Source organism: Hydractinia symbiolongicarpus, chromosome 14 (assembly GCF_029227915.1).
Source record: "Hydractinia symbiolongicarpus strain clone_291-10 chromosome 14, HSymV2.1, whole genome shotgun sequence".
Classification (NCBI taxonomy): Eukaryota; Metazoa; Cnidaria; class Hydrozoa; order Anthoathecata; family Hydractiniidae; genus Hydractinia; species Hydractinia symbiolongicarpus.
Window position 1 is genome coordinate 8,351,853 of NC_079888.1, and position 136,361 is coordinate 8,488,213.

The 136,361-nt window shown below is 34.1% G+C and overlaps 7 protein-coding genes and 1 long non-coding RNA gene across 12 annotated transcripts; 2 read left to right on the forward strand and 6 right to left on the reverse strand.

The window, feature by feature from the left end:
- Window positions 1-14,647: 14,647 nt before the first annotated feature.
- LOC130625666 (calcium-dependent secretion activator 2-like) lies at window positions 14,648-34,147 on the reverse strand. Its single transcript, XM_057440766.1, has 20 exons — window positions 33,498-34,147; window positions 32,947-33,013; window positions 32,206-32,314; window positions 31,356-31,556; window positions 30,829-30,965; window positions 30,022-30,197; window positions 28,809-28,895; window positions 28,399-28,462; window positions 26,663-26,768; window positions 26,121-26,227; window positions 25,653-25,809; window positions 24,735-24,882; window positions 23,532-23,690; window positions 21,045-21,156; window positions 19,916-19,957; window positions 19,715-19,798; window positions 18,294-18,374; window positions 17,249-17,356; window positions 16,190-16,294; window positions 14,648-15,549 (listed from the first exon to the last, which is right to left on the reverse strand). Exons 1-20 carry the CDS (start codon window positions 33,587-33,589, stop codon window positions 15,403-15,405), a joined length of 2,289 nt encoding a protein of 762 aa, XP_057296749.1. The 5' UTR covers window positions 33,590-34,147; the 3' UTR covers window positions 14,648-15,402.
- LOC130625122 (calcium-dependent secretion activator 2-like) lies at window positions 33,720-41,514 on the reverse strand. The gene is made up of 8 exons (XM_057440193.1): window positions 40,688-41,514; window positions 39,758-39,832; window positions 37,550-37,656; window positions 36,965-37,043; window positions 36,527-36,592; window positions 35,354-35,409; window positions 34,503-34,617; window positions 33,720-33,734 (listed from the first exon to the last, which is right to left on the reverse strand). The coding sequence occupies exons 1-8, from the start codon at window positions 41,369-41,371 to the stop codon at window positions 33,720-33,722; spliced, it is 1,197 nt and encodes a 398-aa protein (XP_057296176.1). The 5' UTR covers window positions 41,372-41,514.
- Window positions 41,515-41,979: 465 nt separating this feature from the next.
- Window positions 41,980-68,433, reverse strand: LOC130626155 (calcium-dependent secretion activator 1-like). Of its 2 annotated transcripts, none has more exons than XM_057441259.1 (27): window positions 67,375-68,433; window positions 67,129-67,212; window positions 66,447-66,598; window positions 64,144-64,237; window positions 63,639-63,707; window positions 63,463-63,515; window positions 62,635-62,749; window positions 62,070-62,209; window positions 60,902-60,968; window positions 60,674-60,779; window positions 60,111-60,314; window positions 58,890-59,026; window positions 57,723-57,910; window positions 57,248-57,349; window positions 56,175-56,238; window positions 55,466-55,619; window positions 52,910-53,016; window positions 52,344-52,500; window positions 50,018-50,159; window positions 49,117-49,272; window positions 48,283-48,391; window positions 47,050-47,091; window positions 46,517-46,591; window positions 45,740-45,823; window positions 45,011-45,118; window positions 44,239-44,343; window positions 41,980-43,832 (listed from the first exon to the last, which is right to left on the reverse strand). In XM_057441259.1, the coding sequence occupies exons 1-27, from the start codon at window positions 68,254-68,256 to the stop codon at window positions 43,629-43,631; spliced, it is 3,900 nt and encodes a 1,299-aa protein (XP_057297242.1). In that variant the 5' UTR covers window positions 68,257-68,433; the 3' UTR covers window positions 41,980-43,628. The 2 variants fall into 2 exon arrangements, with proteins under 2 accessions (XP_057297242.1, XP_057297243.1); XM_057441260.1 differs by having other exon boundaries at window positions 55,484-55,619; window positions 67,375-68,430.
- Window positions 68,434-81,103: 12,670 nt separating this feature from the next.
- LOC130626156 (uncharacterized) lies at window positions 81,104-85,039 on the reverse strand. Of its 2 annotated transcripts, XR_008981816.1 has the most exons (3): window positions 84,993-85,039; window positions 81,969-83,318; window positions 81,104-81,481 (listed from the first exon to the last, which is right to left on the reverse strand). It is a non-coding gene; the product is annotated as an uncharacterized LOC130626156 (long non-coding RNA). The 2 variants fall into 2 exon arrangements; XR_008981815.1 differs by lacking the exon at window positions 84,993-85,039 and having other exon boundaries at window positions 81,969-83,738.
- A 12,065-nt stretch (window positions 85,040-97,104) lies between these two features.
- Window positions 97,105-110,649, forward strand: LOC130625464 (uncharacterized). Of its 3 annotated transcripts, XM_057440565.1 has the most exons (5): window positions 97,105-97,185; window positions 98,607-98,779; window positions 104,310-104,350; window positions 107,851-107,922; window positions 108,466-110,649. In XM_057440565.1, the coding sequence occupies exons 1-5, from the start codon at window positions 97,151-97,153 to the stop codon at window positions 109,231-109,233; spliced, it is 1,089 nt and encodes a 362-aa protein (XP_057296548.1). In that variant the 5' UTR covers window positions 97,105-97,150; the 3' UTR covers window positions 109,234-110,649. The 3 variants fall into 3 exon arrangements, with proteins under 3 accessions (XP_057296548.1, XP_057296549.1, XP_057296550.1); XM_057440566.1 differs by lacking the exons at window positions 97,105-97,185; window positions 98,607-98,779 and adding an exon at window positions 102,328-102,487; XM_057440567.1 differs by lacking the exons at window positions 97,105-97,185; window positions 98,607-98,779; window positions 104,310-104,350 and adding an exon at window positions 106,760-107,098.
- Window positions 110,650-117,044: 6,395 nt separating this feature from the next.
- On the forward strand, window positions 117,045-121,321 carry LOC130626100 (uncharacterized). The gene is made up of 2 exons (XM_057441205.1): window positions 117,045-118,401; window positions 118,680-121,321. Exons 1-2 carry the CDS (start codon window positions 118,226-118,228, stop codon window positions 120,586-120,588), a joined length of 2,085 nt encoding a protein of 694 aa, XP_057297188.1. The 5' UTR covers window positions 117,045-118,225; the 3' UTR covers window positions 120,589-121,321.
- Window positions 121,322-123,577: 2,256 nt separating this feature from the next.
- Window positions 123,578-127,069, reverse strand: LOC130626102 (5-aminolevulinate synthase, erythroid-specific, mitochondrial-like). The gene is made up of 8 exons (XM_057441207.1): window positions 126,917-127,069; window positions 126,279-126,416; window positions 125,805-126,030; window positions 125,293-125,525; window positions 124,986-125,188; window positions 124,416-124,576; window positions 124,046-124,247; window positions 123,578-123,968 (listed from the first exon to the last, which is right to left on the reverse strand). Exons 1-8 carry the CDS (start codon window positions 127,065-127,067, stop codon window positions 123,681-123,683), a joined length of 1,602 nt encoding a protein of 533 aa, XP_057297190.1. The 5' UTR covers window positions 127,068-127,069; the 3' UTR covers window positions 123,578-123,680.
- A 1,252-nt stretch (window positions 127,070-128,321) lies between these two features.
- LOC130625123 (uncharacterized protein C2orf16-like) lies at window positions 128,322-133,857 on the reverse strand. Its single transcript, XM_057440194.1, has 3 exons — window positions 133,794-133,857; window positions 133,364-133,458; window positions 128,322-133,321 (listed from the first exon to the last, which is right to left on the reverse strand). The coding sequence occupies exons 1-3, from the start codon at window positions 133,855-133,857 to the stop codon at window positions 131,669-131,671; spliced, it is 1,812 nt and encodes a 603-aa protein (XP_057296177.1). The 3' UTR covers window positions 128,322-131,668.
- Between the last annotated feature and the right edge of the window lie 2,504 nt (window positions 133,858-136,361).

Consider the following 136,361-nt stretch of genomic DNA (forward strand, 5'->3'; position numbering starts at 1 on the left):
GTATACTTTAAAAATTCAGCATATACGCCGCGTATCGTATTCTTAGTTTCATTATAAGAATTTCAAGATATCACTTGAGCCAAAAACACAAGCACACCATGTTATAAGAGAAGAATTTACTCAATTTTAGCTGAGTTAAAAAACGGAATTCTTTACTAACAATACAGATACTGAAATTGTACAAGAACCTATCGCTATTTGTATTGCATCCGGTATACAGTAGCTGATTATATAAAACTAGTTAAAAAACCACATGTGAATAAAGTGGACTCTCTTCATCTCGATTACTCATCATCTCGATCAAAAATCCTGGTCCCTTGAAACTGTTTCTTTTTTTTATCTGGAACTGTTTTGTGTCTAAGAGTTTATAGTTTATCTACACAGCAAATATAACGAAACGTTTAAGAAATCCGGTATACAGTAGCTGATTATATAAAACTAGTTAAAAAACCACATGTGAATAAAGTGGACTCTCTTCATCTCGATTACTCATCATCTCGATCAAAAATCCTGGTCCCTTGAAACTGTTTCTTTTTTTTATCTGGAACTGTTTTGTGTCTAAGAGTTTATAGTTTATCTACACAGCAAATATAACGAAACGTTTAAGAAATGAAAATTCGAATGCACTCAAAACATTCGAAATATGAAACTTGGATATAAACATTTATTTGTTTTCAAAAAACTTTAAAAAAACAATGATTTTTTAAACGTTCGAATCTGCTTCATTGACATTCTTTTTTTTAAATCTAGTAAAGAAACATGCCATACGCTAAGCCAATTAAATGTTTTATTTTTTTTTCATTTCCCTAAGCAGAGTAATTACAAATTACAGACTGATTGCAATGTAATGAACTGCTATTTTTCTTAGAAGTTAACAAAATCAGTCCTTTAATTATAAGTTTGATCACTATCCGTATAACTGAAAAATTCTGGTTCATTTAATATATTGATGATTATTGTTTTTGCTTGACATTTCAGTTTGACTATCCGTATAACTGAAAAATTCTGGTTCATTTAATATATTGATGTATTATTGTTTTTGCTTGACATTTCAGTTTGAAGTTGCTAGCTATAACAGGGTTATTTAATGGAAAGTCAAGGAAAAGTATATCTGACGAAAAAAATGTACCAGAAAATATGGAACAGAATATATTTACACCCTAAGAAAAGCCAGGAAAAAGATTATACGAATAAATCAAGTTTTGTTGTATATTTATTGTCAACTCGTCATTTCAGTTTTCTAAAAAAACTTCTCCAGAGTGTTTCAAGCATTATCTATGACTATATTCACACATTGCGGACAGATGTCGTTCCGAAATTATTTTTGCTGCGGGTAGGCCTCGCGTTCACACGGTTTCGAAACTATCCGATATGCAAAACGGGAAGATTCCGTTCCGCTATAAATAGTGAAATGATTCCGCTCCTCTGTTTTTCGTAAAACATGTTCACATGTCATTCCGGAACAAAACGATTCTGAAATGAAACCTATCCGCAATGTGTGAACATAGTCTATGTGATTTTAAAGTGTGCACAAATATTCGACAACTTTGTCCACAGGAATTTAGAAAAACGCTAATTAGTATGAAGAAAAATAACCGCCCTCTTACTTGCGCCCTCTTACTTTTTTTTTATTTTGACTTGTTTTTCATCCGCCATGGGGAAGACTATATTTTCGTATTTACTTGTTTGGTTGGGCTAATTTAATTAAACTTTTAAACACGTTTTTTGTTTGAAAGTTACATAAATTTTTGTCTCAGGACTGCTTTTTTGCTCTTCTTTTTCTTTAGCTTATTTACCCACTTCATCCTGAGCTGTTGCTGACAAATGGTTTTATTTTTAAAATGGTTTTGGAAGCTTAAGAAACAAAATATTAGTTCCGCAGGATTTGCATGCTATGCTTTTGCTCAAACACATAAAAAATATTTTGATTACATAAAAAATTGACAAACGTTCTGTTTATAAAGAAATCAATACAGCCTCTTTGAGATTCTTGTTGAAACATCCGATTAAAGTCTAATCTGAATTTAACACACAAATTTAACGCTGCTCCATAAAAATGCAAGTAATAGAATATCAGGTTTTTTCATAAAATTATTTGTGTCTACTCATAAAACAACTTCATATTCATAATTATCCAAATCATTATTTTGCATACTTGCATCTTCTCCCAGTGAAACTTCGTATGCTGTGTTAAGTCTTGCTCGTGTAATGGAGTTTTGCAAACTTGCATTTTTCTCCACTGGAACCTCGTATGCTGTGTTAAATCCCGCTTCTGTTGAGTAGTCATGCAGACTTGTATCTTGCTCTGGTCTTGCTTGTGTAAGGGAATTCTGCATATCCGAATCATCCTCGGGTGGAACTTCATATGTAGTGTTAAGATTTCCTTGTGTAGGGGAATTTTGCGTATCTAAATCTTCCTCTAGTGGAATCTCATTAGCATTAAGTCTTGCTTCTGTTAAGGAGCTCCTCTGCAAATTTGCATCTTCTTCCAATGGAACTTCATAAGCAGTGCTATGTCCTTCTTGTGTAGAGGGTACTACATATGGAGCGTCTCTTGTATACTGACGATCCAAAGACTCGTACAAATGATATGATAAATTTTCGTCCTAAAAAAGTTAAGTTTTTATTTTTTTTAAATTCAAATTTAGCATTCCCTATTTTATAGGAGATTATCTTATTACCTGGACTTTTTGTTGTTGCTGTTGTTGCTGTTGTTGTTGTTGTTGTTGTTGTTGTTGTTGTTGTTGTTTTTGTTGTTATCCTTTTTGCTTTTACATACTTTTATTTTTCTTTCTTAGCAAACTCCGATAAGATGCCTGACCTGTTGAGGTTAGGTATCTGCCAAATACACAGACGTGTATTTGGCAGATACCTAAAAAACGTGATGGTGATCAATAGATGTGGCTTAAAGTCCATATTTTTTACTTCTACTTTTCACATGTTAAATTATTTGGGAATTTGTAATGAATTTATGCATCCATCGGCCTAAACCATCAAAATATATCACAGCAGTTCAGAAATGAGAATGTTGGTTTGCACCCGTCGTCTTTACATATTGACAAAAATCAGATGTCAATATGATGTTACTCTGGTTATGCACGGAGCTGTCACTGCTTATAATCCTTTTATCATTCTACTTTGAGGAATCACTGCCGTCGATGCAAATAAATTTAAACGGGTTTCTTAAACCAAAGAAAGTTTTTGCTCGCAGACGCGAAAATACGGTTATTAATAAAGGAGGTTGAAATTTGAATTCTTAAATTTAAGGAAAATGTAATATACATATTGTACAGTAGAATCTAATTTATTTCGCCGCATAGTTAAAATCACCAAAACAGCGTGAAAAACAAACGCTCAATTGGTAAGCTATTTTTAAATGAATCAATTAACAATTATGATTGAGGTTAGAATATAGCTGTTCATTGCACAGTGTTTCAATTTTTCGTTTAATCGATAGTTATCACTTCAACGTCAAAGTCCAAATACTCTTCTAAAATTGGTAACCAAAGAAACTTTTTGGCATAATAACCAGCTCTATTTTAGTAAATTTTCATTTGCAATTACTCAAAGTCGTGATAACCATGGAGGCAGCCATTCAACGTTTATTTTTTTCGACATTTCTTTCTTGAGTACTGGCAAATTACCTTAACATAACTAGTGCATTGGGTGAGTTTTAATAATAGTACGACTGGTTCTCCACAAAACTTAGAAAAGCTAAATCATGGCATTTAAAACCTAGGCGTTGTTAGTTTTACCGTTCGCATCATTTTTTATGACCAAGCACTATTTAATTTGCACGTCATTGTCACAGCCAAACTTGTTTGAAATTTGTTTTTTCACTTCGCTTAGTTTACCTAAATAAATTGTGTTGGCTTTCGCGAGCAAGTTTCTAATCAGGTTTTTGAATGGAAACGACAGTTACACGATTTAAATTCCTTTGTTAACTTCTCAACATCCCATGAGCGCCTTAAATTCAGAAAAATTTATTTTCACCACAAAATTTGATCTTTCATTGTGTCTGCATCCAATGTAATTTAAATATTATGTTTCAAGCTAATCTCCCACACCCCTTGTCCCCCTCCCAATCCATTCCTTTTAACGTAACGTTGTAATTGAAATTTTATCCGAAGCCATGCAATACTTCTGATAGCTAAATCATTTTAAGCAGTTATACTTCCTCTTGTCTTTAGTATATTCAAATATATTTAGAAATGATCAAACTCATCAAAGTTGCTTACTGGATAATTGGAAATGAAACATGCCTACACATTTGCAACACCTTAATTGCGTTTATAAGATTAATTAAAACCAGGTTACGAACACTGTAAATTGGGGTGCAGTCAAGCGAAAACGAAAGAAGAAAGGATGAAGCTTATTGTTTTCTTGGCTTTTTGCATCGCGGCAACTGGTTCACGTCGACTTAGACTTAATGTTGTCCCCTGGACAAGATTTCAACTGTCAGTGTCCCCCTAGTAAGTAGTCCACTTGTTTTGCTGAATTTCTACAAATAAATATCTTTTTATCTATCCAATTAATACGCAAATACATTTCTTCAGAAGACCGAGTGCTCTCTTAAGCACTGATGATTACGTGAAGAATGACTGGCTATGGAATTTAGCTTGTAAGAATACCTTCACAACTGCCCCACCAGATCAACTAGAGCAATTGTCAGATTACATCAACAATGCCATGAAGATTTTTATTTCTATTGTGGACCAAATAAAATCATTATCGGAATTGCCACTCATTATGAAAGTATTTTTCAGGACAGACAATATATGCACAGCAGCTATATGAGATGATAAGATGAGAGAAATGAGAATGATCGACTGTTATTTCACACTTTTTTTTCTCTAGGCTTGGAGTTGATTTTCAAATGACCATTCCTTGGTTGGACTTGAAGCAAATTTTGTTATTAAATAATTTTAATTTATCTCTTTCCAGGGACAGAAAGTTCAGAGCATTTATTTGCTACCAATGGCAGCTGAAAACCCGACTTGGTGAAAAAACAATATTTGTCTATCTGGTTTTTATTTGTTTGTCAATGTATAATATAGAAGTGATGTTGGAAGAAATGTATAAAAGTCAATAGAAGTATATTCTTGCCAATTTCTTATACATCGCCCCTCGAGAATCCGTTTTTCTCTTCCTGATGATGTTTTTATTGATAGCTATTGTAAAATAATTGATTTCAAGTTTGTTTGTTCGGTTATTATTTTTTTTTTCTTCTGCAATCTTTTTTTGCTTAAAAAGGCAATGTATACCATTTTTCCCGCGTAAAAAAGCAGTATTTTATTCTGGCATTAGCATTCTGCCACTACTAGCAACTTTTCTGTTAGTCAGTTCCGCATGGTAAAAATGCGAAAAAGCTTCTGTTCTGTTGTAACGCGGTAACTACAATTCCAGACGGAATGTGTTACAAAAGAGAGTAGAATGTCGAAGTTCGTCCAATGAGCAATTATAAGTATTGTTTTCATAAAAAACATGAACTTTTCATTGATCTTGTTATTTGGTTAGTTTCGTTATCTCAACACGCACTTTTTTGCTGACGTCAGCATGCTTTGCTTTTCTGATTTTTTGAACATTAACGGCTGTAGCGTTGATTCTTCCGTAATGCAGAAGCATTTTTAATGCTGTTTACTTGGTCTACACATCTGGGAAAGCAGAATTTTGCAGCTAGCATTAGCAAGGTGCTTCTGTTTAAGCCATTTCGTGGAAAAGTCAAAATTCGACCTTTTGCAATAATATTATGTCCGAAATAGTAAGCCAGAAATAATTCAAAGCGGGAATATATTGGCTTATTTAGGAGCAAAAAGCTTCGCGAGGTCAAAAATCGAAAACCTTCGGGAATTGTAAATTTGTGACGAATTTCACTATGTATATAGATTATTTGACAATAAAAAATTAAAGCAAATTCGATAGGCACTAGACTTAATATTCGTAAATATCGCTGAGTTTTCCACATAAACCACATAAATGATATCATGACGGGTCATGTCTTTCAATCTTCACGGAACCATTATGTGTGTTCTCCAAACATAATTAATCAACTTTGATTCGTGTTAGAATTTTCAAATATCAAAATGGGAGCTATGAGTGTGGCAATTTTAAATGTCATCATGACATTATATATTCTCACTTTATTGCATCAGACATTCTTCTCCACTGGTAAATCGTTTTTTTGTGTTGTTGTAGCTAAATTCGATCGTTACTTTCAAATTTTGAACAGACGTATAGACATGATTTAGGTGATAAAAATTGGAGTACTACCTTTCTTTAGTATTCCAATCTGCAATTTTTGTATCTCCTTTATACTGATTTTAATGCAGTCATGCTGCAAAGCAAAGTATGAGTGTATGAAATGTTTCCTTCATTATTTCTTACTTTAGATAAGTGGCTAAACGCACGATGTCGAAAACAAAATGTAAGGTAGCTTTTCAATTAAGGAAGATGTGATCACGAAAAGGCAGATAATCAAGGCCCAAATGTAGAAAATGGCAGCCTGTAGACTCTGGATGAAACAGCTAATAAACAAAGCATTATAAAAAAAAGTTCAATGACATTTATTTTTTCGCAACCTATTTAAAACCCACAAATATATGGCCCTTGCTTGCTTTTTAGCATTTCTTATTAATTTATTTGTAGTTTTGTTACAGTAAAAATATATGTTTATACTATATATATGCAGACAGTCATTCGCGTCTACAAAGTTTCTATTCGTCATTTGGCATACTCAAAAAACTAAAAACACGCCGTTTTCATTCGGCAACTTTTTTCAACTTTACAGTGGCTCAGGCGCTGAAGGCTTTAAAATGTCTCAATTTATAAGTTATTACAGTAATTTAACCTGCCTGTACAAAGCTGAATTTATATTGTTTGAAAAAAATGCGTCCTTAAAAGAAAATCATCTGTTATAGCGAATACACACTTTAATGGAGTACCGCTATACGATGGAGAGCATGTCGAAAACAAGTACGAAAGAAGAACTGTAAATATTATTATTTTTGAGAATAGATTATGTTGAACACACGTGTCCTCAGTTTTTAACATTGGCGACGAGAAATTATATTTTTAACGAAAGATCCTAAACAACAACAGAAATTTACTTCATTATCAGAAGAAATTAATCTTGGTGTAATTCGTGTGTATTACAAACTATGGCTATTTCAACTTTAAACCTTCCAACTTTTCCAAAGTTTGATACGGATGATTTTACTACAATCTCAACTCGATGGGAAAAATATAAGAAACGTTTTTTAAACTTGTGCGTCGCTCTGAACGTTGAAGAAGACAAGCAGAAATTAGCCTTATTGCTTAATTACATTGGTGAAGAGGCGTATGACATATACGACAATCTTTTAGTACCAGGTACAGATGAAACGTTTGCAAACGCCATTACAATATTTGATGGATATTTTTCACCTAAGAAAAACATCGATTATGAAGTGTATGCATTTAGAAAACTAAAACAACACCCCGACGAAAACATTCATCAGTTTTACATACGGTTGAAACAGCAGGCGAATAAATATGACTTTGGAACAAATTTGGACAAAGAGCTTAAACAACAAATTGTGTTATCTACTCATAACAGCAAAATTCGTAAACACGCATTTAAGAATACAGCAATTAGTTTAGCAGACTTATTGATTTATGGAAAACATTTGGAGGATGCAGATCAACAAGCCGATGATGTAGAGCGTTCGATGAATCCACAGGAAGAAATTAACCGACTTACAAAGAAACTGGAAACACTCAGAGGTAAGAACTTGTCGAGCAGAGGGAATAGCAGTAGCCGAAAAGATAACTATAAAACATGTTATAGATGTGGGAACGACTACCCACATTCTCAGGCATGTCCGGCCGAAGGGAAAGAATGTAATAAATGCCACAAGATCGGTCATTTTGCCCGTTGCTGCAAAAGTAGTGCTAGGGGTCCGATATCTCGAGGAAGGCGCTTCGTGAACAACAATACGGCTACTTCTGATTCCTCTGACTCTGGTGCCGAAAATGTGAACAGTTTAAATCTATTTATGTTATCTACCGCGGGGAATGCTAACAACAACAACAATAACTGTATTGCTAGTGTCCGTTCTAATTCAAATACACACTATGAGTCAAAAGTTTCGGTTTGCGTTGAGAATAGTGAGATCAAAGATTATGCGTCAGTAAATTCTATAGAAAGATTTTATACAAAAGTGAAGGTAGAAGGGGTCACACCCACACGATTCTTAAAAGATACCGGTTCTGCTTTGAATATTTTGAACACAAAAACATTTCACAAAGTGAACGAAAATTGTGGCGGGAAACTTCGCTTACAAAAGACAGCCACCAAGGTGATCACATACGGCTCGAACGAACCCAAATTAAAAGTCCTCGGAAAAATTAACCTCGTTATCGAAAATAAGCACCGCCTTACAACAAAAGATTTTTATGTAATTAACACTGACCACAAAAATCTTTTAAACGGCAAAACTGCCCTCGAATTAAAATTAATAATTATGCCGAAGGATGACGCGATTCCTCAAAAGAAACCAGATAAATCTAGAAACACAAACAATGCGGCATATAAGATTAATGTGGAAACAAAAAACAGCACGAGGGAGAGCAAAACAAAACATGCCCAAAAAGTTCAACCACCTACTAGATTACGTGCGTTGATTGAAGTTTACAAAGAGAAGCTTTTTAGCAATAAGATCGGCAAATTTACGGATTATAAGGTCAAACTACATATCGACAAGAAAGTGACACCGGTCACACAGGCGGAACGACGTATCCCATTTGCACTAAGACAGAAAGTGAAAGCAGAGATAGAAAAATTACAGCAACAAGATATTATAGAGGAAGTTAAGGGACAACCGACGCCGTGGGTCAACCCAATTGTTGTCGTACCCAAGGGCAATAACGGTATTCGCATATGTCTCGACATGAGATGCGCAAACAGAGCGATAGTAAGAACACGTTATCCCACGCCTACTGTTGACGACCTACTTGTAAAACTTAAGGACAGCAAACACTTTACTAAACTAGACCTTAACGCAGCATTCCACCAGTTAGAACTAGACGAGTCTTGCAGATATATAACAGCGTTCCGCACACAAGACAAAATTATGCAATACAAACGATTAATATTTGGTGCAAATAGTGCTTCAGAGGAACTACAACATACGATCCAATCAATACTTTCAGACATAAACGGTGCAGACAATATTGCCGATGACATACTAGTTTACGCAAAAACGACGGAAGAACATGACAGAATCTTGACACAAGTGTTTAAGACACTATCGGATAAGGGAATAACATTAAACCTACACAAATGCTTGTTTGACCAACATAACCTTGAGTATTTCGGCTATGTGTTTTCAGCAGAGGGGATGAGACCAAGTCCGACAAAAATTAACGGTCTTTTAAACGTCAACCGACCTACAGACGTCAAATCATTAAGAAGCTTTTTGGGGATGATTAATTATTTGAAAAGATTCATTCCGAACTACAGTACCATTACTTATCCTCTCCGACGTTTAACGCGAAAAGATGTAAAATTTGAGTGGAATACAGAATGCCAAGAAGCGTTTGTAACTTTGACAACAACATTATCCGAAAAGTCGTGTCTGTCATACTTTGACGAAAACAAAGAAACACTCTTGTTCTGCGATGCAAGCCCAGTGGGAATTTCAGCGATCCTACTTCAAAAAAATTGTAAGAAAAATGACATAGATGTGATATCTTACTCTTCAAGATCACTTACGCAACCGGAAATGAATTACTCCCAGATAGAACGGGAATGTTTAGCAGCGACTTATGCATGTGAAAAAAACAATTTGTACCTTTACGGAAAGCACTTCACACTTTTTAGCGACAACAAAGCATTAGTAAATATACTGAACAATCCCAAATCAACACCGCCCCCGCGAATTGAACGAATGATGTTGCGACTACAGAGGTACAACTTTAAAACAGATTACGTCAGTTCTGCAGATAACATATGTGACTACCTAAGCCGAAATCCAACGTCTATTGGCACAGATACAAAATACATCGAAAAACACGTTAATTTTCTCACGTCGTACGCAACACCAAACGCTTTAGACATTAATGATATAAAAACCGCCACACTAGCTGACCCAGCATTAAAACAATTGATATTAATCATTAGCACAAACAAATGGCGACATCTGGAAGAAGCTCCAGAATCAGACGAAAAAAAGTTATTAAAACACTTCCACAAAATAAAAGATTCCTTAACCTTGAATTCAGAACAGAATCTAATACTGAAGGACAAACGAATTGTATTACCAAGAATATACCACCGTACAGTAGTTAAACTTGCCCACGTTGGTCATCAGGGATTATCAAAAACAAAAGCCCTTCTGCGAAGTAAAGTTTGGTTCACCGGCATGGACAAACTAGTAACAGATGAAGTAAACAACTGCATTCCATGTCAATCTGTCAGCAAGAAATCTAAGCTACCACCCATCCAGCCAACAGAATTACCGGCTCGTATATGGCAAACAGTCAACGCAGATTACTTGGGACCGCTCCCTGACAATAAGTATGCCTTAGTAATGATAGATCAGCGGAGTAGATATCCTGTCGTGGCATTCACAAACAATACCACAGCAAAGAACTTCACCAACATTTGTAACGATACCTTTGCACACTTTGGAAATCCGGAAACACTTGTTTCCGATAACGGACCGCCGTTTCGTTCCAGTGAAGTGAAAAGATATATGGAAAAGAGGAGAATATATCATAGGAGGGTTACGCCCCTATGGCCACAAGCGAATGGCGAGGTCGAGAGATTCATGTTACCATTGACGAAAATAATCTGTACAGCACACATTGAAAACAAGTCGTACGTCGAAGAAGTGCAGAACTTCTTGATGGCGTACCGTATAACACCTCAATCTACAACAAATATTCCTCCAGCCGACCTTATGTATAATCGCAAAATACGATGTGCTATTCCCGACTTTTTTAGCAAAGTTGACGACTCCATCGAACTACAGTTAAACAAAAATGACCAAGACAGTAAACAAAAAGCAAAAGAATATGCCGATAACAACAGATACACACAAGAACAAGAACTAAACATCGGTGACCGCGTTCTGGTGAAACAGAAAAAGATAAACAAAGTGACACCTCCTTTCAATCCGAATCCATACCACGTTACTGATATCAAAGGAACGATGATCACTGCGATGAATAAGGAAACAGAACACCAGATCACCCGCAACATATCTCATTTCAAACCAATTCCAGATACTGCCAAACATGTGCCAATAAAAATAGACACTGAGGATGAGGATGATGAGGAACACCATGTTACAGTTCACAGACCTGAACTTGAGAATAGCGGCCCCAAATCTACTTCTAAAACAACCATGACAAACAACTCTGCGTCACAGCGAACGTCGAAAGAACCGCAGTCGAGAAAGACATATCCAAAACGATATAGAAGACCAATACAAGAATGGAAAACACACTAACCAATGAACTTTCAAGACATCTGTAGATAGCAATTCGACAGACGTTTAGACAGACACGTAGTTATGTTAGAAATTTATGTTATGTATAGGACAAGTTGCTTCTCTTTTGTTTTGCTGTTTCAGGGGAAGATGTTATAGCGAATACACACTTTAATGGAGTACCGCTATACGATGGAGAGCATGTCGAAAACAAGTACGAAAGAAGAACTGTAAATATTATTATTTTTGAGAATAGATTATGTTGAACACACGTGTCCTCAGTTTTTAACATCATCTAAGTATTAATAAATAATATATTTATCGGCAGGATAAGTAATGATAATAAAAATATAAAGTGGATAATCAAAAAAATAATTTAAATAAGAAGGAATATCAATATTAAAAACTGCGCAAAATAATATATTTACTAGCATTAAAACGGTATAAACAGCTAAAGAAACAACGTCTTAATAAAGCTGCTCTCTTAATTTTGATATGTTTCGGAATGTACATAAGTTTCTCGTTCAAAACACAATTGAATGCTCTTTATTGAAGTAACCTTATTTCTGATTCTTTTTGTTCGGAATCCATAAAGAAGGGTATTAAAGAAAGCATTGGTCATTGTTATAACGTAAACCCACGGGTTGATATAACTTTTCTGAAATGGCGAATTAGCTTTAAATAAGCATTATAAATCCCAGAGGGTATATCACATAAACAGTAGACTATAAGTATGAGCAAAGCCACTTTAGCGATCTTCTTATTTCTTCTTGCGCATCGAACGACTTGCAAAGGTGTATGTGCGATCTGATGTGACAGCTCAGCATGAAGATGAATATAAACACTGCAATGGAGGTGATGACGATTTTGTACATACCATAAACAGCAGGAAAAACATAGTAACAGATAAATACAGAAAGAGTGGATATAATCCAGCAAAATGTCAATAAATAAACAAGACGTTCTTTTCTGCTTTGCGAAAAATACAATAATGGCTTTACGTTAGCGGAATATGTCCCTAAAGTGATAAACTCAACTGTTGTGAAAGACAAGCTGGGGAAAATATATCCAGTCAACATTATAATTCTCGAAAAGGGACAGTTGCGCACGCCTTTATGGTAATTTATCGTCAAAGCCACGTTCGTTGGCGGGAGAAAGCAATCCGGCCACTAACCCACAGATAGAAAGAAGAACATACAAATCATTCATCGGCACACTTTTCTACCTGCAAATTTAACGATCCGTGTAAGAAGAGTGTTAATTCCAATCAAACAGAAAGAGCATATGGCGCTGGCCTAATAATTGAAATGGTTCTTGCACTCGCTGTTGACAGTATTGCGTCTGGTGTTGAAAGACATTTGATGACTCCGGTTGCATTGAAATTCATACTCCGCTTAATCAAAACTTGGAGATATAGTAGCCTTAAACTTATTTATACAGCTTTAGGTCTTTAACTTTATTCGAATCGTCAAATTCGAATATCACTTCAAAAAACAGATATCATGAAACATTCTGAGTGAAAAAACGGCTGCAGTTCTAAATGCTTTGACATTTAATATCACATGTGCAAAAATCACTAACATTTATTTTCTTTTGCCACTCGATATCAGTTTTTTCACTGATACAAATCTAAATTCATAGAAAAATGAAAGCAGAAAATGATTACAAAGATATACAACCCACAATGGTTAGATATACAACCCAAAACACTTAGTTTATAGCTACATAACAATCTATTTCATTGCAAAGAATGTTGTTATTCTTTTAAAAAAATTCGCCAACAAATGAGCTGGTTATGAATAGAAGTTCACGATAGTGGTCAAAAAAAGACTGTTACTGGCTTTAGAATAAAAGGAAGTTAATAACAAAAGAGCACGAAAAGAGAAAAAAGGGTGTCTGATTTTAAAGATGTCTGATTTTAAAGATGTCTGCTTTTGAAGATGTCTGCTTTAATCTGGTTCATACAATGCATGGGTGTGCAATTATTATTGTGCAATTAATAAAGCAAATGGGGTATCCGCGCTTTTTAATTGAAAAATGGGAAAACGAGGTAGGGTTTATTACTATTTTACTTCGCAAACCATTGGTAGCCATTTTGAACTATTACGTCAAGATAATACAAATAAATTTGACGTCAAATAGTGTCTATCATACTTTCCGTAAATATTTAGTGACAGAAAGAACTCACAAGAATGGAAATTCATAATAGTATTGATATTGTTGGTATGGATTCTGTAAAGCAGGTGAAGAATTTCGAAAAACTGCTAATCCTTCCACTACGTTGCCCCGCTGTGAAATAAAATATTAAAACATACACCAATAGAGAGGCAAAATCTCACAAAAGAATGTTTTGTGTCTGGCTACAATTTGTTAAGATATATTCACTTTTTACTTTTCAGAAGATAAAGGAGGCTTACGAAGATAGGTTGACATCCATAACTCAAGCTATTGAAAATGAAAAGAAACTTCGAAATCAGAGCAAAGAGGCCAGTAAAACGCATCTTGCGAAGATAACACATCTGGAAGAAATCATTGATGGTAGCATAAAGGAATGCGACAAAGAATTGGATCAGTTGAGCGCTAAAGTTAATGCCATACCGGAGATTGTTGAAGAAGCAATTAAACCTGTGGTGAAGCTGGCTGCAGAGGCTGCTGAAGAATGCGAAAAAGAAAAGCTAAAAAGAATGGAAGTTGAACAAATACTGGAGAAAGTGGAAGGTGAACGCAATGCTATGACGAAGGAAAAGGATGAATTGAATCGATGTGCATTCAATATGGAATGCAAAATCAAGGAATTAGAAGTTAACAACGCATATCAACAGGATGCAATTGAAGAACTAAAGAGAAAGGTTGCTGAGATGGATGAAAAGTACATCCAGTGTAAACAACACACAAAGAGCTTCGTCACCATCCTTCGCAACAAGTGTGCTGGCATTACAAATATTTTGCGTTGCAATTTTATTTGCAAAATATTTCCAAGAAAGGTTTCCAAAAAGAAACTGAAAGTTGTGGCTGCGATTGAGGAAATTGAAGAAATGCTTCAGTTGCATGCTGCAGAAATAAAACAATTCTAATTCCCTTACCCCATCCTACCTTTATCCATTTTCAATTTTTTACCTTTTTTTTCTGTTTCTTTTTTTTACTATTTGATTTTTTTTCTAGTTTTTTATGTATGGATCTTTGTTTAAAATCTTTTTTTTGGATATTTTGGAGATGTCGTCGTGAAAAGGCGGCAAATACCCGACGACGTCTTATGTTGTTTTCAATAATTCTAGTCTTTAATTCTCATTTTATCAATTGGGTTTTTGTGAAGTCTTTTCGTTATAAAAGTAGGGTGGGGTACACGTCTACCATTTTTTGTAATTTATGTTTTGTAAATATATTCCAATAATACATATTTCACGTAGTTTTAAAGACTTTCTTGACAAATAGGTCTGTGTCGTGCCTCATGATCGTGCCAATATGCGCGTTTAGATGCCAAATAATGAAGAGCAAATGGTGTAACTTTCTAACTGAATTTGAGCCTTATTATGTTATTAGTTATGAAAAACTTTAACAAACTTTGCCAAACTTATAGAGCCAAAATGACTTCTATATTTTATGACAGACTTTCAGAACAAACAAGAAATCTAACAGCGTAATCGTCTGAGAATTCCTTGTTCGTCTTAAAGAGGGGTCCGATGTCCGCTTTAAGGAAGTTCCACGGTAGTCTCAAGAGGTATTGGACAAGCACTTGAATGTAGCTAACACTACACGCTAATAGCTATATATATATATTATATAATAATATACAATTTAATTATTTACACTTTGCACCAACTAAAAGTAGATTTCGCCAGACACGCGCTAACAAAAACGCTCGTGAGTTTTTCAACAATTGCGGAAAATGCAGTCAAGTGAAAGGAGCCTTAGAAACTTGTAAGAAACGCTACTACTTTTCATCAACATCCATTTCATCATCTTGATGCATTTTTTGCATAACAATTTCCACTTGTATTCTTTTCGACGCTTTGTTGTATTCGCTGCTTTCAAGGGCTGTCACTGAAAAGTCGTGTTCTTCAAATAAGGAGCGGCAGGACTAAAACAAGAATACATGTTTCATGGACCATCTATGTAAATACTGTCTGCTCCCATTTTTCATATCATAACGTAAGTATCCATGATGAAATTAGTTAAATTATACTATTGAGATTTAACTACTAAAAAATTGACACAACAACATGATGGTGGGAAATTATTTGCTGATGACAAACAAAACTGATGTCAAAAGATTTTCAATTAACAACTTATTCGAAATGTATCACTTTATAATTATGCCTCATTTGTGGTTGCGGCATTACTTATAGTATTATCGTTATTAAGTTTATTTATCAAATATACTATCTTCAGTTTCTACTGGTACTGCTGTCAACAAGAGCTTGAAAAGGAGTTCTAGTGCGTTGAAAGCTCCCATTTGAGCCACGAAGGGCAGCAATTGCTGGACTAGACAACGGTTTAAGATATTAATAAGATATTAGAAGTAAAAAGAATGGATTGTATATAATCTTTGGACCGCAGTGGAAGCAAACGCTCTATCTCAAGGCTACCAGTTAGTTCTTTTAATGGGTGGGGGGTACTAATTAAATATCTAATTCAATAAACCTTTCCCTTTTTTGCAAAACTGAACATAAAAAAACTTGGATTATAGCAAGCATTCTGTTAATAAGGCAATAACTGACCTGCAATATATCATGCAAAACCTTTAAAGGTGTGGCATGTAAAGGTTCCTCATGTCTATCATCCAACCAATCATTGATCATTGTACACAAGTTCTTCCATATTGCCTACAATGCAAGAAGAGTTAATTTTGTGCAACTAAGAGGCTATTATTTTTTTAAAAAAATACAATAAGAAATAGGTAGGGGATGAATAACACAACTAGCTGTGCCGAAATACGTTAATATATCTGGAATAAGGAAGGAACAACCACTGGTGATTATAGTATCATAAAAGGTAACGTTTCTATATAAAATTAAAATAAAAGATGAAATTGTGAATTGTGAATTGCAATATGAATGCATTGAGCGTAAGCTTGGAACTCTCAGAATAAAATTTAATAAAATCAGAATTTTGGTTGTTTTAGATGTTTTGGATGATCTTCTTAGAAAGTAAAAATATAAGGAGGAATAACGGAAGATCACAAGACAAAAAAGAAGCACAACATAATATTTAAACTTGGAAGACTATAAATGCTTTGCAATCCCTGCGACCCACCTTTATTGACACTGTATGATATCATATTAACGTTATATATTGACGTCGTGTAATATGATATGGGACCATTTAATAATTACGGAACACCCAAATTGGCTATTTTTTGCCACATTTTTGGTCCTTTTGTGTAAGTCCAGAGGTAAGAAAGAAATTTAAGATGTAGATCATACACTAAAACAACTAAGAATATCCTTCATACATAAATATTATCTGTAACATAACAAAATAGGTCTAGCCCCTCCAACCTCCCCTCCCCTAAATGATCCTAACAGTGCTAACAAAAATGATCATACCCACAACTCAGGCGTTACACAATTATTGAATGGCCTCTATTGACGTAATATATTGACACCGTATGATATCATATTGACGTCATATAATTTAAAAAAAAAATAATAATTCTGCAATATTTTCACGTGGTAAATACTATCTACAGACAGATTAATTCAGCTGATAAATATTTACAGTGCAGATATGCATTGACAATGTGGGAGAGCACTCAACAGCTATTGTTATAATCTTACCATTTTAAGAAGGTAACGAAAGTTATCATTTTTGATTTCATGTTTAAACTGGCGGATGTTCATTGCAAGAAATTCAAAATAATTTTCTGCATCATCCATATTTCGACCCTAAAGAAAAATAATAAGATTTCTTTTGAGGTTTTTTCGTGTGCTTATTATTATTATTTGAGCATCTTATGTTTTTGGGTAAAGACAATGATTAAGAACATCTATACATGTTTCTGTACATTTTTATCTCTTTATACTAGTTTACAAAATGAAAAAATTTATGCTTTTTTCTTCACTCCAGACTTTAAAAATTATTAATTAGTAGCACCAATTTTCTGTTAGTCTCGTTTTTGTACAGACTGTTATTTTAACGTGTTGCTCATGGTACACAAAGGGATATTTTTAGGGCATATTTTCTTTAACAATGAGGGAAACTCTTAGTAAAAATCATCAGCAAATAAAGTTGTTAATGTGAGAAGGCATGCCCCTCTCCAGCTTTTTCCCCATAAAATGTTGTTTTTAGAAATCAGGTATATGACAAATATATTCTCGATTTTTTGAAATAAATAGTTCATATCTTACAATTGTGTAACACAAATGAAATTTGTGCTGTCAATACTGTCGAAAAGCACATGTTTTTTTTTTGCTATATTTTAATGCTGTCTTCTTCAACAATTCTCCTTTCAGTACCATAAAAACACGTTGTCGTTGTCTAACGTTCTGATTCAACCTCGGTAAGAAATTTTAGTAACTTAGACATGTCCACGATGACAGACAGACAGAGCTAGCAGAGCTACTTTTCTTGTTTACTATTTTTTTTTGTCATTTGGCATGCTTCCTGGAATGACATCACGGATTTATTATTTATATAACGTCATTCTAGACCCCAGAGCTCTATGAGATAAACCTAGGTTTTAATCTCAAAGAGCTTTGGGGACGAGAATGACAATGCAAAACCGGTAAGAAATAGTTAACGCCCTTTCAAAGTTTATAAAACGCTGCATACAACATATTTAAAAAAATTGGACGGAGACAGTTCCGCGTAGTCATACTTTACCTTACAAGTCACTGCAAAGTACCATGTTCCTTGGTCGAATTTACATAAAGATTTTAATAATGAATTGATAACATTCTGAAACTGCAAAAATAATAGAAAAATATATTATTCACATTCTTAAGTGCTCTTGTACACGTGTTACGTAATGGAAACGTGATTCGACTCTTCACTTTTCAAATTCTTACATAAAAATATTGTCTTCTTTAATTCATATCAAAACTAAACAGGATTGGGAAAGTGGGAAGTTTAAGGGAATTTAACATTGGAAATGCAAACTCAGCATTTGGTAAGTCAAAGCTTATTGAAAAAAGTGACGATTCAGGAGTAGTTGAGCAGCCCATGGAAATGTCCACTTTGTTTAGAAAAGCAAACAGTTACGGAGATTTAATCTTGGTGACGTCATCAATTATCCGTCCGCATACAAAAGACATATTTTAAGAAATTTGGTACTCCGTTGCGTCTAGTGTGTAGAGCTTAAAATACTGAATAAAACAATGTATAGTAACCTGTATTTGTGACGAACCTGTTTGTTTTAAAACAGGTTGGTTGACCTAATTTCCCGTCATTTGGTCCCGTTGGTTTTATGGTTTTGGTTCAAGATTGTCAGCATAAAAATTGTGAAAGAAAAATACTTACGAAAATTTAACGATAAATTTCAGTAATACAGATGACAAGAGTAGTAAAAGAAAGAGATAAGCAAGAGATTTGGCTCGAGTTTCACCTTAAAAATTCATAATTTACATTCTTAAGCGTTTTGAAAACTTGAAACATATCATAGCGTCACCAAGGGTTCACTATTTTACAATATCAGACTTCCGCCTGAGGGCAAAAAGTTAAAACTGTACAAACTGTTACAATATCTTTATGTCCCTTTTATAGCTCTTCTCTAATTCTTCGTTTCTTTACTTATATTGTTATATATACTTAAAGTTTATTTAGAACTTCATCACCTGTTTTACCTGCATTGAAGTTTAAAATGTATTTATTTTGACGTTTTAGCTAGCTACCTACTTGTGATATTTTGCTACCCACATTCCTCATTTTATATTTATGTGAAAAGCAAAAATACCTAGCTAGCTATCTAGACAAGCCACATAAGTCTCGGATGGCTCTGTGATTCTAATAATTTTTACTCTGTGGCTAGGTAAACTTTTGAGTATATTTTGAACTTGGCATAACAACTTGAAAGTGTGAGTAAACAACCTTGTCAGTGGCATTTGTGTTGTGCTTATAAAAAAACATTTTTTGAACTCATTCCAATACATTTGTTTAAAAGTACACCATTAGAACTTTCAAGTCAAACATTCTTTTTCAAATTAAGTTATTGCCTTTTTTTATTTTCACGAAATAGGCTTAGAGGATGCTTAACCATGACTATTTTCAGAATTAAAAAATTATTTCAATGGTTAAGGTTATATTACCTTGCATTTAATCATGTCGATAATTTCATCTTGGATATCCAGGATGTATTTAAATATATTCTTATGATATAAACTACACGAGGTCTAAAAAATAGAAGATATAGTTAAACATGTTTTTCCCTTCTGCATGATTTAATCGCAAAAACTAATACAGTTTTGTTTTTTTGACTTGTATTAAAGTATGCGAAAAATGACACGAACCTCGTTTTCATAATATTGGCTAGATGGACATAGAGCTCCAACCTATAAATATACGTACTTGTTAAAGGGGCTACGGAACGGCTGTTGGTTTTCGAATTTAGTGACTTACACGAAAGTCGAGCTGATGGCGGCGAAAAACAAAACTGGCTATTTTTCCGGCATGTATGTAATTTACAGATCTTCTCCAGCCTTGGTCATGTTTTCATCCAGAATGAGTCTCGCTGAAATATTTCTTTGTGATATACTTTTCGAAAAAAATATTGAACCAGCGAGCAAAGTGCGTTGGTCTGTTCATTGCTCAAAACGCGTTTGCCGGATTTTTAATATGTGCGGGGATATACGGAATGTGAGCATTTAACCGGTTTGTAGGCCCTTTAAACCGTATGACTCAGATTGAGCATGATTCTTGCTATCAATTTGCTACCAATACTGAAATTGCAGCTTGTTGATGGTAGCTTATCAACAATTTCTTTTGTTTAGTTCATCTTTAGGGAATGATTTTTCAGTTGGATGGAACTTCATCAATAGGTTAGTATTCGATGTATTCAAATTATCGCGATCGTATTGGTCAATTTTTTAAGGGGTGTTTATAGTTTCGTTATGGGTAAAAAAAAACAGGATTGTGAAACTCTGTACTGGCGAAATTTAGCTCCTAAATTTAACTGTGCGTATTTTTTTGGCAGCAGGTAAAAATTTTATAACAAAAAAGTCTACCGAACAGAGACGCGAAGGAAGACACATGTGCTTATTACATAATTTAGTAATGTACGTTAGTAGAAGGAATTGTTGATGATGCTTTCTTTCACTTAACACATAAGATATGCACGAAAAAATCTTTAGTTTGTGTGTTCAATGATCTCACATATCCCGCCTATTTTTAGGTGTATTCAAGTTATCGCGATTATATTAGTGAAATTTCAAAGTGGTGCTTCGTTGCAAGTCCTATTTCCAGTCCGAAATATAGTGCCACACACCACTCTGTTTAAACTTCTGTGACAAAGTTAGTCATAGCAATGCTAAAGTGTACGTATCTGTCTATGTAATGGAAAAAAGTTACAAAACTATGTATTTGGTGATGGTCCAAAGCCATTGAACTTACAAAAAGTTTGGGGAGTAATAAGATATTTACCTTCTGATATGCTTCAATAAGTACATTAACAAGGGAGCAGCATTTGGAAGGTAAAACAAAACTTAACGTGCCCTTCATATGTTTTATAATACTTGATATTTCTTGGTGTAATCTAAATGAAGATTCCTTTAAATGGAGTTAAAATAAATAAATCATAGCTATGCTCTGGTTACTATAAACAGGTTGTGAAAAATATTTTCTACAGCATGGATAAATCAGAGGAATAGTTATAGTATCATATACTCTATCATCGACGTTAGTTAAAGGGGCTACGAAACGGATGTTGGTTTTCGACTTTAGTGACTTACACAGAAAGTCGATCTATTAGCGGTGAAAAAGTGTATGATCACTGAGGACGAAAACAACACCTTAACTCATCTTAAATATGATATTGGGTATCCAAATATAACTAAAAATGACAAAAAAGTTTCCTACATGTATTGGATATCCATGATTTATTTAAAATAAGTACTCATCTTGCTTTTAACTCAAGTTTCTAATTTAACAATTTTCAAACTTTGGAAAAACGATTTTTGAGGCTTTTTTCAGAAGTTTGCCCCCTCTCCCCCTACAGTCAGTGTTGGAAAAAACCACTCTCTCCCCTCCCCCCACTCTTCAGTGTTGGTTGGAGGTCTTTTCCAGAGTCACTGGCAGTACTTTGGGGCACAAATCAACACAAAATCAACACTGACTGTAGGGGGAGAGGGGGCAAACACTGAAAAAAGCCTCAAAAGTCGTTTTTCCAATAATTTATGAACATGATTGTAGCTAGCTATATCTTTCGAAATTTTGAATATAAACATACAAGGTTATTATACATAAAGCCATTCGAAGCAACAATAATGACTTTTAAAATCCTGTTGGAGGTATTAATTACCTTCTTGTAGATAGTAACATAGCATTTTTTAACAAATACAGCTCCTCGTGTTGTCTCTGTTCCGTCGTCTAAACAAACTTTTTGATTTACTGATATTTAATATATTTTAAAGACCATAGCTTATTTTACCGTCAAAAGGAATACTGAAGGAAAATTTTTATTTTTATAGGAAATAAAAACAAAATAGTAGCAAATTCATGCAAATTCATGGAAAATTCTTGCAAATTCATGGAAAATTCACGCAAATTCATGCAAATTCATGCAAATTTATGGAAAATTCATGCAAATTCATCAAAACAAAAATTGAACAAACATAAACAGGTTGTCCAGACGTCTATGTAATTCTAAATTGTGTATAATTTATTGCACATTGACCTTTCGAGTGATCCGTTTTGAGCTTATGGAATCGTTTCGTAGTCCCTTTAAAGACCAAATTAACACAGTGTTGAGAAAAAGAGAATACATGGTTCGTACGCTTGCGGGATTTATATACAGTGGACTCTCTATTACTCGAACCCCTATAACTCGAATCTCTCTTTAACTCGAACGTTTTTTGTTTGGAGGGGGGGGGGGGTTTCTTCGGGTATTTCCTCTCTTTAACTCGAACGTTGCAACAGGTATCTAGAACTTTATATGACACAAGCAGTTTTTTGCATTGTTTTAGCTCTGTAAACGCAGATAGAGTCCTACTGATTCGAATGTTTCATATCTACATGTGTGAGGGGTCTTAAATGATTCGAATGTCATTCGAACAAAACGTAAACACGAAAATCACGCTTAATTGGTAAATTATACAAAATTTATACAAAAGCTTGAAAAAACTCCCAACTCTCTATTACCCGAAGCTCTCTATAACACGAACGGTTTTTGATTCCCCGTGGCTGTTCGAGTTATAGAAAGTCCACTGTGGTAGCTAAAGGTCTCGACGGTATGTTTCGAAACATGTTTCCACGGTATGGTTTGACACATAATCGGACGCATGCTTCGAAAATATGTATTGACGGTATGTTTCGATACATATTTGGCGCTATGTTCCCAAATATGTACTGACGATATGTTTCGACACATATTTCGACGGTATGCTTCGGAAATATGTATCGACGGTATACTTTGACACATATTTCAACAGTATACTTCAAAATATGTTTCGACGGTATACTTCGACACATATTTCAACAGTATACTTCAAAATATGTTTCGACGGTAGGCATTGATATATGTAACGACGATACGTTTCGACACATTTCGAAGGCATGCTTCGAAACATGTCTCGACGGTTTTCTTTAAAACATTTTTCGACATTTCGAGAATTTTCATGCAAACACCCAGCAGATAAGTTGTATTGAAACAGAAACAAGATTGCTTGAGTCGCCACTACTTTTGCTTGTGCGAATCAAACCCTCCATTAACGGTTTTCTGGATATTGACCTGATGCACCCCATCAGAAAGCAAGAAAATACGTTACCTTTTTACGCCCCCTACTAGTGTTTTAATTATCAGAACATTTTGTTAATTGAAAGTACTTTAGTTTCTCCTGTAAAAGTATATATTTTACGGATTCCATTATCATTTCTAATTTCACACGCTATCAAAATAAGTAATATACTTACATTTCAACGAATTTTTCCATCATGTCTGCTGAAAAGAACTTTGTTCGAGTCGTAATATGATCCGCAAACAATCCATATGGCCATTGCAAACTAAGTGTGAACTCTTGCATACCAAGCAAAGCGTTGTGTAAATCTTCAAACGTTTGGAGGAAGGGTGTCCTATAAGAAATTAGTGTAATTATTCTGAACATCTTATATCTAATAGAAATGTTGCAACCACAGGTGAAGTCTTTATCAAAACAACTGAAATAAACGAGGCAATTAATTTGTTGCCTCGCTGAAACCAAACTCTTTACTCCGAGTTTATACCAAAGGTTTTTTGATGATTAGGAATTGTTAGACCGACTTTATGCTAATGTAAACTACCCAGTGTTTTGTTATGCATTTGAGGGGTATATGGAACTAACTGCGGTCGTAAATGAACTGCTGCAAACTATATCGTTTGAGAAAAAGTATTCCACAGTGGTGAAATGATTTGCAAATTGTAAATTGGAGCTTTAGCAATATCAATTTCGAGAGAAGAACATCATAAAATTGTCTGATAGACAGTTATGAAGTTTGTCTTAAAGACAGAGGAAAAATGTAAAATTATGGATAAACAATTTTGCTTTAGCGTATCGATTGTTTTCTTTATTTTTTTTCAAACAGCTACCTTTCTTTCTTTACATACAAAATTTATTGTTTAATTCAATTTAGCAATGAAAAACAACAAAACTTTCTCTCTGCATTGACTGACACTTTTTAGAACAAAAAAGATTTGAAGGGGGCATAATTTATGCTCTAGACGCATGTCGAGGTCAAAGAAAAGAAAAGAAAATTTACTTCAAAATAACTTAAGATCGAATTTAAGAATGCCCATTCAATCATTAAAATGTTATGTTTAGGTGACACATTGGGTGTCTGACTCATTTCAAGCATTATTTAAATCCTTACTCAGTCTCCGCAGAGCTTCAAGTACGCTGAAAATGTTTTCTTTCTTTAAATCACCTTCTTATTTGAGATTAATCTACAACACTTAGTGAAAAGATTAAAAAGAGTCACGGATAGATTGACAAAAAAGTGGTTATAAATTTTTTTTGGCTAACAATCACAGTTTTGTCGTTGCTGTAGTTGTCTATGCCTTTGTTGTTTTTGTCATTGTTGTTGTCGTTGTTTATCAAAGTTGTTTATGTGAAAATAAACATACAAATGGAAACAACCTACTCTTCTATATATTCTCCATAACTTTCTTTGGTAACGTTGTCATAAAAATCGTTGATAATAAGTTCTTCAGTTACATCCATGTAGCTGATTATCAACGGTGAAAACATTTTTAGGATGTATTTATGAAATGTCCCTTGTCTTAGTGAAACTATAAATAAAAACAAGAGATCAATGAGAAAATAATCAAGCCACTGAACGAGAGAAGGCCACGTATTTTGCCAGTAGTTATCCACTTTTATTTTCAAAAAACAAAAGATATGCTATAAACCATTTATACTACAAATAGAAAATTAAAATAGAATGCCAAAATCATGCGCAGAAAGTTTTCAAACCGACTTTGATAACTAATGGTATTTTGAAATTGAGATTTTTTGAAATTGCGTCATACAAAAAAGTTGTTGATGCAAGAAAGACAATATTTATACCTTTTCTTTATAACAATTGTTCCATGTTTTATGTCATGAGTATAAATTTGTGAGAATTTAGCTATGGACAGCATTTATCTGTGTCCTTACCCCCTTGTACCTGCCAGGGCCACAAAAGCCCATACCAAAGAGGGTTAAAACCCCACAAATCTTTGTAAATTTATATTAAATCGAGACGATGAATAAGTCATTAAGTGCCTAAAATGTTTGTTGGATTTTAAACTAAGAATATCTCTTTTACGTTATGCCCACAAAACATTTAAAGCTTAAAAAGCTTAAAAATAGCTGGATAATCACCGGAAAAAGTAGGAAAAATTATTCAACACAAGCTTTCCTTTTCAATAACATTGAAATAAAACCAATTTTCTAGTTATTAAAAGTTCTTAGTAAGCTGAATTACATTGATGCTGTTAAACTGGCTAAAATAATCGTTAACATCTAGAAACTGATAGGGATTAAAATCCACAATATGGAAAATATCTTGTAAACATACCATGAGACAAACTGTAAGAATTCAGCAACTTAAACACTTGTAGCCCATTGAAGAAAGAATATGGCTGTTTTAACTTTATGATATCAAGATCTACAGTGAGAAGTAGTAGAAATGAGTTGGCGTAATTTCGATGCTCACCATTTGTCGACGACAAAACCTGAAACAATAAACATAATTTCAATTCTCACAAAAATGATCAAATAATCAAAAGTCAGCTGTTCGATAACATAATGTTTTAGAATTAGGAGTCATTGTTCAAGGAGATAATTCTTTGCATAATTCGATACTCCCAACCGCGTCAAATCCACTATTCATAAATTACCAATTATTTTAATATATGTTACTGAATGTTACGACTTTCGTTAATAAATTCCTTATAAAGTAAAAAAAATTTTTTACATTGCAAGCTTTGTTTGCATTCTGAAAATACTCAGCCTCTCTGCATCTAGCAAGTAGAAAGTTGTATACCTCTGGATAATAACTTCGAATGTCTTCCACTTCATCGACACATCTTGTTGAAAGGTCATATGCTTTGTTCATTCTTTCTTCGTGCGACATATTGTATAACACAGAATCTAAACAAAAAGAAAGGCTTTAATTTTATGATAAGTTTATCGTAAAATAAAAGTCTATCGTGGAATGAAATGGAAAGACTCAGAGTGGTTTTATGTTTTCTAAATCTAAATGAAAAGTGAGCATTTCATCAAACTTTTTTCAAATTACAGTTTGACTTTGATAAAAAAAACTGTAGAAGAAAATAACCAGAGCTAATAATACACTAATGACAACCTCATTGCCGAGAAAGAGTCATCTAGGCGGAACTACACTGTTGGCCCTTTTTTAGGCAGGTCCTAATTTAACGCCGGCCTTTTCTACTCCGGTCCTTATTACACCGGTCGCCAAAAATTAACGCCATTTAGGGCCGGCGTTAGGACGGCTAATAAAGCACTTAAGTGTCCTTAAAGTTGAAAGTATAAAAGTTACCATCTTCTGCAACGACTAACTCCTACCTTGCATTCTCAAATTATCTGTTAGTTGTATATAATTTACCAAAGCACTCTTTCTAATGCACACATCTATGGTGTCTTTTCTTTCATCTTTGTGAGTAGACAAAACCTATTAAAACAATTAATTCTTTCTATTGATACTATATATTGTTTTTGTTAGATATATTTATGGTCTGACTTCCATAAAACAACGAAATAATGGCCAAATTAGTTCACAGGGCATTTTGTTTTTTTTGGCAGCTCCATAATAACGGTTCTGAAGCCAAGGGATGCTTGGGACGAGGATAAAGAATAACGTAGTTCGCGCTTTCGATTGGTAACTTCCACGTTTCGATTAAAAAGCGATTGATGTGTGTTTATTACCCATTGAGCGCTTTGATGCAACATTGAATAAGCTACAATCGTGGTGAAAATTTAATAAGCAGGAAAGTTTATGTAGAATTTAGCCGCCACAAGTAGTCACGTTGATGGTTTCTATATTAGAGTCGCGCCATTTGAAGTTGGTATTGTTGGCTTGGTTGTCAAAGTTTACTTGTCAAAGTGCAATTGTCAAAGTTACAGTGGACTTTTCACTTCGGACCTTCGATTTTTGGTAAATTATAATGGCTTATTAACCGTTTAGCCGGTCTATACGGGAAAATATAGACCGAGGTCATGACGTCATGGACCGAACGCAGTGAGGTCCATGCGAGTGACAGAGGTCTATATTTTCCCTTATAGACAGGCTAAGGTTAATAAGTCATTTATTACCCCACTAATTATTTCATAACCATTAATGAAAAAAAGGTTTTAGAGTCCAGGGGTCTTTAACAAAAACAAGGCTTAGGTGGAAACCATGTAACTTTCTTTATATTTCGAACGTACACAGACATTCGATCCACAACTCGTTCAAAAATAAACAATACAATACAACTTTTAAAAATAGAATATTTTCAAAACAGTTTTAAAATTCAGTTCTTTGTTGTTTCGCTGGTGGAGTGTTTGTATTAAAATTAAATGTACAATTGTTAAAATTTCCTCCGGAAAAAAATGAAGAGAGGGTTGAAGACTGCGTGGAACTGGAAGTATTAAGAGCTGTCGATTGGTTATGTACGTCAAGTTGGTTATTATTTGAGCTCAAGATGTTTGACATTTTGTAACGGTGAGTGGTACTAGCTGATTTGTAATTTCTTACCGAATCAATATTTTTGTGACCACTGTGTTGGGCTACATTAACATTCTTGTTTTGTTTTTGTTTTGATGTCGGTTAATACGGCGTCATATAGACTGGTCACGTGAAAAAAAAACCAATCAAATTTTCCGAGAACGTTCGAATAAACGTAAACATTTGAAAATACCAACGGTGGGGTAATAAATACTCTTAAAGCTTTCTAATTGTTACTGACGTCAGCACGACCGTTCCTCCTAAATTTAGCCATCTTCGTGGATTATTTTGTTATGCGGGGGTGTTAAAGAATGTTACTAGCAAATTTTAAACGCTTTATACCTAGCCAAAGTGGGCGCACAAGTAAAACCTTCAAAATTTTGCCGAATGTTGATTTTGAAACCCTTTTGGCTGTATTTAAAAATCGACGAAAAAACTGTCTCTGTTTTATAAATTTTGTCCATGATTGTACTGCTGTATATGTACATACCTGAAACAAAGCTTCATTTTTACTTGAATAAAATCTACAACCATCCTGTTAGTCTCTTTTAATTTTTTTCAAGTTCAATCAAACAAAAAACAAGTATAAAAATACCTCCTCAAGTAGTGATATAGTGCTCTTTAAAGCATTCTTTGGTTGACCATAAGGGAAGTTCTTTCTAAAGGAGACATGCATTGAGGATAAGATAGATATTTGTTTGCAAGTTCTCTCAAAGATGCATTTTTATACATTTTTAAAAATATTCTTGAAGGAAATAAAAACTTGATTCTTTCCCAAATTAGAGATTATGTTACATAAAACTTATAGACACAAACTTCAGTGATGGTGGATTACCATGGTGGATTTACCATGGAATCTACAAATACCGTATAGCCCCCTTGTTTGATGATAAATTGTGACATCCTTATCACATCATCGCTTTGAGGGGTACATTCCTAGATTTACCAAATTTTAGCTTCAAATTTTCTACAAACATCTTCAGTAATATAAGTGCGTTATCTTACTTGAAATTAATAATTTGCTTGCACAGATAATCTTCCAAACGATATGTCAGTTCTTCTAACCTTTGCTCTAATTCTTCTGTGTCAAGGCTACAAATGAATAAGCTTATGCGATAGGAGTGATCAATGAGGTATCCAGGAAAATTAAAACTTCCAGGACACCGAACAGGCAGAGTCTTTACCCGCACTATTGCCCCTGGTACAGTAGACAGACTTAAAAAGTGAGAGTAGACAAACTTCTCCTTGTAGCTAGCTAAACAAACTACCATAAAAATTTCAGTTGCTTATGTGTTTCCGTGTACAAATGTGTACAGTCCTGGTAACATGTGTATATATAATGTTTCAATGTGGCTATTCATATCAACGTATGCATAAATTTGTTTGTTTGAGATTAACTTTTTAAACATTTACAGACGCTTAAACGAAGTTGCAAGAAAGGTATATAAGCTTGAAAGAGCACACCGCTGTAACCGCATAGATGTGCTGTTGTTTGCCTGCAACAAACCCTCTTCCCTGTATGTTGCTTAAAATTTTAAAATTTTGCGAAAACATATTCCCGCTAAAAAATGCTGGGCGATTGCTTTTCCAACAACGGCGTATTGACACGTCTAGCCTGTGTCTTATATCGGCAGAAGTTGTGGGAAAGTTATTTTTTGAGAAATACTTTATCGTTGTAAGCAATCTACTGTATTTTTAGCAAGTTATGTGTATTTTAAAAAGCGGAAATCATGGTTGAATTTTAAAACTTTCACTAGAGCTTATTCTGCAAATAGAAAGTATTTGGCGACATGTTTTGCTAGGAAGAGGATTACAATTGACTGTGTCTTGTATTTTTATTTAAGCTAGTATTATTATGCAACGCTAAGTGTACCAAGACGACGCGCTAAACCAGAGTTATCTAAACTTTCTCGCTCAACCCTGGGTTACCCATTCAATAAACATTTTCTGGTGGCAAATAAAGGTTCTAGCGGGGGTAATTTATTAGGGTAGTTATCTGGGAAGGGAGATTTTTCTAGGAGAGAAAATTTTCCAGGGGGAAGGAATGATCCAAATGAAGTTTTCCTACGTAGGAGTTGATCAGAAAAATATCCTAGAACCAACGAGAACAAACCATTAAAAGAAAGTCCAGTCCCGTCACTATACTGAAATACCAACATGACGACGTTTAAGTCCAACATGGAGCAGGCATGACAAACAGAACTGCGAAGTAACGTACTTAAATTTTCTCAATGACCAGTAGTTTTCACCGATGATTTTAACATCCATCATACCATCGTTTTCAGCACTTTCCAATAGATTATTTACAAGTATAAGATATTGATGTATCGGGTTAACACCGTACCGTGCACAATATTCATTTAAGACGGCTGTTTGGTCGGTGGTCAAACGTCCCTGATTTCATGAAATAAAAAAGTTTTTAATTCACATATTTTTTATGAAGGACTTTCTATGGGCTGTTGGCCGCCTTAATTCAGTTTTAAATACTTTACACAGAACCGCCGCTTGAGTATTTCAAAGAATAAAAATATTTCAATCAAAGGAATTCCCTCCTAGTAGACGCGTCCAGTTTAGGCGCTCGGCTCCAGATAGATCTTCTTCTTCTTCTTGCATTCTTTTTGTTTTGGAAACTGAAAGTTTTTTTGCATTTCGCAAGTATAATCTTTTGTGAACGAACCGTATTAAAAGATTTTCCGAACATAGAATTTGGCAAATCGATGCTGTTAGACAATTTTGGAAACAATAACTTTCGCAAATCATCAAATGTAAGCCTTACGAGGATAGAATCTAAAAACAGATTTTTTGCTATCAAAGCATAAAATTAAAAAATGGATCATTTTATTTGTGTTTTTTTTTTCGCGGTTATAAACTTTCGCAAACCATTTCACATTACTGATTTAGTAAATATTCGCAAAATTTTTCAACACTAAAAGTAATCATTTTTTATGTTTAGGTCAACCTTAGAATATAAATAGTAAAAATCATTTCTTGTTTAAGAAAGTCAAAAATGCTGAAAACGATATACCCTGGATACATATGCATCGTTTAAACGATGGATCAAAGTTGCCTTGTGAAGAGTTGCGAACATGTCCACATGATTAAAGTGCAGAGGATCAGCTTGGACAATATCACCAAAACCATGTTTAAATGCTCGATCCATATCTAAATTTAAGAAGTATCGTTGCTAGCATTATCTCCTGCAACTAATATCTCTTCGTTTTGTAAATAAAAAAGCAAAAAATGAGAACTATGGGTAGCATTTTTATGGACCCGGTAAAGAACATGAATAGAAGTCTTGGCAATGTTTACAAAATGTACAAAACTTATATAGATATCCAGCATCATTTTTTAAGGTGAAAATTTATACACATTTTTTGGCTGTATTCTTTTTTAAAAAAAACGGTTCACTAAATTTTCGGTGAATAATTTGTTCTGTAAATAAACTTTTTTTACTTCTATGGTCTTTTGTTTATGTTTTTCTACCTGCAGGAATGCGTGCGCAATATTTTACGAGAATAGAAATTGTCAGGTTTAGATAATTTGTAGCTATACCTCGTTTTGTCTTTTGTAAATTGGTGTCATCATTTGGTGTAGTGGACATTCCTTTGGCTGAAATCTCTGGCTTGTAGGTTTGCCCTGTGGCTACATACAATTTGAAAATCCAGTTTAGTAGATCTTGATCTTCTTCGCATGCAAACAACACAACATCATTCACGTTTGTCAACCGGAAGAAGAAGCGTCCACCGGGTAAATCTGGAAACGTAAACATTATCGACTTATGAAGCTCAAAATAAACTCTTTAATAAATTACTCATAGAAAAATATTTTTTATTTCGTTTCACAAAAAGGGACTTAAATATGTTGCGTTTAGGCTTCTGTTGAACTGCAAACAACGCTCCTGCCGCTTTGTGATTCATCTACAGTGATCTCCTTAGGCAGCAGACACCATTGGTACAAAAGATTCGCCTTTTGGAAAGTTGATATTTTAAAGCGTATTTTCATAGCATGTGCGGGGAAAAAAGAATATCACGGATCAATTCATCCTAGTAGCAATAAAATGATTGTATTTATCAATAGACACAACGAATGTCGGAGTCCACTAATATACGCATCAAATTTTAGTGATTTATCAATGACTTAAAGCACTTGATCTTTTTTCATGGCCGTTAGTTTCAGAAACGCGAGCTAACAAAAAAAAATTTAAGTTCATGGAAGAAAAGTATTCTCATTTTGGAAGAAAAGTGTTTCGACCAGAAAAGAAGATATCGGAGAAAAGAAGAGAAGCGTTTTCAGTGAAAAAAGTGAGCCATAGGGACTATCGTATGTTAGTTGCTCAATATTTCTCCCAAGGGATGAACACAGACCTATGACCCACCGATAAAAAGAACGGTAGAAAACTTACTCGCTGAGTTGTCTGCATAATCAACTGTGTAGCCTTCAATGATCATCCATTCGTAAGGAATTGAAGAATTTGTATTGAATGTGCATAAAACCATTTGAAAGCCAGATACCTAAAGTAACATTAAAAAATTTGCACTATCTTATTTAGTGTTTCGACGCCTCGATGATTTCAATCCCTTCGAAGATTTAATGAACTTATGGAATTCTCTTGAGGAATAGCGCTCTGGTAATGCTTAGTTCTTACTATGAGTTAGCGTGAGTCAATTGTTAAGTCATATTGGCACAAGTGAGAACATGAAAACAAAAGTTAACTCACAAAATTAATCCGAACTAATTAATTATCTTACTAGTTGATTGATCTTATGTTTTTTTGAGAATAGCATGATGTGAGTTAGCTGCGCGTGACCATGAATATTAAAATACATTAAAATTAACCTATGGATTGAGTTAGAAAAATAACCCACGATAACCCACATAGAAAGAAAGCTCAAACATGTTAGTTATAAAAAAATGTTTGCACGCTTTTGATTTTTTAAGCAAAACTAAATTTTTGCAGTTGATATAATTATGTGCTGGGAAATTCTTTTACGCAAAGTTACCGTTTGGAAAAAAGATATAATTGCACAGGGCCAGCGAAAATTAATAGATTATCAGGGGGTATGTTATGCAAAAATTAAGATATGTTTCTAGCTTAACACAGAAAAAATATGTTATAACAAATAAAGTTTGTGAAGAAAATTACTTGAGCTAACATAAAGAATCTTTCCTTCCATTTTTTCCAACGTTTCTTGCTCTGTGCGTATAGGAAGCTGAAACAGAAGAAAATAGCAGTGAATATATAGCGAGCTTTCTCTCTCTATCTCGAACCTATAAAAAACTGTTATATTTTTTAAACACGGAGGAAGTTTAAGATAAAAAGAATGAAGCGGCAAACAAATTTTGACAGCAAAGTTTCGAGACTTTTCGGGACTTATTCAGACAAATAATGAAAATTTTAACGTCGATTTTGCCATCTCAAAGGATAGTATTTTTACAAACCAGTTGAATTGAGGCTATAGGGATATAAAAATTTCAAAAATAAAGGAAAAATGTAATTTAAGTCAGTACACTTTTTTGTACGGATTCTTATCATAAAAATCAACAAGGCTCGTTTATTTGGGGTAGAAAAATCGACAAGGGATTAAAATGTTTGTTTGGCAAAAAGCGTATGCTTGCGGTAAAGGATACACAAATGTTTCGTTTACATTTACTTAACTGAAAATGATTTTTAAAAATGAATTAAGCCTTGCTTACCCACACTTTTTTATAGTGTCCGGTTTAGTCATTTCAATGGATACAAGGACGTTAACTTCGACATCACATGATGCACCTTTCTCTACATTCATACGGTACCATTTTCGTGTTTCTTTAAAGCCGCAACAAACATGAATATTTAGCTTGTGAAAATATGAGGAGATTAAGTCATTTTATAAAGTACCATGTATCAACCTTGTCCCCAGGGCTTTTTAGGTTTTTTTACATTGATTCCGTCTAAATGTAAAAAACACCTCGAAAGCCCTAGGGACTAGGTTGGCCATTTATAGTTCTTAGTCCGTTCCGTCACCTTTGAAATTTGTGAATTAACCTTGCGTTCACAAAACTAAAGTCTTTTTTTGTGGTACGAATAGTTAAAAATTTGAATTTTTACGTCCCAGTTACGCCCCTATTTACGTAAAACTACCTGAAATGGCGACTGTTTATCGTACCATATTTTTATGCGTTATAAGTTATTTTCAATTCTTTTCACCCAGATGAGTTTTTCCAGAAAAAACCATACTTCTTCCGCTTAAAATGAGGAACTGTTTCTACACTTTCCGACAAAGTGAACTAGTCAAAGCAAATTCAAAACAAACTATGTCCTGCACATGCTCAAATACATTTTGACCGCGCATTGGCGTGTTTTTTCTAACCAGAAAAGTTACTAGATAAATGCTAAATCTTAATACAAAGGCGTTTTTAGAACTTTTTGTGCGCCTCAGCAAGAAAATTGTGTTGTAGCTAATTAGTTGCACAATCACAATATTTAAAGGTATTATCGACAAAAATTCATGCCAAACAATAGATCTTATGGCATTCTCGCCCCATTCCTACATCGCTACTCCAGACATTATTTATCATTTTCATTTTAAGGCTATAAAAATGAAACCTCGCAAAGATATATCCAGTCGTTTTTATTTTTTTTCGAATTTAAAATTAACCTAATATTCAAGTATATATATTCAAAAGCGCGCTCAGAGTGTGAGTTTATCAACAACTCACCTTAGCTAACAGTTTTTCATCGGTGAGATTAAAGAATGTCTTTTTCTTTGTCAGCAGTTGTAATTTCAGTGTAACATACGGACATGCTGTTGTCCATTCACCTTGAGTATCCCATCTAAACACATTGCTTCGTAAAATTTCTTACATTGCTATACAACTTTTATGTAAACTCTTAGGAGGGGGATGGGGAGAGGGAGGGGGAGGGGGATGGGGAAGGGGCATTAATTACCCACAGCCTCTTTGAATAGTTTTTTAAGAATGTAATTGGGCACACAAATTTAAGATTTTTTGCCAAGTTCTATTGGGCTCAGTCATGAAAAAACAGAAACAGACATTTTTCAATGTTGCTTAACGACTGATCTTAAATCCCAGCATCTCTGGCCCTGTCGGAAAAGGGGACGAGTGGAATTTAAAAATTGTGAGAATGATTTTTCTTTTCTCTCTTTCTTCTTTTTTTAATAGTTGCGTGTACAACAAACTCGAATATAATAACTTCTTAACCTAGATTATAGGATTGAAAATGTCAAATTGATAAAGTCCAGTGTAAAACGGCCCGATGTTCAAATAAAAAATAAAGGCCAGTTTCAATTAAAACGCTCTTAGCCGCAGCTTCTAACATTTGGACGTCGACGCTTAATATGCTTAATTTCCATTACACTAATGATGGCAGCGCTTCTGGAATTTTGATTGGTTGTTAAAAAAATGTCCGCTGCAAACGATTTGGGAGCTGATTTAAATTAACCTGCATACCCTGTTATGAAACTCCGAAAATTGCGACAAAAACGCCTTAATGGAAACCGGCCTTAAAGCATGAGATTTCTAATATTAGACAGATAGTAGAAGCGACTAACTCTGGGGTGCTTGCCTCCACATATTCTGTTTGCAGCATGTTCTCATCATGGTCTAACTGAAACAAAAAGAACAAGACGTATGATATACGCAAACAACCTCGCGAATAAAGTTTACAAAAAGTTGTCTATCAAATTGGGATTTTTGTTACGAAGTTAGACACGACATATTTTACTATTCAGATACGCAATAATATTTGTTACACACTTATTTTTCAAAATTGATTTGTGAGACCTTCCTGAACGGAAAATTCCTCGAACTTTTAATTTTCGATGGGTCCGTCTTGGGTGAACCGACTGACAGGAAGAAGAAAGACCACAAACCCACAAACCCCAAAATTTGCGAAATTCATTAATTCAGTTAATTCTGCCTACATTCACTTTTAAAAAGTTTGGTGGAAACACCTTTATTTACTAGTTAGTTAAACAAGTTTTTTGAACACTTGTCTTATCTTTTTAAAAAAGAAAAAAGAAAAAAAAAGTAAAAATTGTTACCAAGATGAGATTCGAACACACGACGACTCCCGTGTCGGTGCTCAGAGAGGCAAAAATTTCCATTCTTGTAGGACACATTTGCGTTTTAATACAAGCTCACGAGCTTGTAATTAGTAGAATACAGAAGTTAAAGTGTAGGTAAGCAAGGCTTAATTCTTTTTTTTTAAATTATTAGTATAGTAAAAAGAATACAGCTAACATGAAGGATTTCCACGAAGCGAATTCGACGGTGAATTAGCTGTGAGATTTGATTTTCACGAGGAACAAAAAAAAATGTGGCGAATGTAAAATGCTAAATGTACACAACCGTTTGAGTATTGAAAACAAAATAGATATTTCAAATTCTTTCCACCCGGATGAGTATTTCAAAAAATAAAAATATTTCGTCGCTTAAAAGTAGGAACTATTTCTCCATTTCGGCGAAGCGAATTTTTCGAAGCAAAATCAAAACAAACGATGTTCTGCGCATGTTCAGACACATTTCGGCGGCGTAATAGCCGACCAATTCGCTTCTTGTAAATCCGCCTTAAGAGTGTCCGTGTCCATTAATCTAAAATCCTTTCTCGCACTATGTTATTATGGTACACTGTCGTCCCTAGATCTCTCAGGAACAAAACAAAAGTTTATTTTAAAGAGTCCTGGCGATGAGAATAATTAACGTATCCAAGAATTAAGTCTTACCGCCATGACAACAAAGATGAAACTTTTGTTTAATTTTCTTACGCCATTTACTTCTAACACAGTAACCTGTGATGGAATAAGAATGATTAATATTATTACTTCTTAACAGCGATAACACCTAAAAAGGGTTTCTCACACAAAAAAATTGACATGCTGTTATCTGGACTTCTTGTTTATCCTACAAAGATCTTCTCGCATGAGACAATCATACGTTTTATCTCGCATTTTAAAAAGACTCTTGATGGTATAAAGAAAATGAATTCGCAGTAAAACAAGAACTCGCTCGTGCACATGTGTAGATCAAGTAAAAAAGCAAACTGCATGTTGCTATGAAAACTTTCCTCGACATCCCAAGAAATTTTCGTCAATGTCGAAAATTTTGAATATTGTGCATGAAACAGTTTAATTATAAAAGGTTTAGTAGAGTTATATACTGACCTTTAGGGTATGTAATTGTTCACATAAATCTTTCAGAGAAAACACGTGCTTTTCATCTACACCAGTTCCTTCCGTTCCTCTAATAGATAAGGAAAACGAATCCTTTAGAAATCATCTCTTTTTTATATACAAATCCACGCTTTTTTATCAAAACTAGTACCTGGGTCACGCCGTTCTTATGTTTCGACCCTTTTCTAATTTCTTTAAATTTGTTTAATTTGTGTTCTTAGTAGCAAGAACTCAACTTCAGGACTAGCCTCATTTTGTTCCAAATTTTCTCCGAAATTTATGTTTTTATATAAAAATGGGTTTGTTGGTAATAGAGTTCTATACCTGTGTTCGTGGACAATGGAGACAAAAAAGGAAACGAACACAAGCAATCGTTAGCTTGTGAAAAAATTGCAAGATAATTTACATCCTGAATTATTCTTATTTTATGCCAAAATCAGACCGGGTAGTTTTTAGTTTGAAAACAATGATTTGAGGCTGGTGCTGTCTTTTTTTGTTCTTATTTTTACGCAAAATCTGGTGGCTGGTGTTCTTACAAAATTGTTCTTATATAAGAAAGCATTTTTTATCACTTACCCTTTCAGCGGTTTATTTCGCAATCGTTCGACGTAATTTTGTACTTTCGACGCCATTTTATCAAGAACTTCAATTTGAAAATGATCTTTCTTTTTTTCCTTTGATGGCTGAAACAAAAACTTACTAAATGCAAATCCGAGTTAAATAAAAGGTCTTCGAAGCTAACAAGATTCTTTCCTGACAAGTTTGTATATTGGATTTCAATTCTTTATCTACACCTAATGTTTTACTTTGACGCAACCTCGTTCCCAGTTCTTTTTGTCTCTCATCAGCGCTACGCTTATTGATAGGACCGAGGAAAAAAACCCTGAAAAACTGTTCTTTTTTCGATTCGCGATTGGTCTCGAATTTTCACCTAATTATGCGAAAGATAATGCGTCACTTGGTCTCTCCCGTAGTGAAGCAGAGGGTCGAGAAAGTATCGTGTAGGTAAGGGTCCAACTGACCGAGGCCTAAAAGATTCTTTTTGCTTTATGAGTGTAAAAACAGGTTTTAAACTGTGTTTTTATTTTTAAATGTTACAAAAACTTTTCCGTAAAATAAAATTGTTTTAGCTCTGTATAGGATAACAACAGGGTGTTTACTGTCTGTTTATTTGAACCAAAGTTGGGATAGTTTTTTAGGTGTGCGCCACAGTATATTTGTACTAATCACTCAGCCTAGTGTTAACGACAAGTTATTCCCTGTGTTTCTATTTAGCAGAAGTTGTGCTAAAGTTTTTTTGAAAAGGTTTGTTTACCTATACTAATGGCGCACCACAGATTACAGTACATATATATTTTAAGTTTTACCGGGAACATTTTGTGAAAAATAAAAAAGGTTTGCTGACTGTTTTCGCTATGACATGGCACAATATGTAAATTATGTTTTTATTCCAGCTAAAGTTCAAGGAAATAAATTTTCTGAATCTGAAAAACATAATTACACCTGAAACACCTTAAATGTTGTGTTTCACTCGATGTACGGTATACTGCACACATGTACTAAGGCGCTCCACCTGAATGTGTGGTACAGTTTACAATTTGTATTAACTGTTCCACCAAGCGTTTTACGCCAGGTTTCAGAGTTACTTGTGGCTTAACCAGCATTTCTCAAAAGGTTAATTAACTTGGCTGTGTGGTGTAAATTCCCATGGAAGAATCCACTGAATCTCTCATTGAGTCCTTTAGAGGGGTGCCAAATAAAAACATAGAACTCAGTAATTTGAATTTTTTTAAAACTCACAGTTTATATTTTTAAACGATTTGTTTCAGCGAGTTGTTACTGTTTTTAACGCTACGAAGTGGTTGATGTTGTTATAATAAACCTTAATGTAAACAAAGTTAAATCAATGTTTACATCTGTTACGTTACCGTTTAAAATATTATTCGATTCTTAAATTCAAAAACATTGCATTGTTATCATGCATGTCACGTTTGCGCATTGACAGGGTTGCTATATGCAATAGACTAGATAGCTAATTTGGTATGATGCATTAGAAACTGTACATTGTGAAAATTTTGCAATAACCTTTTTGTGTGACTTAACGATTTTTTCTAATGTCTGGTATACCATTTTCCCTGGTGTACTTCTGGCATTGCAAAGCAAGTATAAGTTTTAGCAGATAAAGCTTTTTACATAACTGTTGCTACACACCTGCGATTTTGTTAGACCTTTTGCATTTTTAATTTGTTTTATATTTATTTTGTTGTTGGACCTGCTTATATTTTTAAACGATTTGTTTCAGCGAGATAATGCAGATTGTGAGCAGCCTCAATTCCAGGGCTTTTTTTCTCTTTTATTATAATTTTTTTATTGCTGCATATGCTTATTTTTTTGGACAGATTATGAGCAACCTCGATCCCAGAGCTTTTTTCTCTTTTTGCCATTTTGTTATAAGAGTGACAAAGAGCACGGGGTCGAGGTTGAAATGTGAGTCGTTGTTTCTTATACTGCTTTCTGCTCTGGCAATGATCTGTGATAAAATAAAATCTACCTGACATTTAAAAAATGTTGTACATTGGGATGTGTTTGTGATTTTCATACAGACTAAATGACTTCACAAGATCCTCAGTGTTGTTTTATAAATTCTCATAGCATGTGACAAACCCAAACCTTGTTCCCAGCGCATTTTGCCGGCCACTTCGAAATAACGGCTCAGAGGCCACAAGACCCTGAGGACGAGATTGGGGACAAAGCATGTCTACTTTTCCTGATACACTAACAAACCTCTGTATTAAGTTCCAGACTTCTTCCTTTCAGCTCTCTCTTTACGCAAGCAAGTTGCTCGTCCTGGTTATCTAACTAAAAAAAATAGTTTTGTCTTTTAAATATTTTTTTAACAACATAAGAACATAGTTGGCAGAAACACACACAACGAAGCAATGTAGAACGACACTGAACAAGTCTCTTATAATTCTCTGCACGAGTACTTGCTACTTGGTATGAAATCCCCTGTCGGGGTTAACACTATTCGGTCAGAGCCCAGTCTGGGGTTGGCAGATTCTGCCCCGTTAGTTTCTTTATTTAATATTTCTTTTTTGTTATGTCGCAAAACAAGATTGTTATTCATTTTTCATATTTATCTGTTGGATGGTCACCTGAAAAATGTCCCATACCTTGCAGGCTCTTAAATATCGGCTGTAACGACGCCTCGATTTCTTATAATAGGTGAGATATTGTTTTTTGGGGTAATGCTAAAGCTTACACCATGGCTTATTGTATCAAGAACAACAAAGATTCGATATGAAATTAACCCGATTTCTCGATTTTTACGGATTTTAGCAAAAAATTTGTAAAAATCTCTATTTATATAAAAAACGAAAAACAGGTTAATTAACTTTTATCAAAGGTCAAATCTTCTTCTTAAACTTAATCAATTGAATTTTAAGTATATATGTCAAACATGATGACGTAAGCAAAAACTTAATATTGCCATTTTGTTCCCGTAATGCTATACTACAACTGTAACACATTTGATCCCATTTAAGAAAACTGCAAAACTGTAGGGGGGTGGAAAATGAGGAGGTGGGGAATAAGGGGGGGGGGGGGGGGGGGTGAAAAGAAGGGGATGAAGTACAAAATTAAACAGAATTCCATTAGTATATAACTCCAAACAAAATGTTAAATGCGATCAAAGAGAACCAGTGAATTCCATACCTGACATGCATTATATAATATTTGATGTTCGTGTTTCTTCACCGACAAAACAGCTTGAAACATTTCATATAAAGCCTCTTTTGTAGGTCTATCCTGCTCAATGTGAGAAATTAACCTTTGCTTCTCGCATATCATATCAAACATCATTAAACCTTCTCGAGAATTAACTTCTTCTCCACCTTTCTTTAAATGTTTCAACAAAATCGAATGAAATACATTACGGATATCGTTGTAGGAAAACGATCCTAATGTAAAATGTCTTTTGAAAAGATGACATGCGATAAAATCATCGTGGAATTGTTTAATAGCATTCCTAAAAACCATACCTAGTATTAAATCTTCTTCATTGGCTAAGTACGTAGTCAAATGTTCCTGTATTTTTTCAATATGATCCTTGGTTATTTTCATGTTGTTTGTCTTGTTTGTGGATGGTACTTCTTCTAATAGGTGATCAGAAAAAGCTATGCATCGACTGACGAAGACATAAATTTGCAAATGATGTAAATGTTCGTTTGTTTCAGCAAGTATTGGTTCAGTTTGTGTTGATATATCAGGTATTGGTGTATCATGAAAAAATCTTTGATTTTTGAAAGTGTTGTTGTTTTCAGGATTTCTGTCTTCCTCGTTTCTCCCTGCATCTTTAGCTATATCTAATTCAGATTCGCTATCAGAAGGCTCTAGCATAATGCTGTGAAGAAAAAACGAAGCTGTTATTAAACCTGCATAAACTTGGAAGATTTCTTATCATTCGTGTTGCAAAGCATTCTTCACTGTTTCACTTTTTTAGCCCGAGTACAACAATCAACTAAATTATTGAAATTTTTGAATCAGTTCATGAATACCAAATGTGAAAGCAGAATGCAAAGTGAATGCAAATTATAAAATAGTTTTCGATCAAAATAATCGTTACATCAATTTTACATTCCCTCTGACCTTTTTCACCAGGCACAATATTTCGCTGAAGTGGAATTTTTCGTCAGATGATCAAACTGTTTGCAAAGTCTAAAAACTTTAAGAAGATAAACGATGACGTCATTGTAAAGATATTGTTTTATTTATATTTTTATATTACCTTTCAATCCTCAACAATCCATCCGTCAAGTTATTCGAAGTGGTTAGATTTATCCTAACCAGTATGTTACCTACATAGTCAACACCACTACGCAGCATTCATTTTTGGCACGTAATCTCGCTCCCAGGCCTTTCAGAGGAGTAAAACTACACCGAGGTTGCTATAGAATTTTTTTTAAAAAAAAAGGGGGGTTGTGGATTATATGATCAAATGCAAATACGTTTGTATTCAAAGATGTATTTTTAAAGCACTGTTTACATTGCGTGAAATTTCACGTATTTATATTTAAATAATATTTCTGTACAATTTTCCCAAGTTTCGCAATGACAAAAATTTACAAACTTTTCACTATGACAACAACAACAACGTCGTCGACGACGACGACGAAACGACAGCAACAACAATAACGACGAAACGACGACGACGACGAAACGACAAAAATACCCGCAGCAACAAAAAAATATGGACGATGAATACAACAACAAAGATTACACGACGGCATGGTAACAACGACAAGCTGTAGACTAGCTACAGTAACAACAAGGACGGCGACAACGACGACAACAAAAACATGGTAACATAGCAACAGCGCCGTGAGATAACAACAACAACGACGGCAATAAGACAGTTCTTAATCAAAAAATAATCAACATAAATTAAGTCATAGAAAAATAGGTAAAATAAAAAATTTATATTGTACAAATAAATTAAATTTACAGCAAAAAAAATGCAACCACCATCTTCTTCAAGTTGAGAAATACACATAAAAATAATTTGAACTGTGTAACGCTCGCCGAACGAATATTCTTTTGAGAAAAACCCTCTGTAGTCGAAAGCCCGTGTCACACGTCCGCATTATATGCACCGCTTGCATTAAGGTGCGTTTTATGCATGTGCATTGAATATATATGGAGAGGAGTTTCCAGATGTAGCTATTTGTGTCAAAGTCATTTGTAGCTCACATTCACAATAAAACGATAAATGCTTACACGTGTGAATTCCTGTCAGAGTAGCTGCAGTTTTATTATTTCACAATTTTAGGGGTTTTAACAGAATTTAATAGAAAGGCACATACCTGTACATATGCGGAGTATTTGTAGTATGACTAATCACACAGTTCTATCTAATCAAAATTATTTATTATACTTATTGCTGTATTCAAATCAAAATTACATGAGGTTTCACCGAGTCTCAAGTAGTTTTTATGCAGTAAAAGTTGCAGTGAACCAAATCAAAAATATTTCAAAAGATCACAATACTAACACTCGGGTATAAAAATAGAGCAAAAAAATGGCGGAAAGGTGAATCAGAATCTTAATAGCGAAATTTTAATGTCTACTGTTTTTTTAATACCAGAAATCAAAGCATGATTTAGTTACCTTGGAACCAGACGTTACCAAAAGAAAGGACTGTTAAAGTTCGGCTTTACACCTTCACTTACAAACTTAATATTGTGTTGAAGTCTTAAAAGTGACAGTCACTTTATATCGTCTTTCCTTTCCTTTAAGATCTGTTCAATAACCCTAAACAGTCAAACAATATCTAAGGTGTACGTACTAAACCTAGCAAGTAAAAGTATAAAAATACTGAAAAATAGTAATTTACAATTCGCCTAACACAGACAGCAAGAGGGTTTGTGTCTCCAGAAGCAAGAATACCGATGTATGTAGGTAAGCAAATTACATTTGTAAAAAAATATGAAGACAGTTGACGAATGATAGGCATGTCTGCTTCATCTGTGGTTGTTTGTTTTCTTATTGGTTTGTTTATGTTTTCATTTATGGTATAGAATTGATGGCACCAGTATGTGTATATTGTTATAAAAAGAACAAGATGAATGAATGATTGTGGCACATGCAAAACAATTTACTAGTATTCATCTTCTTCGTATTCACTTGAATTTTGAATTCTACTCTTATAACCTTTCACTTCGTCCACCTCTCTTTCAAACACATTCTCGTTCATGTGAAGCATGGTAGCCTCGATTTGCAACTTCTTGTAAGCAGCTCGGTAATTATCATTTTCTAAATCGGTTATGGTGAGTCCTCCCTGCTCAAACAGTTTTCGACAAGGCTAAAAAGAAAATCACTAGTTGTATGAATAATCAAGGAATCTTCTTCATAAAAAAACAGTTTTTGTTCAGCTCATGCTTGTCTTCTTGCTGAAGATTTTGCTATTTCAGATTTCAATTCTGCTTAAGTGGTACTAAAACCTTTTGTAACAAAGTCAGTATAAAAAAACGTAACAGGGGATAGAGTTTACACGTGGAAATAGGTTGCGCTCGAATTTCCAAATAACCAAATAATCGTTGTCACCCCCTGCAGAGGTGTACATTTTTAAATCTCTATGACATTAATATTAAAATAAAAAGACCAGAAACCCTGTTACCTCTGATTAAATTTATTTGGTTCCTCTTCCGTTTCTCAATAAAACCTAATCTAAAAGCAGTCTTCAAAGCAAGTACAAACATCAAACAAACCTCCAAGATGCTGGACAACACTCGAAGTTGATATTCATGTAGGGGTACTTCTTGTCTTGTGATCAGCCAAGCACACAACAGCTCACAAAGCTTCTCCCACAAAGCCTAAACAAAAAAATCAAAGAATGATTCCTTTTCGAACAAATTTGGTTGCTCGTACAAATATTCGCTTTTCGAACGGATTTGGTTGCTCGTACGAATGTTCGCTTTTCGAACGAATTTCGTTGCTCGTACGAATGTTCGCTTTTCGAACGAATTTGGTTGCTCGTACGAATGTTCGCTTTCGAGCGAATTTAGTTGCTCGTACGAATGTTCGCTTTTCGAACGAATTTGGTTGCTCGTACAAATGTTCGCTTTTCGAACAAACTTGGTTGCTCGCACGAATGTTCGCTTTTTGAACAAATTTGGTTGCTCGCACGAATGTTCGCTTTTCGAAAAAATTTGGCCCCTCGTACGAATTTTATTTCTTTGTTATTTCTCAGGATATTCGTTTTTCAAAAAGAGGTTTGCTTCTCAGAAAGATGATCACTTTTCATGAATGTTCGCTTTGGATTATAGTAATGTTTCCTTTCGATAGATGTTCGCCTCTTGTAAAGATACTCGTTCCTCGTAAGGATACTCGCTTGTCGTAAGTATTCTCGCAACAAAACAACAAAATACTTGGAATTCCAATAAACTTATTCAAGATATTTCTTTGAATTTTGATCTTTGCTAAATGTTTGGGACACATAAAAAGTATAATAAAGTTGAAAATTAAACGAAAACTTCGTACCTTCTCAAGGTTAAACACATACGTTTCACTCGCCATCGAGTTTCGAAACTCGCGAATATTGCAAACAATGTAATGAAAAAAGTCGCCAGCTACTTCTTCTTTCGGTTTCTTTAAAAATGGAAATAACCAAAATAAATAAAACAAAACAAAAAAACAACAAAGAAGTAAAATAAAGAAAATTGTAAAACATAATTGTAGGAAAATTCGATGGGCATAATAAAGAGAGGGTGGGTGGGTTAGGGTGTTAATAAATCCACAGCTCTAGAGGGTGCTGATAAGTTGCAATAAATGTATTTTCACTCTGCAGTCTGAAATAGAGGTCATCACTAGCTGGAGGGATAGTTTTTAATTTTTCTATTCCAATTGTGTATTCGACCTCCTTAGAACATAATACCTCTAAATAACGGTACGCATCATTTAAACATTTTCTGGGGAGGGGGTCAAATTAGGCGGTTTTGCCGATTTTTTTACAATAGTTAATAAATAATTCTAATTAGGTGGAATTTTTTTAATTATAAGTTTAACATGTTCAATTCCTATATAAGATTTAAGACACACAGATAAATTGTCGTCTTCCTTTAGGTAAGTGTAACATTTGTTGCGCCCGCTCTTGCGTCGCTTTGTTGTCTAACATATGCTTCCATTAAGGTGGTAATGCCAATGGAAACATTTTGTGTGTTAATGGAAACCGGCCAAAACTATTCATTTTGATTGTGTTCAAGTACTTACAAGCAAGGTGAATATCTTCGAAGTTATCGTGCCATGGTCGTAGCGGGCTAATTTTTTTAACATATCTTGTAACACCAAAGTTAACTACAAAAAAGAATAAAAAAACGCCAATCAATAAAAAAATAATATTTCAGATAAAGAGTTATTGTCGGTATGTTCATGCCTGTTTAGAATCATAGCCATGCCACACAAACAAATACTATGGGCGTTCATATTAGCCCGGACGTCTTATTTACAAGACTAGTCGAATTCAAAACTTTTTAATTCCTTTTTAAACTTCGTATGAGAGATAAGCGATAAACACGAGCAATTTAAACTCATTGCTCGTTTATTTTATAAATTATCGCGTTTTTATAAGAAAATATACTCTATAAGAATATTCAAGATGAGATTTAAACAAAAAGTTAAGAATACACAAAGAATATGCTTATTTTGAAGTTTTGTTATATGCCATGGAACATAATCAAGTTCACGTTTGCGAACTTATATGCACATGATCCTATTATTGATGTAAAATGTCCTTTCTAATGTTTTCAGTATTTTTGTTCCTCACAAAAAAACTAGTTATGTGTCTGCCAGTTATAGAGGGCTGCTTAAACAACACCTCAGGGGTGATTTTGATATCAGTTTGCATTCTCAGATGCTTTAATCTTAACTTTGCTAAGAATATATCAAGATGATTTGGTCGCAAAGGTTAAGAATATTCCTATTGAAACGAACACTATTCTTATAAAAAGGCGAGTAGCGCATGCTTAAGAAGTAAGTTAAGATACCGACCTTCTCCACTATTGCTGATATGGTTTCTGTCTGCGAGGACTGGATGAATTGGTTGATATTTGAATGATATTGGTACTAAAACAAAATGAAAAAATTAAGCAAGTAACAGGACGTTTTAACGTCCTTGGGGATTTCTTCCGAAAGGTTGGCTCTTCGTCCCCTCTGACTGTAACTATGTTACATTACCTCCAGATATAAGTACAGCCTAGCTCTAATTTGTTTGCCTGTCAAACAAGCCGGTTAGCGATCAGTAGATGGCATCAAATAGGCTGACAACACTACATATAAAGTGCACCGAAGTGGGGACTCGAACCTGAAACCCTATCATTACAAGCCGAAGGCGCAGCCACTACACCCTCTTCTAACAAATGGTATAGTGGCATCGATCGCAGGTGATGCTTGTGGTGATGGAAAAATAAGTTTTTTTATACATGAAGTCACATGAAGAAATAGCTCCCTATGTTGCAAATCAAACTGTGCAACTACAAACATTCTTACTGTCATGAATAATTTAAATTTAATTAAAATTGTACCTCTTCCACTGTTGAAGTTTCATTCGTGCAAAGTATGCCAGCCTAGTAACAAAAACGATATTTCCTTGAAAAAATAACTTCTTTGCCTCGCGAGCTTTTAATATTATTCCATGAGAACCCATATAACTTAACCCTAAAAATACTGGGTATTTTTAATAACTTTTTTGCTATGTTGCATGGCCATGATACTTTTTGATTTTTTATATTTGTCTATTAGACATCCACATGAAAGATTTTTAGGTACAATAACACTTTAAAGTCTTAGATATTGCCCATTCCAAATCTACCCCTTAAATTTTTATGAAATTCTTATATTATCGAAAAAATTTAGTAACTTTTGGATTATCATTTTGTGGGCACGTAAATAACCCAAATTCCCGATTTAATCTGTTTTACCAGAAAGTCGAAAAAAAAAAACAGATTTTTGGGCAATTTTTGACCTTTTTAATGCGAATTGTGTAAATACGGGGAAATATGTTAATTAAGTTTTATTTAGCGACCGGAAACTTTAAACAGAACTGAATTGAATTTTAGACAGTTAGTGATATCGTGGGCAAATTTCAAGCTTCCGATGACATCACACAAGCAAAAAAAAAAAAATTAATGCCATTTTGTTCCTTTTATGATATACTATATGTCTGGCAAGTTTGAGGGCATTTGAAGAATGTTGTGCAGGAGGGCGATCCACCCCACTCCCCCCTCCCCAAATTCAAACAAAATTTAATTGCGTTCATATGAGAAAAAAACATTTACCTCCTACCGAGATCTCGGGTGCACATGATCGAGATCTCGGTAAGCGGGTAATTTCCCCATATGAACAGACGTTTCCTCGGCAGGCGAGATAAATTTACGTCGATTCGGCATAATTTAAAAAAACAATAGATTTTTATGACAATAAACAACAGAAACTTATCACATGGTATTCTCTCACGCGAGGAAAAGTTTTCTCGCCCATGCCATATGAACAGATAGTAAAAATTATATCATGCTGAAATATTTTCCCGCTAACCGAGGAAATATTTCCCATATGAACAGCCCCTAAGAGTTAAAACAATATTCTCCTTTAGTTTTATGGAAACCCACCACGAACAACGCAGTCTTCTGAACCCTAGAACCCGAGAAAACAAATTCATCCTAAATAATCCACAATTACACAGAAAATGTAAGTTCGAATTTCTTTTCCAGTCTCTTAAGCACCTCTTTCACACTGACACAAACGCTGCTTGTTTATACCTGTTCTTCAGCTTGACATATCACGTTAGCCATGACACATACTTCAGTCGGGATGATGTAATCGAAATCACTCCTCCCAACCAGCGATTGCTTCATGTCCTTTATAACTCTAAATGAATGAATTCTACGTTAATATCAATCCTATCTATTTCTCAATTCATTATTCGCTCTACATCGTTTGAGTACGCTGGTACGTGCTGGATCTAACAGAATAACAACTACACGTTGTCTTATAACAAAACAAAGTTTAAAAGAACATAAGGCTTCAGAGGTGTAAAATTTAGAACATGTTAAGAACATTTAAGACTTGGTCAATACCAAGAAATACTTCAAACTTTAAAAATGGGAAAATGACAGGAAAATTATGAACAACTTAATACATTTTTAACGCGTCTTAAAACTGGAAATGTTAAGAACATTTAAGGGCTTTCTTCAAGAAGAGTGTTTTTATAAAAAACCTGTGCAGGTAAAGATTGCCAATGTGAATCGGGTTCAAAATGTCGCATGGGAGGAATCAACTTTATTGGTCTATTGTTTCGTTTTTAGTTTGTTTTTTAAAGATAATGGTAAAGAGATGAAATAAAGTTAACATGTCCCTATAGTAAACCTCTATAATCCTAACAACGTACAGAAGGTTAAAATAAGGCTCGCAACAATCAAAAAAGCTATCGCGTAAAAGAAATGATGTAAATCAAAACCAGTGGTGGTAAACCTTATTCCCACTAAATTTATCGCTAATTACAAAACATTGCTTGCTAGATAAATGTATTCGAATCACGCGATCATTGTACAACACGCCCTCGCAAGCAATCACAAAGAGAGTGTCCACTATACCTAGAAACACATGCTTCAGACATATCAGCTGCCATGAGCTTTAATCGATTCATCATATGCTCTGCAAAAACATCATCAGGCCAGTGAAGATCTTGTATAAATGCTTGTATTGAGCGAAGCTTCCAAAATATTTCTTCTGACGTGGAACAGCCAAGACTACAAATAAAAGGAAGGACCTATAGTGAGATAGGTTTTGACATATGCAGTAAAATATGAGGTCGATACCTAAAACCAAGAGAGGCGTACATATATTGACTCAAACCCAACATCCCCCATTCGTTACACTTATCAAGGAAAGAACCCAATGGGAGACTAATTTTCTTTACGTTCATCTTACACAAAACTGAAAGTTATTGATGTTGTTGAAGTATGTATTTTTTCGAATGCAGGTTTAAAATTTTTTTTATTAAAAATCATTATTTTCGAAGAATTTGTTATAAGCCTAAAAGTTATAAGTTAGGCTTTTTATATTTAGAAGGTCTGATCTGACGGCCTTGTTCAAACCATACAAATATAAACGAAGATATGCTTATCAAGATTAACGACACTAAAAGCAGTCTCCAAATATAAACATCGAGCTTCACGAGACAGTCTGCAGACCATTTCTACTTTTATTTATTTCTAATTTATTACTCCAAACCAGCTTATATAGGTCCAGATAAAAAGATGTGTCGCTTGTCAAGAATAATTTCATATAAACACAGTCTCACTTTCCCAACATGAAAAGACTACATATGAAGACTGCTTATCCAACATGAAAAGAATATACGAAAACAGTCTCGCTTACCCAACATAAAAAGATTATTATTAGTCTAATCATAAAAAGATTATTATTCGTCTCACTTTACCCAAGAACAGTCTCGCTTACCCAATATGAATTTTTTATACAAGCTTTACTCACCCGACTGGTTGATAAGTTTCTTTTTGAAAGCCTTTGTCTACAGAGCGAGCGATTGAGGATTCCATCAGATCAATATATCGTACAACTCGAGGTGAAAACGTCATGGTGAGGTGTTGATGAAATTTCCCGCCTCTTAATGGAGCTAAAACAAAACAAAAAATAGAAACAAATTATTCGTCTATATACTTTCACTCTTTTTTTGCTGTTATTTTTATTGTTGTTGTTATTGTTGTTGTTCTTTCAAAAAAAATTTTTGGAAATGAAAGTATAACATGAAGTTATGAAATTTACTTGGACGAGGGGTTGTTTCTATGAGTATCACTGTTACTATAATGGCAATTTCGATTGTATTCTTTTTTTATAATACCAAAATTCTAACCATTCTTGTAATTATTCTTATTTCTTTATTGTTCTAAACAATAGATCATCATTTTAGCCTAAAATTCCACCCTGATATTCATATAAAGCATCTATATAATAATACGCCAGTTCCGTGTGTCTGTAACAGGCAAAGTGGATATGTTCATTTTCCTTTGATCTTACCGAAAAATGCATGTCTAATATGTTGAATTTTCTGACGTTACTGCGCGACGTCAATAACACTACCTTAACGTCAATATCCTATATTAAATTGATGAAGCCATTCCAGTGCATTTAAAAATTTTGAGGCCAAAAAACTTGGAAACAAGGTGGTGACGTCAATGTTATTTCACCACGTGGGTAACTAGGGACCACCTGGGACCAGTTTGGGTAAGTTTTCCAAACCTGGGTCCCCAAATCCGTTTCGGAATGCACGGGTTTATGACGTCATCAAAAAACCCTTAAACCACAATATTTCCGTAACCGTTTGTCAAGAGTACATGATCCTATACATTTTCTTGATCAGCATTTCAAGATTTTTAAGATGAAGGCAACGGGTATACAAATTTCAAAAGAAAATTTTTGTTGTTGTTTTATTAGGGACTTTGCTGACGTCAGCAAAATTTTTAAACCTTTATATCTCAGTAACCATTAATCAAGCACGTGATTATATACATTTTCTTGATCAGCAGTGTGAGCTCTACACAATGAGGAAACATGAAAACAAGTTTCTCAATTTATTTATTGTGTATTTGCACTGCTGACGTCAGCAAAAAATCTAAAACAACCTATTTTTCCATTGTCCTTTTACCTAAAAGGGGGATTATCACGAAGCGAATTGAGCGGCGAATTCGACGGCGAATTGTATCTGAGCATGCGCAGTTCGATGCAAAATCAAAACAAACAAAACTGCGCATGCTCAGATACAATTCGCCGTCGAATTCGCCGTTCAATTCGGTTCGTGAAAATCCGCCTTAAGTGGATTACTCCACGGGCCTTATCGACTAGTCTCTTATAATAATACGGAGAGTGTGTCTGTTTGTGTGTCTGTAACAGGCAAAGTGGATGTCTCCATTTTCCTTTAATGTTGCCAAAAAATGCATGTCTAATATGTTAAATTTTCTGACGTTACGATGCGACGAAAATAACACTACTTTAACGTCAATATCCTATATTAAATTAATGAAGCCATTACAGTGCACCTAAAACTTTGAGGCCAAATAACTTGGAAACGAGGTGGTGACGTCAATGATTTTTCACCGCGTGGGTAACTAGGGACCACCTAGGACCAATTTGGGTAATTTTCCCAAACCTGGGTCCCCGAATCCGTTTCGGAATGGACGGGTTGATGACGTCATTAAAAAACCTTTAAACCCTAATATCTCTGCAACCGTTTGTCAAAAGTACATGATCCTATACATTTTCTTGCTCAGCGTTTCAAGATCTACACATTTCTGAAAAAAAACATTTTGTGTTCTGACATGTCTCTGCTGACGTCATCAAAATTTAAATGACGGTTGTTTTTCTCTGTTATCCTGCCTAAGTGGATTTTTCCACGGGCCTTATCGACTAGTATTCTTATAAACCGAAAAGCGTGTACAAGCACCCAGGCTTTAAATTGGATTACAGACAGAAAGCGTGTATTAAAATATAGACTAGTCGGTAGCCCATGGAAAACCCACGGGTTCGGCAGTTTTACATATTCCAGAAATCTATATTTTGTGCATTCTTTTTCGCCTGTTAGCACAAGTAAGCAAATTACAAGGTGCCTGAAATAAAGCTGCACACAACCACTTTAAAAGACAAAAAAACGTGCATTCTTATTTACAGAAATTTGGACAAAGTAAGCACACTAAAGACCAGCTTAACAAAGTTAGCAGTGGGGTAGTCAAACAAAAGGGATGCATATTTCGCAAACAAAGGAGATATAGATTTCGTGAGCAAATGAGATATGTTGATCACCTACATTCCATCTGTAAGTAGTTGTTTAACATTTGAAAGAGAGCGAAACTATCCCATGCATCTCGTGGTTGAATCTCCATCGCATCATCCATATCGACCGCAAATAAGGACCAAAATATTTCTGTATGTTCCATCATAAGTTCATTGTACCAAGCCAACGCCTGAAAAGACAGAAATGTGTTTCCTTATTTAATAATGTTTATACTAAACTTATAAAAAAAAGGTTTCATTGTAAATACGGACAACGCAAAATCAAAAACTAAACAAATTCTACGACCTAGTCCCTTGTATTACACACATGTGGCCCCGAGTCGGCCTGTGCTCCTCTAACTAAATAGTTGACTCGTCTTAGCTTCGAAAGCTGGCAAAGTACAGGCACCACGACATAAAAAAAATCTAATTCGCATGCTTAGACACTAGATGCTGAAAAATGTGATGAAAAGCAACCTTGAAGAAGATGCTTAATGTTTAATTCATTGAAACAAAAGTGAAGATCCAATTCTTTGCATTATCTTAAACAACACAATACAAACAGTACAACCCGTTAAACCAAATGTCACAATATCTTACCTCTGCGTGGTGTTCTTCATTCTGCTGGATAAGTTCGATACAAAGTTCAGCTAACTGTAGCGTGATCTCCAGCTTGTCTTTTGCACTCGTGTCATCTTGATACACATCTAAAGTAGCAAGAAACAAACCTTCTGAATCCATAAGCATTAAAAATAAAACAGATTTATGAGAAGGTTACAAGAAACGCAATCAATGTCTTTGGTCTGCTGTATTTAATATTTACCGTCACTAAGACACTGTTTTTCCAGTAGTATTTTAAAATCCCAGTTAGTCCGAGTTTAATTAGATTCTTGATGGTAATCTCTTTGTTTGAGTTTAGAAGAAGAAGGGTTGTACAAGTAATTTGACAGAATATTTTTACATACAAAATAGTGTATAGAGGTTTAAGTACATATTTTTCTAAAAAATGCAATGAAAAGCAAAAAGAACAACACAAAAAAATTGTAAACATTCAATTCAGATTCAGAAGAGAAGTTTTAATTTAAATAATGTATTTTTTATATAGAGAGAAATAATCAAAAAAAGAAAAATGGTGTATCAAAAGATGAATATGAGCAAGAAGAAACAGAAAATCACTTGAATGGAAAATCGCTAAGTTTTTCATTCAAATATATTACAGAAAAAATATTAGAAAGATTTGGTTAAAAATCATAAATGATTTCTCATAGGCAAATAGTAAGCTAAGATTCATTTGACTTGATCGGTCCACGCTCACCAACAGATCACATTTAAGGACACTTATGCGAAGATGTATTAGTATTTTTTGTAGAAATTATGTAGTTCAAGACAGCGATAAAGTTGATACTGTTGAGCAACAAAAATCATTCCACTGTAATAATTTTGCCATAAGGGCTGAAACACACCAAGTTGTTTATAACATAGCAAAACATATACAATGAGAAAAGAAGTTGAAAATATTACTCGTCTCAACATCCTACTGAATACGTCAGCAAGAAACGCATTAAAACACGTGCTACTCAAGCAATTCTCATCCAACACAAAAGAATTCATTGCACACTTGAAAAAACCCAGCACGAAACGAAAACTGGAGAAGTGTAAACAACGCGGCGTCATCAGTAAGCAGCAATGGTTAAGACTGTATCCTAAGCACGAAGATGAAGATGTGGATATGAACAAATTCGATCTGAAGTTGACCGTTACACTGATTCAAAAGTTATGCGACCACATTAAACCTTCGAAAGGATGGAAGGAAATTCCTGCAAAACTGCAAGACAACGTTGCAGACGATGTAGTTAGATTGAAATTAATCAACGAAGAAGTTGAAGATCTTCGTGATATGAACGACGATTATTTTGAAGTGAAATGGAGCAAAGTTGAAGAAATTCTGCTGCGTTTTAACCACAGTCAAACCGCAATAAACAATTTGAGAACGTGTTGTGTAGATAACAGAAAAGGGTTCAGATATTTTTGGTATCAATTATCCAACATGACGGACGTGTGCCAACAGAAACTCATACTTGCTGCTTTAATTCTGTTGTGTGGTATAGCTTTTATGGATGCCATAAAAGACGTAGCATTGATGGCTTACCACGGGATAATGGAGTACATGTAAACATTACCTTTTGGAAATACTTTTTGTATATACAGTCAAACATGTTTAAACATTAGAAAGACTACCTTAACCCTATTCCTGCTGGGCTATTTGGGTACTCTTCGACGCTGGGGGGAGGGCTGACTACTTCCCCACCCCTCCTATCTCTGTAATTTTTTAAGTTGTTGCTCATTAGTCATAAAACTTACAAATGTTTTCCTGGCTTTTGTAACAACTTGGTTAAAAAATTGCTGATGTCAGGATTTTTGCTAATGACGTCATCAAATTTGTGCAAATGGGTAAATGTATTTGTGATGTAAAAGTTATTTGTATAATTGCTTAGTATTTTCGCACACTAATGTGGAAAACTAAAAAAGTGGAGATAAAATTTTACCAACTCAACTCAACTTTTTTTTCTTCTATTTATCCGGCGTTGAACATAATAGATAAAATAACCTTCAACTTCAGAAGTTTTTATTTCATGTTTTCCACATAAAAGTTCCTGAAAATGGTATATGTTTTAAAAAATATATCATGAAATTCTTTTTTGCTTAATTCGCTATCTTCACAATATTCTCTTCAAAATATTTCTTTTCATTGGAAACGTTTTTCACGAAAATTAAATCACCCATGGTTTAAAACCATAAATCCAAAAACACAAGTTGGCTGTGATATCCTTTAAACACATGTGCTCCCCATACTAAAATGACAGTGCATAGCAAAATATGTAGCCACATAAATACTACGCTAGCATAAACGATACAATTTTTGACATCATTTCAAATTGTGGAGATGATAAAAAGACAGACTCTACCATAACAGATAAGTTTTCAAAGTTTAAATATCGTTTGCCTTTTTTTAATAATGATTAGGGAAAAGTAAACCAGATGGCTCTTTACATAAAAAAGTTATCTTTCGTTGCCTAAAACCCAAACAAATCCTATTCATAAAATCCAAATCATACAGTTTAACTTAAGAAGAAACTTCCGCGGAAGACTATTTACCAGAAACCATCAACAGACCTGGTACTTTGGCATAGTTTGAGAGACGGGTATAATTGACCAATGCGGCATTCCTCAAACATGTTCGAATGGCTTCTTTCACATCATCACTATCTTCTGGATCAGCTGATGGCATCATAGTATCCTTCGATAAAACCTTAAAAGCATAAAAATAAGGAGATAACAAAAATAAAAACAGCCTTTTGATTGTTCAAATTCTTAAACTCAAAACATAAAGCTACTTTGGTACTGTAAAGAGTGCAGTTCAAAACAATGTAAATATTCGCCAATTTATGTTTGTGTGCACAGGTCAAGGAAATGCAAACTTTTATAAAGATTACGTTTATAATCATATTCAGGAATTTTTTACGCATTTGCTAAGCCTTTGGGGAAGCCTTCTGATGTATGATTTTTCTTGTGTTATCAGTATTTTAACTAGACCTAATTCGTTATACGCAAAAAAAACTTATATTGCTTGCGATCGAACTTGCCTTGTGAAATTATACCTCTAGTTTAGTCGTTCTTATGTTAAAGGTAAAAACAAAACTATCTTATCTTATCGTACAAGACAACGTTTTATTTTTTATTGTGATTCTGCAATAACCATATCCCAACCTACAAACTTTCACTTGCTTATAAAAAATCATGTAGCATTCATAGAAATCAATAAACTCCAAATTATAAAATTAAAGACATTTCTCCTTCTCCTTACCCTTTCGAACAATGTTAAGGTACTCTTCAGCGCACCTTCAGGTCGACCAAATGGAAAACAATACCTAAAAAAGCAAGATGTAATGGATAATTTTCGTGAATTAACCATGCTCAGGCTAGGCTATTTGAGGCCTTAGTAAGGCCAGGGGGAGCAGGAGACATCACATTGGCACAAAAATTGGCATGAGTATCTGTTAGCACATTGGAGAAAAATTTGGATAAAAATTTTTGTCATTTCTGAACCCAAAAACCAGGCTAAAATGGGGAAACGTGGACGTGTGTAGATGTGTACAATTACATGAGAGAAACATAAAACTGCTAAAATATGGCTTAACTGTTGATATCCTGACGATAACTAAAAACGGAGAAAATCGCCAAATTTCAACACATATAGCTTAGCTATGCTTTGGAAGTTATTACAAAAAATTTGGCCTCTAGCCAGAATAGGGTTAAAATATTAATTGACAAGCTAACAAATATAATTTTAAATACCTCGACTGATAATTCATGAAGAGAAAATCTAAAATTTATTTCTCACTTTTTATGGCAAACCTGTAATCATAAATCCTGGTTATATTATATTGAATCTAAAAACGACTGACTGGTGATCAGGATATGTTTTGCTTTATTTAATTCATTTATTCATTTTTTCTTGATCAGCCAAACCCAGACTTGATTAGTCTACGCAAAGTATTATGTTGTTGATGATTATAAATTCATATTTACTTTCTTATTTTCGCATTTCTAATATTCCTGCCTCTGTAGTAAACTTGCCTGAAAAAAACTACTGAGTTTGTACCATACCTATGTTCTCCACATATCAGTCTGAGTAGGAACTTACAAGACCTTCGAATTTCTTTTTGTTGAAAACAAAACGAATCTGATTTTCAAGCTCAAAATATATAGTCCACTCCTCTAGTAAACCTTCCTTTATTTCCAAGGTTAAAACATTAACCCTATGACAGGAACTATAGAGTAAAAACGGATTATTAGGTGCTTCATAATGATATAAATACATCGCATTATCTTTTATTAAAGCAACAGTTCTCAAACATTTTGGCATGATGTCTATACCTAAAGTGAGTAATTTGGTTAGCCAAGTAAGCTTTGAGTCTGTCTTTTATTTCTTCAAACCTTTGCTTCTCATCAATGGTGACAGTGTTAACGCCATCTGGCCTAAAACAAATACTCATTAGTACTAATAATTCTTTATCCACCAATTAAAATTTCAGAATTCGTTGTGTATCCTTTAAAGAAATTATAATACAGTTTTCTTAGGTGTAAATAACCGGTGAAAATTACAGGTGAAGACAGCATGTGAAAATTACAGGTGAAAATTACAGGTGAAAATTACAAGTGAAAATTACAAGTGAAAATTACAAGTGAAAATTACAAAATAATGGTTAGTACTAGCTTTCTCATTGTAATATTAATCCTATAGTAATGAGATTCTGTTTAAATTCCTTGACTTTTGATTAGGGAATCACTTTCTATAATAGTTCCATCTAAAGCAGATGCTTCAGCACTCAGTAGAAAACACCGAACCAACCTGTTTCCAACTACGTGAGAAGCACAAAACGCATAGCTGTAATGTAGTAACGTTGGGTCAATCATAATTCCATTTTCTGCACGTTCTAATAAATCTGTTAAGTAGCATAAATGACGATGGCATCCTCGGACACCATATCGTGCTGTGTATTCATCCAAAACAAATACTTGACCCGGTGAGAACCAACCCTAACATAGAATAAATATTGTAAAATCAAAATCAGCGCATATGGCAGTTGCTAAATTTGAGAACTTCTAAAAGCTGCCAAATTCCTTGAAAACTTTCATCTTTTGCTTCTTAAAGCCAACACAAACACATCCCACATTTCATCTAACATTGTACTTACTTGAGGTTTGAGGAACCGTTGGAGGCATTTGCAAGCCTTCAAATTTTACAAAAAGAAAAAAAAAGAGAAAAAATAGTGTTAGACAATGTTGGATGAAGTTTTTCAATCTTTTTCACCAGTATCTAATTACAATTTATCAGATGCTACAGATGTTCTGAACACAAATATATTAAACGTAATTTTCTCATTGTTTGAATAGAACTTATAATCAACCACGCGCCGCATTTTTATTTAAATAGATGGAAATTAATGTAAAAGATTTGTAAGTTAAGTTGATTTTGTATCTAAGACAATGTTTTCAATCTATTACGATGCAAACATGTACCATATAGGTACATGTGCCAAAAAAATTTTGAATGGGATACAGCAACTAAAAAAATTTGTACTGAGAAGTGTTGGGTGTTTTTTCTTTAAAATGTAAATATTCCAGCTGTTGAAAAAAATGTTTTCATGGTTTCTCAAAAAATGTTTTCTCATCTCACATTACACACAATTTTCTGTATACACAAAATTTTAAACAGTGTGCAGCAGACTTGCCATTATGCTAAGAAAAATCACTATAATTTCAAAATGCAATCCAATGCTTACAGTTTAAAAAAACATGGTCTATAAGGCTAAGCATCCTTCCATTTAGTAATTTTTGTTCTTGTAAAAAAATCCAACAGGAAAAACAAGCTTTAAGCTAAAAGACAGGGATTTCAAAATGTATTAAACTTCTAAAAAAAATTGATAATGGTACGTCGCACAACCTTTGAAATAGATGAATCTTAAACATCACTATACTGACTACATCATCTTTTAGCTAACTTCAAAAAACATACCAGACATGTGTATGAATCATTGAGACGATGCAGCAAAGTCAATCTCTGGAGTGTTGCAAACATTTCAGCTTGATTGAAATCAAAAGGATCAGCTTGTACAATACCACCAAGGCCATGTTTCAATGCACGGTCCATATCTGTTAAAAAGTTGGACAAATAATCTTAAATAGGCAATATAATAAACTAGTTTTCATTCATACAAAATCCATAGGAATTTGCTTGTCATGCATATTTCCTGCTTCATTATTTTCTGCATTCTTGTATCCCTTTAGCATGACATAATGAATCAAATCTGAAGAGGGCCAGCATAAAACTGTGTGCAGCACTTATGAACAGACAAAATAAAGCTTTAATTATACAAATTGAAGAAAAATAATAAATCTTTAAAATCCTTACAGTGCTTAGTTCAGCATAAGTTGAATACAAAATTCCTATGCAAATATTTTTTTTTTCTTTTTCAAAGATTTTCAAAGATAAAAACTACAATTACTGTAGCAGCTCTGTCTAAACAAGTGATGTTTCTCCCTTGTACTTTTTGAATTATTACACCAACAGTGAACATCAAACTACAAAATGGATGTTGATGGTTTTTTTGTATTCGCATACTCCCTTAAGTCTTTCAGTAATTCATACAGCTTTGTGGTCACGTTTGCTATACCTTGGGTGTCCACTCTAATGTGAACCTCCATTTTCCTGACATGTCTGACATTTATCTGACATTTTTGTACTAAAATTCCTGACATTTTCGAATTTTATGCCCTACATATTTATCGTTATTAAAAGAACTTTAAAGAAGACTGCTCAAGGAAGAACAAAATGCAATATGCATGAGGAACAAAGAAACAAAGGATGAAACAAATACAAGTTGAAGATAAAATCAATATTGAAAAGGATTTGTATTGCGGGGACAGGTTTAAAAATCCTGACTTTTACGAAAGTACGTTTTTACTAATTTTTTATTATGATTTTAGTGTCAGCATTTCATTTTCTAATTTGAGTGATTGAAATTGCACTTTATTTTACTTTGAGATAGAATTCAAAAATTGTGAGTATAAATTTTTAGCGAGGGATAATATATTTGACAGGTGATTTAATTATGCAAATTGGGCTGAAATTCACAAAGACACAAATGTAAATAATTTAAATACCTGTGAAAATTACTATTAAGGTAGTCATTAAAGTCAGTAAGAAAATCACTCTACGATTTATACATCAACACACCTCCTTTTACTTTTTGAAGAGTTTGATCAGTTCCTAGAGCAGAACCACCCATCTTTGACGGTAACGCTGGCTTAAACGACTGTCCAGTAGCTGTATAGAGTTTATATATCCAATTCAGTCTGTCTACATCTTCTTCTGCTGCAAGAATGACTTCATCTCCAGCTTTCACCATGTTAAACAAAAAACTTCCACCTTCATATTCCTCTACATCAAAGTAAAATATAAATATGCCACAATATTTTAAAGTTTATTTCTTTTATATAAAATGGAAAAAAAAGTTAAAATGAACTCGAAATAGTATATTTTCGATGTTGGTTCTAGCCTGTCTAGAACCAAAAAAATCAAATAGTGGAAAACATTTTACATGTGGACAAAACTTTTGTTAAGGTTTTAAACAAGTGTAAGCTAATGAGGTTTAACATAAAAGGGAGAAAAAGCTGTGCTCGAAAAATTAGTTTAAATCTTTCTGAAATGGAAAATCCACAGTATTCATGGGAATTGAATTTTAATGAACACTAAAAATTTTTCACTATATTTTCATAACAATTATAACAGAAACTAACCAGATTTGTCAGCAAAATCAGCAGTGTATCCCTCTACCACCATGATCTCTTTTGGTGATGATTTTTTCACACGATATGAACATAATACAAACTTGTATTGACTAACCTGTAGAAAACAGGCAAGTATTCCGTCAGCGCAAGGAGCACATAAAAAATGGATTCTGTCTTCATTTTCTTTAAAGAGACTATGCAACCCATTATATTGAAAACAAAAAAAAGACAAGTCACCTGTATCAACATAAAATATCTGCGTTTCCAAACCTTCCAAATACTTTGACCCTTTGCATATAAAAATCTAAAGTGAAAAAACAAACAATCAATTTTATTGAACAAAAAAAACTCAACAACTACAACTCAGCAAGCGGTACCGGTATAAAAACTATAAAATAATTATCTTTATTTTAAACAAAAATATGACAAATAAGATGTAATGCAAAAAATATCTAACAATCTTCAATACCAATGGGTGTTTGATTTGAACTATTTAATACTTAAGTTATACACAGGTATTTCGATGTATATAACATTCCTCATAACCACGAAATCAACGTTTTTGTAAGGAAAAAGTGTATCTAAAAGAGCTCAAAAATTTATTTAATTATTTACATTTTTTTAAATAGCATATTTCAATCTCAAGATTTTGACATACAATTATGTTACATTGGTACTACAAAAATTGTGTGTTTTTAATGCCAGCACAACTCCAGTAATTTTTCCAAAGTAAAGTTCAAACAACAAATTAGAAAGAGGAAATTGTGAACTTTTTCTCTATATGGTATATTGCTGTAAGATCATTTTTGCAGGCATCGACTAACATTTCAACAAGGACAAAAAAATATATACCAGAACAATAAAGATGGAACTAAACGCAATAACAAAGACATGATTTTATAAAAAAATCAATTCTCGTAAACACTAAAGAAACGAAAATTCACAAAAATATGTTTATACAATTGTTCACTCAAATACAACAGTAATAAGATACATGTGTTTTTTTATAAGCGTGACATTTAAAAGCATCGCTTAAATTTGGAGGTTTTTAAGAATAAACATTACGTGAAGCCTAGGAAAAGTTTTTTAATTAAAAGTTGTTGTAAAGTTTTTGTGTTTTGCTTAGTGAGTAGTTTTCCTTTTTTTTCTTTATGCCTGAATTGTAATACTGATGTTCAAAATTCAAATACAATATTTTTTTTTCAAATAAGCATATTTTGAGGCAGATCATGTGTTTTTCATAAGCGTATTCCAATAAATATCTTTGCAAGTTAGCATAACCTGAGGATATTTTAAGCCTAAAAAAAGTACTTTTCATAAGCCTTTTTTTGGAATTTCAATTGCTTATAAAAAAACTATATATACATATAAACAAACTTATAAAAAAACTATTCCAGTAACATACCCACTTTTCTTCACATTAGTAGGTTTATCCATCTTGATTGAAAGTTTTAACTTGATCTCATCTCCAGACCAGCCTTTATATGGAACCATGGCAAACCATTCATAGCTTTCAGAGATACCACAGTGTGGGGTTATTGATAACTACAGAGGTACGAACTTTAAAGATTAGGATGCCACATGGTTGGTCATCGATATTCATTTTTGGGTAAACAAACTATATAAACTATACAAGGGATGAATAAGAATCCTAAAGGAAGATATTCACAAAGGGAAGATATTCACAAAGCGAATTATGAAGTGAAATGTATCTAAAACATTCACCATCAAATTCGTTATTTACAACTCTCTCTATCGAAATCTAATTTTCTCTTTTCTAATTTTTAAGATTACTTACATAAGATTTTAAACCTGCAGAAAAATTTGTGTCTAGAGGAGTGAAATAATGAACAAAAATTTAAAAGCAATGGACACAATGCGAATTTATGCTTATTGACGTCTAGACAAACAAAAAACAGGTACAGTACATGCTGACAAACATAATGGAAGAAGTTACTTTTCTAACTCACAGTTGCTAATTCTTTTTCATCAGATAAATGTAGTTTTGAGGCGTGTTCCGCCATTAAACGCAATTTCAGTAGTGGTAGTGGTTGATTTGTTGTCCATTCACCTTGAGTCTCCCATCTAACATAAACAGGGAGAAATAAAAGGGGTAAAATGTATAGCAGTGAAACACTTAGAACTGCATACAACCCATATAAGAAACCTTATCTTATTGTCAACTTTTAAAGATTTTATATTTCTTTGTACTTTTTTTTTTACAATTAGCTGTTCACCACATCTAGAGAACATCAGCTCTCTGAATCCAAGATGGCATTCAGCATGCACACAACAGTCAACTGAGAAGTTAAAAATTATAAAAAAAATACAACATAAATATTTAGTTTCGTCATCATTAAAATCTTTCATCAAAATTTTGCTGTTAAGCTTTTTGTTTTGCCGTCAAAGCTGACATTAACGGCTGCAAAAAAATTGTCATAGAACATTTTTGCTAATTCAGTGGGCTGAATCATTGAAAGGTAACCTTTGTGAATAAAATTAATTTAGGGAATTCATGCAATTCTATTTCTTGTGTTGCAAAAGATTCCTTCTCCCTACATCTATACAATCACTAATGTTTTAACTAACAGAGATGTTTATATTCCTGTTCTGTTTAGCTGAGAACATTTTTAGAAAATTTGAATCACATGTTAAAAACTTGGGAATTTAATATTCATAAATGCTGAATTAAAACGAAAAAACATATGAAATCGCAATTTTTTCTTGACAAGATAGTAAGTATCAGCAATTTCAGCAAACCTTTTTAACTTTCCCTGACTGGTAAATAATTTACTTACAATGGACGTCCTGCTTCAGCTTGGTCTGTCTGAAGTTTTTCATCTCCCTCAAGCTAAAACATTAGGAGAAACCAATACAACTGTGGAACTTCATTTCTCACCGAATCAAATTTTTATTTGTTAACAGAAATTTTGTTTTTGTACCAGTACTTTGACATCAAACCAATTGTACATACCTCCATAACTACAAAAACTATTCTGTTATGTGGAAGTGAACCAAGTCCAGATGCTTCCATCACAGTAACCTAAAACATAAGGTGAGAATAGCTGCATGAAAATGATTTGTCTGAAATAAAGCAAAATCAAAATTTTAAGTATATGATACTGATTTCCAGTTCATTATGCTTTAGCAACAGCCGCCTATAAAAATATCTGTATATTGAATTTCTTTCAACATGTTTTTTTTGCTTATGACAAGTTATTTATATAAACACAAGGTTTGAATTCACAATTTGAGAATGTAGTGATCTTTACGAATCAATTTAAAAGCAAGATACCGAAATTTAAAATTGCTACAGGCACTTTATGGCTATACAAAAATGGAGCTGATTTTGGCTTTATAATGCTCCCAAGTACCCGTGCCCTGTCGAAATGAGATTTATTCTTCTACATCCAGGTTGAATTAGTGAGAGATGCTAATAAGATACTTCTGAAAAATTAAAACTAGCCAGACTACATTACCTGTAGATTGAATGTCAAATTTGCAACAGCTTTACTTAACACAGCATCGTCACCATCATTAACATCCATCACAGAAATTACTGTGTTTGGAGGACTAAATAAAATTTTGATGATCTTCAATTGTTATAAAAATAAGATAGAGCCTAAAACTTGTACATAAACAAATTTAACCCTTCGTGTCTATCCATAAGCCCAAAAATGGCAACTGCAAGTAGGGACAGGAAAATTACCTTGAATTTAAGGAAGGAAATTACTGTACATTTTTCAATGAGCTCAGGGTTAGTTTCTATAAATTTTGCAAACCATGCAGACAACCAAACCATTTCTTTTTTATCATTTTCAAACCAAAAATATATATAGATATAAAAGATTGAAAAAAAAATGCATTAGATAATTGATTATAATCCAGCACATAATTATAAATTAATTAAGCCTAAAATCTACTACCTCGAACCAACCTTATCACAAAATGAATAAGACTACGGAAAGTTTTTATATATTTATAATTGTATTGCCTGTTTAAAGTAGTTATCCACTGCTTTTTATGGTTAGGCTAATTGTAAATATTGATTGATTTTAGGAGTATGGCAATTGAACGTTGGCTAGCTAGGATACTATAGCCAACAAACCTTTTACTAAACACCATAATGACCCAAGATATTATTACAGAACGCGTTATTATGCACTTATATTATTTATGAGTAAAAAATAGAAAAGGCAATTGCAACCAAAGTCTGTGAAGGACAGATAACACTTGAATGATGTAGTTTGTATAGCATGTGTAATACATGCTATCCAAATGCTCTGATGTGTTGTTTCCCTGATATCTAATAATGTAGATTAGAAAATTAAGGTTCTTATTACTGTTCTTATTATTCTTAAAATTGACAAGCTTGTTTTATTGGAATAAGACTAGATTAGACTACACCGGACATTCCTCATGTGGCAAACTGAAACTAATGAAATTGTTGTTTTAACCAAAGATTAATAAGTCCTTGTTTATTGATAATTCTTAAAAAGATCGCTCAACAGCACATATTATGATAAAACAGGTAAGAAATTAATAAGAAATAAGCCCATGCTGTAACATTTCCTGTTGAATTTTGCTTTGCTGATCACAAATACTTCAATAAACTAAACGACTTAAACTTGGTTTCCAATTCGCGTTAAGCAGGTGTGCTAATTGGAGTTTACTTTATAGCCCCTAATGAAAATGTCAAGTGCACTTATTTTAACTCCAAATGGTGAACGGAATAAATATTAGAATGTTTGGATATCTTTATGTGAATAAGCGCAAACACACTTTTGTGTAAAAAAATTGAGCATATTATATGTGCAAAAGCCATTCCTACAAACATTTTTTTTACAACAACCGACAAAAAATATTAAATATTTATATTTATTATATTAATTCTTCCAGAAGATGGTTACATTCTCCATATTGCCCTCATTTTATAAAAAATTAAAGGTCCTAAAATCTTGAATGTTTTCTTTTTTGGTCTTTCTTTTTCCTTTTAATTGCCTCATGAAAATCCATAATAATGTCCTGTCGCTGTTGTTGGACGTCTTTCATCGACAAAACGAATTAATCAGTGTTAGGATTTACTCTGAGGTCAGAAATTAGCCTGAAATAATTAACGCGATTTAACAACGGATGAAAACCGACCTTTAAATAACCAAAAGAGTACCCTGAAAAGTTATTGAAAATTCAGCTATTTTGTAGAAGGAAAAATATACTATCAGGTTTGCTTTTTTTTACATTAATATTCTTTTTAAGGTATTTTGTTTTCAACAATTGTAAAAGACACTAAGAAAGTCAGTCCTGTGGTTACAGGCGGGTAAAAAATTTTAAGAACTTTTTTGGTTTGATAATAAAAATTTTTTCCTGAAATTATTTATTTTTACCATTCATTACTTCACCTGTCAAAAGATAACACAACTCAAAAAAACATTCAGGCAAAGACCGTCACCATGCAGATTTATTCACTTTTTTTAAAAAACCTTTTTTGCATTGTTTGTTTTTATATATGTCTACCTATCAGAGTCCCATGTACAGTACATAGCAATTGCGATGGTAAACCTGTATAATAAAATCTATGTTCTCCGATTTTAAAGCATTAAATATATCAGGCACACTTTTATTTTCACTCCTTTAAAATTGATTAATTCCCCTATAAGATGAAGGGAGAGGGCGGGAAGTAGGGATGTGGTGGAACAGCCTCTTTGAACTGTCATTCTTATTTGCAAATGACACTTATCCATTCATTAGAAACTGAGACCATACACTTTAAAGCTTTACTCACCGTTTTATTTTAGGCCAACCTGACTTTCCCTCTGATCCACTTTTTGTTACTGGAAAAGCTTCCAAGTGAATTGACATCAGTTGCTTAATCATAGCTTTTTGTTCTTCAACATAAATTTCTTCCATATTTTTGTGAATAAATTTCGGCATGTTCTGAAAAATGAGTAGAACAAAAAATCAATATCTTTCTTCAATATCCAAGTATTTCAGTTTTAATCATGAAATAAAAGTAGAATGTTTAGTCTTGAATTATAAACATCTGCAAATGTAAATACAGCTATAGTACATATAACAAACAAAAGGGTAACAGTATTAAAGATACAAAGGATTCACATAACGATTTAAAAGAGAGCTGTTTATATTTCAAAATTTAGTTCAAATTTGTTATGCCCTGGTAAATGCAGATACACTTATTTTTGTGAATAAATTTCAACATGAGTTTTAAAATATGAAAAAATATTAAATAAAATATCTCTCCCCCATCCAAGCATTTTAAATTTGAGTCACAATGTAAAAGTAGAATATTTAGCCTTGACTTGTTTTAGAAACATCTGAGAATGCAATCAAAACTGTCAAATTAAGGGAAAGAGAGTATACAGGCATACAATACGCTTACAAAATAATATTTAGAAGGTAAGAGGTTTTATTGCAAAAATTAGTTCTGATAATACAGATACACCTACTTGCTTTGATAATGTTGTCAGAATTTTTTGTCTTGAATGAAGCTCTCTTCTTATACAAGCTGCTTGTTCATCGGCTGTATCCAACTATTTAATACAAATAAAATAATAACAAGACAGTACTTCCGTTCCGTTCCTTTCACCAGTTTTCTCACACGGAAAATGTGCAGGAAAAAGGGACGTGTAATTATCTACTTTATTATACATAAACCCGAAGCAGTGTATCCTGGGTAGAAAAATTTAAAATACCTGACATGCATTAAACAAAATCTGATGCTCATATTTTCTAACACCGAGTACAGTTTGAAACATTTCGTATAATTGTTCTTTGGATAAAATTAATTCTGAAGCAGCAGTAGCAGCCAGTCGTGCAGGAGTCTTTTTTTGGTCCTCATCACCTCTATATATAGCATCAAATTTAGCCATCCAAGAGCTTAAAACTGTTTCTTTACTTAGTCCCTCAATATCTGGCAAACTCCTGACTCTTTTCTCAATGTTTGCTTTAAATATTTCACGAAAATCATTGCTGGAGTAACCCCCTGAGTTAACCATTTTATGAACTCTGTCACAACATAAAAAGCTGTCATAGTATGATTGCACAGCATTACGAAATGCTTCATCAGCAATAATGTTTGTTTTGCCTTCTAAAAATGACATAAACCGGTCCTTTATTGACATCAGATTTTGTTTTGTAACTTTTGATTGTCTCCGTGCCATGTCTGTTGGTTGCTTCGCATTAAACGGGTATGCAATGCACCGTGAAACAAACACATATAACTGCAACCTCCGTTTGTGTTCTGTGTCTTCAGGGTATTCCCCATTCTGGTTGCTCTCTTGCAAGTTTTGTAAAGAAGAAAAACTATTACCAATTTCGTTATTCTTAGGGTTTCTTGCTCTTCCACCCATAACCATACGTGGTAATTTTGGTGATCCTGAGGATCCAATACTGACATTGTCAAGTGATGGGTTTTTTTGACCTTTAGAATTGCTGGAAATGCTTGAGTTGTACTCTGGTTTAAAGTTTGATGTAGCTACATTTTGCGTAGAGGAAGAAATTGATGCAGACCCAAGGTCTGGTGTATCCAAATTTGGAACATCTTCTTCATCTGATGAAGAATCTGATTCAATCATATTTTAATTCTAGTAGCTTTCACCCTAAAATGAAAGGAAGCACTTGATATGCTTATTCTTAGTTATTTATTTCAAATATTTAAAATTGTTTTATATATAACATACTAGTCAATAAGCCCATGGAAAAATCCATTTAGGCAGAAAAACAATAGAAAAATATAGGTTGTTTTAGAAGTTTATACAAAAAACTTTTAGCAAAATTTATTTATCCATTGCCTTTGGCCATGAAACGCTGATTAAAAAAAATGTATGGGATCATGTATTTGTGACAAACAATTACAGAGATTTAAAGGGGCTTAAAGGTTTTTTTGGTGACGCCATTAACCCATTTAGGCAAGTTTCCTGAACCCTCGTTTGGAAAACTTACCTAATTTAGTCCTATGTTGTGCACATATAATTTCAATAAATTCAAAATTTGTAACATTTATATAAAATAGAAAAGGACATTCATAGTGGGTATCCAGTCTTCTACTAGGAGTTTATATACATGTTAATTACATAAAATACGAGATCTCTTATACTTTTCGGAAACTGCCTTAGCCTGTTAGCTATTCAGACGAAAACCTCACTTGCTCCTTATCCCAGACAAAAACGGAAATGAAAAACGAAAAGTTGTTATATAGGTAACTTTAACTTTAACTTATGGCTACAGCAAACCCCAGTCTAAAAAGTTATTATGAAGATTTTACAATAAACAACTTTTGTCTCGCTTTTTCAAATTTCAAGTTACTTTATCATAAAGCCTTAATCCTTTATCCTTAATAGCCTCATAAATCTTAATAGCATCATCAAAAGAAAAGTTACTTTTACAATAAACAACTGTTGTTTCACTTTTCAAATTTCTATCCTTAACAAAAAAGAGAAAAGAAAGTTACTTAATAAGCTGTAGCTACAATCTTCATCAATATGTTGAGATAAGACGATAATTTCGAAAGTTTTTCACCACAAGTAAATGCTTAGGCTATTTCTATATTAGATTTACCAATTTTGAAGTTGTCAAAGTTCATTTTTCAGCAGACTTAGACTTAGGATCTAAGGCTTTTTGATAAAGTACAAACTCCTAAAATGTGCTATTTGTTGCTGACATCACATTGCCATTTTTCACAAAATTTGGGTCCTTTGTGGGCATGACGTGGGTTATTTCAGTTTGCAAAAATGCTAGAGAATGTGAATAATACCTTTCTAATGCTGTAACCTGTTTCAGAAACTAAGGGTTGATATGCATTATCTAAAACATTTAAATACCAATATTTCTTTAACTGTTTGTGCCACAGGCACATGATCCTATACATTTCCTTGATCAGTGTTTCCAGTTCTACAGAGCCAACGATAAAAATATTTCTAAAAAAAAATTGTGATCATTGGCTCATTGCTAACATCATCAAAATATAAATGACAGATCTTTGCCATTGTTCTTTAAGTGGATTTCTCCACAGGTTTATTGCATTGTTATTTATAGTTTTTATTTATTATGAATATATATTGTAGTTTTCTCTAGTAAGGAAGACAACCATTAAAAATTAAAAGATTTTTAAAAACTATTTTACTTTCTTGTTCTTATTTAAAATTTAGGGGGTAATTAAAACATAACTCGCATTTCACAAACAAAGGTAAATATTATGCTAAAATATTGAGAACAAGGTGTTATATAAAATAAGAATGTAATAAATATGTTACTAATAACCTTGACCACAATCACATACTGTATTTTACTCTATTATTCCTGCCTCTCTAACATTCCTGCCTCTCTCTAGTAAATCTGCCTTGGCATGGGGTAAAAAAAATTAAAAAATAAATACTGGCATGCATGATTTGATGTATAGTTCTATTATTTTTGTACTGTAGCTATCTACATTTTACGTGACGACAAAATATTGTTGGTATTTTGAAAATAAATATTTGTCTCACCCTTCCAACGCACACATTTAAGATATACACAGGCAGAATATCATTAAATTATTACATTCTGATCTTGATTTTAGTAGCACTAAATGCAGAAATGTAATTTTATACAAGTAAAATTTTTTTGTTCTGATGCATGATGTTTCTGGTGGCCTATTAAAATGAACATCCCCTTTATTACTCAGACTTGTTTTTAACCAGCTATTGTCTTCATGTTGGTATAATACTTTCAGAAAATTCTTTTATTTTTCTGTTAATATGTTAAACAAAAAATGTTTTTTCAAAATTTTAAATTCCTGTTTTGAAATTTTCTTGTAACATAATTTTGCCTTTAATATAACTCATTGGACACCTCTTAATTAGTCCAGTTTTTAGGACCAATCAAATTCCTTGTGACCAACCGGGGCCAGGGTCTTGTTCAGACCGTCCATATATAAAAGCCTAACAAGACCTGGGGACAAAGTTGGCTAGGAGGTAGATTTGAATATTAGGGATTCACTTTGACATTTCGTTGTGTCAAGCTTTTGTTTTAGACAAACTGGATTTAATATTATTAAAGGAAGCTTAGTTAACTAAGCTTTTTACATAGTGCACTTTCATCAACAACAAGAAGAAAAACATTTAATAGTCATATTAGATAAGGGTGTTTGACAAGCGTATTATGCCTTATTTTTCTATATTATTTTCTTATACAGCTGACTAATAGCAATAGTGTTGTAGTATTACATTTTAGCTAGCATATTTTAATCATCATATATACATAAAAATCATACAAAGGAGGGTGTTATGACAATAATGTTACTATGTAATTAAGATTTAGGCAGTTTTAAAAAAATAAATTTTGCACAAGCAATTTTGACCAATTTTGATCAATTAGAACCTGAAAACTACATGTCCAACTTAGTTTCAGGCGTGTGGAGGGGTGTGTGATTATAATCGCACGCACTTGATTGGAAGAGGGTCATTAATATACCCCGTCCAACCAATGCCAGCATGGTAAAATAGACGTTAAGCCGAGTATGATGAATGATGATGATGATGATGTGCCAGAATAACAAGTCTTAAAGACTGATCAGGCTCTTTCTCAAAAGCCAAATCTGCACTATGGCAAATAGCTCAGTCAGCAAAAAAAATCTATGGAAATTTATTAGTTTTTCTCCATATTAGGTGCAAATAATCCTGTGGGAACAACTGGTTTATTGTCAAATAAAATTGGCACATCATTTCAGGAGTTTTTCCAACACGGCTAGATAAGGAAGTGTATATTTGTAAGCACTTTATTATGGTGCATACGTCTATGTTCATCCGCTATTTGTACGTAAAGTGCCTATTAATAGTGCGTAGCGCTATTCATACGCAATGTATGACATATTTACGCAGGAAAAAAAAGAAAACAGAACACACACACCCTAACCTTAAACCTAACCCTAACGCATCTTCCGACAAATAGCAGATGAACATATACGTACGCAAAAGTGCATACGAAAATACACTACGGCTAGAGAAATGGTGTTTCTTGTTGTTCAATAGTTTTTCTCTAGCTAATTCAGCGAATTTGGCCTGGTCAAGATTCATGTTATTATATTATTTATTACCCTGTTATTGCTGGATCTATGGAGTAAATTAAATGGTAAACCCCTGGAAAATTAGCTATTGTTTGACTGACTTTTATGGGGAATACATTCAATAACGTATCCACTTGGTTTCCTTTTACATTATTATCTCCATTTCTGCGCACGCATTGGGCATCACGTAATCACTTAGATGTGTGGCAAGTAAATATTGGGACTGTGATTTCATGTATTTTTTGTAGCTAGCTATAGTTATCGATGGATTCCAGCGTGACGTTATTTACTTACTTTTCAGTGATAAGCTCTTTGGCTCTGTGCATTTGCGTGGCAGAAAAAAAGATGCTAGGATTTGATGAAGAGAGACCTTTTACTGTGAATTTCTTCTTAGGGAAATATCATTGAGGTTATAAACTATTATTAAGTGTAGATTGATATCTTCTTTTTTAATTTGAATTCATTAAAATGCCTTTATGTGAAGAAATGAACTGATAATTACTTTGCTTCACAGCAGCCTTATCCAGTTTCCTGCCTCGCAAATGCCAAAGCCAAAAGAGTTTACTGCTTAAAATGTTAACAACGAAATTCATCTATATAGCAAGTGCCAAGTAAGTAGTCAGGCTGCCTAAAAAACCTAGCTAGCTAGCTAAAGTGATAGCTAATCAAGGGGAATTCAAAAACCCTTCGAGTTACTGGGACCTCAGGTTATATAAAAAAAACTCCAAACAAAGGTAATAAAGTATTACATGATATTAAAAAAAAAATAAAATCAAGAAAGATCAATGATCACTGCGGATGTGTGATTGTTGTTGATCAAAACCAAAGCCTTCGAAACCTCGTCTTGTTTACTTTCTGTCATAAACAAGGTCTCTGTTAGCCCTGCCGTCTGTGTTCATTTAGCGCCCCCTTTTTTCTACATTAAACCACCCCTGTGGCCCATGATAAAAGGTGGGTGCCAACCTTGTCCCAGGACCTCTTTTTGCTTTTTTTAGTCCCCAGTATAAAAAAGCGAAGAGTGGTCCTGGGGACAGGGTTAAAAGGGTACACAAATTTTGTTATTGTGTTTGTTATCTTGAAAGAGGTTTCATGAGGTACAGAAAAGTGACGAAATCAAAATTGTACCCGGTAATCTCGGACGGCGACGTCCGATGTTAGAAAAGATAAAAGATGCCCTGAGACGAGTTTGTTTTTAAACATAAGTTTTTTACACTAAAAAACAATTCCTTGTAGCGACGCGTTTTTACCATGTATGGCAGTCGGAAAATGCCGTACAGTTTTCTCTGTATTTTCTTTACAAAAAAGCGTCCAAAATGGAGTGTTCGCAAAATTGAATTGGGCTGGTGAGAGGGAATCTGTTTAGAGTATCCTTTGATCAGAAAGTTTTGCGTTGGATTTCAAAGGATATTGGTTTGCTTAATTAAGTCCACATGGATTTTTGCCTTTTTGATATGGGAAAAGATATCAAAAGGGCAAAAATACTTGGGAACGAGAGTAAATAAAGACAATTGCGAATTTGCTTTAAAAATGGTTGATTTCGAAAAAATGAAAACTTGTCCTTCTAGTACTTTTCCTCAATGCCTAACACAGTCGTAGAAAATCCCTGGGGACGAGTTTAAAAGGGATGTATTAGTTAAAGAAGTGTGGAACAAAAAACGCTGAAGTGTGTGTTTTGGAAAGAAATGTAATTAACCCACACACTCGTCCCCAGGGGTAGTTATGTTTTACGCTAATGTGAAAACCTAGCAATCCATATGGACTAATAATAGTAGTATATATTCGCCAATAACAGTATATACAAAAAATATAGTCATATAAGTGTTAACAATATGGCAGGAGCAAGCAGAAGACATATTTTGTCTTATCATCGAGCCCCCTAAAGCGAACAAAATTTATTTACATCTATGGTCTATGTTAACAAAGCCATTTTGAATTAGCAGAAATCTTTGATGTCTTGATTTAGAAGAAATTGATTTAAAGGAGTCAACAGTTTTAGTCTTTGTAAATAAGGTATCGTTACGGATAATGTAACCGGCATGTCATATGGTTCCACATATGAGGACCACGAAAATGTGTCCGGAAAACTTTGAACATGAGAATTTAAAGGGGCTCTCCAGTGGTGTAACTTTTGGCATTGAGAATAATTCTTACAGCATGTTTCTGTTGAGAATATATTTGTTTACATTCATTTCTACTCGTTGATGCCCATGCTATATTCCCATATGTGATGTAACTATGTATGAATAAAAAATACAATGATTTTAGACAATAAACATTCAAGTACGGTTTAGTTTATACAATAATCCAATATTTTTTTAAACTTTATTCTCAACTTCATGAATGTTATTTTTCCAGATAAGATTTTCGTCAAGTCTTATACCAAGGAATTTTATGGAGCTTTCACGTTGAATTTGGATATTATTAAAGATAAGTTTAGGAAGTTCGATCATACAAGGTTTATGGACTATATTTCAGTAAAATACATTGTGGCATTAATAATTATCAACTTAAGTACAAACTATATACATCTCTACATACATCTCTACAGTAAAATACATATAAAAGCTAAAGAAAAGTTAATGACAATGTTGTGGACATTGAAAATGTTTCACGCTCTTGTGTTTTTAAATATTTCTTTAGGCATTTTTCGTCAGGCGAATATTGTACTGTTCTTGACCAAATTTATAATAATAGGGTATCGTATTTTCCCGAGTTAATTTAAATTTAAAAACTTTGAGACACGGCGTTAATTGTAGGATGGCTTCTATGAGAAGAAATACGGCAATCCGGCTTTTCTGTCATCTTTTTTCTGACTTCCATATCCCTCATAAATATGGAACAAAACAAGATATAGTGATTCTAAAACTTTCTATCACGGTGCCAAGTCGTGGTTCATAACCACAAATTTTCAAAATGATAATAACATTTAAAAGTTTAAAATTGGAAATTTTTTTACTATAAATGGATGCAGCACTTTTTTGGTTAGCTAACCAAAGCGCACGTGGCACAAAAGCGTATTAGGCATGCGCAACCTCGTCCCCAGGACTCTTCTACTTCTATGACAATTAAACGAAACAGTCGTCAAACTATGATAGGCGTAAAAGAGTTATGGGGACGAGTTTGAGTCATATGGCACGAGTTTCTCTTTTTTCACGAGCTCTCTTTGTTTTTGCTAATATAGAAATTATCATAAGTGGAAACCGATTTACCGGCGAGACAAATATATAGTCAATGCGCACTTATAGTCAAAAATAACTTGTCTAACCGCTTCCTGCATCATCAGAAAACCGCAGGCGCTTATGTTGCACAATAGACACGTGAGCTTTAAAAACAATTGGAGAAGTTTTTTATCGCCTTTTTTACCAAACAAAAAAAAACGGTTGCCAGGAACTAGAAGTTGTTGAAACATCGCACGGTTTTTTTTTTGTTTTTTTTTGTGCTTTAACAAAACTGTTTTGATCGAAATTTTAAATTTCAAATTTGATTGCAAAAGGCGACAATTAGATAACAGATTACGCGCTAATTGGTTGATACGTTATGTAGTTCAAGCCTGCCCCCTGTCTGTTGCTGGAAGTGGGGATGGGGGGAGGGTTGGATGCGTTTTTGCGTTTGGTTCTTTTGTACTTTATTGCACTTTTTATGAAACAAAAATAACAAAAATCTAGTTTAAAAATAAAAATATAGTTTTTACAGTTTTTAGACCTAGCTGCTTGATTATATGAAACCGCGCTAAAAATGAAGTTTGGCCATATCAAAGAATTTAAGCAATGAATCTTGGTGGGAAACGTGTCTTTCTATGTCGTAACCTATCCTGCCTCTATGATAAATCTTGTTGCCATAGAATAACAGAGATGAAAAAGTATTTACCTCGACTCTAGGGTCTGTAGCGTTTTTTGATATGAGGATGTACGCGTTTCATCCTCATATCAAAATCCTACAGGCCGTGAACTCGATAAATTTTTGCGAGAATTGGAGAAAGTTTTGCAGTCATAATAAATTAAAAGTTAACGTGGATAAATAAGGATGCTAAATATCAGAATAACTCAATTCTGTGCATCTTCTTGTTTATAATCATTTTTTCACATCTTATTTATTAATACATGAAACTCAAATACGCTAGCAAAAACCTTACGAGACATCAAGACAAACCGGTTCTTAATTTTTTAAGCTTAGTTATTGTGCCCGTGTGTCTGTTAAATCGTTGCAGACTTTCATGAATTTTCAATCAGCACCCAATGCCACAACGATTCGCTCCTCCTTTAATAAAATATGGTATCCGCAAGATATCATTTACACCCTGTCCACATTAGACGCACGGCTTATGGACTTGTGAAAGTTCACCAGTTAATGTTTACAGATGGACTTACGACTTAGGATTATAAATTATTTGGTTAAATCCTCGAGATCTTAAGCAATACTTATATTTGCTGACGTCAGCTTGGTTCCGGCCTTCAAGGAACGACGCTTTCATTGTTCTATGGTGCAGACAATCGAAACACGACTAGCGTATTTTCAATATACAGTATTCTCTTCAATTAACGGACACTCTAAAAAGCGGACACCTCTAATTAGTGCACACTTTGTTCATGCACCAACGGTGTCCGCTAATTAGAAAGAATACTGTATATCTGCGCAAGTAGATATTCCCAGTCTAGTGGTTGTGAAATTTTGGTCAGGCGATGCTGTTTAACAGTCGTAAAACTTGGCTATATCACGTTCTTACTGCTCGATCAATCTAATTAATTGTTAAGATCACATTCTTTAAAAAATAGCTTACATTGATTTTAGAAGCCCTAAATTCAGATTTGCAACATGGTCTTCTGGGCTCAAGTGTTCAACCTAGCGTTCAGCCACGGGTCACCCATCTAGTCTCTATAGTAATAGCCGTATTCTATTTAAACGCAGCTTTATTACGAAATTTTGATGCGTGAAAACCCAACGACTTTAAGTAGTTATATATGACAGACAAACGACTGGTCTGTGTGTGGGGGCGCATGAAAAAGGTCGTGCAACGGACACACAAACCAGCATGGAATTAATAGTACGGGTGATCCCGTGGATTTCTTCACGGGTTAACGTCTAGTTTCTGTAATAATAACCGCATTTTGTGTGTTCAAGATGGTTACGACGCAGCTTTGTTTCGGATCCCTCGCAGAGTAATTTATTCCTTCATGTGAACATGGGTGGATGAAATTCTGATGTGGAGACTATGTATAGTGAGTGAATTATCGTGAATGCTGCCTTTTTGTCGCGTGTTCAAGAAGCTCCGAAATGATGAAATAATTGGATTTACGGCTCAAATGAAAGTTTTCTTGTTTACCGTTATGTTACACTCTTACTTGATTGGAATTTGCAATTATGAAAGATCACATCAAATATATATAATGTGGAAAAGCGCATAACAAAATAAAATTGAGTTTACCCTTTTGGAATAATGACATCAAAATAAACAACAAATCGATTATAACTGATCATATGACATTTTGTTTGTTTTCTCCAACAACACATTCTATTTTTAAAACTCGTGTTACAAAACAATAAGCGAGGCAAATCTATTCTCAAAACAGTGAATGATAAGAAACTCTAATTAAAAACATTTTACAACCCTTTTGTCTTTTCTACTGAATCAAAACAAAATGTTATGTCACGGCCAATGTTTTAAAAATAGAAATATTCGGCCGTCTCTAGCTATATCCGGTCTAGGTTGACATATATAATTAGTATAAAAACAATCCGGTTGAAAGGGCTGTATAAATAGACTACACAATCTGCTTTTTATTATCCATTTCCCGATATTTTGATGACTGATACGTAATCGGATATCAGAAGAATTCGGTTAAAGATTAGATTTATCATCAAAGAGGAAAGTTCAGCTTGGTTGTTCGCTGAATGTTAGAACGGCGAGAAGTTGTGAAAGGGTTTACAAAGATGGGAAGAGTAGAAAGGATGATAACAGGTTTTAAGTTAAACAAGCAGAAAAGTTTTTCTAGCTTCCAGCCCATCGGTAACATTTCTAAATATCTTAATTTTCCAGTCACAGTTCAGTTGCAGTCACGAGGCAGTAAATTCTATGAAGTTGAAGGATTTAAGGGGATGTTTACACTGCAATATAAAGAACAACTGACTCGATTGAAATGCATCGCTCGCGATGGCCGAGAGGTATATGTTACTGCGAATTCACCAAAGCCTGTTTTGTTCTTATCTATTGATAACACGAATATATTCAACAGCGTTGAAGAGTTAAGAGCTAACAAGAAGGAGAACAATATTTTATGGTTCGTATCGACGAAAGATTTCCGTGTAAATCACACTTCATTTTATAGAGGCCAGATATTCACATTTGCCGCTTCTACAATTTTAAATAGATCTTTTCGAAGGGAGCGACAACGAGGAATATATGTGGAACAATACCCTAGTATGAAGAGATGTTTCCTTCCAATGACAGCTACAGGAGGGTTTAAAAAATGCGACCCACCCTCAGTTTGTCAAGAGTTTTCGATCAACGAGATTGCAAAAACAGATAACCTGCCGTACTTTATAATTCAGGACACGACAAAATCCTTTCTACACGACACAGCAGAGTTGTGCAATGAACGTTTGTTCGTGGTGGAAAAAGAAACAACAGAATTTATTTTTGCTTCAAAGAAAGAAGATGGATGCTTAAAAATGTACGTTTTCTCCTCGTCTCTACCGCTTGAAGGAAAAGTTGTCCACGATTCGAAACCTGTTGACACACTTGATCATACTGAACTGAAAACGGTAACCAGTTCTTTTAATTTTCCATCTGATAAGGACACGCACAAACATTATTTTCAAGTTTATACTTACAAAGAATTAGGCATATCGCGTCTCCTTGAAGAAATATTTATCGAACTAAACCAAAAACTTAAAAGTATCAACAATCACGCGCCATCTTTGATAAGCCCTGTTGATTTTCAAAACAAATCAGAGAGTAATTCATGCATGCCGTCGGATTTTACGTACGAAACAATACCGCAAACTGTCCAACATCTTCCAAACCACATTGGAAAACACAAAACAAAACTTCCGCAAACCGAAACGTCATCATCCTACCTGTCAAGTATTGACAACTTGTCAAAAGACGCTGACAACGTGCTCGTCAGCCAGAATACCCGTCATGTATATATAAATGAATGTTCACTAAGTGACATGATGCCTTCAAAGAATGATACCGAGAGAAAATTAGTCGTTCAATTTGATGACGGGGGTTATGTAGTGATACCATTCACTGGAAATTCTCCGCGCATAACTTTAGATCGGAAGAACGTTACTTATAAAAGCACAGACAATACCTGTTACGGGTATAATTACGTAAAACCTAATCCAATCAGTTCTGAAGACCCTATATACTCTTACATTAGCATGGAAGCTCTGGATTTTGAATTAAAACGCTTAGACTGCAAACAACATTTAATGAAACCGAAAGAAGAAGTTCGGTACAGTTTCAGCTATGACTACCCCCATATTGGACATTTTCGAATTCCACGTGATTTGAGCAAACTCCATATCGTGAATCTTTGTGTGGAAGAAGTGAGTGATATTCTCAAGTTGAATTTAATGAAAACGCATGTTGATTTGTTTCAAAAAAATCTCATCGATGGTGAGAAATTATCGAAACTCACTGAACCTGAGCTAACAAAAATGGGGTTAACAAAATTTGAATCTCGTAAGTTAAGATGCTTTATTGATGGATGGAGGCCACTTAAAGATGGCTCTCATGACGACTTATGGCTTGGTAAAATGCCATGTGATTGGAGCGTGTTTGACCTCTCGCGCTACTTGCTCCACATAAACATGCGTTCACTGCAACGATTCACAACACGAAACGACGTTGATGGTTTCTTGTTGAAAAAAATTTTAAAAGATGACGTCCTCGAGAGTTTAAAAGACGAACATGGTGTAGCTTTTCGTGATAAAGAATTGGACAGACTTAGAAAATACGTTGACGAGGATGACAAACCAAAATTTAAATATGTTCGATAGAGACTGGAAACTAAGTTGCATTAAAGTGAACATGCACCAAGAAAAATTCTGGCTTGAAGAATATAAAAACACAAATTTGACAAAATTATGTATTATATGTAGAATTGTTTATAAAGATTATCTTAAACTTTTTTTTGGTTTCTATTTTGTTGGTGTTGTTGTTTCAAATTATAAATAAAACCATCCTCGTCCCCGGGGTCATTGGTCCCTAAGCCGTTATTACAGAGACCATTAACGTACCTTTTAACTAATTTAACTCATACCCACTACCTTTCAATGCCCTGGGAACAAGTTTGTTAAATAACAACATGGAAGAGAGGCTGTTTTTTTTACTTTACGCTTCGTTTGTTCATTTCATAGTAGGGGTCTAGGAGCGGAAAAGACACGTGTTGTTTATTACTTACGTTGAAAGTATTGTCGAGCATATAATTTCCATTTTATAACATTTTCTCATTACCGTGCGAAATATTTGGCAATGCGTTTTTACTCTTACGTAAATTGCCAAGACCGTTATTTTTAAATGTGCTAAAAATTTCGGATTCTCTATAAAAACATAAATCTCTTTAAAAGATAATTGTATGAACTCGCCGAATGTTTTGTTAAATCTGTTTCAGGTTAGATAAGATCCACCTTGTCCGTAGGGCTTGTTCGGTTTTTCTGGTGGGACGGAACTGATTAAACCTAACAAGCCTTTGGCACGAGGTTGCGATGATATCTACGCCTACTTTGATATCAAATGTATTGTGCATTGTGAAGCGGTAAAAACGTTCAGGTGTTACTTTAACATAACAATTGAAAGAAAAATAAATAAATAAACGAAATATCGGAAACAAAAAACAGCGGTGTATAAATGATGAGTCAGCAGATCAACGCAAGCGCGCGTAGATTTACTTATTTATTTATGTTTAATACGGAAGAAACATGCAGATGGTATTGTATATCGGATTAGGAGTTAATATATCAATAAAATGCCGATGATTTGAAACATGTTAATAATTTGACAGACGTGTTTAAAGCGTGTTGGGAGGGAGGTCCATATTTCACAAGAAAAGTCATCTGTCCCACAGCAACCACAACAATGAAATGCCTTCGCGGAGAGTAAAGATTTAAAGATCACAGGAATCAAATATAAAATTGTATTTATGAATTTGATATAACTTTGTGTGCTTCATGGTAATTTGCTCACCGACGATTGTTATTTCCTTCGAAAGAGATTTTTGTTTAAAGCGGCATTTTTAGGTGTCAGGGTGCCTCTACTTGGGATGTGCAAAATTAGATCGCGCGAATATATAAGGAAGAGCCTGGGTAAGTACGAATTGGAGCTTAATTTCGCGATCCGTTGGATTTCTTTGCTAAACGCAACTAGAAAACTTGGCTTAAATGGACCCTGGTCTCCAAAATAATAACTTACAACCATAACAAGATAACAGATAAAAGTTCTACATATGTAAGTACAAGCACAAATTCCTACAATGGTATATATATGTATATGTATCAGAAACAGAAAAAAATGGCAGGTGTAAGTAGCAGACTATGCATGAGTCTTATCATCTTAGATCTGGCTTTAGCTTACTGGAACCGATTTTTTCAGGCCTTCGAGGGTCCTAGTTATCGCGAGTATGCTGTATTACTTCAGTCTAACTAAAGGTACTCAGAAACAAGGGAACTTCCAATGACGAAGGAATTTTCCTTTTTTGAGTAACACAGCAGCGTATCTTTGACGCACGATGAAGCGCCATATTGTTTTGTCCAGCCTACAAAATAAAAAGAATGCTAATTAATTAATGACGCATCTGATGATGATGAAGGCCAATTAATCTTGCATTCGTAAACAAACAACAATTGTTAACATAAAATAGAAATTAATTTTCTTAAAGGAGCTACGCAACGGTTGTTGGTTTTCAACGTTAGTGACTTACACGAAAGTCGAGCTAATAGCGGTAGAAAAGTTTATGGTCACTGAGGACAAAAACAACAACCTATATCATAAGCCCGTTGAATAATCCACTTCGATAGAAAAGCAAAGGAAAATAAAGGAACAAAGTTGGAATTCAGCCCCTTTTTGTTCTTATTCATGGGATATTTTATTTAAAATATCTAAAATTCATGCGAAAATGTGTTGTTTTTGTTGCTGATGCAGCTCTATAACCATCCTCGTTAATAATCGCGCCCATATGAATATTATTTCTCAGTGTAGAAATAAAATAGGAGCGGAAAAGACACGTGTTGTTTATTACTTACGTTGAAAGTATTGTCGAGCATATAATTTCCATTTTATAACATTTTCTCATTACCGTGCGAAATATTTGGCAATGCGTTTTTACTCTTACGTAAATTGCCAAGACCGTTATTTTTAAATGTGCTAAAAATTTCGGATTCTCTATAAAAACATAAATCTCTTTAAAAGATAATTGTATGAACTCGCCGAATGTTTTGTTAAATCTGTTTCAGGTTAGATAAGATCCACCTTGTCCGTAGGGCTTGTTCGGTTTTTCTGGTGGGACGGAACTGATTAAACCTAACAAGCCTTTGGCACGAGGTTGCGATGATATCTACGCCTACTTTGATATCAAATGTATTGTGCATTGTGAAGCGGTAAAAACGTTCAGGTGTTACTTTAACATAACAATTGAAAGAAAAATAAATAAATAAACGAAATATCGGAAACAAAAAACAGCGGTGTATAAATGATGAGTCAGCAGATCAACGCAAGCGCGCGTAGATTTACTTATTTATTTATGTTTAATACGGAAGAAACATGCAGATGGTATTGTATATCGGATTAGGAGTTAATATATCAATAAAATGCCGATGATTTGAAACATGTTAATAATTTGACAGACGTGTTTAAAGCGTGTTGGGAGGGAGGTCCATATTTCACAAGAAAAGTCATCTGTCCCACAGCAACCACAACAATGAAATGCCTTCGCGGAGAGTAAAGATTTAAAGATCACAGGAATCAAATATAAAATTGTATTTATGAATTTGATATAACTTTGTGTGCTTCATGGTAATTTGCTCACCGACGATTGTTATTTCCTTCGAAAGAGATTTTTGTTTAAAGCGGCATTTTTAGGTGTCAGGGTGCCTCTACTTGGGATGTGCAAAATTAGATCGCGCGAATATATAAGGAAGAGCCTGGGTAAGTACGAATTGGAGCTTAATTTCGCGATCCGTTGGATTTCTTTGCTAAACGCAACTAGAAAACTTGGCTTAAATGGACCCTGGTCTCCAAAATAATAACTTACAACCATAACAAGATAACAGATAAAAGTTCTACATATGTAAGTACAAGCACAAATTCCTACAATGGTATATATATGTATATGTATCAGAAACAGAAAAAAATGGCAGGTGTAAGTAGCAGACTATGCATGAGTCTTATCATCTTAGATCTGGCTTTAGCTTACTGGAACCGATTTTTTCAGGCCTTCGAGGGTCCTAGTTATCGCGAGTATGCTGTATTACTTCAGTCTAACTAAAGGTACTCAGAAACAAGGGAACTTCCAATGACGAAGGAATTTTCCTTTTTTGAGTAACACAGCAGCGTATCTTTGACGCACGATGAAGCGCCATATTGTTTTGTCCAGCCTACAAAATAAAAAGAATGCTAATTAATTAATGACGCATCTGATGATGATGAAGGCCAATTAATCTTGCATTCGTAAACAAACAACAATTGTTAACATAAAATAGAAATTAATTTTCTTAAAGGAGCTACGCAACGGTTGTTGGTTTTCAACGTTAGTGACTTACACGAAAGTCGAGCTAATAGCGGTAGAAAAGTTTATGGTCACTGAGGACAAAAACAACAACCTATATCATAAGCCCGTTGAATAATCCACTTCGATAGAAAAGCAAAGGAAAATAAAGGAACAAAGTTGGAATTCAGCCCCTTTTTGTTCTTATTCATGGGATATTTTATTTAAAATATCTAAAATTCATGCGAAAATGTGTTGTTTTTGTTGCTGATGCAGCTCTATAACCATCCTCGTTAATAATCGCGCCCATATGAATATTATTTCTCAGTGTAGAAATAAAATAGGACAGACGATAAAAATTATAGCAATTTCAAATGGATTATCAATACTAAAAACTTGGGTTCACTAGAAAGGCAGGGATAAACACAATACCTATATTGTTATTATAAAATTAACACAAGAAATATTGCTCCAAGGAGGACGACTCTAATAACCGCTTCTTTTTGATACAAATCGTTTATTGCAGAAACGGGGAGAGGTGCTTATGTAAGGAGGTTTACAAAACTGAATTTGAAAACAATGCAGCAACCTGCAAATCGTCAACGGATGGTTTCAATAGAAACTACTGAGATGTATCTCTTTGTCTCTCTAAACCTCCTTGGTTTAGATACGGTTGTTTAATACAGTCTTAACTGCGTCATTGGTGGAAAAAAACATCGCAAACAAAAAGCAATTATCCATAATTTCTTTAACTTCGTTCCCAGGGCTTTTTCTCTCTCATTGGCGCTGTACTTATTAATAGGTCTGTCTGATATGCAAAAAGGGACAACTTGTCTTGGGATCGAGGTTGAATTTTTTTATTTTTTTATTTCCCCAATCTGTTCTTGTTTTCTTATTATTTTTAGGCAAAATCTGAGTCTCGTATTCATAACATTTTTCTTATGCTTTTTAGACTTTGCAAAAAGAAACTTTCTTAAGAAATAGAGTAACTTTTAGATTTCATAAAAAAAACTTTTAAACAGTTTAAAAAACACAAAATGGGGAATCAATTGAGCAAATTTTATTAAAATTTTCATCGGTTCTCCGGATAAAGAACTAATTTAGTTTTTTTTTCTCGAAAAAACATAGGTTTCCCTCCAGGACAATTAAGCTTACTTCTCTTAACAACAAATTCTAGAATAAGTAATAAGGATAAATTTAAATGCCACGCACCGAAGACCATGCGTTACTTAAAATACGCCGGATAGGCGGTAAGATAATGTTTAAAGTTAAAAATCCAATTCAATGCTCTCACCCGTTCAAGGCGCACGCGTCAAAGTGCTGAATATTGCGCAAAATGAAAGAACGCTTTTGCCCGCGCTGTTTGTCAAAAGAGTTAAAAAATCGTTTTGATAAATGCTGAATGCGTTGCAGTGAATTATTCACTTAATTTCATGACTTTGACCAATAAGTTTTGTTAAATCGCCGTTATTTTGAGTTTGTGAACGTATTTCTGTTTCCATTGTGCAGTTCAGACGCAGGACCAAGCAGTAATTATGTTCCAGCCCGAATACGGTATACTCACCTTTACTCTCATCCATTGTTCCTTTGAATGTCCATTAGGTACGCTACTGTCGCTGTATAGCCTGAATTGCGGTTTGCGCTCCTTCTTTAGGAATAATTTAATTATAAATTATTAACAAATTCAAAGCAAGTCTTTTTTGTTGGGGGAATTTGTTTCATAATTTTTTTTGATCATAACCGCTGTGTTTTTTTTCCCACTAAATGTTTTTAAACATGTGGTGAGAAGTTACACGATGAAATCAAAGCTTTAAATTCGATCGCTTCAAGTGCGTGGCAAGAAGTTACACGATGAAAACAAAGCTTTAAATTTCGATTGCCTTTAGCGCGTGGCAATTTACACGATGAAAACAAAGCTTTAAATTTTGATCGCTTTTAGTGCAAGTGCAAAAGTGAGTTTAGTGCAAAAGTTTAGTGCAAAAAACAGGGTTTGAGTCATAATGTCAAAACAAAAACAATCAATCTAACAGTTCCTTTTATGTCATTTTTTTTGGCAAAATGTTTACCATAAATTTCTAAAACCCACCATCTGCAACACAAAAAATACATACTAACCAAATTCTGTTATTTCACTCTATTGCATACCGTCTCTCACAAAAGTTTAATCGAAATGTAAAAAATGAGATACTTAAAATAAAAGTTCAAAATTTAATTATTTTAGTGTATATATTCATATAACATATGTACTAAGTACTTTAAGTTCTTTTTCATTGAAGAGTCCTTAATATCTTACACAAAAAGTACTGAAGGATGGTCGTATAGAGTAATTCAGATTCGGTAAGTCGGACACAGTCCTCCCCCGGTAAGAGTTTAAACAAAATATAAAAAAAACACGGCTTGTAAAGTATAAAATCTAATTCTTCTTTTGTTTATGATCCATTCTTGAAAAATTTACTGTGTAAAATGTCAAAAAAAGTTTTAAAACAACAAGAAACATTTTTTCAGTACATTTCTTGTCACTGTCAAACAAAACTTTTCCCTGAAAGTTTCAGAAACCAAAACCTGTAAGATTAGGTATTTCAATCTATTACATACCATCCTGTCCCAAAGTCGTTTAATAAAATGCAAAAAGTATCTATTTTGGTATATTGCATGGTGTGTTCTAACACAATAGTAATGTCAGAAAGAAAAAAAGCAGCTTGCAAAAAGTATAAAATCAAAACCGTTAAAGCATCTTTTTGGGTGTGTTGAATAAGGCTAAACGCACAAATGTTTTCCAATTAAGGATATTATTCAACTGAAGTTTCACAGGTAAAAATTTTATAATAAATCCTGCAAACCTAAACATAAATCCAATCTAAAATACAACAAATAAGACATAAAACATTTTTTTTACACAATTAGGTTATACAATCCATAAATGCTAAAAAAAACAAAATACACGTATGTAACATGTCGTGTTTCTTCTTTTAAGTGACTTCTTAAATTCAAAATTTTAACTGTCCCTCACGAAAAAAATGCCTTTGGAAGTTATTACAGGGGCCACATTCATTATATTTAAAAATAAGCGTTCAGGCGGTTATTGGAAAATAAAAGAATGTACTGTTATGTAAAGTTAGATATTTTAAATACATGGATAACATATCTAAAAAACTTTAAGTTTCACGTACTATGCGATCATCACAAGATTGTTCTTCTTTCGTTATTAACTATTTCATACTAAAAATGAAAAATATATACTGTTATATGTATATTTATCTGGTCAATACATCAATGTTTTATTTATCTTTCAACTTTACTGTACAAGTCGTAACAGAAAAGTTTAAAATGAGTTTGGTCTTTACACTTTTTGCAATTTATAGTGCTTTTAAAGTGATTCTATAATACACCCTTTTACAGTTGAGTAAAAATAAGATACGCTTATTTTATTCAACTCAAGTTATCTAAACAACTAGTTGCACCATACTAATCATCTTAACCCTATTAGGACCGGGGTGTGTGTATTTTACAGACCAGAATATATAATTTACGGACCCAAATTGATATTGGTCCGTACTTACCCTTTGTCTTTGATGACGTCACTACAGGTGGTAATGGCGTCATAACACTAAAATTAAAAGTCAATCGTATTCCTATTGTGTTGAATTATAAGTGTGCCAAGTTTAATAGCAAAATGATTTGTAATTCATGAGTAATTTTTAAAAAAACTTCAATATTAAAATTGAAACCGACCTTTCCTTTTTACCAAAAATACTCACTGCTGCGGGCTGGCAAACGTGTTTGTTGTTGTTTTCTTCAGTTTCTGCGCAGTAACCTTCGCGCAGATTTTTCTCATAGCCGCACGGCATTGTCTTTTAAAACGACTTCTTCGTGTATTACTACATATAATAATAAATGCGAAAACGTGCGTCGCCTTCTCTTATTATTGTTTTCTTAAACTTGAAACAATTATTAAGTGCCCGGATTAAAGGAGGAAATACGGTGCGAATTAAGGAACAAAGATGTGTCTACACACATATGCTTTGAACAAAATGTTTTATAAAACTGTGCCGTATCAGGTCGGATTTTTTCCCTATACAGTGGGTTCCTTCTTTATTTCGATGAATAAAAGGCCAACCACCTGTTTGTTAGAGATGGGGAGAAATTCAGGGGAATGTTTATTCTAGACGGAAATAATTCACTAAATGTAATATTGTGCTTTTAAAATGGAGCAACTGTGATAATTGATCTTAAATCTGAACAAAATTGAAGCAACTTCAGTGTTGAATTTGTTTTACAAGCAACACGATTCGAAAAATTGGAGTTTGGATGCCGTAGAAATGCAGGCCGACACAAGTTTGTTATGACTGATGGTAATAAAACTCTTACAGAAATTGATGTTTTGCACCATTAGATAAGAGATGGTCGGCAGGCAAAGTCGCATTCGAGTTTCGAAACTCTAAAGGCATTGTTCGATTTGGTGATAATGCTTTAAGTAAGACGAAAGATATGGATGTTTCGACCAACAGAGTACATGACAACTATTATATTCGGGCATATTAGATATGCATTAAAAGAAAGTGATAAAAAATGAGTTAAAAAGGAAATAGAATAAGAATATCTGATCATTTTATTGTTCTTGTTTTACGTTTTATGACTTGTAGGTCCAAGAATTTTCCAGCAGCCTTGTTACAATACTGCTAAAAAATGTGATTAATGTGCTTTCATTCAGCGTTCGATCAAAAATGACGCAACCTTGTCCCCAGGGGTTTTTGCCTTTTTGAAGTAAGCGTCAAGCGTTTTCGTCAAGTAAGCGCTAGCGGCCCTTAGGTAACAAACTCTGGGGACGAGGATGAGATGACGCTAATGAATTAAACTGACGCCAATGCGATAAATAAGATTAATGAAGCCATTGGATTGCAGTTATATCAGTCATCTAAATATAACTGAAAATGAAAGAATAGTTCTCTACATATCCATGATTTTGAAATTTTTCATCCGCAAAAATAAATTTCGTACAATTTTCTTCCGTAAATAGTTTCTTTCCCTAAGGTAGCAATTTTTAACAAATATAGCACCTCATGTTGTATCTCTTTCTTTTGTCAAAACCTTGACCGTTTGAGTGGTCTGTTTATTATACGCTTCGGAAATTGCGAGCATTGAGCTTAATGAATCGTAGCCCCTTTAATAATAAGCTAGGTTTTTTGTGCAATGTTCCTTTATTCACTTTCCAAAACGGTTTGCTCAAAACTATACTGTTTCCCGCGTTAAAATAGCACCTATTTTTTTCGTCATCGAATCATGCTGAGACTATAAATGCGTGAAAAGATCCTTTCTACTTAGCGCTCAGGATGAGAACAAAAATCATACTTTAGCCAGTTGTCTAGTTAAGCTATTGCTGTACTTGCACGACTTTTGTAACAAAAATGGAATCTTTAAATGCGCCAAGACCCCTTCGAAGTACCCTCGCTGATAGCAGTACCAATAGGAACCAAAAAGAGGGTATCCCGGTATATAATTTCAAATAATAATAATAATAATAATTTGAATAATACGCGCCTTGACTGTGTCATGTTCTATTTGCTTTTGGTCGTTGTATGTAAGAAAGATGATCTTTACCCGGATAAGAGGGTTATAAACTTTTTATGTAATCTTACACCACGGAGGACAATACTACTGACTTTTCTCTGCTTCTATAGCAACTCTGTTTAAAGTGTAAATATTTTCTTAAATAGTTATCATAGGCTAGTAGTAGGTACAAATAAAAATTACATACACCACAAACAGGCTAGCAGGGATTTTAGCTTGCGTTCGTCCTTTGCAGATTTTTTGACTTCCATATGGTTAATCTTTGGTAGGCTCGCGTTTTTGCAGTATGTGTAGGAGGAGGGCCAGAGTCTCTGAGTACATTTACTTGATTTTTAGCCTATCATGTCTAGTACTTATCCTTGTACATGCTATAGACTATTTGCTGTCAACGCACGCTAGCCCTGGTGTCAAACTAATTTTAGATTAAACGAATTCCTCCTACGTACATGTTCGACGTCTTTACCACAACTTCACCGCCTTGTTTGATATTCTACTCACAAGCAAACAAGCAATCTTATTATTTCAGGTAAAATTCAACTATCAATTATTTTATAATTGATAGTTGACTTAGTCTTCTTTAGGATAAAAGAACATGGTTTCCCTTTCCTAATTAAATCCGCTACAGTTACTGCGTGTTAATCTGTTAAAACAAAATCCGTTAAAATATGGTCAACAAACAAATTGGAAGAGAGTTATATAGAGGTAATCTATTTGCCATAAACAGACCAATAATAATGACCAATCGACTGTCAATACCAGGTCGGGTAGCTGTGGTTTTATTACGGCTCAATATCAATACCCGAGCAGAAAACGGTATAAGAAACAAGGCCTGCGCGTCTGATGAAGCCCTCGTTTTTTAGGTCATTCCTTTACCCTCATAACAGCCTTTCTCCACGTGTAATAATCTAAATCCTTCACGCAGTCTATATAAACTCTTTATTCGTGTAGTGAATTTAACCACTTTATTGACCAATGACCATTTAACAATCTGCTGAGTTCTCCATGCGCTGTTGTCTGTGTTTAAACCCCACCATTAGCCACATTTTTTGTCTTTAAATCCGAAATATTTTGCATTCAAGTCGTTTGATAGTACAAATTAAATCAGAACAATAAATAAAAAAACAGAATAGTGAGTACTAGCCGTATGACTCGACGGTCAAAGCCAGGTTGAGTGTTTAACGACGGTTGCCACACACCTGGGTGGAGTGCTTTGCGTAAGTTGGAAAACACGGGACACAGGCACAACCAATACACTTATACACTTATAAGGAATAAACACCTTATTATAAAAGTTTGAGGAAAGAGAAGAGTCCAAAGGAGACGTTCTCCAAACTTTGCCACTACAAAGTCAAAAATAAAATCGCATTTGCTTTTTTGTGCAATTAGAAAGATTTTTGTGTTTCTGTGACACTTCCATGCGAACACACAGACACTAACCCGAGAAGGCATAACATCGTTTTTAGAGAGTAAAAATTAGCAAAGTTGTTTGATTTTTTGACGTCATAAAATACGCGGCAACATACAAAATGTGTCGTCTAAAAAAGGAAAAGTACTAAATGACGTCACTATGGAATAAGCCATGATATCTGACGTCAAATTAACCTTGGATGACGTTAAATTGAGATCACGAATTGACAATTCTTTGGTTTTTAATAGACCTTGCTATTGCAAAGACGCTTTTAAGTAATCAGAAACTACCGAGAAGAATTTAACTTGTGGTTTTTGTAAAAAAAAGCGAAAATGCAACTTGATATTGCTAAAGCGATGTTTAAAAAACGTTCTTACGAACATAAATACCTGATGCAGATAGAATGCAGCGTGCAGATGTTCTTTGGCAGCAACTGCAACGATGCTAAAGATGCAGATGATGATACTGCTTCTGTGATCAGCTTCGGCAGCATTGATGCACCATTGTTTGATAACAGTGCGAATGATTTGATTGGTGAATTGTTTCCAACACGAAGATATGGTGATGGCGACTCTGTAAGCGTTGGGAGCAGTCAGTTTGGAAGTGTGGAAAGTTTAGTTGATGAAGAAAAGTTTATTGATGCTGTGTTGGGCATATACAACAAAGACAATCAAGTCAATTATGACAGTCAAGGTACGTGTAAAGAATCAAGTATGTCTTGGTTATAACTAATTTGCTTTTTATAATCGTGATTCTAGTTACAACAAAGATCGTACCCAGGTTTTCTTGCTTTTTTTTATGTAAGCTCAATGCAAAGATGCAGCATTAAAAAGTACATAGACAAGCTGGGAACAAGGTTGTTTCACATTTAATATTTTGGCATTTATTTGTTATCGTTTAGATATTTACGACTCACTGCAACAGCTTCACGATTCTCTTGAATCGATATATCTTGATTTCGAACCTCTACCATTTTCAAAGAAAATTCGATTTCGTGAACCGTTAGTTGATGTAAACTTATACGAGTGTAATGAAGACAATGCTTCTGCCATGGAAAGCGAAATTGAAGACTCTATGTTGGACAGTGCAGTTGAACTGCCAGTAAAGACACGTGTTAACGTGTTTAAAAGATTTTTTAGATGGTGTCGAAAAAAATTAAAAGCATCTAAAAATTATGTAGTTCTCTCTGAAGTCAATTATTTTGAAGACCAATTGATAAAAATCATTCGTGTTTCTTTTTTTTTTTGAGTTTCTATTTCATTTTGAAATGCTGTTTTACTTTGATTACTGGGTCGTATTTGAATGACAATCTTAGGAAGCTTTGAACGAGATTATATATCTCCATTTCTAAAGGCCGGGGCGAATCGAGGCAACTTTTTGAGGAACATTACCCGTCAACATTTGTTGATGAACATGTTGACTCAATTTGCTATGGGTATTAACATGTTGACGAAGAAATAAAACCACTAAAAATGTTGATCAACATTTTGTAACTTTTTTATAAATGTTGATCAACATTGTTGATGAGTTTTGTATATGCTCCGATTTGCTATAGCCATCAACATTTCTGCCAACATTTTTCAGTATTTTCGAATCATTGAATTGCTAGCTCGAATGTTCTAACACGAATTCGAATGTTTTTGTTCGAGTGTATACACGACTTGCATGAAAATAAGGTCAGAACATAGAGATATATTCATTTTGAAAATGGCGGAAGTCACTGCTTCAACTGATCCTGCAACTACCACTGCTGGTAAACAAAATTTTAAATGGAAAGATGAATTAGTGGAGAAACTTATTGACCTTCTTCCTCTTCCCTTCTTCGAATCCATTTTCTGGTTGGACCTTGCTTTTTTTTTCATCGTCATCTATTACCAATGCCAGCAATAAACATGCTGCAGCTTCCTTTTCCGTCATTTTGAAAAAAAGAGAATGAATGGCCATGTTTCAGAAGAATGTAGTCGCTCGAAATGTTGACGAGAGTATAGCAAATTGTATCAACATGTTGCTTAAAATATTGACGAGAATGTTGACCGAGAATGTTGATCGACTTTCCCCGGCTTAATGGTTAAGTTAGCAACGCAAAGGCTAGTTTTACTGCTAGTGTTACTAAAATAGAGTAGGTTGAGATGACTTTAATCAAAGATCTAGCTTTAAAACTAGACTTAGAAAGTTTTGAAGAGACGCTCTACACCAATGAATAAAATAGTGATAACTGGATTATTTTTGTTACAGATTCACTAAACAAGCTGGAACTGATTCGGCTTAAACAAATATCTTTGTATCGGTTTTGCAACAGTTTTTAAACATTTTGGAGGATAAAAACATCCGGTTATCTCAAACCAAAGGGGATTGACTTCGTCTGATTTTCCAGAAGAAACTGTAGGTATAATATTCACATACGGGCACAAGACCCTGGAGACGAGCTTGACAAAAAAGTCAGTCTACAGTTAACTTAGTCATCATGATAGGTTTTTTGGGAAGCGAAACGTAGATGCAAACAATCGTTGTCGTAAGTTACCAGGATTTAAACACAAAAGAAGGATATTTGCCAGTGGTTTTCAGGTTCCGTCCTAATGTAAAAAAAACCTGGGGACAAGGTTGCACATTTCTTACAAGTAAATTTTGACAAGTTTCAAATACCCTTATTACATCGAAAGCGTGTTCTAGTTCAGACGATCTTTGAAATTTGCCTGTCTATCTAAGAAAATTTTGTCTTTGTCCAGTAATTAAGACCACATCCACCAGTCGTTCTAACCTTTGTCTGTTTCTTTATAAGTACACAAACTTCATAATACTAGCAATGTTTGTCATAATAAGAACCATTATGTTAGTAGCATTTCCTTAGTTGGGAACATCCATTGTGATGCAAGTTTTTTATCTAGATCAAAAACGAAGTTCAACATAGATACAGTATCAACTCGATCTATACAAACACTAACTTTATCATTGAATGCACGAATGAAACATTTATCTTACATAAGTCATAAGGAATCGTATCTCTTTCATTCACTTCTAAGTTTTTTCTTGGGTTATATATATATTAAGTATGTTGAAACAGAGGATGCCATTTCTGTCGTTAATAAAATGTTTATGCCAAAGTTAGTGTCAATTTTTTTCGTGCTTTAATGTTCTATGATACCTTCCCCTCCTTTTTGTATTGTTTATATCATCCGTTTGTGGTTAACATATTCCTAATTACTCGGTTTTGACGACATAATAGAGTTGTTTAAAAAACACATTCACCATACCACGTTGTTGTATTATTATCATCAGTGAAGATGAGTTTCAGCCAAAGTATGGAGATGTAAGTCAAAACATTTTTATCGAGTATTAACTTTATTTTGATAAGTTATTTACTACAAAGAAATTGTTTTACATTTTTCAACAAACTTCAGAGTGACTTTACATGTTAACTACATTCTAAAAATGTGATGGAGCAAATATTAAAAAAAATTAATTTTTGATGATTGAAGCCTTAAAACAAATTTCAATTTTTTTTTAACTTTGTCTATTTTGCTAATGCTTTCATTGTACTGGAAGGCTAGTTCAATGCTACAACCTGTGTATTAAAGTTTCCCTATTGGCTTTTATCTTAAACTTGGGTTGTTTTGTTTACCTCTAAAGCGGACACACCTAAATAATGGTCACCCTACGCCCTGCTCCTAAAGTGGCCTAAACAGTGGACACCCTACATCCTGCCTCAAAGGGACCTAAACAGTGGTCACCCTATATAGCACACAAACGTCATAAGACAGATAGTAAGATCGATTGTGGATTGTTTAGCAGTTCACAATCAAATACCTGTCTAACATGACGTTAAGGTAGACAGTTCTTTTCTTTTCATAGACAATTAAATTTTCCCTAAAAAGCCATTAAAAACCATTTTTATCCGCACTCAAAAGACAGGGGGACATTGTCAAGAATACGCCGGTAACTTCCGAGACCTTTGTTCACTATGCATCATGGCGGCCCATGCCTTTACTCTACGCTGTGACCAACTTTGGAAATATTTCTGTGATCAACTAACCTTTACTGCCTTAGTTTGTTTCTCCTGTTTTATATTATAACTTTGAATTACGGTGTGTTGTAGTACAGCAAAATGGTCACGTGTTTTACTTGAGCTCTTTGGATAATAATCCACTTGTGACATTATCCTTCTTTCTTTACGTAACGAATAATCGCCTCATCTCGGTTGGTAATATCTAAATCCCCTCTTCTCTGTACTTATTTTAACCATGCTCCAATACAACTATTTATCAATTTGATTAGGTGAGCAAAGTATTCAACTCATTTTAAACCATCAGATATATCCGTCATTTTAACTAAAGCAGCATATATATTAATGAGGCTACAGAAAGGAACAATGTTGCAGAGTAGTGCTCCCATATTTGTGTGGCTTGCGTAGTGTGCTATCGCAAAGCTATAGGTCTTGGTCACAAAGAACGCATGAACAATACGTAGCTGATTAGAAATGACTACTTAACTCAAGATGCTTGCTGAAGAGCAAACGTATTACTTTAGAGAGGGTGTTTTTATTCAATTTTTTTTTCTGTAAAAAAATATCACTTCCCTCATTTCCCTTGCACCTTGTCTGTGACAATCCTGAAATCTCATCACGGTAGAAGTACTGCTCTGTTAAACGAAGATGAATCAGCGAATACTTACACTGAAGAAAACTTAAGAATTTGTTTCTAGGACTTCTTTGTTACTCGTGCAAAAAATGTTTTATGCCCTTCCCAGCATATAAGCTTATGCTGTATGTAAGCCAAATATGGTAGCTGCAAGCTGCGACGGGAAAGTTCCAATTGATTGGACTAACGACTAGTTGACTAAAAATGTTTTACCACCCCAGCAATTATTTGCACAAAATGTTGGTCTGTTTTTTTGATAACCTTTTCTGAACACCTGTCACAGTTACGGTTATGGTCTGAAATTAAAAACAAAAATGCTAGACCGAGAAATTTCTGCCGGCCATCAACAGTTTTATTATTAATGACTTTAAACAGAGGGCTCTTCACAATACGGCGTACAGGATAGGTTACCAAAGTAAGAGTTTTTGTTATATATAATCTGTTCGCTTAAGATTAAATTCAACTGGTGAATGCAAAAAAAAGAGAGCCAAACAAAGATAAAAACAAAGATAACTTAATTAAAATGTTTAACTGGTCATAGTGAATGCAGTTTTGGTGGCATAAAGGCTGCTTAAGCAAGCCTCTGTATTTCACACGCTCAAATGGTTGCATGACTTTTAACTTGGAAAGACCAAATTCATCTATCTGTTTGATTTGTACAGCATCAATCGAAATAAAACTTTAGTATTAAATTATTCATTTTTCGACTTTGAACACTATATTTAAATAAAAAAAGAAATACATCTATTACAATAAATTAATTTGTTGGGCCTGTTTCTATAGCAAAAGGTCGCGGCTCCACGAAAAGACTTCTGGTGATGTCGAAATATCTATGATATATAAAGATACTGTAACTAACGTCGCAAAAAATGCGGGAAGTAGTTTTGCTAACTTTAGGATCCACTGCCATAGATGCGACAAGGTTAAAAAAAAAGACCGAACGACTACCTCGAACACACATGCATATAGACTTATATATAATATATACATAGAATTAATCTTGTTTGTAATATAAAACTTGCTAGACTTTTAGAGCGAGAAAATGTTGAAAACATCGCAGTTGTTGCGTATTGTAGTTTCATAAATAAACCCACAAGATTATCACCATACTGTTGTTCTAAGCTTCAATGCCTTTCCGTGTAGGCTGTGCATTATAAGGGGGTCGTTTTTTACAACACTTTACTGACCAGAGCAAAAATTTAGAGAGAGGTGGAGTTTATAGGAAGTTAACTTTTAGAAAAGGGCTGTGCCTGGTTTTCTAAAGTAACCAATTAATGAAATTATTACAGATCAAAGTTCGTGTTTAATTTCGAGTTGACAATATCTTATTATCACCATCAATCCACGTTGAAGCTACGAACTGAAAAATTCAAATTAAACTCTTCCTTTTTCATGTCTTCGTTCTATCTTTTCTTTGTTTGTACAGTTTGTTTATCTTCACTTGATGTTTAAAAAAGATTTTTAATAAATAAATAAATATAATCATTTGTCATGCATCCGTGAAAAAGAAAGCGTATGTATTGTTGGCAACGAAGATTTGTTTGACTCATAAAACATACGATTTTTGTAGATTTGTTATGGGAAAAATATAACGCATCTCCTGTTTTGTATATTTTATATCAGCAGCTATGGCGTTATTAGTTAGTAGAATATTGTAGAAAACAAAGTTGTGAATAAGAGTGATTCTGTTGAGTCATTAACAAACTTCGTGAATGCAATAAATATTCGACTAAATCTGCAACTGTATTTACCATTCTAAGAAGATGGATGATGTTGAATTTACTTTTCGGCTAAGGCTGTATATATACATGTATACATATTTACGCCCTCCTAAGGGGCGTAAATATGTATACATGGATGGCGTTTTAAAGAGCTGTTTGCTGTCTAGAGGGTGTTTGACGACCGCGAATTTATCGTCAATGTGCATGTGGTGCATATATCGTCATATGGTGAAAATATCGTCAATATGCATGTGGTGCATAAAAAAACCTGTTAGTTAGTACTAAAAAAAACATTTCCTTCCGAAATAAAATATACCTTTTGTGTTATTTTTAATTAGCTCATAATACTAACAGTAATAATAATAATAATAATAAAATCGAAACGGTGAAGATGCAGCGCCAAAACGCTTACATGTCTAAACGCAGGTGAGTTCCCTTCTGTATACACGCTACTTTACTTGTACTTTCTTTGCAGGTTTTTTACCAAAAATTATCTTATTAACCTAGTTCTTTAAAGCTTGTTAGAAGGTTTATTTATTTATTTATGATACAAAACTATAAAGAAAACTTTGATTATAAAATCAATCCTTTCGGGATTTTTGGGATTTTAGCAACAAGCTTTTGGTAGAATATTTCGCGAGCAGATTTTCGTGATTTTCGACTTTTGCTTGAACTCTCCTTTCTCTCTCATTTTTTGTCTCTGTCGAACAGGCATCCCTATTCTAATTTCCCGCAACACCATTTATTCAAAGAACTCCAAAAGTTAATTGTTTTTCTGCGAAATTCTGTCCACTTTAAGCCGAATTTCTAGCCACCTCTCAACAACTTGAGCACTGCCTAATGAAAAATTTAATTCTCTTTCATATAGGCCATCTTGATACCATATGTAGGCTATCTGGATTTTATATAGGCCGTCTTGATGTCTCAGTTTATGCATGTCAATATTTCGGGGTTGCTGAGACGTACCTTGACCTTGGAGTCTAACGGTTAAAGCGTGATAAATTTAGTAAATGCCGCCCCCGCTCTCTCCCTACCCACTTTCTCACACGAACGTCTGAATCACGATAAAGATTACAACGATTGTGAAGAAGTTTCAAAAAGAGATGATGATTGATGCATCACATTTGAGTTTCTTTTCCCACATTCTTTGTACTCACGAAAATTTGCCCACGCGACAATAAAAATATTGCTTACTACGAAAGATTTTTTTTCCAAAAAAAATTTACAAAACATGGTCTCGAATTTTTTCGCGCGAATTTCTCTGTCCGCGAAACTTTTTGTCCTTGACCCTGTTTATACAATTTAAAAAAACATTTGAATAGCTCAAGCTGTAAGTTGACAGTTGACAGGAATATAGTAATAATAGCGGGAAAACATAAGGCGATGGTAATTTGTTACTTGTGTCCTCTTGACCTACCAGGCTGCACAAAACAGTGTGAAAACGATTCCATTCACAGGACTTTTGTTTTGCTTTCTTCAAAAAAACAACCAGAGCGCCATTCAGAAGCAAAAAAAAGCCTTGGGTGCGAAATTCGGTGCCCATAGTCTTTTCCGTATATTGGAGGGTCACGAGAATGCAGAATTAACACCAGAAATGTAAACAAACTTCACGTGCGGATAGTATTTCGAAACTGAACAGCAAACCACTCTCAGCACAGTCGCAACAAACAAAAGCGAAATAAATTATTTGTCATAACAGGACAATTATATAGGCAATTAAAATATTTTCAACATTTCTAAACGTCATACTGCCCATCACATCACATCAAAGAAATAAGCTTTTTTGAGAATATAGTAAGAAGTTCCCTAGTAGTTATATTTTAATTCGAAACTAAACTTTTTATTAGGCAACGGTTTAGCATCGGAGACTTGTTTTACAAAGGAAGTAGAAAAAACAGCAAACTTCAACAAGATTTGGAGGGAGAAGAAGACATGGTGGATCCTCGTCAACAACAACAAAGAATGAGTCAAATAAGTATGGATGAAGATTTTGAACCAGAACAAAATGGTAATCAAACAGGTATAGATAGCTATATATGTTATTGATTTTTTTTCTTTTTCTTCAAATACTGGGCTGTATCTTAAAAGCTAGATAGATGTACATATTTTACATGGCTAGTGTCACAAATATTGAGGGATATACCCTGTCTATTATTTCCAGGAGGGGTCATGGCTTAGATCAGGGTTCCTAGAGTATTTAATGCTTATTTTGAGCCACATCCAATCATTCACTCGCTATATTGAATCATTGCCAATGGCAATTGAACCCAGGTCTTCCGCATAGAGTGCAAGAGTTATAACCACTAAACTTTATCATATATTTAGCTAGCTAACTATGTATAGTTATATATAAAAAGTTGCACTTTGACATCAGAAATGAACATACTTTCATTGAGTATAACTAAAGGAATTTAAGAATCTTTCAAAACAACATTAAAATTTATGCCTAAAATTTAATTTCCTTTTGAAAAACTCAGCTTTCTGTTTTCGCAAAGATTGTTTCTTCAACTCCTATTACTTAAAAAAACCTGCATTAAATTAAAAACAACAACACACATTTTGGTTGTAGTGTAAAACACCATGTATTATCTTTAAACCCTATATGAACTGTTACTAGGTCAGAAAAACAAAACATAACAGTCTTTCCAATGTGCCTGCACACATATTGTTATGGAATGATTCTCACCGTAACGATATTTATCTGTAACATGTGAACATGTCTTCTATCAAAAGTCCTGCATATTTGATGAGAAAGATAACCACAGACATATATACTGCTAAATATATCAAAAAGAAACTTTTGTCAAAAGTTTTGTGTGTCATTTAACCTTCTGTGTCCTTCTCCACTTCGTTCTTCTTTGCCATGTTGACATGGTTTTACATTTAAACATTTTTCTGATTTACGTTATTACGCTACTTGTATGAAAGAAACAAACTATATGGGTTTTAGAAATGCTATATATATACCCTCTTTTGTGTTTTCCCAATCACTTAATTTTGGATAAGCAATAAACAACATCAAAATCTTGAATTTCAATGACATTAATACAAAAAACTTGATTTGCTTCATTGATTTGCTGATCAGCAAATGCCACTGACATTAAAGTTATTTTGGTGTTTTCCACTTCATTCGTGAGCTCCCATTTAAGATGCCCAACAGATTTGCATTGAAGTAGCTTGTTTAACCTTGTTTGATACTTATGTTACATGAGTGTTTTGAGATTAAATTGTTTTAAAGTGGAAGATAAGCTTTAAATACAGACTTTGGGTTCGTCTTTAGGTTGTCTTTTTGGTTTAATTTGAGGGCTAATATTAATAAGAATTTTTGTATGTATAAATAAGCACCACAAATGTCATTGTAAGTACAACTTTCAAAGTACAAAGTATACAATACTGGCTAAAACTGAATATATATAATAAAGAAAACAAAAGTTCCTTTAGTTTCGTTTAAAAACGTATTAACTTTCAATAAAGCTATAATCAATTTCTTTATGTTGTATTTTTAAGTATTTGTAATGACATATGACTGCATTATAATAAAAATTGATAAGCAGTATAACTTAAACCAAAAAAAGCTACACAAAAATATGTCATTTTTAAAGCTAAAAATTTATATATAATCATTTTCACACAGCGAAAGAGAAAAAATATTTAGCTCAAATGTGCCAAAGTTGTATATTTTTGTCTAAAAGTTATGCCTAAAAATGAAAGAAAATTTAAAGAAAAGGTAGCTTCAAGCTGTACAATTACTTATAATGCTAGTTACCCCCAATGCTGGTTTTGACGTCAGTTTTCCACCCATTGTCATGTAATTGCCCTTAGAAATATATAACACTCTGTATCGATTGAGATTATTCAATAGTGCCAAAAAATAATATGACACACTATTTTAAAGACATTCACATATAGTAAAGAACTGATAAGTTAAAGTCACTCATGCATATATTAAGGTGGTAATTTCTTTGAATATTTGATTACCAATTTGTATGTTGTCTGCTTTTTTACTAACTGATAAAATATATTACATGTAGTTAGTCTACAATGTGTTTACCAGAACTTCTCATCATCAAGTTGTAAGTAAACCTCTTACCAGTTTGTTAACTTTCAAAATTCTAAACAACGAGCATGTTTCAAGGATTTATTTTTTCTTTTGCATGGTTAGACAAATTTCCAGTGTACTCTTAGGCACTTCCTCCTGTTTGCAAATAGTTAATGCACATTTTTTTATTTTGACATGGATGTTTTACCATGTATTCCCATCCTTACTCACATCTATTAACAAGAGAATGAAAATAAGAGCTAGGATATGTACCCTCTTGAAAACCCCACCCTTCTGAAAACCTATTAAAAATCTTACTTTTAAAAACTGTCTCTGCTTTTCTTACTCAAATATTCACAGCATGTAGATATTCTTGGTGTAGAAGCTACGATTAGTGGTACCTGGTAATACAGTACTAATGAAACCATAAAATACATACTTAAATAAATAATTCTCAATATATGACTCAGCTCAATATATGATTTGCTAACTTATGCACAATTTTTGTGTTAATATTATAATAGTGTGTACAGAGGTATATACCTAGAAATATGGAGTTTTTCCTGCGTAGGTAATCCCCTGCTACCATCCTTCCATCAAAGCCCTAGAAGTCAAATTATGTTAAAAAAATATAAATTTATCAAAAAAAGGACATTATAGTTCTTAAAAATTAATCTAAAATATTACTCCAAAGCTTGATGAAGGCAAAGACAGGTTGTGCTAACAGTCCTAAAAAAAGCTTTTCCAACGACTCAAATCCCTTGACTGTAGAGGAGGGATACACACCGTTCTTATAATGTAGTATTTTCTTTATCATCACTAACATTTATTGTTACAGTATACATAACACTGTCTTGTGATTTAGTTTAATTGAGTCAGTAATTTTTATTTTTATACTGTCTTCCTCTCCTTTCTTTTATTTCTGTATTTACATGTAGAACAATAAGGTAAAGAAAATATAACCATAATGAATTTCATTAAATTTGGAAGCCAACATTTAAGAGAATTGTTATTTTTGGTAGGTGTCTGAATGACAAGCTTTTGTTCTTTTGTGTTTTTACTCTTATGTTGTTGTTTTCATTTCTTTGACTGATGTCATCAAGTCATAAGTTGTGTTTTTATCCAAAAGATCACTTTGTTGTCAGCAGTAATATATGTAACAAATGAGAAGAAAGGTTAAAGTTATGCTTGTTAAGGTTTAATGATATTAAATTGATCTCCTTAAAGCTTTTATTGTTTTTTTATAACTTATAATGTAACCTCTGGAGATACTTTGCTTCCACTTTGTTTGAGATATGGTTCATGAATGGCTGTTCTTCAAATATTTTTTTAACTAGAAAATCAAAAAAAAATTGATTTTAGACTGTGGAAAACCTAAACTTTTTTCCAGTGTTTAAATGTTTCAAAAGAAAGTTACCTCATTCCTTTTCAATTTCTTCCTTCCATTTTTCTTTTTTGTTTTTTTTTTGTTCATTTTTTTATATATCTTTATAATTATATTACTATTAGTATTTTGTTGAAGATAATTTTTCAAAGATTATTTTTAAAGGAAACTCCACATATTTATAATTAAAGAAATTTATTTGATACTGTGTATATGTGTTAATATGGCGCACAAGTTGGCAAGGTATCCTTCTCGAAGGTCGTATATTGAAGCCATTGAGGGATATATATTTCTGGAAAACGAAGGTAACCATTTTGGCAGAAGTCATATTTAATGCAGTATTTCAAATGATGCGGTGTATAAATAAATGGCGGTGTGTATTTGCACATTTAAGGCCTTAAAATTTTAATTATTCACAAAAACAATATTTCGTTTTCATTAATTATTACAAACGTAACGAACTGTTTCCGACTGTGATGAACAAATAGGTTCAGTACATTTAGTTACTGGTAACGATTGTTGCTGATATCACAACCAGTGTACATTAATATATACAATAATATATTTAACAATTGTTACTATCACTGTTACCTTTATTGTTACATTATCTTTGGATTGGCAAAACAAGTGAAAGATAGGGTGACGTTTTTCATTTTTTTCCCTCATTTGCAAGGATATTTACCAGATAAACAGTGATGTGATAATGGAACAATCATTACTACTAGATTTTGATTCTGTTATCTAACACAGATAAAAATTATAAAATATGTGTAGTATGTTCTTACCCATTGGGAAATTTGGTTCAATTTCATGTTGTTATAGTATATGGTTTGGGATACTAGAGAATGTTTCATGTATTATTCATAAGAGGATTTGTTGTAACTGTGAAACAATTGGTGATTTTTTATTTCTGTTTTACTTTAATTTGACTTCATCAGATGTAATTCTAGGGAAAATAATTTTGTATGTATCTATACCAAGCTTTTACTTATATTGCACAAAGTCATAAGTTAGTACTCCTTATGGTGTAACAAAAATTATTAAAATTTATTTCTGTGCCAAAATATATGCAGAATCAATATACAAGAGTCTAAATGCATACTCTTGGATATGCAAATATAAAATTTGTGATTTTAGGAGGAGATTCTTTGTTTCTAAACACCTCATTGAAAGTTGCTGACACCAGGAGTCGAAATTGTGAAATAAGATTGAAAAGTCCTTTTGCACAAATGCTTTTGTTTTATACTTTTTAACCCTCTTACTTTTTGTTGGACATTTTTTTTACACCTAAGAAAACATATTTGAATGCCACAAAAATGCTATATACCAGTGATACTAGTTATAAGGAAAATTTTGCCATGATTGTCCATTGATTTCTTGCATCTTATGTACAAAGCTTTAACAGTATGGAATTCCTAATGAAGTAAATGTATAGAAATTTTATGAGAATTTTTAAATCTTTATGAGAAAAATTTATGCTTATTGTTTTAAGCATACAAAACTGGTCATTTGGTTGTTTCTGTATAAAATAATTTCTATACTTTCTTTGTTTCTATGTATGTGTTTTGGCAGGAATTTTGGTAGTTAATAGATCTTTAAGTTGTTTCAGCCTGCAAATCATTCATCTCTTGTGCTGCTAGAAATGACACAAGGTGTTAAGTGTTAAGAATGTAAAATAGTTTAATAGGAATTATCTAAAAAAACAAAAGATCTTCGCATTTAACCATATATCTATCAACTAATGAAAAAAGAATATATACATCTATTAACAGTTAGAACACCTTTGTTCTCTTGCATCACCTGGATGAAACTTTACTTTTTTTGAAAAAAAATACTTCGTTAATTATTCATATACAAATATTTTTAAAAGAAAAAAAGAAGAATATTTTGATCAGTTCTGTAAAAGAGAAATAAAATAATAAGGTGTGGGAATTCTTTCTGCTGTTCGATATAATTTTATGTTTTAATTTTAATGTATCCACGGAATATATCTTATCCAAATAAACACACTTAATGATATCAAAAAAGCTGATTAAATGTCCATTGCATTATTTTTTAAAATGGTACGCATAGGATTTACATTTCAAGGAAAAAACATGTTTACATAATTTGTTCTTCTTGTTTTAGATGGACCTCAACAACCATTGAGCATGAAGGATCAGGAGCAGGTATGATTTTAAACAATGTTTCACTATGTTATGTAGAGTAGGGACAAGAAGTTATTATTATAATTTTTTTTTTGAGTTCTGATATCTCACAGGAAAAATGTCACACAAATGTCATATTCTGATTAAGAATCACTGTCACGTTTTTTTTCGCCAACATGGAAGGGATAAATTTCAAAAAGTACATGACTATTGTTTTACTTAATTCTTTGTTTTGTCTTTTAAAATGTGTGATCTTTCTTTCAATGGAAAGCAAATACCAGATATTGTGTATATTTGGATGAGTGTATCTGCGTTTTTTGTATGTGAGATGATCAGATTAAGCTCTAAACAGGGTCGTAGCAGATTAGGGGGTGGGGACCATGGGGTCACGCCCCTCCCAAACTGTTTGTCAGTTATAGTTTAAATGGGTAAGACTTGCCTTTATTACCCAATTTAGGATGCTAATAAAATCTTAAATTATCCCCTGGCTCTTCAGCCCAACCTGCCCTCCCTTTTCTGCAAAGTTTTGGTGCCAGCTACATTCCAGCTAAATCAAAAGAAGTACAATGCTTATAATCAAACTTAATATTATGACTCAAGCTTCTGCTGCTATAGTAACTTGTTGCTGTAACAGACAAATTCAAAACGTGAGAAGATTAATAATGTTTCAGTCAAACACTTGAAACATATTTGATTATTATTACTGGTTAAAACAGCTGAATAGGGGAAACTATGTTTTCGAAGTTTTTATATTTTATTTATTATACAAAATAAAACTCGTATATGTTTTAGAGATTTGATAATAGCCTGTTTTTTTTTACACTCTTTTTGTGTCGGAACTTAAAACGTTAAGTCAGTCTACAATCTTCTTCATTACACATTTTACAAGCCATTATAGTTTTCGAATGTTTTCGTTTTTTGTCTTCTTTTTTCGTCAAAGTAATTTATGAGAAATTGACTTTTGATTGGCTTTGGTTATGGTTCGAAAATATAAAATCGAAATTAATTTGTTTGAAATATAAGTGTGTTGTTTTTCAGTTTGAGACAGTGGAGCAACAGAAATATTGGAATTTTGGGTGTTTTCTGACATATATACTGGAGATAGAACAAGTCAGATCTGATACTTGATAAAAAATTATGATATTAGATACATGTCTGATACATACAGTATATTGCGTTCTAATACCAACTGAAGCGGTTTCCATAGTTCTCTTAAACTGTTCTTTTATCGCGGACATGCTTATTTTCCTTTAATCTCATATAAACATTTCTCCAGATTACCTTGGTAATTAATTCAATTAGTATGCCAATTAAGAAATAGCCTGTAATTATCTTGTGTTTGACATTAAATTTGGAAAATAGATTAGTATAGATGACTTGCTATCTTGGTAAATTTTTTGGTTTTATTTTTTGGCAGACAAAATAAAGTAATTTAATTAGCTAATAATTCTTTTTAGAAGATCTGATTGGTTAAAAAACTATTTGCTTGCCGAAATAAAATGTAAACAATGCTTCTAGCAAGCCACCTTCAAAAAATTGACTTTTATTCGTTATTTTTAAGAATTTTTTTCACACATGCTTCCCATCAATCAATGACTTTCAAATGACACCCAGGTATTATTACCTGGTATAACAAGAAATTAGGCAAATATCGGGTAGATTATTCTGACTACTTGAAAATTTACGATTTTAACAAAAAGGTATAATTTTACACGATGAATAAAAAGCGAAATGGAAAACCCCTCTTATAAACCCCATCAAAACTAAGAAACTTTTGTAAAATGACCTTAGAATTTATAAAACTTTTTCTAGTTGACGTTCGCTTGGTTTCTTTTAAAAAAACGTGTACATCTAGTGATCCTTATAAAATGTTAAAAAACGCATATATATATATCACGCTAAAAATTTCAATGATGGATAAAATGTTCTTATACAGCTTGTAACTGCATTTCTGTTTGTGTTGAAACATGACAAGAATTTTATCAGAACTGCTATTCCTTTATTAATCAAACCAATTACAAGTCGTTCACGAAACAATCTACGCACGTGAAATCTGTGGAATGCTAATGAGAGATTAATTAAAATGTTGATTAGCCCCATGAACGTTTTAGTGCTTCTCTTTTGCGGCTTTTTAACGAACAGAGAACAAACTTTTAACTCGTTCTTGCACGTCACATTTTTTATTGTGGTTTTAACTAAAAATTAATTTTTTACCATTGCCTGAAGGATCCTTGTTTTAGTTAAAACTGTTGAAGTCGATTGTAAAAAATGGCGTTTATTTTAGGGAGCTCCCTCCCAGCAACTTTTTTTAAAAAGACTCGTCATTACCTAATGACCTTCAGCGTAATTTGATTTTTTTCTTTGTGTTTTATTTTAATAGCTTGATTATTATTTAATTGCGGAATGAATAGAATAGGATGAAATGTAATTGCGTATTTTTGAAATTTGTTTGATGTGTATTGTACAATAAAAATAGATAAGGATTTGATATAAAAAAACGCATCTGGTAAGATTGATACAGCAAGAAAAAGAGTTTAAAGCGAAGTTTGATCAAGCACAGATTGCGGAAAGTTATTGGGAGGAGTAAATTTTATATCATTACTGCTTTGCCAGAAATTGTGTTCACACGCTGAGCGATTTTTTCAAGAAGTCTGAGAGGAACATGTAATTTGGGTGTAGTAAAGCAAATATATAATGGCGCTCCTTGTGACGACAGAAAGTTTAGTTGAACACAACGAGATGGGCGTACAGCAAGCCCGTACTCAACAGGTAGCAAAATAGGCCCATTTTTTTTTAACCAATCACTTCTTATGAGGGTACTATACCTGTCAAAGTAGTTCAAGATGGTTTTTATGATGGATGTTTTACTGAGTATATAAAAGTCATTCTCAATACACAAGGGAATATAGACCACTGCATTTCAATTCCTATACAAGTGTTTTAGTTCCAAGCTAATTATTCTACTACGCCTCGTTTTCAAACCGAGGTAGAATGGGACATTGCTAGCAATTTCTATCCTAGCAATATAGCGTAATTTATTAAAAAAAAGTTTCACCGGGTGTACAAAAGTTTTTTTTGAATAAACAAGGGATGTTAGGCCACTGTATTTCATTCCATACACAATTTTCATTTTTCTTAACTAAATGACAAACCACGTTTCCCGCCACACTTTTTTCCCAAATTTCTTCCGGTGTTTTAAAATCAATGCTACGATTCTGTCAGTTTAGCATGATTCAGTTTTACTCTGTGTGAACATTTGATCAAAAAACTAATGTTGTATTGGTTTTCCGAAATCAAAGTATGTCTTCATTTATCCTACGACACCTCGTTTTCAAACCGAGGTCGAATTGGTTTGTAATGTGGTATTAAGTTTCTAATTCGACAGTTTCTTTCAAACGAGGGTTTTAAATTTCAATTTAAAGTCCTTCAAGTATGTAACAAAAAACAATTTTCAAAAAGATTGATTATTACTTTGTGTTTTTTAGTTTTGTATTTTACGAACGTCGTTCTGTGTTTTCTAGATGTTGCAAGAACTAAAGAAAGAAAATTTCGATTTGAAGTTACGTTTGTACATGACGCAGAAAAACAGCGAGGTATGTTTGCTTCGATAACCCAGCCTTAATTCACCGCTACTTGTCCATTGTTTTGTTTCTTTTTTTTTTGTCTTATTAATATCTGTATCAAAAAATTGCTTTTTTAAAAACCATTGAATGAAATTGTCACTTCTAATTTTTTAATCCGGATTTAATTACAAACCGGTAATTCCATCCGGTGTGGCTATTAAAGAACAGCAATACAGTAGACGCTTTAAATTGTAAGTAAATCATACATTAAGAAAACTGAGCTGTGTGGATAGTTATTTCTACCGGGCTATTATCTATTATATATATTTTTCATCGTAAATCAGAAAAAAAAATTGTAAAACAATAACGAGTTTCCCAATAATTATCGCGGAAACTAATATTTTCGAAATTGATATAAAAGTAGCAAAAAAATGGCGAAAATTGAGCTCTGCAAAAATTAATTTCCCTTATATAAATAAGTCCGTATAGACTCATCTGATTGAATGGTTTTGTATCTGCGATATATACTAATCGTTGAAGCCGAAAGCTGACAGAAATGTTTCTGTTGTTTAGACAGCTGAAGAGAAAGCGTCAGAGTATGAACAACAACTCGCTGCTTTGCTGAACAATTTGGAGGATCAGCAACAACTTTCCGAACAGCAGACACGCGAGTTGAACGAGTCAAAAGCTCGCGAGAAACGATTGCAATCAGAGAAAAACAAATTACAAGTCACGTGTCAACAACAGGATGAAAAAATTCACAACTTATCACTAAGTTTATCCAAATTATCATCCAGCATGCACGACGTGTCGTCGCCAAAATACAGTACTCCAATGCGTACTGCAACGTCGGCGTATTTTCCCGATGACGAGGACCATGATGATTCAGATGTACGTCCTCTTTCGCCGACGCGACCGAATGTCTCCCACGTTGCTCCGATGAGACGAGGTGTGATTTCGACGTCGAGTTTTAACGATGAAAGCACGTCGGCAGGTTTAATGTCGCACGACAGAGGTGTCCACCATAGCGTGTCGGAGAGTACTAACTACCACACGTCGACTCCTGTAACTAAGAACTACTACAACACGAGCCTTGACAACCGACATAACCAAGGCTTTGACAACGTCGGCATTGTCCGACCGAATAACACCAGAACTGTTGTTGACGTGGAAATTCCCGATTCGCCGACAGCCACTGACACACCGAAAAAGAAGAAGAAAGGCATTATGAAGGTTTTCAAGTTATGCACCGGAAAGTCCGGAGAAAACCGTGCCCGTCAAGAAAGCATGTATCACAAGAAAGAGCCTGCTAAAATTACCATGACTACGTACAATGAATAAGAACGTCATCGTTCTATTTTTAGAATCAAATATTTTTAAAGTTTTATTTTTTAAAAGAGAATTTTATAAATAGAATTAACATTTCATGTTATTTGATAGTGCAATATGCTTCCGTTTTATCGTTAGGTGGTGCTTGGTATAAACTCAGGACCAGCCCCTTTTTGTTAGCGTAGCATATAGAAAGAAGTTGCTCACGATCTTTAAAAATTTCCATAGAAAACAGAGGAGGCTTTTAAACTAAAACCGTTTTATTAAAAGAACTGCATTTGTTATGTATTTTTTGGGTAGTTATAACAATTTCAAGGTACAAAACAAAATCTAGGGAATAAAATTTTGCCTAACTTTTGACGACAACGTGCCCACGTATATGTTCATATAGGATGTTTTCATTTCCAAATTTACGTCTAGTGTAACATTTCTAACTATGCACATTTTTAAGGCGTCGTCGAACTAAAGTGTAAGGGTTATCGCTTGGTTGAAAGTAAGGCTCATTGAGTGGTTGAAAGTGAGGCGGATTGTATCTAATTGAATATTTTAAAAACGATTGATAATCTTATGTTAATATTATATTTACATAATATAGGTAATTATGCATTATATAGTAAAATTATGCATGTTAATGTTAATTATGCAGTGCTGAAAACAGAGTATTTTTAAGTGATATTCTTTGATGTTCTCATTACATAAAGTCATTGTTATTTTTAGCTCCAATGAGGGAGCGTTTTCTCACAACTAACTCTCCTGGATAATAATATTTATAATTGGTGTGTGAATATTTTCGTAAACGAAGCACATAGTTCGATTTCAATTGGTTCTTAACAAATCAGATTGTTTTGTTTCGATTTTGATTGGCTTTTAACTCAACGTCCTCTTTTGATTTTGATTGGTTCTCCATATATCTGTTAGTTTGTTTAAACTTTATGACTGTACATGAAAACATTTCTTTCTCCAAATCACTTGAAGTGAAAACTAGGCTTTGTTACTTGGTAACTACGCTTTTCTTACACTAAACATTTTATAATTTTATTTTAGCTATTAATTACGGGGTATGTATATTATATAATTTTTAATGTTTTATAACCACGGGTTTTACTCATTCAAATTTATGCGCTGCATTTCTTTGTACTTTCTGAAAAATTAACTTTTTCGGCTGAGCTGAAAAAAATCCTGAAAACGAGGCTTTAAATTTTACAGGTCAACTACAGGTTTTAAACTTTGAACATTTTCCTATTCTCTAGGTTTACACAATCTATTTTTTTACATATGTATATGATATATTATTTTGATTATTTATTATTACAAATCTAATTTTCGTTTACGAGCCAACATGGTTCGACATGGATATATATAGTAATTCTTCCTCATTCAAGTAATGTACATATTTTGTATCATCATGTAAAAAAATCTAGCCAAGTTGGTCTTTTGTTTTTCTCTCACCTCTTAGCTTTCATTTTGCTCGATCTAAAGGCCGGTTTCCACACAGCTGCATTTTGCGCCCAGTCAGAATCAGCGCCGCGACTTTCATCGGATGTATCGAAACCATTTCCGTTCAGCTATTTTTTGCTGACATGCTTTTGCAAAACATGGCTGCCGTACACAGACGATATTTGTTGTTGCAAAATTTGATACGATCCGATGTCGTTGCCGGCCATCTTGAAAATAATCTAATTAAAAATTCTCTGGTAATTTATTTACAATTCTTCGTTTTAATTGGCTGTTTAAGTTGGGGCACAAAATGTAGCGCGCAAAAAGTGCGCATGCAGAAGCGCGAGGTCAGGGGCATTATTCTGATAATGCGCATGCGTAGATCAAAAGTTGCGGCTCATTTTACGACTGGGCGCAAAATAGAGTTGTATGGAAAACGTATTTAAAAATGCTCGCTCTCACATTGCGCCTTTAGGGTTTTAAAGTTACTTCTAGGTTACTTCAATAGAAGAGCTTGAAGGTTTTAATTTGGGGGGAAGAGTGTGTAATAATCTTAAGTAATCTTACTTCCCTAAAATGTCATAAATAATAAATTTCAGACCAAAAATATTTATGCCACCTAAAATCTTATGAAATTGATTATACTGGGATCCATTCTTTTTTCCTTCCAAGCAGATACTTTTTTCTATTGTTACATTTTGAAGAAAGATTATTTAGAATGTATATTAGGAAAGTCGTGGTTATCAGTAACTGCTTATTTCCTTTTTCTGAGATTTTTTGACTCTAAATTGCCCCAAAAAATTTTAAATTGTAAAATGTCAGAAAATTTAAAACAGTTACCACTATGTTTTAAATTTCATACTTCATCCATTTATGTAAACTACCTTAACGAAACTAAGGATTTGATGACATTTTGTTTGTAAATTTATCTATATTATAATGCCCGTATACGTCTGTCCGTCCGTCCGTCCGTCCGTCCGTCCGTCCGTCCGTCCGTCCGTCCGTCCGTCCGTCCGTCCGTCCGTCCGTCCGTCCGTCCGTCCGTCCGTCCGTCCGTCCGTCCGTCCGTCCGTCCGTCCGTCCGTCCGTCCGTCCGTCCGTCCGTCTGTCACGCAAAATGGTCGCTTAGCTGCGACGGGCGAACCCGTGGATTTTTCCACGGGCTAACGAGTAGTACTTTAAGTAATGATAATAAGTTTAAATAGTCGTGCCAACTGCGTAGTCAGTGACAAACAGGAGAGGAAAATAGAAATTCGACGTGTAAGAAATGCATTAATCGCAAATGGATACAGTCATAAAGTCATCACGTAAGTAGAAAATAAAATGAAGAGAAGATGCAACGGAGACAACAAGGAAACAACAGAGGAATTTATCGCATCAGCATTCCTACCCTTTGTACCAGGTACCAGCGAGATCTTTCGTCGAGTTTTAAGGCAACACAAGATCAAATGCATTCTTAACTCTAAAGACACTCTAAGAAGCACTTTGTCTAAACTAAAAGACAAAATAAACCTAGAAGAACAAAGCAATTTTGTTTACCAAATCCCGTGTAAAGATTGTGATGCAGTGTTTATAGGCGAAACAAAAAGAAAATTTAAGAAACGAGTACAAGATCATATGCGCGCAGTGAGAAACGGAGACGTGCAGAAAAACGAAATTGCGGACCACAGGTGGAGCAGAAGTCATCAGTTTAAATTTGAATGAGAAGAAAATCATTGACAGAGAATCCAGAACAACGGCCAGGAAGATTAAAGAAACCATCAACAGTGTAGAACGTAACAAACACATAAACACCATCTCGTATCAACTTCCTGAGATTTGGTTACCAGCCCTACAGAAGAAGTAGTTACCTACATCTAGGTCCGAAAATGTTATTTACCGTAATTAACTGTAATTATCAGCTCGTTTCTGATTGGTTAATTTTTATGAATTTTGATCCTCTGCAATTATATAAATACATGCGCAATATCATTTTACTTTGCCCGATGATGGGAGGAGGATCTCCCGAAACGTCGCCTACTAAACTATCATGTTCAAGAAATGATAAACTTTCCACAGTAAAATTTTTGTATTGTTTGTACATTTTTTCTGACTATTCATACCCCCTTCACCGTTTGGGATTGACAGTATCATGCATTGCGGTTGGTTCTAATCAACCTTGTTCCCAGGGCTCTTTTTCTCTTTCTGACAAGGTTGGATTCCAATGTCTGTACATTTCATCTTGTTCTTTTTTGTATCATTGACATTTTACTTTCTGAAAATTTTCGAACACTTGTTTCACGATGTTTCATCTAGTTCTTTTTTTAACACGTGGTGAAGTGAAGATAAGAAGTCCAAAGGCTTGAACATTTCCGCCAGTAGAAATCCATATAGCTACACGTTCTTTAAGCAAAATTATTTCAGACTTACAAGGTTTTTGTTTGGCATAGAGCTGTTTAGCTCTAATGTTTCTCCAACACAGTAGTGACATCGTAAATCCTATCGAAAATCTTAGGATCATGTTCGTTACGTTCATATCAACTTATTGCACGCACGAAAATAAGATATACACCATAGTGTTGCTATATATCTTCAGAGACTTAATTTTTCACGGAAATTAATCTTCGCGAATTTCTGTCAATTTCGTTTAAAAAAGTAATACCCTGCATAATACACCACCGCAACACAATTCATCGTAAATCTTTTAAAAGGATACTAAAATTATGGCATCCCGAAAGGTGGTTAAAGTTAAAGAGTCATTGTGCAAACTCCTATCATCAAACACAATCTGAATGCAGCACTGTCTGGGCGTGTGCAGGGGTAAATGTATGTGAATAATCGGGATTTTGAAAAGCGTATTTTCAAAACACACTTTTCGCTAAAAATTGTACGTACTAGGAAATCTATAGTTAGCGCTAGCACTTAAAGTCAGCAAGGACATCAGTGCAGCAAAAGCATACTTTCCTCACTGTTATCAATTTGGCTAGCCATAGTATAAAAAACACCACAGTTTTTATTTAACGAATCTCGGTAATCAAGCAACAAATATATAATTTTCTTTCATTGGACTTCATTGAGTAAATGACTAGCTAGCTAGTCAAGGTCTTGCAAATTTCGTTCACGTACAAAGAGACGTTCTGAATAACAGAGAAACGTAATAAATACAAAAAAAATGTTCTGGCTACTAAAATAAAGTGTCTATATCCTGGGGATCCGTCCGTCCGTCCGTCCGTCCGTCCGTCCGTCCGTCCGTCCGTCCGTCCGTCCGTCCGTCCGTCCGTCCGTCCGTCCGTCCGTCCGTCCGTCCGTCCGTCCGTCCGTCCGTCCGTCCGTCCGTCCGTCCGTCCGTCCGTCTGTCACGCAAAATGGTCGCTTAGCTGCGACGGGCGAACCCGTGGATTTTTCCACGGGCTAACGAGTAGTACTTTAAGTAATGATAATAAGTTTAAATAGTCGTGCCAACTGCGTAGTCAGTGACAAACAGGAGAGGAAAATAGAAATTCGACGTGTAAGAAATGCATTAATCGCAAATGGATACAGTCATAAAGTCATCACGTAAGTAGAAAATAAAATGAAGAGAAGATGCAACGGAGACAACAAGGAAACAACAGAGGAATTTATCGCATCAGCATTCCTACCCTTTGTACCAGGTACCAGCGAGATCTTTCGTCGAGTTTTAAGGCAACACAAGATCAAATGCATTCTTAACTCTAAAGACACTCTAAGAAGCACTTTGTCTAAACTAAAAGACAAAATAAACCTAGAAGAACAAAGCAATTTTGTTTACCAAATCCCGTGTAAAGATTGTGATGCAGTGTTTATAGGCGAAACAAAAAGAAAATTTAAGAAACGAGTACAAGATCATATGCGCGCAGTGAGAAACGGAGACGTGCAGAAAAACGAAATTGCGGACCACAGGTGGAGCAGAAGTCATCAGTTTAAATTTGAATGAGAAGAAAATCATTGACAGAGAATCCAGAACAACGGCCAGGAAGATTAAAGAAACCATCAACAGTGTAGAACGTAACAAACACATAAACACCATCTCGTATCAACTTCCTGAGATTTGGTTACCAGCCCTACAGAAGAAGTAGTTACCTACATCTAGGTCCGAAAATGTTATTTACCGTAATTAACTGTAATTATCAGCTCGTTTCTGATTGGTTAATTTTTATGAATTTTGATCCTCTGCAATTATATAAATACATGCGCAATATCATTTTACTTTGCCCGATGATGGGAGGAGGATCTCCCGAAACGTCGCCTACTAAACTATCATGTTCAAGAAATGATAAACTTTCCACAGTAAAATTTTTGTATTGTTTGTACATTTTTTCTGACTATTCATACCCCCTTCACCGTTTGGGATTGACAGTATCATGCATTGCGGTTGGTTCTAATCAACCTTGTTCCCAGGGCTCTTTTTCTCTTTCTGACAAGGTTGGATTCCAATGTCTGTACATTTCATCTTGTTCTTTTTTGTATCATTGACATTTTACTTTCTGAAAATTTTCGAACACTTGTTTCACGATGTTTCATCTAGTTCTTTTTTTAACACGTGGTGAAGTGAAGATAAGAAGTCCAAAGGCTTGAACATTTCCGCCAGTAGAAATCCATATAGCTACACGTTCTTTAAGCAAAATTATTTCAGACTTACAAGGTTTTTGTTTGGCATAGAGCTGTTTAGCTCTAATGTTTCTCCAACACAGTAGTGACATCGTAAATCCTATCGAAAATCTTAGGATCATGTTCGTTACGTTCATATCAACTTATTGCACGCACGAAAATAAGATATACACCATAGTGTTGCTATATATCTTCAGAGACTTAATTTTTCACGGAAATTAATCTTCGCGAATTTCTGTCAATTTCGTTTAAAAAAGTAATACCCTGCATAATACACCACCGCAACACAATTCATCGTAAATCTTTTAAAAGGATACTAAAATTATGGCATCCCGAAAGGTGGTTAAAGTTAAAGAGTCATTGTGCAAACTCCTATCATCAAACACAATCTGAATGCAGCACTGTCTGGGCGTGTGCAGGGGTAAATGTATGTGAATAATCGGGATTTTGAAAAGCGTATTTTCAAAACACACTTTTCGCTAAAAATTGTACGTACTAGGAAATCTATAGTTAGCGCTAGCACTTAAAGTCAGCAAGGACATCAGTGCAGCAAAAGCATACTTTCCTCACTGTTATCAATTTGGCTAGCCATAGTATAAAAAACACCACAGTTTTTATTTAACGAATCTCGGTAATCAAGCAACAAATATATAATTTTCTTTCATTGGACTTCATTGAGTAAATGACTAGCTAGCTAGTCAAGGTCTTGCAAATTTCGTTCACGTACAAAGAGACGTTCTGAATAACAGAGAAACGTAATAAATACAAAAAAAATGTTCTGGCTACTAAAATAAAGTGTCTATATCCTGGGGATGGGAAGTGCATTTTCATTGGTTTAGATATTCACAGACTTCGTGTGGTCTATCCCTACCTGAGCGCGATTCTACAGATTCCGCATCTGCGGGCGGAAAAAAAAATCTGCTAACATTTAAAACAACAAAAAGAGGTCTTCAAAACATGTCAGCGTGTCAAAACTGTAAAAATTTATGATTGATTTTTCATAATAAATCAGTACTCGTGATTGGTTTACTACGCGAACAACAGAGTCGGTTAAAATAACGCATTTATTTGTAGCTTTAAGACTTCGTGCGTGGTTTGCACGACCCGCTTTTGGCCGACAGACAAAATAGCGTCTTTAGTGATTCTGTAACATAACGTTTTTTTTGCGGACAGACAGACAGACAGACAGACAGACAGGCAGAATACCACTATTATTAATATAGACTAATCAGTTACCGGCCGACATATCTGCGGTTCGCCCGTCTTTTATATACTGCATTTCGTGTGTATCACTACTGTGATACCATTTTGCACAGACAGATGACTGCTATATTATAGAGGTAAAGGTGGGTATAGAGAAGAGATTGAGGAAGTGAAAGTCAGATGTTTCATGCAACAACTTTGTGAAAAACCCATGCTAAAATCTGCACAGTTCCGATGTGTATTGCTTTTTAAGAGACATCCTTTGGTCACATGAAGATGCGCTTCATGTGACCAAAGAGGAAAAACATGGACAATTTTCACCACAACAAATTTTCAACAAAATTTGAAAACATACAATAACGTGCAAAATGCTATGTGCAAAACTAGGTAACATATTATTTCATCGAACCTCATCTGTCCTCATTATGGCCCTAAGTAGGTGTATTCTACCTTAACGCCGCCCTTTACTTTCATTATTTTTCAAAAAATGCACGGTTAAACTCCCTCAGAGTAACATCTTACGACCGCCTATTTAACACCGCCACATAAAAATTAAAAACGGCAACAAGTATGGAGTCATGTACTGGACAAAAGTCACGCTATAGAGTGTCGTGTTGCGTAGTAGAGTGTCGAGGTGCAATATAGATCCCAAGGTCGCGAGGCGTAGTATAGGTGGACGCGAGGCGAAATAGAGAGTCGCGAGGCGTAATAGTGAGACGCGTATGTAATAATAGAGAGATGCGAGGCGTAATAGAAGGACGCGATGCGTAACAGAAGGACGCGTTGCGTGATGGAAAGACGCGCAAACAAGGGCGACGCGGCGTGTAGGAAGAGGGGACGCGTACTTTCGCGCCATTTGCCTTGGTTACCCGTGAATAAATTTCGAATTTTTTCAATTGACTGGCAAATTAATCAAGACAAAACACGAAAGAAAAAGTAAGTTTTTGTAGCAGCTGGGCTGACCGTTCTCTCTGATTTTTTCTCTCCTGTTTTTTTAATTTCTGCTGTATTATAGTTATATTCTGATAAATTGTGAGAAGTTGCTAATTCATAAGTATGTGTAGTAGTGAAGGGAAGCAATGTAGGGCAACGACGACATTTGTCAACACAGGTATAGCTGGCACCCCCCCCCCCCCTCCTCATATATATTTTCTCATTAAAATTTGTAATGGGCTAGCTATACTATTGCTATAAATAATGGATTATATTATTTGCCCTAGCAACTTTTACTTCCTTTTTTCCTTCCCTTGTATACACCACCAATCAACCCCCCTCCCCCTGCAACGAGGAGGGTGCCGATAAGCCGAAAAATGTTATTACACTGCTTGCATGCTATTCTGTTATAAGCAATGTGCTGTTTTTGTATTAATATTGTGTTTTGTATCACCATGTGATTACAATGTTTTGATAGGTAAACAGGGCAGCTTATAAAACAGAACGTAGGACTACGACTGGTAGTTAAATGGAACTGTGCGGTGCATATGCATGTGTACAACAACACTGTCAACAGGTGTATTGTAATGATGGCAAATTTCTCAAGTTTTGGTTTTCTTCAAGTGACACTGCACCCATTTTCAAGAATTTTAAATAATGCAGCAAATATGTACAATGTTCTTATTCGATTTTCCTTTAAGGATATTCTTAAGACATTTTTAAATTTTTGTCTTACTATCGTGAATATTTATCGGCATGGTTGTAATTTTCAAAACTTTCAAGCTAAATTGTATGTGATGTTTTAGGAATTAAAAATTGATTCAGCATGCAGAAAGTGAAAGACGCTATAGACAGACTGAATAATGCATTGGATGGTCTGTCATCATCAACAACAAGTACTCAAAATAATCCAAATCAGAACATCTTCCAGAGTCCAAACTCACATCCAAGTCCAAACTTACATCCAAGTCCACAACATCAGAGAATTCTACAAGATTTCAAGTAGGTTGATATTTTTAAGAGTTGTGAATTTCTGCTCCCAGCATGATCATTGCCTCCTTTGTATCTTTTCGATAAGTTTCAATAATCATCTCTCCAGGAGTACTGCTCACAGGCATTATGCTGATTGTGACTATTGAATTTTTTCGTGCCTTTGTACCTTTTTATAACATTTTTCATTTTTTTGATTTTGTTCAACTTTAATTTTTTTCTGTATACACTGAGTAGAAAGATTATTATGTTTGAGACAGATTTTTATTTTAATTCTTGTTCTGTTTCAGTAAGCAATTTCCAGCGTTGAATGCTGGTGGTAGCCGATATCGCCCACAAGCAAAGAAACCACGTCTCTCTAATAACTTCATTAAGGACACATGGACCCATAAATTCTGTGCACTGAGCTACAAAGATACATCAGTTTCACCTAATACACGTGAATTAATGGAGCTAAACCAAGTTGGTCTCGGAATTGAAAAAGTTGTTTTTCCTTCCAAAACTGGAACACATGCTATGCTTCTGGAAGAGTTAACAAAAGCTTATCCAAAATTATCATCACAGAGTGGTGGCATTGAACTTCTGAGGGCTGAGAGTGGTGGAATAAACCGACCATTGGTGTTGATACCACCAAGAAAAGATGGTTATTCTATCAGCTATTTAAAAAATTTAGTACCCGGTCACGCTGTAATATACATCAGACCAGTGCAGAGCGACTTACCAATGGAGGAACCAACTATGGATTCAGGTATTGAAGTTAACTGTGTACGATGTAATCAGAAATATCCGTTAAATGATTTAAGATTCCATCAAGCTTATTGTCAACTTGATGATGACATTTTTCCAGAGATGATAGACGATGAAGCTGGGCCATCGAATGAAAAAGAAGTAGGAAGTACTTCTCCCCATATCGATACTTTGTCGGCAATGTTTCCTCGAATCTCTAAAGCCACAATTCAGGACATTTTACGGAATACCAAATCTATCGATGTGGCAGCCAATATTTTGAGTGAGAAAAGTGCAAGTGAAAATATGTCTGACATGCTGCAAATTAAATGTGTAGATAAGGACATGTCTTTAAAAGAAATTCTCAATCAAATTACATCTCTTGCTTCAGAAAATGATACAATCACTTTGGAAATTGAACGTGACAATCTTTGGATGGAATCCTTGAGATTTTACAAAAGGAACCTTGTGAATTCTCAAGTTATGACCAAAAAATTGATCATTGAGTTTAAAGGAGAGGACGGCCTTGATGGTGGGGCAATGAAAACCGAATATTTCAACCTTTTGTTAGAAGAAGTTAAAAATCGTCTATTTGAAGGTGAAAATAACAGTTTGTTGCCTGTGAAAGACATCACAAAAGCTGTGCTTTTCAAAGTTGCTGGTATGATTATCGTACATTCATTGATTGCTGGTGTTGACACCGGCTTCCCAGTATTAGCAAAACCATACTTTTTACACATGTGTGGTAGAGATACCGACAGTTTGATTGAAAGTTTGAATAAAAGCCACATACCAGCAAATGCAACAACTGAAAATTTGATTGAATTGATTGAATCACTTGATCAATGTAAAACAAAGGACGATATAGACAAACTGCTTTACAAGGACAATCAGAAGCAAGATGTGTTTTGGTCACTTATTAATTCTGCGCATTGGCCTGCCGACAAGAATATTAACAAAGAAAATGTCCCATTACTGGTTCAACAACTCATTTTGAATGATGTGATATTGTCACGCCGAAACTCTTCAGACATGTTATTCGAAGGTTTGAGCTCGTGCAATTTCTTGAATACGATTCGGTGTCATTGGAAAGTTATGGATCAAATATTTTGTGCTGGTTATCGCATGATTGAGAGTAAAGAATTTATCAAATGTTTTAGTTTTGACGAACCAACTTCCTTCGTGGAGACACAGGCAAAGAAATTTTTTCTGTCGTTTATTGAAAAAAGTGACAGTATGACATTGAGTAAAGTACTTGCCTTCTGTACTAGTCATACAGTTGTTCCACTGGATGGTATGAAAAATGAAATCAGAGTGAAATACATGTCGGATGATGAAAAAAACAGTATGTGCAAATCCTCTGCATGTTTAAAAATAATCTACCTACCTACAGTTCATTCTGTAGAAAAGGCGTTTCACAATATGTTGGCAACAGCTTTAGCATGTGAATCAAAGGGATTCGCAAATCCATGATAATTGTAAATTTTTAGGGGCACTAACGAGTTTATTTTTTTCCTTCAAGGTGATCGATTTTTAGCTTATGTTGTCATTGTTCTTATTATGTTGTCATTGAGAAAAAATGCCGATTTTTTTTCTTTTTCTTCCAAAATATGCCTCACTTCTATAAAACTGATTTTTTTTCTGGTGGGGGGGAATATAAAAATCCTGTCAGTCCTATGCAAGAATTCTTCCAGTGATATACATACTTTTAATGATCAGATTGATTATGATTAGTCTCGAATTTATGACTGACTTGTACGCTCCTTGAAGTCTATATATACTGCACATGCATTTATAAGTTCGTCTTTTTGTTGTTCTATTTTGTTTGTTTTCTAACTTTTATATGGAAAAGATGTATGGTTATAGTCGTGATCAAGTTACGCATTGCATTATCATTCAGCTGTGCTAACCAAGAAGATATTTTTCTTTTCTTTTTATTTCACAAGGGTTATGTTTGTTATTTTGTTCTTTATGTGAAAAAATGTTCTACTTATATACGGTCGACTCACTCAGAGAAAGTTATTTAAAAACAGAACTGTTATCGTTAAGTAACTTTTAAACATATTTCGAACATTTTGGAGGGAATTTCGTCTGGCATTTTTAGGATTTATTGTATGATTAAACAAACAAGTGGTTTTGTTGACATTTCGTGTACTTATGCAGTACTTTTATTTTTCAGAATATAACATGAATATACAACAATTGAGTCCAGTTGATTTTATTAAGAATTCTGTTGTTGATACATTGAAACTAATCCAGTCGTTATTGTCATCCTTTGTTGACGCGAATACAGCAGATTTGGATTATCCTGTCTATAGACTTGATGAACTTTACAGCTTCTGCTCTAGAGCAGCTTTAGAGTATCCAGATGTTATAACCGAAAATGTACTGAGTAGTATTCATCAAGCATCAGTGATAATTCAATCAGTGAACAAAACTAGTAACGCGGAAACTGTACGGCACAAGATAGGCAGGCCTTCTTTCGATATACCTGAGGAAACTCTAAAAACTTTAGTGAGGTTGAATTTTTCGCAGACGGCAATAGCTGAAATGTTCGGAGTAAGTGCAAAAACTATTCAAAGAAGATTTAAAGAGTTTGATATTGAACCTAAATCGCACACTATGATTGGTGACGAGGAACTTGATGAACATGTCAAAAAAATTATTTCAGATTTTCCTAACTGTGGCATACGTAGAATGAAAGGTTTTTTACTGTCTCATGGTTATCACATTCCTTGGAAAGTTGTTCGTGATAGTATGTGGCGGGTTGATCCATCAGGGCTATTGATGCGCTCGTTGCAACGTAATGTAGTTCGAAGAAGAAAATATAGTGTTGCAGCGCCAAGGTCATTGTGGCATATAGACGGCAATCACAAATTGATAAGATGGTCGATAGTCATTCATGGCGGCATAGATGGGTATTCTAGGCGTCTAATGTTTCTGTCGTGCGGATCAAGTAACAAGGCTACTGTAGTACTCGATTTATTTCTGACCGCAGTACAAAATTTTGGCTTGCCGTCGCGTGTAAGAGGAGATCATGGGGTGGAAAATGTAGACGTTGCTTGGTTTATGATATCAAGACGAGGAAGTAATCGTGGTAGCTTTATCGCTGGGAAAAGTTGCCATAACCAAAGGATAGAGAGGTTCTGGAGAGATCTATTCCACGGCTGCACATACATATACCACAACATATTCACTTACTTGGAAGAGATAGGAGCCTTGGATATATCGAATGAGTTGCATTTGTTTTGCCTTCATTATGTTTTTATTCCAAGAATAAATGCACATTTTCAAAGATTTATCCTGGGCTATGATCACCATCCTATCCGAACAGAGAGAAACCTTTCTCCTCTTCAATTATGGGAAAGAGGTTTGTTGTTGCAAAGGAGACCGTCAGAAGATGATATTGTCGATGACTGCGATTCATATGGTATAGATTGGAGTGTACCGAGTCATTATATCGAAACCCGTGACGATGCTATTGTGGTTCCCGAGATAAATCATCCATTTCAAAGTAATGACTTATACCTGGAATTTTGTAGATCTAACGATCCAATGGCAAATTGCGATAACTTCGGTATCGAAGTGTTTCTTCGAACTGTTCAGGTCGTAGAAAGTACATTGTTATGAACACCACTATTAGTTCACTCACAGAACTTTTGATTGAATTGCTTAACTTGACATTAGTTACATTAGATACATTACAAAGAAGAAATTCAAACATTTTGTTCACTATATACGTACTAGATATTATGCTTAGGTAAAATAAAGCTCCTTCAGTTCTTCTAACCACGCGAAAAAATAGCCACAGCAGTAGTCATTTAATAAGTTCTTCCCGTGCCTAATTATAGAGCGCGCTCTTTTTTGTTTCCCCGTCCCAACGTCGAAAAGTTGTATTATGCCCTGATCGAGGTTGTTATTCTGCTTATCATAACTCCCCTCTAATAGGCATATAATATACACGAGAGGTTATGATGAACTAGTAGCCCTTGTACACCAAGTATGGAATCTTTTTTTTTCATTTTTTCCTTTTAAAGTATTCATGACAAGAAAAAAGTGAAGATGTATGTAAGCGTAGTTCTTTCTCTGACACGGATCCTCCCATCACACATCTTATTACGCTCCGACTTTACACGTATTTCTATTACGCCTCGCGTCCTTCTATTACGCCTCGCGTCTCTCTATTACGCCTCGCGTCTCTCTATTACGCCTCGCGTCCTTCTATTACGCCTCGCGTCTCTCTATTACGCCTTGCGTCTCTCTATTACGCCTCGCGTCCTTCTATTACGCCTCGCGTCTCTCTATTATTACATACGCGTCTCACTATTACGCCTCGCGTCCACCTATACTACGCCTCGCGACCTTGGGATCTATATTGAACCTCGACACTCTACTACGCAACACGACACTCTATAGCGTGACTTTTGTCCAGTACATGACTCCATAAACAAGAAACAGCATGGAGGCATAGGATTAAGATTATCAGTGGTCATACGTGCGAAAGTACAAAAATAGCTGCGATATAAAAATAAACCAGCACGACTAAAATGAAATTCAACCTGGCATTAAACTTGTACAGCGTGTTGTTGTTTAAACGCTTCGCATGCAAACTGACATTTACATTTCGATGTACAGACCGGCTGTACGTACGGTAACCGAAATTTTTTCCACGCCTCGTCTAGTCCTTCGACCAAACGATCCATCATTTCTTCTGTGTGGAACGGTGTAGGCGCAACACGAAGTTTTTCATCTCCGACAGCTACAGTGGGGTAGTTGATCGATTGAATGTAAATTCCATGTTCGTTTTGCAAATGATGAGACACACTGGTACACTTCTCCGCGTTGCCCGCCGTCTAAGGTGGAGAACATAATACACATTAAACAATGTACTTTAATGGGTAGAATATGTAATTAATATCACGTGACTTACCAGGATTGGTACAATATGACTTGGAGCGTACTCAACCGGAAAGCCACGTTGAACAAGCTTTGTTCTTAACTGCTTGACATTCGCCTGATGTTGTTTTCGCAGTGCTTGGCCTTCTTCACCACGGAGAATGTTGATTGAAGTCACAGCCGCGTATGCCTTGTCTGGCGGAAGAGCGGTAGTGAAGATAAAGCCAGAGCCGTAACTGAAAAATTTAAAATGAGAAAAATCAGAAATTATTCATTTAATAAGTGAGTAATATTATTATACAAAGCTAGTTTTACTTTGGTTTATATGACGAATGTTTTACAAGGATCAGCATTTTAGATAAGTCTGCATGGCTTCTAGTAACAACGTAAAAATGCATACCAACCTTCGCAGAGTGTCAATAAGTGACGCGCTTCCCACCAAATATCCACCAACACAGCCGACAGCCTTTCCCAGAGTACCACTAATGATGTCCATTTTATGCAAGCAGTTGTCACGTTCGCCAATGCCAGCACCATGGCGACCATACAAACCAACAGCATGCACCTATTTATAAAAGCATGTATTCGGTGAAAACCATGCTGAGTAACAATGGCAGGACACGTGGCATTAAAAAATAGAAACATATGGACTCTTTTAAAAATCGTGAATACAACTCCCTTTTCCTTCTAACCCTTCAGATCGAAGTTTGATAATTGAGTTGAACTTTTATTAGCGAGTGCATGCTTTTTATGGATGCAAAATGACTAGAGGAACATATACTGATCATATAATTGATGATCCTGTTACATTTTGTACATCATCATATCCACCCCGTTTCCAAAACTATCCACTCCTAAGAGTCTATTCAAAGAATTGAAGAACAACAAGACTAAGAACAACAAGACTAAGATCAACAAAAATATTTTTGTTGAGAAAAAAGAGTAAGTATATGATGAGTTGGTAATAAAATTACCTCGTCTATGAAGGTAAGTGCACCATACTTATGAGCTATGTCACATAAAACTTCCAGTGGACACACTGCCCCAGACATTGAATGCACTGTTTCAAATGCAACAATTTTGGGTACGTTAGGATCAGCTTTCATTAACACCTCTTCAAGATGTTGCGGGTCGTTATGACGAAATACGACTTTGTTCGCTCCGCTCGTTCGCACACCTGTCACGTAGAAAATATTTAATTAATTTTAACAACAGCAACAACAAAAACAACAACAAAACAACAATAATAACAACAATAATAACAATATATAAAATAATTACCATGTATCATAGAAGCATGGTTTCCAGCATCAGAAAAAATAATACAGCCAGGTAGTTTCGAGCCTAACGTATACAATGCCGTATCGTTGGCAACAAAACAGGATGTGAAAAGAAGACCAGCCTCCTTTTCATGCCACTGCGCAAGCGTCTCTTCGAGCAAGCCATGGTAATAACTAGTGCCTGATATGTTGCGTGTGCCACCAGCACCTACACCGTTTTCCTCGATGATCGATCTAAATAAACATGATATACATAAGCAATAGTTTGGGTAAGAAAGGATCTAATTAAAAAAATTACCTGAATTTCCGTAGTTTAAGGGGAAGAACTTTTGCGGGAAGAAAATTTCGCGTAAAAAAAACTTTCTTCCTTTAAAATACTTCTTTTATTTACATCTATTTGTTTTATTTGCATTTCCACCCATCTTACATCAAGCGTGTACGCCACGAAAGGTTGATGACGCAACAAGGGCATGATGCAAGCCTATTATAAAATCCAAATATAAAACAACATACTTTGCAGCCTCGACCACAGACGGATGCCGGCTCATTCCAAGGTAATCATTGCTGCACCACACCGTGATGTCCCGTGGAATGTTCGAGAAGGAAAAGTCTTCAGCCATGGGGAAGCTTTGCGCCTTGCGATTAACTTTACGAAACACTCTGTAGCTGTGATCATCTTTCTTCTTCTGAATCATGTTTTCGAAAAAAGAATCATAATTAAACGGCTTTTTCTCGTTGTCTAGGTAGAAAATAAACTATGAGCAGAAGGTTACAGTGACAGTGGGTAATGAATGTTTGCATAAGGAGGATTGTACCCTTAGGGAAAAAATTCGCGAGCTTTAATTTCGTGATTTAAAATATTAACATTCAGTAAGGCTCCAAGATGTAAATAAATATAGCATTAAATATCTGCCATTTTTATTAAAGTATAAATTTTATACGTTGCTATGCAACCTTATTCAAAACGACTATTAGACAAAGACTGACCATCGCTTCTTTTTTTTTCAGTTTGATTAGCTTTTTCAGCTGAATGCTCCGCACTTTGTTTGGCAGCCGTATGAATAGCTTTGTTGACAACTTTTGATAACATCTGCATTACACTTCCTGAGCTGAAAGGACATGTTCCTGAAACAAGAAGAAAACCTTAAAACTTAGTTTACACAATGTATGAAACATTTAGCAATTTAAAACAGAGTGTTAATTACACTAAAACTTTCATCGTCATCCCAAGCCTTTCGAATTTACGTCAGCACTCGAAAATTGCATACGTGTTAACAAAAATTTTTAATTTACGTTGGCAAAAAATTTTTTGATATGTTTTTTTGAATGTAACCAGGGCTTGCACAACTTTTATTCTTAATTTATAAACTGCGACGTAAAATAAAAATTCGCCGACGTGACGTGACGTGAAGCAACTAACAGAATATAAAATTGCCGACTTAAAATAAATTGAATAAGAAAGCCTTCTCTTTAACGAACAACAACAACAATTTATTTGGAAAAACTGTCGGAGTTTTGGCTTCAAGATGAATACTATATTTACACCCAAAATTTTTAAAACTTTAAAAAATTTCAATAAATTATTTTTTCTCTTCCCTCCTTAGAACTTAAAAGCATGTACATACCTAATGTCGATTTTTTGTCATTTTTCGTCAACACATGTGTCATGACAGGACATTTTAATGTGTAGTCGACGAAAAGACTTCTTTTTGACTGTGCAAGCATCAGCGTTTCAAGAGGCTTCTTCATGAAAACACATTTCGTAGGAAGCGCCATCTCATTTGAAGCTAGACTTCAAACTGAACTGAACTTTGAAGGCTTCAGTCTTTTTAATGTTCTCTAGAAGGAAATTGCTTTATAGAAACCAACATTTGTATTTCAAGTAATTATTTTTAATTACAGGAAGCCGAAAACAAAAGAAAAGAAAGTATTATTGCATATACATACTTCTCTCTGCTGGTGGCAACTTTACGGACATCAAAAGTTTTAAAACGGTAAAGGTAAAGAGATATTAAAATTTAGACTTTTTGAAACAAAACTTAATTTAGTATAAAATTTATGACAACAGCAAACATTTTTAACAGTGCCTTAAAAAGAAGCGGGGACGGAGGGAAGGCGGGGTGAGAATGTTTAAAACTCAACGCAACTGGCGGAATGTCAAAATAGCGTGCTTTTATCGCCAGAATTTGTGTAATTAAACTCCTTTTTTAAAGCACTTAAAGTAATTAGCACGTTTGAATATATTGTCTTTTGTTTTTTTGACCTCACCGCCTCCTTTTTAATACTTGCTATTCTAAATTTTGGTAGGTCCTTTATCAATCACATTTTAGCTAAAACAAAATCTCAAATATAGAAGAACACAAACAGAGCAATATCGTTTCCCCGATCAATGCGTTGCACTGATTTTATATAATTTTAATGTATTTTTTGATAATGTAAAGTTGTTTAATTCGTACATCGTCATAATGACTAGACAAAATACGACCTAAGAAAAACAATAAATGATACAGCTACAATTACCAAAACCTCACTACCATCTCATTGACGTCACCACCAATTGCCTTAATCTTGGTGACTTCAACAGTCATTAGTCACGAACTGTGGAAATACCTTCTTCGTACAAATTTTGGCGAGCATTTAATATGGCGATGGACCAAATTGATTTTTTTTAGCGAGCATTTCATTGTAGCGATGGCAAAAATATCTTAAATTTGGGCGTGCATTTAATTTGGCGATCCCATCTTGACTTAAATTTAACGTGTATTTAATTTGAAGATGGAAAGTTTTATATTAAAACAAAAAGAATTCATGTAAAATTTAGCCTAGTTTTCTTCGTCGATTATGTCGAGTGGGATTCTGCTGATATTTCAAAGATGGAAATAAACTGAAAATTTGGCGAGCATTTATTTTGACGATAAAAAAAAAAAATTGGCGAGCACCCTTTGGCGATTTCTGACCCAAAATCGCGAAATTTAGTGCTCGCCAATATTTGTTTTAAAGGAGAGGCGAACAAGAAACTATTTTGTGGCAGCCAGAAAATAAATTTTAGGCGAGAGAAAAATATATATAGATTTCTAAATCCTAAAATCTGCTAAGATAACTACTATAATAACCAAATAAAAAACTAAATTTCACGACTAACTACCTATATATCTTTCTAACAACATGGCAGTATGGGGTGAAAATAAGTAGGTTTTAAATGTACTTTTTAGTAAACACCAAGTTCTTTACATGTTGTTTAACATTTTCGCCATTTCGATCTTCAACTTTTTCTTATTAAATCACTTTGTATATATTGACCGTGTGATCATCACAACAAAGAGAAATATATCCCATTGTTTTTTAAATTTATCCATCCGTTTGACAAATGCGTAAAAATACTTAATTATAAATAATTCAGCAAATTATATTACATTACAAATTGCAAATTATATTACACAAAAATGTAAACAAAATGATGTATGGCTTATGCTTATAGTTTATGGAGCAGGCGAGCAAGTCAATCAGTCTGGTCTTTAAAATCAACACTTATCATAAACTTTTATTCAGCAGCCGTGCCGCAGCGCAGTTCGCCTCTCCTTTAAGCCGAATTTCCACCAAGCGTTCCAGAACGCGCTGAGCGTGGCGGCTATTATTTTTTCAGTCCCAAACCCGCTAAAAGCGGTCCGCTCAGCGCGATTTCAAAAGTCGACTCTACTTCGACTTTTACGCGCGTTTTCAAAGCGCTATCCAATTAAGCAGCTTCAAGGCCACGTGATATACACAACTTTTTGCGAGAGCCATCAAAAATATCACCTGTGACAAGATATCTCATTGTGACACAAGGCCTTTCATTTGCACTTATCGCCTCTCTCATCTTTGTTTCGATTTTCGTAATTAAGGGAGCAACCCAAGATAAAAGAGTTTCAAGTTTAGTTGTTGAAAAAAAAGTTGACTGTCATACAATTTCATATCTTGAACGAGAAGATTGAATTTTTCAGTTTCTTAATACAGCCGTCTTATCTAAAACCGTTTTGCATACTTCTTTGTTTGTTTTTGTTTTGTTTTTTTCATTCAGCAACAAAAATAGTTTAAGAAGATTTATTTTCTTAAACAGCAATAATTTTCTACGTAGAAACGTTCATGTTTACAATTTTTTGTCGTCTAAAAGTTTGCGTGCTCAAGTTTACGTGCTCTTTTTGTTGCTTTTAACAGGCGGAAATCAAAAATTAACATTTTAAGCGGAGTTATAAGCGGCTATTGTTTTAAAACAATAGCCGCTTACGCTCAGCGCGTTTTAGACCGCCTAGTGGAAAATCGCCTTCAATAAGGTAACTCTGCGTCTGGTTCTTAATGCCCAGTATAAAACGACAAAGAATAAGTCCCGAAACAGGAAAATATGTCTAGCTAAGTTCTTCTTCACAACATGACATGAGAACACCTACCTGAAGACAATGTGACAGTACATTTAGTTTTGTAAGCATCATGCTTAACAGCGTGTGACCTAGTGGTTCGTGGTTCGGTTTACGTGGTTCGGTTTACAGCGCAGGCATGTTTAGTAAGTCCCTTTACAATAACTATGGGTCAACCCATGCTATGTAAGGGAAATTGAGTAGGCAATGTTGGTGTATACCTAATGTATTCATTTAGGACACAGGACCAACATGGATAGCAGTGATTCCAGCACTGAAGTGTTGTCTCATTAGTTATGCAGGGGAATATCATTGATGTTTCTAGAAGGACAAATGGTTTCCTAGAGTTCATATATATGTATACTATATTGACCGCTGAATTTCTGCACTTCCAGACGATGTTATCAGGTACGAATTAAACCTTCAATTTATTCATCGTGCATACGAAAGATGGTTTCTGGTGTGAAACAATATGAACAATGAACAATGAACGCATATGATACATATTATACTGTTTGGTACATACAATAATGCAAGTTTAAACGCTCCAATTTTCAATCTGCAAACGATGCATCATGATACACAAAGAATTTAGCCTCTTCTATGCTTCTAGCAGCTCTGAATGTCATCCGCACAGGTTAACAATTTCTTGACTTTTCATGGGGGCGTCTTTGATCCTATCTATAATTCGTGCAGCTACTACATCATCAACGCAGGAGGGGGAGTTGTTGAGAACGCTTATATTTGATTAAAAACGTTCATGGCATGCTAAACAATGATTTTAAAGCTCTTTAAAGTTTGGTGCCAATTACCATTTTTAACAGTTGGTCTTTTTGTCAACAATTCCATAGTCAATCTGGTGATTTCGAAATTCGATTTCCTCTTTAATTCTTAATCCATTTGTTAAGCTAAACTCCCTTAGAAAATTTGATCTACTTTTCGTTGGGTTTATTCCAACAAACCGCACGTTACGTTTTAAGAAGGTTCCATGCTCTAACCGCTAAAAAGTTGCTGAAGCTGTATCAACAATTTAGAGTTAATTACTAAACTTTCCACTTAACTCTCTTACGCTGTTACAACAAAATTCGTGTTTCAACTCTTCAACTTGCTAAACAGTAGTCATGATTATCTCCATTATAATCAAATCTCCACTGTTATCTCCCTAAAACTAATAGCAGAATGGTAAAACATTTACTTCATATGACTTCAAACGCACTAAATTTTGTCAAGTGATCAACAACATGCAACAATATAATTTCATTATCACAAGCGTGATTTTAAATCTATGCGAAAAGTTAAACAAATGTATGTGCTAATCAGATGACATGTCTAGTCTGACTTCTTCTCCATATACCCCAAGTATCGCAAGCCTTTGCAACTTCAACGCAAATCTTTAATAGATTCTGATCTGTTTTTTGCATATCTTCCACAATTTTGTGCAAGCTGTTCAAACGATATTTCTTTTTCTTGATCATCACTGAAGTCGTCCATCATCAGGTATACAACTGGGATAGTTTCGTTACCATCAACTGGAAGGCAACAATCGCCATTAAACTTAATTTATATCTAGTGTTTTTAACCAAAATTTTTAATCATGTCATTTTTAGAATCTATGAAGACTTTGGTACGTTGGATACAGTAGTTGTAATTAATTTCCGTTGTTAGTTAAACAAATTTTTCAATGAGCCAATGTGATAAACGTTTTGATTCCTCGAACGCTCTCATCTTCAGAGTATTGAAAATTATGAATGACTATAGTAGTTAGCCCATAGCAGCTATCATTTTGGCTCACAGACAGATGAACGTCCACAGAATATACTGATGCTGATGGCTCTTCTTTAATAGATGATGGGTCTTCCTTAATAGACGATGGGTCTTTTTTCATAGATGATGGGTCTTTTTTAATAGACGATAGGTCTTTTTTTATACATGATGGGTCTTCTTTAATGGATGATGGCTCCCCTTTAATAGATGATGACTCTTTTTTTAAATGCATGTAGCTTTTAATGAATGATAGCTCTTCTTTAATGGATAATGGCTCATTTTAAATGGATGATGGTTCTTTTTAAATGGATGATGGCTCTTATTTAATAGATGATGACTCTTCTTTAATGGATGATTGCTCTTCTTTAATGGATGATGGCTCTTCTTTAATGGACGATGACTCTTCTTTAATGGATGATGGCTCTTCTTTAATGGATGATTGCTCTTCTTTAATGGATGATTGCTCTTCTTTAATTGATGATGGTTCTTATTTAATGGATGATGGCTCTTCTTTAATAGATGATGGCTCTTATTTAATAGATGATGACTCTTCTTTAATGGATGATTGCTCTTCTTTAATAGATGATGGCTCTTCTTTAATGGATGATGGCTCTTATTTAATGGATGATGGTTCTTCTTTAATTGATGATGGCTCTTCTTTAATGGATGATGGTTCTTCTTTAATTGATGATGGCTCTTCTTTAATTGATGATGGCTCTTCTTTAATGGATGATGGCTCTTCTTTAATGGATGCTTGCTCTTCTTTAATGGATGATGGCTCTTCTTTAATGGATGATGGCTCTTATTTAATGGATGATGGCTCTTATTTAATAGATGATGACTCTTCTTTAATGGATGATGGCTCTTATTTAATGGATGATGGTTCTTCTTTAATTGATGATGGCTCTTGTTTAATTGATGATGGCTCTTCTTTAATGGATGATGGCTCTTCTTTAATGGATGCTTGCTCTTCTTTAATGGATGATGGCTCTTCTTTAATGGATGATGACTCTTCTTTAATGGATGATGGTTCTTCTTTAATGGATGATGGCTCTTATTTAATGGATGATGGCTCTTATTTAATAGATGATGGCTCTTATTTAATAGATGATGACTCTTCTTTAATGGATGATTGCTCTTCTTTAATGGATGATGGCTCTTTTTTAATGGATGATGATCCTTCTTTAATAGATGATGGCTCTTCTTTAATAGATGATGGCTCTTCTTTAATGGATGATGGTTCTTCTTTAATGGATAATGACTCTCATTTAATGGATGATTGCTCTCATTTAATGGATGATTGCTCTTATTTAATGGATGATGTCTCTTCTTTAATGGATGATGTCTCTTCTTTAATGGATGATGGCTCTTATTTAATGGATGATGGTTCTTATTTAATGGATGATGGCTCTTCTTTAATAGATGATGGCTCTTATTTAATAGATGATGACTCTTCTTTAATGGATGATTGCTCTTCTTTAATTGATGATGGTTCTTCTTTAATGGATGATGGTTCTTCTTTAATGGATGATGGTTCTTCTTTAATGGATGATGGCTCTTATTTAATGGATGATGGTTCTTCTTTAATGGATAATGACTCTTCTTTAATTGATGATAGCTCTTATTTAATGGATGATGGCTCTTCTTTAATGGATGATTGCTCTTCTTTAATGGATGATGGCTCTTATTTAATGGATGATGGCTCTTCTTTAATGGATGATTGCTCTTTTTTAATGGATGATGGCTCTTCTTTAATGGATGATGGTTCTTTTCAAATGGATGATGGCCCTTATTTAATGGACGAAGGTTCTTCTTTAATAGATGATGGCTATTCTTTAATGGATGATGGCTCCTCTTTAATGGATGAAGCAGCTTCTACCCACAAGCTTTCCACGTAATAGTTACATAATAGCCCACAATCTGTTCCAGGTTAACCACAACAATTACCACCATAATTAGTTTGTTAGGGATACTGTAATGGTTTAGACACATATTTAGTATATTTTTTTTTTCTGAAAGTTTTTTTTTTAAAAAAAAAATATATTTATTGGATATAAAGCAAATTTAAGTGTCAATACAGTAATATAAACATAACATTTACATTTTTCCCTGAATTTTTAAATAAAAAACTAAGAACGCCTTTTTAAAAAAAAGATATGGAAAACCACTGTTGATATAGTAATGCTAAACTGATTAAGAAATATTATGCATTAAAAAAATAAAAATAAATTTCAGACGTTTTAGTTTATATATTTTGTATTTTGCAGACCAGAATATACAAAACTAAAAATCAGATTTTTGATATTAAAATAGAGGTGTAACAAAGTCACCTAAAGTGTAAACTTACTTTTCTGTTTATTATACCAAAAGTATTCTGGGGTAATAACACTATTTTCTGTGGTTGGTAGCATCTATTACCTGTGTTTCTCCTATTTATAGAACTTGAAGGCAGTTATACAAACCTGCTCTATTTAATTTCAATGTGGATAAATGTATATTGCTATAGTTGACATAAATAGCATTTTGAAAGATTTGTTTATTTATTGGCACATAGATAAACTTTTGGAGAACTAAATTTCAAGTAAATAGTGAAAGTAAATAATAAATTGTGAAATAAAAAAAAGAGGAACATTTACATAAATCTGAATGGAAGATGTGAAACACACTTACAGTACGACATAAAATAATTTCATATATATACACAAGATTAACAACGTGATGTTCGCATGTAGAAGTTTCAAGTATCTATTGTTTGTATATAAGCTTAATTATTTTCTGCTTTATCAGAGGATTTTAATAATAAAATGGTTTGCTTGTTTAACAGTGCTTATTATGCATAATTAATCGAAGACTAACAGTAATTAAAATTACTAAAGGCTTTCTAATTGCTGTAGATATTTTGTATATAAACCTATCAAAGATTATTTAGTATTATTAAGCTTTAAAAATACCATATTTTAATGAACATTGTGATAAGACATATTTTCACAAAACTTACAAAAAACCATTGTACTTTGCTAATCATCCATTCATTACTGAGTCTTTTCACAAGAATCTCCTTTTTTGAGCATCTTCTGAAATGGGCTCTATTACAAAAGTGTAATGTTCAATAGAAAACAAAGCCCCTCTTTTGTGCACATAATTTATAAGGATGTCAATGCAGTAAAAAGCATACAATTCTAAGAAAAACATCTGAAAAACATAACTTTCACATGGTAATTGCTTGTTAACTTAGAACCAAAAACCATACCTTCAAAAAAAAAAAAAATGTATATATATACAGACAAAAATGTATAAACACAAGTCTGTACAACTCTTGTGTGTATACACAGGGCACCCACCTACTGTTTTCATTACAATGCGCCATAAAACTTAATATGCTAAGTAGTTTTACTAGAATAGCCACATCATTCACACTACTATCCCTATCCAAAATTTATTCAGATGTTCTATAATTATTGCTTTGTCTACTCACTCCTCTAACACTTTCTTTCAGCTAGATTTTTACATTTCTTATGCTTTTTTCACATCCACAACTATCTTCTTTCCTAAAAGTATATAATCTTTTATATTTTTTTTCTTATTACACAATTATCTTTTTCACAAGAATTTCTTCATCTGACTGTTTTCACACAATACTTTGAATCTATTTTCTATATCCAAGTATTCCTCAATATTGTGCTGACATTTTTAACATTTTCGCTTAAATTCACTAACATTAACATTGTTCCAAACTTTCAAGTTATAAATAAATAAAGCTGTTTCTGTTCTTTCACACATTGTCATTCTTGTTGTGTGCCTATTACCCAACACTTTTCCTTCATTCCTAATTTTGTATGCGAAACACTATTCTGTCTCTTTTAGACTTGTCTTTTGCCGTTTTTGTGAGGTAATTCTGTAAGTATATACTCTGTCATTGTTTCCGTTCTTCCTTTAATTCAATATTTGTCTCTTCTTTTCTTCTGTAAAGCATAAACAATGCTTCTGGTTGTTTCCATCAGATAATATTAGCTAAAAAAGACCTTTTTTGGGAAACGTCACCAGCTTTCTGTTGGCCATGCTGGAGCCAAAGGGGATCACTTACATTTTAGTACCTAAAGTTTTAGTGCTAAAGGCTTTAGTACCTAGAAGGTTGTCTTAACGTTAATGTGTTAAAATTAATCCCACACATTCTTTTATTTTTATAAAAGGGTTAGTCTGGTGGCGCTAACAGCAAATATTTAAGACATCCGTCTAATAAAAAACTAAAATTTGTAGTACATGTAATACTGTATTTCATGCAGAGGGAAAATAGATGACAGTTTCTTGGCCTAGACATATTAAAAAACAAATTTTGTTATTCATTATATTGCCAATCAAAATTTGTGCAACTAGTAGGCCAAATTAGAACATACTATTATCTGTTGAGCACCTGGTTAGCTTGCTGATCAAATCAGCAGTGCATGACACAAAGTGACTAGCTAAGGACACAAATACAAAACTATAATAAGTGCTCAACTTCAAGCAGGGCCTATATTCATTTAACCAGTTCAAGTGCATTTAGCGAAGTCAGATCATTTACTACGTTGTTGAGTAAACTGGTAAAATGGTAAAGAAATGATGAAAATGACTGGCAAACAAAATTCTCACACAAATAATGAAATCTTTGGAAATAATGAACTTTTTCATGAGGGGTCTCAAGAAAATATTAGGCCGTGCATAATCCGAAGTTTCTATTAGGTTTCATATGTTTTGGGTTTTTTTAGTGAATGCAGTGTAGTAAAATTTCTAAAGATTTTAGACCCGTCTTTTTCAGTGTTCTTCGCCCAGTTTCTGGAGAGAGGGAAAAAATGATGCGTACGTCCCGTAATGCATAGCTTCAAAAATTTTTTAACAGAATTAAACACACAAGCATATAGCGATTTAATAATAAAAA

What these genes read in the sequence shown, in the direction of transcription:
- LOC130626155 (XM_057441259.1), bottom strand. Translation starts at nt 68,256, where the DNA reads ATGATTGAATCAGATTCTTCATCAGATGAAGAAGATGTTCCAAATTTG. An exon ending in AAACTTCAACAGTGGAAGAG is followed by an intron (nt 46,592 to 47,049) that starts GTACAATTTTAA and finishes ATTTTGTTTTAG; the next exon opens with TACCAATATCATTCAAATAT. An exon ending in TATCAGCAATAGTGGAGAAG is followed by an intron (nt 45,824 to 46,516) that starts GTCGGTATCTTA and finishes TCTTTTTTGTAG; the next exon opens with TTAACTTTGGTGTTACAAGA.
- LOC130626102 (XM_057441207.1), bottom strand. Translation starts at nt 127,067, where the DNA reads ATGGCGCTTCCTACGAAATGTGTTTTCATGAAGAAGCCTCTTGAAACG. An exon ending in CACTTACCTTCATAGACGAG is followed by an intron (nt 124,577 to 124,985) that starts GTAATTTTATTA and finishes TTTTATAAATAG; the next exon opens with GTGCATGCTGTTGGTTTGTA. An exon ending in CTTATTGACACTCTGCGAAG is followed by an intron (nt 124,248 to 124,415) that starts GTTGGTATGCAT and finishes TAAATTTTTCAG; the next exon opens with TTACGGCTCTGGCTTTATCT.
- LOC130626100 (XM_057441205.1), top strand. Translation starts at nt 118,226, where the DNA reads ATGCAGAAAGTGAAAGACGCTATAGACAGACTGAATAATGCATTGGAT. An exon ending in AGAATTCTACAAGATTTCAA is followed by an intron (nt 118,402 to 118,679) that starts GTAGGTTGATAT and finishes GTTCTGTTTCAG; the next exon opens with TAAGCAATTTCCAGCGTTGA.
- LOC130625122 (XM_057440193.1), bottom strand. Translation starts at nt 41,371, where the DNA reads ATGCTAGAGCCTTCTGATAGCGAATCTGAATTAGATATAGCTAAAGAT. An exon ending in CGAAATAAACCGCTGAAAGG is followed by an intron (nt 37,044 to 37,549) that starts GTAAGTGATAAA and finishes CTTATCTATTAG; the next exon opens with AGGAACGGAAGGAACTGGTG. An exon ending in AACAATTACATACCCTAAAG is followed by an intron (nt 36,593 to 36,964) that starts GTCAGTATATAA and finishes ATTCCATCACAG; the next exon opens with GTTACTGTGTTAGAAGTAAA.
- LOC130625464 (XM_057440565.1), top strand. Translation starts at nt 97,151, where the DNA reads ATGCAGCGCCAAAACGCTTACATGTCTAAACGCAG. An exon ending in ACAAAATGGTAATCAAACAG is followed by an intron (nt 98,780 to 104,309) that starts GTATAGATAGCT and finishes TTCTTGTTTTAG; the next exon opens with ATGGACCTCAACAACCATTG. An exon ending in TGACGCAGAAAAACAGCGAG is followed by an intron (nt 107,923 to 108,465) that starts GTATGTTTGCTT and finishes TCTGTTGTTTAG; the next exon opens with ACAGCTGAAGAGAAAGCGTC.
- LOC130625123 (XM_057440194.1), bottom strand. Translation starts at nt 133,857, where the DNA reads ATGCTACCAACCACAGAAAATAGTGTTATTACCCCAGAATACTTTTGG. An exon ending in TTGGTATAATAAACAGAAAA is followed by an intron (nt 133,459 to 133,793) that starts GTAAGTTTACAC and finishes AAAAACTTTCAG; the next exon opens with AAAAAAAAAATATACTAAAT. An exon ending in TGGTTAACCTGGAACAGATT is followed by an intron (nt 133,322 to 133,363) that starts GTGGGCTATTAT and finishes GCTTGTGGGTAG; the next exon opens with AAGCTGCTTCATCCATTAAA.
- LOC130625666 (XM_057440766.1), bottom strand. Translation starts at nt 33,589, where the DNA reads ATGAATGTAGAGAAAGGTGCATCATGTGATGTCGAAGTTAACGTCCTT. An exon ending in GATTCTTTATGTTAGCTCAA is followed by an intron (nt 32,315 to 32,946) that starts GTAATTTTCTTC and finishes ATGTTACTTTAG; the next exon opens with GTATCTGGCTTTCAAATGGT. An exon ending in ACGATGCATATGTATCCAGG is followed by an intron (nt 30,198 to 30,828) that starts GTATATCGTTTT and finishes TCATGAAATCAG; the next exon opens with GGACGTTTGACCACCGACCA.